The sequence below is a fragment of the Panicum virgatum genome, chromosome 9K, assembly GCF_016808335.1.
Source record: "Panicum virgatum strain AP13 chromosome 9K, P.virgatum_v5, whole genome shotgun sequence".
Lineage (NCBI taxonomy): Eukaryota > Viridiplantae > Streptophyta > Magnoliopsida > Poales > Poaceae > Panicum > Panicum virgatum.
Window position 1 is genome coordinate 5,140,987 of NC_053144.1, and position 121,744 is coordinate 5,262,730.

General features: G+C 49.0%; 7 protein-coding genes and 1 pseudogene across 13 annotated transcripts; 4 read left to right on the forward strand and 4 right to left on the reverse strand.

Annotated features, from left to right (window-relative positions):
- The first annotated feature begins 11,721 nt into the window (after nucleotides 1-11,721).
- LOC120649578 lies at nucleotides 11,722-13,675 on the forward strand. The gene has a single exon (XM_039926412.1). The coding sequence runs from the start codon at nucleotides 12,146-12,148 to the stop codon at nucleotides 13,457-13,459; it is 1,314 nt and encodes a 437-aa protein (XP_039782346.1). The 5' UTR covers nucleotides 11,722-12,145; the 3' UTR covers nucleotides 13,460-13,675.
- A 20,459-nt stretch (nucleotides 13,676-34,134) lies between these two features.
- On the reverse strand, nucleotides 34,135-42,357 carry LOC120649579 (protein ESSENTIAL FOR POTEXVIRUS ACCUMULATION 1-like). Its single transcript, XM_039926413.1, has 8 exons — nucleotides 42,113-42,357; nucleotides 40,926-40,996; nucleotides 39,670-40,578; nucleotides 39,494-39,572; nucleotides 39,305-39,370; nucleotides 38,108-38,689; nucleotides 35,886-37,995; nucleotides 34,135-34,685 (listed from the first exon to the last, which is right to left on the reverse strand). The coding sequence occupies exons 1-8, from the start codon at nucleotides 42,213-42,215 to the stop codon at nucleotides 34,511-34,513; spliced, it is 4,095 nt and encodes a 1,364-aa protein (XP_039782347.1). The 5' UTR covers nucleotides 42,216-42,357; the 3' UTR covers nucleotides 34,135-34,510.
- Nucleotides 42,358-56,247: 13,890 nt separating this feature from the next.
- LOC120649580 (proline-rich receptor-like protein kinase PERK4) lies at nucleotides 56,248-59,300 on the forward strand. 2 transcript variants are annotated; one of them, XM_039926414.1, is made up of 7 exons: nucleotides 56,248-57,092; nucleotides 57,208-57,723; nucleotides 57,827-57,913; nucleotides 58,003-58,073; nucleotides 58,153-58,386; nucleotides 58,496-58,657; nucleotides 58,748-59,293. In XM_039926414.1, exons 1-7 carry the CDS (start codon nucleotides 56,612-56,614, stop codon nucleotides 59,033-59,035), a joined length of 1,839 nt encoding a protein of 612 aa, XP_039782348.1. In that variant the 5' UTR covers nucleotides 56,248-56,611; the 3' UTR covers nucleotides 59,036-59,293. The 2 variants fall into 2 exon arrangements, with proteins under 2 accessions (XP_039782348.1, XP_039782350.1); XM_039926416.1 differs by having other exon boundaries at nucleotides 56,250-57,092; nucleotides 57,226-57,723; nucleotides 58,748-59,300.
- Nucleotides 59,301-59,368: 68 nt separating this feature from the next.
- Nucleotides 59,369-66,138, reverse strand: LOC120649581 (glucose-6-phosphate isomerase, cytosolic-like). Its single transcript, XM_039926417.1, has 24 exons — nucleotides 65,806-66,138; nucleotides 65,539-65,605; nucleotides 65,354-65,430; nucleotides 65,177-65,258; nucleotides 65,037-65,084; nucleotides 64,634-64,789; nucleotides 64,459-64,555; nucleotides 64,327-64,369; nucleotides 63,818-63,885; nucleotides 63,640-63,724; nucleotides 63,510-63,558; nucleotides 63,257-63,329; nucleotides 63,120-63,180; nucleotides 61,897-61,963; nucleotides 61,760-61,816; nucleotides 61,607-61,660; nucleotides 61,383-61,511; nucleotides 60,810-60,873; nucleotides 60,639-60,712; nucleotides 60,507-60,560; nucleotides 60,321-60,389; nucleotides 60,127-60,216; nucleotides 59,849-59,956; nucleotides 59,369-59,739 (listed from the first exon to the last, which is right to left on the reverse strand). The coding sequence occupies exons 2-24, from the start codon at nucleotides 65,587-65,589 to the stop codon at nucleotides 59,692-59,694; spliced, it is 1,704 nt and encodes a 567-aa protein (XP_039782351.1). The 5' UTR covers nucleotides 65,590-65,605; nucleotides 65,806-66,138; the 3' UTR covers nucleotides 59,369-59,691.
- Nucleotides 66,139-69,820: 3,682 nt separating this feature from the next.
- Nucleotides 69,821-72,308, forward strand: LOC120648482 (succinate dehydrogenase [ubiquinone] flavoprotein subunit, mitochondrial-like). The gene is made up of 11 exons (XM_039925253.1): nucleotides 69,821-69,928; nucleotides 70,012-70,104; nucleotides 70,185-70,248; nucleotides 70,377-70,520; nucleotides 70,614-70,801; nucleotides 70,901-71,075; nucleotides 71,165-71,320; nucleotides 71,423-71,492; nucleotides 71,578-71,698; nucleotides 71,788-71,825; nucleotides 71,932-72,308. The coding sequence occupies exons 1-11, from the start codon at nucleotides 69,824-69,826 to the stop codon at nucleotides 72,032-72,034; spliced, it is 1,257 nt and encodes a 418-aa protein (XP_039781187.1). The 5' UTR covers nucleotides 69,821-69,823; the 3' UTR covers nucleotides 72,035-72,308.
- A 3,400-nt stretch (nucleotides 72,309-75,708) lies between these two features.
- Nucleotides 75,709-83,126, forward strand: LOC120649583 (mediator of RNA polymerase II transcription subunit 9-like). 4 transcript variants are annotated; one of them, XM_039926419.1, is made up of 6 exons: nucleotides 75,775-75,996; nucleotides 76,033-76,123; nucleotides 77,272-77,334; nucleotides 78,151-78,231; nucleotides 82,368-82,426; nucleotides 82,818-83,126. In XM_039926419.1, the coding sequence occupies exons 1-6, from the start codon at nucleotides 75,848-75,850 to the stop codon at nucleotides 82,876-82,878; spliced, it is 504 nt and encodes a 167-aa protein (XP_039782353.1). In that variant the 5' UTR covers nucleotides 75,775-75,847; the 3' UTR covers nucleotides 82,879-83,126. The 4 variants fall into 4 exon arrangements, with proteins under 4 accessions (XP_039782352.1, XP_039782353.1, XP_039782354.1 ...); XM_039926418.1 differs by having other exon boundaries at nucleotides 75,709-76,123; XM_039926420.1 differs by lacking the exon at nucleotides 82,368-82,426 and having other exon boundaries at nucleotides 75,775-76,123.
- Nucleotides 80,818-82,266, reverse strand: LOC120649582 (annotated as a pseudogene).
- Nucleotides 83,127-92,735: 9,609 nt separating the features above from the next.
- LOC120649584 (protein DETOXIFICATION 12-like) lies at nucleotides 92,736-121,210 on the reverse strand. Of its 3 annotated transcripts, none has more exons than XM_039926425.1 (7): nucleotides 120,873-121,210; nucleotides 94,735-95,279; nucleotides 94,554-94,640; nucleotides 94,421-94,477; nucleotides 94,089-94,327; nucleotides 93,784-93,878; nucleotides 92,736-92,975 (listed from the first exon to the last, which is right to left on the reverse strand). In XM_039926425.1, the coding sequence occupies exons 1-7, from the start codon at nucleotides 121,191-121,193 to the stop codon at nucleotides 92,919-92,921; spliced, it is 1,401 nt and encodes a 466-aa protein (XP_039782359.1). In that variant the 5' UTR covers nucleotides 121,194-121,210; the 3' UTR covers nucleotides 92,736-92,918. The 3 variants fall into 3 exon arrangements, with proteins under 3 accessions (XP_039782359.1, XP_039782356.1, XP_039782358.1); XM_039926422.1 differs by having other exon boundaries at nucleotides 93,784-93,989; nucleotides 120,873-121,208; XM_039926424.1 differs by lacking the exon at nucleotides 120,873-121,210 and adding an exon at nucleotides 96,014-96,514 and having other exon boundaries at nucleotides 93,784-93,989.
- Between the last annotated feature and the right edge of the window lie 534 nt (nucleotides 121,211-121,744).

Here is a 121,744-nt window from a genome sequence, read left to right on the forward strand (position 1 = left end):
AACAGTTTGCGCCGAGCAATATACAGCCTTTTCTATGTGTGACAATCTGTTGGCGTGTATGGCTTGGCTCGAGTAGCTTACACCCTTTCTCATGTAAAATAAAACAGATACCTCAACGGACGACGCAATAATGACATTTAGCCAGAGGGGTTTTTTTTATGAAAAGGGATCCGAGGTAGGAAAGTGCCTCAAAGACGATGCAATATTTGACATCTAGCCAGAGGGTTTTTTTATGAAATGAGATCCGAGGTAGGAATAGTACTTGGCAACTTTGACCAAGACATGAATTCCAAGGCAATTCACCTTTTAAATATGAAATGATCAAAATACCCTTGTAAAGGTATCTTTTTAAATTTCTAGAATGTTCCTATAATGTTTTGTGAGGGCAAAATAGGAAATCATGTTTCATGGAACGTGAAGTGTCAAATGTTTTGAAACAAACAAAGTGGTCAAAAGTGACATTATGTGCGGTTCCATGTGAAAACAGCTTGCGCCGAGCAATATACAGCCTTTTCTATGTGTGACAATTTGTTGGCGTATATGGCTTGGCTCAAGTAGCTTACACCCTTTTCTCATGCAAAATACAATAGATACCTCAACGGACGACACAATAATGACATTTAGCCAGAGGGGTTTTCTTTTATGAAAAGGAATCCGAGGTAGGAAAGTGCCTCAAGGACCATGCAATATTTGACGTCTAGCCAGAGGGGTTTTCTTTCATAAAATGGGATCCGAGGTAGGAATAGTACTGGGCAACTTTGACCAAGACATGAATTCCAAGACAATTCACCTTTTAAGTATGAAATGACCAAAATACCCTTGTAAAAGCATCTTTTTAAATTTCTAGAACCTTCCTATAATATTCTTGTGAGAGCGAAATAGAAAATCATGTTTCATGGAACTGACGTGTCAAATGTTTTAAAACAAATAAAGTGGTTAAAAAGTGACATGTATTTGGAAACGGATGTTGGTATTTATTATGCTCATTGGCAGTTGTATTGCACTAGCAAAAAAAAGGTTGATGTGTATATTTAAGTTTTTTCACGCATTGATTCTTGTAACACTGGTATTGATGTTATATTGTCGAAATCGAGTCTTGGAATGGCCGAACGAAGCATTACGATTCAAATGGCCATTAAACAAATATTACCCTATTTCGCTTCCTTTGTGCCAAAGCAAGCAAACATTGCATATGCATGCCACACAGCCCACAGCAGCAATTGCATTGCTCCTAGCCTCCTAGAGGGAGTGGTGTATGTCATTTTTTTAAAAAACGAAAGTGGTATATGCCATTAAAACTGAAGCACCAGTAGAGTATGCTATGGCATTGAGTTCCCTTTCTTCCCGGCAAGGCCATCACATCTTGAATTGTACTGTGCTAGTGTGCTACGCACTGTTACCTGATCGGGGGCCTTGATCTCTCGAGGCATCGCTCTCGCAGTCTCGCCGGATCCACCGACAGCTACAGAATACAAATGGGAGCCTTTGCATGCTTAGTTGTAAAAGCACACGGCTTAGACCACGGCGAGATCTTTGTTAAAACTTGGGAACTTCCATTAGTGGCACCAACAAGCACTGGAGCAGGGCCGGGTTAAAATTGAGCCGCAAGCAAAGCAAGCAGTGAGACGGCCGGAGTGGGAGTGTCCTAGGCTAGCTCCCAGCGCCCGGGCTGCCTTGCAAGAAACAAAAAGTTGCCTTGTCCTTATCAGTTTGGACAGTAGCATACCATCCCTCGATCGCCATCACATCTTGATCCGTTTGCTCCAACGTAGATTGTGCGCACACGAAACGGCACTCGTGCGGCCTTCCAACCAAGAACTCCCTCGGATGAACGCAAATCACAGGATGAGCCAGCAGTCAGTAATCGTCTCACAACTAACCCAGACAGGCAACCGCAAGGAATCAGCAGTCGGCGCCGAGGCAGCGTGGATGGCTTTGCTCACCAGCGATGACATTTGGTTTGCGTTGCCAGTGTGCCACGGCTGCACCTGACAAGCGCAACGATAAACGATAGCACGCCGCGCTCTGTCTGTCCGGCGCTCAGGTAATTTTAGCATACACAGACGCATCAGGGGCGGCTTCAAACACAGTGCATACAGATGGTTTTTTTTTTTTTTGGTATTAGAAAGTTCAGTTTCCATCTGTTTTTGTTTCCTCGATGTAATCACTGGATTTTTAATCTTACGTTCAGGCCGAAATTAAATTTGGAAGCGTTTAATTTGACGGCCGGTTTAAACGAGATATGTGGAGTTTCACTTGTGTTGTATAGCCCGGCGCGGATTGTCTGACTTCCTGAAGGAAAGTCACTCGTGACTTTCTCACTCCTCAATACCATCCATCACCTATCCTACGGCTGCTAAAGGAATCAGATTTTTTTATGCACAACCAATTAACTTTGCTATAGTTATTAGCTCAAATAAGATCCAGTTCAAGATTCAGACAAGAAGCGATATGTAATATATAAATTTTACTTTATAACTGAAGAACTGTATATATCTTAAAAATAATTAAAGACTTAAATAATTATTTTTAGTTAAGTATTTTCGAACTGTTGCAAAATCCAAGTAACAAACGTAACTTCCACCAAAAGCCACAAGTACATCAGATAAATTTATACAACAAACAATATATCCACAAAATCTCCACAAGTAGCACACAAGTTTGGAATTTTCAAACCATCGATTAGCTGTGAAATCTTTTTGGCTAGTATAAACCTATCTCATGTAGTAGTGTGCGTAGTGAAGATTATTTTAGTTATTTGGATAACGAATTTGTGCAAAATACTTAAGTCAAATAATTTTTAGGAGAAGAGAAATGTTTGTTTAAATCTACAATAATGAAATCTCTGTTAAATATCACTTCTTATCTCACTCCCAAACCGGATCTTACATGGACTAATTACTACCGACTGTGCATAAAAAAATCCGATTCCTTTAGCAGCCGTAGGATAGGTAATGGATGGGATCAAGGAGTGAGAAAGTCACGGGTGACTTTCCTTCAGGAAGTCAGACAATCCACGCCGTGTATAGCCATGCCCGGTTTTCAAAAGGGCAAAAAGGAACAGATTGAAAAGTTAGTGGAAAAGGCTGACGCGTGCATGGGGATGGGGTCCTCTCTTCTTCTCAGGAGCACATTGAATACTGTATATCATAGTTGGCTTGGAGAGCATGCAAGATTTGTACTTTGGTCTTTCGTAGTTCTGCTTTTCCACCTGTTTAATGTTCTTTAATCTAAAATCTAAGAGCATGCCTCCTAGGTTTTCAAATGAGGGTATTTATCACTCGTGCATGCAGATATATTTGGTTTATGTAGTTTATGTAGTGGTAGACAACTGACATGTACACTCTGAGTTAGTCAAAAATATATATCAACGTAGAAACATATATAGGCACAACTTTTATAATTCAATCTTTTTATGATACAAAATATTGGTGCTGATAACAAACAAGTGTGGTGTGTGTGCAGGTGCAATATTTCAGTAAAAAAATATAAGTATTACTTTATCTACCTTTATGCTAATTGCTAGGTGAACACCGGTACGACCAGTCTCAGTGAGGAATGTCATCGCACAGTTATCAAGACTTATTTAGTTCTCTTACATTCCATGACACTCTTCTTCTTTCTTCATAAGGACTATGTCATATCCAAAAATTTAATAATCATGACACTCCTATAACCATTGAGACTGGCCTAAAGGTGGAGTGGTGTCTGGTTGATTTTTATCTTGGTTGCTTAGGGGCCTGTTTGGATACAAGGGATAATCCTTAGCTCTCATCTTTTAACACAAATTAGACCTCATGCATTAAAAAAGGTGGACTAATTTTGGGCTAAAGTGAATTAGCTCCCCTCAAAATCCTTAGTCCCTTCAAACCTAGGTTTGGAAATGGAAAAGAGGGGGTGGGCATTAAGCCAATCTCAATAGGAGTGTCATGAGCATTAAATTTGTGGCATGACAGAAGAGAGAAGGGGATGTCCCCGGATGTGAGGAGAGTGTTATCATCGTAACATTCTGTCGGCCCGGTTATCTAGTTTAAAGTTTAAAATTTTGGTAATTGTGTGATGATACTCTCGACTGGTCTTATCCCATGGATCCAAATAGCTCATCTTGGACTAATCCTTATAGCATCTCCAAGAGAGTAGTACTAACATTAGCTAAATTTAGAGATTGAGAGGTTAACTAAAAATAAAATACTTCCCAAAACTGAGAGGTAAACCAACAGACTCTTTAAAAGTTGACTCTCCATATGCTACCGTGCTAGTAGGCCCCGCGTGTCATACTCTCTCTTATCTTCTTCCTCTCTCCAACTCCTCTCCTCCTACCCAGCATGGTCGTGCCGCTGCGGTGCCCCCTCCGCCGCCACGCACCATCTCCGCACTCGCGTGCCGCTGCTGCATGGCCGCCCCTGCGCGCGTCAACTCCGCCGTCGGCTCCACGGTCGCCGAGCAGCCGCGCCGGCTCCCGCACGCGCGCTTGGCCCGTCCGCTCCCCCCGCACGCCCCGGTCCGCTCTCCCCGTGTGCAGAGCAGTATCAAGAGTTGGAGCAGCAGGTTCCGAGTACAGAGGAGGAGGAGCAGGTGCCGAGTACAGCGGAGGAGGAAGAGCAGCAGATGCCACAACTGATAGTCCAACAATCTGGCATGGTAGAGCAGCTTTCTGCAGGGGAACTGGAGTTCTGGAGCTCGATAGGGTCGATATGTTCAAAGCACTAACTGTGCTGAGCAGGAGTTCTGGAGCTCCAACGGGGTCGTCCTTGTGGAGCCGCAACGTCCGCCTCCGCCGTGCGAGCTGCGGAAGAGCATAGCAGTATAGAGAGCGCCACAAAGGCGCCCGGGCCTCCGCCGTGCAAGCTACAGCCGCCGCCCCTACGCGCCTCTGGTGCTCCTGCGCGCGCGCCGAGCGACGCGTGCGGAGCAGAGGCACTGCTGGAGGGAGAGGCTGAAGGGGAAGAGGCGGCCGGAATCAGGCGGCGGTCCGCTCCGCCGCGCCGGCGAGCTGCGGAAGCTGCACGGGAGGACCAACGGGAGGCCACGCGAGGACCACGGAGGCCGGAGGGGATGGCGAGCTGCATCTGCTCGGCAAACAAAGCGAGCGGACGGAGCTGAGTAGCGAGTCGGATAGCGAGAAGAGAGTTTTGCAGAGACTGTTGGATCTTTTTTTCCATGATTTTGCTACCTTTAGCTAGTTAAGTCATTTTAGAGAGGCTCTTGGAGATGCTCTTAGTCTACCAATTCAAAGCTAAATATTAGCCCTCAAAATTGGCCCAACGTTCCAAACATGGTCTAGGTACCTTTTGGATGTGATAAAACAAATGATTAAAGTATACTCTATGTGTGCTAACGGTGAAACAAAAGCTAAGCAGAATTAATAGACTCTAATCACTAATTAGTTGAAAGACGACTACATTTTAGTCCTGGGACCAATTCGGGACCTTAGCGCCAACCTAGTTTTACTCGCCTTGTTCATCTAATAAACACCTTGACTTTACCGGCGCACAGATAATTTTTTTTCTAAATTAAACAAAAGTTGATGAACGGAATGGATTCTGGACTCCAATTTGAAAAGGTGATGTCCTCTTGGTTCTTTTTTCTACGTAAATAGAAAATATGATGGCACTATCTTCTGACTTTATTGCTTCTTTCGATAAACTGTTTTACGATTTATGGGTTCTTTTGGGTTGGTTATACGTAATTTGTGGGTTCTTTTGGGTTAGTGAATTAAGATTGCTGCGTGTTGGCCCTTGGTGTACCCGTAAAAGAAAGTCTGGTTTCGACGCTGGAGCCTGTGCTCTGCTCTGTTCAGTTCTTGGGGACGCGGGCGCACGTCATGTCACTCATATCATGGTCGCCAAGCCCACGCAATAATAGCAGCTTGACCTGATGATCTGCACTGACAGGTCCCACGTTCCGCCTGGACCCATCTGTACGTGAGTGTACTAGCGGGCGGTCCGGCCGCGAGCCCGTCCGCTTGTGCTGGGCCCGCGATCACATGGCACTATGGCATGGCAGTGGCAGCGCCCACTGCGTGGGCCCCGGTCTCGGCACGGGTCCCGCCCGTGCAGCAGCAAACGCACACACCTCCAGATTGACTGCAACACTAGTACTGCGCCCCGGCTCTAGCCTCAATTGGCCGACCCGCACCCGGAACTGATTGCAGTAACTGACATATGGGCCCCAGTGGTGGTATGGCCCGCATGTCCGCGACAGTAGAGTGGGCCTCCTGTCTCTCGCGCTCCGGTGTGGGTCTCGGTGTCGCTACGATCCAAAACTGATTGACAAGTGGGCCTCGCGGTCCCGGTCCGAGTTGTCAACTGCTGACGGCCACACCATCATCCACGCCATGCCAGTCGGAGTTTTGCCGGGGCGGACGAGTGGACGACAGGGTTTGTTGGTTCCTCCTGTTGGGGAGCAGGGCGTGCTCTGTCCGCACGACGACTCAAGGCTTGATGCCCCCAATGGGCTGGACTCGAGCCGAGCCGAGACTTTTTTCGAGCTTTTTTCGAAATCAATATATTCGTATTTATTATAGTCTCCTGTGTTATTTGATATGCAACTTCAAATCGAGCGAGCCGAGCCGAGCCGAGCCGAGCCGGCCAAAATTGACTTTTGTTCCAAATCAACTAATCTTTATTTTAAAAAAAGAACGAACGTAATCGGAGCAATTTTGAAAAAAGGCACCGAGCCAGTTAACGAGCTTTTTTTCCAGCCCTCCCCATCTCCCTTTTTACTTCTTGATAAATCATACTCCGTATATATGTATAAATATAATATTATCAAGAAAACAAAGCACATGTTTTTTTTTGAAAAACTCAAAGCACATGTTTTACGGAAAATTTCCCTAAATTACATCAGTGTAGCACTGTAGCTGCTGATCTACACAAGGCAAGCAAAATGAACTTTGAAAAATGGAAGTGTTTGTCGTACGGCCCTGTATATAATATAATATATTATATATATTATCCTTATTCTTCTCGAACAAAAAAACTTATTCGAATTGTACTACCATTATAGCTTTATTATGCTTTTGGGCCCTGTATGCAGCACTGAATGATAACGGGCTTGCTCAACTGCTACACGACCCGCTGTCGTGAACTTTTGAGATGCTTAAAATGGGAGGCCAGCAGTCAAGGGTGCGAGTATTGAAAGTCTCCATGCAAATATCATATCTTTTTTTTTAGAAATGCAAATATCATATCTAATCTCTGTCTGTGTCAGGACATGACGCTGATAATACTAATTATTATTCGGTAGTTGGTGCCCGCTCATTCGTCCAAGCCAGATTAGGCCAGGACATCCGTATCCTAATTTAGGCAATCAAGATGTGAACCCCACAAGGCGCTGTCGTCGCCAAAAGTGAGTGTGAACTGGAGGCTGATTAGATCATGACTCATGAGAATGTATGATTAAGCCGTCCTTGTGTCCTGTATGTTACTACCTGGCTAATGATTGGTATTAGATGCCACTGCCAGGGTGTCTCTGGGCATGCTGTGGCTATCAGGTGCCATCAGGTTTGCTGCTGGCCGGTGTATATTGCTCATCATACACAAGTCCTCTGCTCTTTGTAGCTACTTTTATTTACCATTATAGAAAGTGCAAGCTAGGAAACAATCATAGAAAGAGGATCCAGTGAATTAAATAAAGTCTTGTTTATTGCTCGCCATATTCTGTATGCTTCAGACATGAAGCCGTGCTCCTGGCGTTTATGATTGTTCTGAAAAGTTCTGAACATGATGGCATAGCGTAGCACAACTGTCTCGCCATTTCGTCCAGAGTAGCCGAGTGTGCCATGATAACTGCATTTTGACAGTAAGATTAGGCTGGATGCAATCGGAAAAGAGACGCCGCACGGACAGCTGCTCCGATCTTTTCCCTGATGCAGAAGCATGGGCGCACTGCATTCTCTGCTGATAGAGTATTGACGAGGGAATTTGGGAATTGAGGAATCAGATTATTGGCAGAATGCATTCAGGCCGGCGCCAAATTCTGTGAGCTGCGGTGCGGCGGCTGAACTGAAGCTCTGAAAGAGTGTAGCCGTAGTGCAGTACCGAACTGTACTGCATATCCAAGCAAGCACAAGCAGTGACGGAGCCAGGAATCACGGCAGGAGGGGCTGCTTCCGCTTCTTCCTCCTCTAGCCCCCCCTCCTTCTTCTTCCTTCTCAAATTTGTAGGAGAGGCTTAGGGGGGCTTCATAAAGATTACAGCGGTAGGGGGGCTTGATCCCCTCCCGCCCCACCGCTGCCTCCGCCGCTGAGCACAAGCATGGCACAGCCAAGCATGTGTTGATCTGTTTGTTGATGGGAGCCCGCGGCCTGCAGAGGAGAAGGGAAGATGTCCATCCAATGCTTGCACGTCGATCATGGCCGCCGAGGCGATCGGGCTGCACATTCGGGGCGACATGCATTGGCAGGCCCGGCCCAAGTCAATTGCAGCCCGTACCTATCTAAGCAATAGGCCACGGCCACCACTTCCCCTCGGCACGCGGGATTCGTTTTTCCACTTGTCACCTCTCACCTCCAATAGTAGGAGTCAATAGATTACTAGAGCAACTCAAAGAGACTCTCTATATCCATTTCAATGGTTAGAAATAGAGATTTTAATAAAAAAATACCCTTCAAGAGTTTCTCTAAGTGGTTATCCAAATATAGCCATCAATCATCATCTATTCTGAATTTCTCGCTAGCCAAAGATAAATAGCGAAAATGGCTCTCTAGAGTGTAAACAGGATATAGAAAAACTGTTGGAGAGTAAAAATATATAGAAATCGATTTTTATATAGATGACTCTCCAAATGATGATTTAGAGAGTGAAATTTAGAAAGACTTATGGAGATACTCTCATAACTCACGCGGCATCCTCTGATATTTTACTGTTATAAATGTTTCTTTGACATGTGTCATAGTAAAAAAAAGATATAAATTTGGCACTCTTTCTATCTTTGGGTTTGGCTCCGAGACTCGACAAGAATTTTGACCCTGCCCAGATTTGATCATGGCTAAATTTTAGTTGGCAAATCAGAGACATGAACCAAAACAAAGCTCATATAACGCGCAACTAGAATCTACCACAAGTCCACAATGATATGCAGCCTGCAGAAGAATTCAACCCCAATTAAATAAGTTAGAAAAGTTTCATGCCTCGGAACAAAGAGGCGAGATCCATCTCCTGCAAGCATGTCCAGCACGTGTCACGGTGGCTGCAACTGCAGAGCAGGGTTGCCTTCTTCGTCCCCAGGTCGAGGCGGACGAGACCCACCCCCGCCACCCACAGGAGCACGGTGCCGCTCCTCCCCCCGAAGCTCTCGAACCGGATCGCGCCGCACGCTTCGAGTTCGAGACCGGCCGTGGTGGCCAGCTGCTCGTCGATCGCCGCCCTGCTGATCGAAACCTGCTGGCTCCACTCTCGTTGCTGCGACAGCGTCCACATCGATATCCGCCCGTCTTCCGCGAGGACCACGCTGAGCTTCGTCCCTTCAGCGGTGGCGCCCAGGATGTGCTCCTCAACCGGTCCTCAACTCAGCCGCAGCTCGATCGAGTCAGCCGTCGCCGCGTCGGCATCCACGGCGAGGATGGCGACCTCGTCGCGGTCGAACTCGGACGTCCGTTTCAAGCGGCGGCAGAGCCGGTAGATTGTTCTCCCAACGACGACGGGAGCGGTGGCGCTTTCCATGCTACTCTGCCAGCCGTGGCCGTGGCACAGGTACCCGGAGACATGGCGGACGGCGCCCCACGTGCCGTCCTGCGCCGAGAAAGTCTGGGTCCGCAGGTCCCGGCTCAGGACGAGCAGCTCGAAGGAGCGGCCACCGGCGGCGGCGGTAAGCAAGGCCGGCCGGTAGAGGCCGCGGATGCCGTCGTCCCGACCGAGCTTGAGCCCCGTGCGAGGGAGTGGGGTTGGGGTGACATGGCCAGTGAAGGTGTTGCAGACGCATAGCTCCACCTCGACCCTGCGCCGGCTGTTCCGGAAGCAGGACGCGGCATCCTCGAGAGCGTGACAGGACGAGGAGGCCGTCGCGCGAGGACGCGGGCTTGAACGACCTCAGCAGGCCGCCGTCGAACCGGAGGTGCGGCGATGCCCGCGCGACGGTGCGATCCTTGCCGCCGCCGGCGTGCTTGCAGATCCGGTACGAGACAGCCACGAGGAGGTCGGGGTCGGAGCTGCCGCCGCCGCCGCTGCCGGCCTCGTCGGCGAGGCGGGCGAGGAGGCCCCGGAAGGCCGGCTCGAGAATGGCGCGGCGGAGGGGCTTGGATGTGGCGGCGCACCGGACGACGGTCGTGACGTCGTCCGAGCGCGCGACGATCTCGAGCTGGAGATCTACCGGAAGTGGCTGCGGCGGCGGCTGCACCGTCGGCCCGTAGCGGCGTGGGCTAGACGCGCGCAGTCGCGCGCGCTTGATTGAAGCGGCAGGGTTGCTCGGGCCCGTGAGATCGAGTTCTTCGCGTCTCGTCGACATGGCCGCCGGATCGTTTTCTTTTCTCGGAGGCAAGTGCATCGATTAGATATATGGCCGGTTTGCTGCGTATCTTGCAGTTTTTTTTTTTGTATAACCAGATTTCATATCTACGCAGGGAACGAACTGGAGCAGTCGTGACCGATGGTGACAGTCAGTAGTAACATATTCGAGGTGAATGCGAGCGTGGGGTGGAGGGAGCGCAGATGGCGGCGCTGTATATAAGAACAGTATATACTTAGAAAGAAGATGAAATAATACAACCGTTCAATCATTGATCTAGGATTCACATCCACGTCCATGCATTAAATATTTATAGTTGACTTTATAAAACTTTCCTTTTGTGTTCATTCTGGGCCTTCTTTGTTCCCTTCAAAATTCCAAAACTTTACAAGATTTCCTATCACATCGAATCTTTTAATACATGCATAAAATATTAAATATAACTAAATAAAATAACTAATTACATAATTTGTCTATAATTTGCGAGATGAATCTTTTAAGCCTAGTTAACCTATGGCGGAACAATAATTACCCAATACAAACAAAATGCTACAGTGTTTTACACTCAAAACTTTATGCATCTAAATAAGGCATTTCACCATCCTTTTGGTAAAATCACAAAAACTGTGTTCGACTGGCTGGTGCTGGTGGCTGGTGCTGATTTTTTATGGAGTTAATTCCCTGAATGCCATTGAAATTTTCGTCAATCCCTTGAATGCCACTAAATGGCATTGAAGGGTTTTTTTTGTGTGTCTATGACATGTGGGGTCAATGGCAATCAAGGGATTGACTAAAATTTTAATGGCATTGAGGGAATTGGCTATTTTTTGTGAGAGAAAAGTACTGCTAGCTGGCTGGTGCTGGTGATTGGTGCTGATTTTGTGTGAGAGAGAAATACTATTGACTGGATGTAGCGAAGATGAAGCGAACAGAGTCAAAATAAAAACAAAATAAATCACAATTACACTTAAATTCAGAGTACGAACTACGAAGACAAATGCCCCTTTTTTAAAACCTTTCCTCTAGTGTTTTTTAGAAATTAAAAAACTTTCATGTAATGAAATGTGAAGCTTCCACAAAAACCTTCAAATGGGCCATGAGCAGCTCAAAACCTGTGCATGTACAGACAGAGAGGAGAAGGCCGGGAAGATGTAGCGCAACACGCCATCCCATCCCATCCAAATCCAATTATGGATGGAACGAACGCGCGCCGCGCGGCCGGCAGGGAGATCCTCCCCTTGCGCGGTTGCGCCGCGATACTTTCCAAGTCGATGAGAGAGATCCGATGGATTCTCCCCCCTCGGCACCATGGCAGCCGTCGCTCCCCCCCGCCCGGCCGGCCGCCGGCGCATGCCGCGGCACCACCACCGTCAAGACCGAGACGGAGACGACCGCCGCCAGTCCCCGACAAAGGCAAGGAACCTACTGAACCCCTCTCTCTCCAGACTGCTGCATTGACCGGACCCCTCGGCGCGCGTCAACGAGGGCCCCCGCGCGCCCGCCTGCCCGCGCCGCGCAATACCTTGGCCGCAAAGAAACCGAAACGCCCGTGTAACTTCCGGGATCCCCACGCCCACGTCCGCGTCCACTACCCGTGGACTGACCAACCGACCGATACACGGGCCACTTCCAAGCCGGCCGACGGTTGCGGCGTCCTCGCCCCGCGGGCTTCCGGCAGGATCCTCCAGGCAGCCAGGCCATGTCCGGCCCCGGCGCGGACGCGGCGGCGCCGAGCGACGGCGCCGAGCAGCTGCGGGCGTACCGGGAGGCGGCGCGGCGGCGGCTGCGGGAGCGCGTGGGTGCGATCGCGCGCGGCCCCGTCCGGGCGCCGCTGGCCGACGTGCTCCGGGACCACGCGCTCGTGCACCTCCCGCCGGCCGCCGCCGCGCGCCTCCGCCTCGTGCACCCGTCCTGGGCGCGGGTGCTCGCGTCCCCGCTCTTCGCCGTCGCGCACGCCGCCGCGCCGCGCCGGGGCTCGGGGCTCTTCGTCGCTGCGGCGCCCGACGACCCAGGGCTCCTGTTCCTCCCCCTGGACGCCGCCGACACGGTGCCGTCCCCGCCCCTCGCGTTCCTCCCGGCCTCGTCGCCCCCCGCCGTGCTCTCCTCGTCGCACGGGGTCGCGTGCTGCTTCTCCCCCGCCGACGACGCCTACTTCGTGTGCAACCCGGCGACGGGGTCCTGGGAGGGCGTCCCGTGCCCGCCGTGCCGGATCACCTGGCCCCGCCCCGCCATCGTCGTCGTCTTCGACGCCAGCGTCTACAACTTCGGCGGCGACTTCACGCTCGTCTGCGCCTTCGAGTCCGCGCCGGGCTCCGGCATCTACTGCTTCGCGGTGTTCACATCCGTGACCGGCGCGTGGTGGGTCGCCGACGCCGTCGCGCCCGCTGAGGGGCTCATCCCCGCGTCGGGGGTGGCGGCCGGCGGGGTGGCGTGGTGGCGGACGACCATCGGCACCGCGGTCGGGTACAGCCCCGCCACCGGGCGCGTCGAGCTGGCCGTGTGCCCCGGAGACAGCGCCCACTGGGAGATCGGCTCCGCCGCGGGCAGGCTCCACTGCGCCGTGCTCGCCGCCGACGACGTCGTGGTGTTCCGGCTGGACGGGCACGGTGGCTGCTGGGAGGTGGCCGCGACGGTCTCCGTCGCGGAGATATTGCAGCAGCGGCGACCCTGGCAACCGGATAGCTCCTCCGACGAGGAGGCGGGGAATCGGGCAGAGCAGGATCGCACGGGGGCGATCACTGCCGCGGCGGGCAGGTTTCGGATGCCGCGCGACGACGTGCGGCTGCTGCCGTTCCAGGGCACGGAGGTGGAGGTGGTGCTGCTGGCCGGCAGGCGCGTGGTGGCGTTCGACACGGCGAGGCGGCGGCGGCGCGAGGCCCTCCTGCCGGAACAGCCGGCCGGCGCTGACTGGGGCGCGGCGGCGTACGCCGTGCACACCAACACGCTCGCGCAGGTCGCGCGCGTGGTGCTCATGGAGCCTCCGGACGATCAGGAGGTCGCATCGCCATCGTAGCTTGTTGAGCGGAATCTTCAGTGCCCGGCGTGCGTTTGCTTTACTGATGGTGCTAAGGTCTAGAGAATAATCAAGCTCGTTCTTGCGCATGATTTCGTTGGAGAAATCAACTGTCATCTGAGCTGCTAGTTGTACATCATCAACCCGAACCTGCTTCTTGTGCTATATTTGTGTGGCAATTTTTGCGCAAATTATTCACACCAAAGTTCAATTTGAGCCACCGGATCAACATTCAAAGGGAGGGCGCAGGGAGGGGGGATTTGTAAAAGTATGATTACATAATCCAAGAGCGAGCGGTTAATTGTAAAATTACCTCCCCCCTATGCCCCCCTTGAATGTTGATCCGGTGATCTAAATTGAATCTTGTATAATTTTCACGGAGAGGTTGGTTTGCATCTGATATATTTTCTTAAATTATAGAGTTGATTTTGTGAGTTTAGTTTCATTGTCTCTGTACTAGGATGTGGAGTTCGTCGTTTCTCCCATGTTCGACTAAGAGAGAAGATTGATGTGTTTTGTTCTAACAACGATACGACTGATGAGAGTGCATTCATAAAAAAGTCCATCGTGCCGTGAAAGACTGATTCCAGTTTCCGAGTCACGCTGCCGTGTACTTGCACCGATCTGTAACGCACTCTGCTGTGAAATTAAAGTGGGAGTGGAATAAAGCGAACTGTGATGGCAACCATGCTGCTAAAAATAAAGTAAAATCAGTAGTAGTTGTTTCTAACACGAAACAACGACTCATTGGCAGCACTCGAATCAGTGTTAGCAATATAGTCGTCAGCTAGTAGATCTTATTGCTGCTGGCCAATACGGTCCGTTGTCGAAAATATACTAGCCGCACTATCAGAAAAAGTCTCATTTGTTTCTGGTTATTTGTACCGGTCATACTTAGAGCCGGTACTAAACTTGTTCTGATGCCATTTTAATACCGGGTCCGAATTTGAAAGCCCTCAGAGCCAATTTAGTACCGGGCCAAGCCACTGTCCGGTACTAAATGTCGCATTTTAGTACTGATTGGTGTTACCGTCCGGTACTAAAATGGCGCGTCCATTTAGTACCGGCCGGTAAAATGCGATATTTAGTACTGATCGGTGGATTGAACCGGTACTAAATGGTCTTCTAGGGGTTACTTCAAAAGGAATGCATTTCCCATGCAATCACAAGTGATGTATAGGTGGGATGGCAAGAAAGCCTCGCGCGAGGCTGGAGATCGTGAGTTCGACTCCCATGGACCGCGCACGCGCATATTACGTGTGAAATTCGCGTGACTTGTGACTTGGGAGGATGCGCGTGTGCGGGGCCTCCTAGTTGGTCATCCCTTTTTTCCTTTAATTTTTGGGTGCAAAACCATTTAGTATCGGTCGGTAACACGGACCGGTACTAAACGGTCACTTTAGTACCGGGCGTTTTGACCGATACTAAATGGCACGGCGTGTGCCATTTAGTACCGACCAAGCGGTACCGGTCAGCCGCCCGGTACTAAACGGGAGTTGCTGACCGGTACAAATGTTAGATTTTCTAGCAGTGCCGATAAACTTGATTTTTGTATGAAGTTACGTCAGTTCAAAAAAAATCTTCAAAGTATTTTGACAACTTGTTAAAAAAACACTACAGCTTTCTTAAAAACCTACTTCCTCAGTTCTAAATTATAATTTGTTTGACTTTTTTGGTTTATATAATGGAGGTGGCTAAAATACGGCCGGCCGTAAAAACAACTATCCGTACGGCCTGTCTATTTTTAGTAAAAAAACTCGAACCATCAGCTTTCCCACCCCACATCTAGGGCCCACCTTCAATGACCTCCCCCATCGATCGCCCAGCACACTGCCTACAAAAAATTACCCAGACGTTGACGTTGGCCTCCATCCCGCCACTGCCATAGACTCAAAGAAAAACATAAAAAAAAGTAGAACTGCTCCTCTGAAGAGGAGATGACGGCCACATCAACAGGATATTGTGTGAGGCAAAAAAGTGTGCAGAAAAAAGACTCTGGAGATGGGATGATAGCCGAAGAACAAACAAAAGAGATGTGTGCGCATCTATACATGCTAGATTTTTTTTACAAAACCTGCTACAAGTTTAGGGTTCCCTGGCTAGTAGAAAAAGATCTAGAACACATTATTGCTGTATCTACGAGAGATAAACTGCAGTTGCCATCTTGTGAGCTATACATATTGAAGAATGATCTGGTTGATCCTGTACAAAAAATCTTTGCCTTCCATGTTGCTTGTCTCCCCATCCCCCCTCCCCTTTTATCAGGAACTGGAAAAAAAAAGTGTAGATCAGATGCAGCAAGTCAGTTTTTATTCAGGCAGTAATGTTGAGAAAATTGCTTAGACAAAATGCTCAGTTATGCTTTACTGTGAACACATTATTGCCATTGCCCCAAGTTAGTGGTATTCTAGTACACATGTTTAGAAATTGCGTAGACAAAGAACTCTACCGTGCCTTTTATGTGAACATATTATTGCCCAATAAAAAAATGCCAAAGTTAATTTTTATTCGGGCAGTAATGTTGAGAAATTGCTTAGACAAGGTGCTCAGTTATGCTTTCCTGTGAACACAAGTATTGCCCAAGTTAAATTGTATTCTGGTAGTAATGTTTAAAATTGCTTAGACAAAGTACTCTAATATGACTTTATGTGCACACATTATTGTCCAATAAAAAATGCCAAGTTGGTTTTATTCTAGAAGTCATGTTTACAAAATACTCAGGCAAAAATTGTTTGTTATGCTTTTATGTAAACACATCATAGGCTCACCACACAAAAATCTGCTTAAAAAACAATGTTCCTTAAACTGAAAACATCATCACTCTGATTCACCTGATTTTGTTTATGAAGGAAGCACACATTACTACCTGTCATATTTTGATTATGAAAAGATTGTGTGGCTTGCAGGAACAATGGATTTGAATGAGCTACCCCCTGAATTTGATTATGATTTCCCAGATGAAGTTGGTACAAATCCTTCCTATTGCACTCAGCCAGCCTTTGGTGTTGCATGGTCACAATGCGATGAGCGGGGCCAGAGCCACCAAAGCCATAATGATGTTGGTGCCACACTGGATGCTTGTAGTAGCACCCAAAATGCAAATGCTTATTCTGTTAATAATCAAGAACCTAGTGTTGTGGCTGGTGATGTTGTGCAAGATTTTGTAGAAGAGGGGCTAGCAGATATTGTAGAAGATGCAGTGCAAGATAAGGTTTGGTTAACATCTCCAGTACTGTACATGGGGCAGACCTTTGGCACCATATAGGAGGCTCGAGAGTTCTACATTCCTATGCAAAAAGGGTTGGGTTTTATATCTGTACAAGCACTACATGCTATTGTTCCTATTACTAGACCTAAATAAAATGACTTCAATATCCTATTGCATATACATATTAAACGAAATGTTGTTGTTCCTGTTACTAGCGGTATCCGCATGTAACCTTCTGCAGAAAAAATACTTATTGTAACATTTATTATTGTCTATCTAAAACAATATTATTGTCTATTTCCTATATATTATTGCCTAATAAAGAACCAGTGATATCATAAAAAATGTAGGATCTAGCACAAATATTGCCACAATAAGAGGAAAAGAAAGCCTATAATTGAGGATGGAAACATAATGTATCATTCTGGTTAAATATATGTGTTTCTAGATCAAAATCATATAACGAGTGCAGATCTCAACTTAGTATATCCAGTTCAGATTAAGATTAGCACAAAACATTAGAAACACATTGGGCAAATCAGTGACCCATTCGAGTAACATATGCTTTTGCTTCACCTAACTAAAAAAGAATTTTCTAAAAAAAGCAATTATGTAACTAAAATGGAACGGTAGCTTTGCTTAGCAGAAATTGTACTTTACCTCAACATGCTTGACTTAGTGTACTTGCAGAAATTAAAATTGATTCAATAAGCAAAATGGAGAACCCTGAAAAACATAGAAAATGCATATCAAATTGAATTAATTGCTTGTTGATTTAGCACAGGTTGCCTACGAAAAAATTCATAGGGTCACCACTATGACCTTGAGTGTACGAGGACAATGCTTTTCCCAATTCAGAATAGAGCCTTTGATCCTAATTTAGATAGTACTTTGCTTAAGTAGTAGCTAATGTCTTTTACTTGATAGTGGTTTTACCAATTTGAGATAGTACTTTGCCTAATTAATAGTAGATTATTGCCTATGTAGGATAAGATTATTGCCTATATACAACAAAAAGTATTGCTTAGTATAATGGTGTGGTTAGAAATTGTGCAACCAATCCCCAGCCCTTTGAATGCTTGTTTATATCATAAAAAACAGTCATAATCATTTCAATTAATGTTCAGTAGGCATTTTTACCATATCAGTTAAGTATTTAAGAAGTATAATATCCTCTGTTTCCATGCGTTAGTCAATCTGAACACAGAAGTATGAAGCCAACACCATGTGAAAATTCTATTATAGTGGACCTAAACAAGCGGCATAATAACAATAGACACACATTACGATAAGACCTTCTGAATGCACGAAATGAGCTAATCGCAATAAAGGGGAGCATAACCTCACCGTGAAGCTTCATGTTGAGGACGCGCTGCCACGGCGGTGCCACTAGCATATGGAGTTTCACGCCGAGATGGGTCCCCACCTGAGCTCCTCGACCTCGAACCCCAACGCAGTGTGTGGTGGCGGCTCCTGGGCCTCACCGCGGCAGGGGACGGCTCCTGCTCCTTCGTGGGCACGGGGGTGGACTCGAAGGTGTGGATCGGTACACGGAGCGGTGGTGGTAGGATCGATGCGGCGTGCGGCGGAGGGGGAAGAATAGTGGAAGAAGGCAAAGCGGCGTTGCTGGGAGGGGAGAGCACGAGGAGGGTGGCGGCGCAGAGGTTGGAGGAGTGGCACTACGACGCCGCCCCGGAGCACGAGAAGCCTCGCATTGCTAGGCACGAGAGGCCTCCTCCATGGCCCCTTCACCTTCCCCCTCCCCTAGCCCCGCCCCCATCCCCTGACCCCCACCCCGGACCAATTCGGCCGCGTGGAGCGCGACGGCGGCGGATGCGAGGAGGACCCGTATGGGTGGCAGAATCATCCCACGCCAGCGACGAACAGCCCGCCTCCGGCTGGTTTTGGGCGCGCTGGAGGTCACGGTGAGGGTGGAGGGAGGCCGATGCCAGGATGCGCTAACGAGATGCGAGATGGGGAACATAGTGAGAGAAGGAGGGGGAAAGGAGGACGGGCGGCAGAGCAGTGGGTTTGTAGATGGAGGCGGCCGTGCATATAGACTAACGTACGGCCGGCTAGATTAATGTCAATACCTAGCCCTGTGTGTGTTATAATTTAGGCATGTGGACTCGGCTAACGTACGGCCGACCGTAATTTAGGCCGGCCGTACGGCCTGTCCTTTTTTGGCAGCTGGGATAATCAAATTTTATCCTCTTTCCTTATTTAGATAAAACTGCCACTGCAACTTGAAAGCATTGTCACAGATAATTAAAAAATTAGAAAACTGCATGAACGAAGCATGCATTTTTTTCAAAATGTACATATGATTATAAGACAAGATTTTGAACTACAAAGATCATAAACCTAGTAATTTGTCTTTATAATATACTATTTATTACACAAACAGATTTGCCTCCCATCCTCCCCTAAAATAAAAAACATTACAGGGGAAACTAGCTATTCATGACTCATATACAATCAGAAATGCACGTTTTTGTGCTTCATACTTGCGTAACTGGTAAGCACCTTTCATGACCTGCCATGCAACAACAAAATAAAGAAATTAGCTTCATAACTGTTAGGATAACTGGCTTAGGATAACTGGCAAGCACCTTTCATAACATGCATAACTATTAGCATGCAACACATATGATGAAGGACAAACAAACAAAAATAAGTTAGACGAGATAAACAGCTAGCTTGTTTATCCTAATTTTCGATAGAGACACCAGAAATAAAAAGCTAATTAGAAATTTCCTATAGGCAAAATGCACTGTTTTGCTTATTCTATAGCAAAAAGTTGCCTAACCAAAAATATTATTTTACCTAAACAACGATTTGCTTAGACTGAATTGCCTCGGAGTTTAAATTATTCTACCTTACTAATAATATATTGTTGCCTAATGGTAAAAATAAACAAGGAAAACTCATACAACATGTCCTGATTTTAGCCACAAGCCACTCATTAATCAAGAAGACATATCAATGGCTTGAAGCTAAAACAAATATTCAATCATCTTTGGACTGAAACTTTATCTTCACTGGGACAGATAATTTATCAAAATTACAACTAAGAAATGGCATGAGTTCAAGCAAAAAAGAAGCAACCCTTACACTGGGACGCTCATCACTCATGAGAAGCATGAATGATTAATTCCAGCAAAACTACTAAGTCAAGCATTGAGTTTTCATATACCATAATAGAAAAAAATGCCATATGAATTAAAGATGTGCGAACCTGGGGAAAGAGATTACTTCAACTTGTTCTTCTTCCCAGCATAGAAGACGCAGAGGGTGTACAAGTACTTGGAGCAGCACACCTTGAGCTTGACAACATCCTTGCTCCTCTTGATCTTCACAGAACGGGCATCCTTCCTCCTCGCGGTGAGAAGTCCTTGATCTCATGGATCTGCTTCAGTTGCAGTCAGATTTGTTTCACAAAACATTAGACAAAACATAGTCATAAAGATAGCAATGCGCTACTAACTGGATAGCAAAAGACTTATTGCAACTAGAAACCACAAACACCCGCATACATGTTGTTATTTCAATGGTGGCTTACTTATAATTTGAACTTGTCAACCTATCAATCATTTCCAATTCTGATAGATACAATCGCTGCATACTATCAGAAGCACAACTTTCATTCAAGCAGCCACACACCATCCAATTCACATCAAAAGCAGCTGATACAGCACACAGAAATGATGAACTTGCATGGCAACCACGGTGGCATAAAAATAAAAAAGATGAATTATGAGGTTCTCAAACAAAATTGCTTGATAAAGTGTACTGTTATGCCTAGATAGAATAATATTGTTGCTTATTGGATACCATTATTATTGCCTCTATAGAATAATTTTATTGGGAACCAATAGTACCGCCTATATAGGACAGCATGATTGCCTATTTCCTCCTATATTATTGCCTAATTTGTTGTTGTTTGAAGAAAAATGGAATAAAAAAATATTCATTGTTGTTCAACTGCTCTAAACAAAGTCAAACTATAGATCCCTACATCTGAAGAAAATACCAGAAAAAGCTAATTCACTGAAGTGTCCCCTCATAAGAGAGAACTTAAATGTGATACAAAGCACCAGTCCCAGGAGGCTGATGCCACATTTATTACATCAGATGGTTCAAAACCGTACAAACCTTGGAGGACACTCGATACAGATAATGATAATAATTAACTAAGCTACAACATAACACCAGACCGCAAACCACATGGGGTCTACAACGGGCTCAGAGTACTACGACAGCGGAGGCATCTCGACAAGGCTGGTTCCACAGGCAAGGTTGGGTGTAGAACGATAACCCTACTCGGCATCGTCTGGTACGAAGTCTGGGTCTTCTTCTGTAAAAAGTAAGAGTGGGGTGAGTACAAACGTACTCAGCAAGTCCAACCACACCCACGGAGGGGTTATAACAGAATAATATGCATAGGTAAATCAAGGATAAGGTTATGGTTTAACTTGAGAAAAACGATATTTTATGCAGGGGTTAATTTAATAGAAAACCTATTAGAAAACAGTTTTTGTAGTAACCTCAAGTTCAAGTTTTAAACTGCTACCGGACTCCTCGTCCGTCGTGGCACACGGCACAACTGCCGGACACAATTCCAAAGCAACTCACACTAGCCCATCCCAATGAAACCCTAGTTATGTGACCACACCGTAACTCGCCCAATACCGTGGGCACGGCTATTCGAATAGATTCTTAACTCTGCAGAGGTGTGCAACTTTACCCACAAGTAGGATGCCACAACTCGAACACCGTCGTGTCGGTGTAGATCCCAACATAGCCATTACCCACCATAGCTAAGCCTGACTAGCTATCACGGGATGCACCAAGGGGTCATCGACCGTTCACATAGGTATAACCGGGCATAAATCACTCGAGACTTATCCCTTTTCCTTAGTCACCCGTTGCTCTCAGCTCTCCTGATGGCTATCACACCAACTAGTGGGATTTATGCTACGCCGTTGCCCATTCAACGGTCGAGTGGTTTGCACGATAGTGGAGTTAGGTGAGATGACACACCAACTCGGTCCTTAGACACGACAAGATGGATATCTCCCTCCTTTGCCCTGCCACATTGGCACGAGCACACCAAATGGCAAATCCGTAGAAATGCCATCCATCCCGTCTACACTTTCTTTACAAAAACACCACATTTATCCCATCCCACACGCACGCTTTTTCCTTATAAAACAACAAGTTTTTATGAATAAAGTCCTAAGCGTTCTAATAACGATTAACGTCCAAGCAAAATCAGACATTAATCTAGGTGGTCAAGGAATGGTTATCACAAATCAAGGGGTGGCTATCCAACCGTGTTTTCATGCAAGTAAAACATATGCAATCTTATAAAGCAGGCCATTGGGTTGCGTTTATAAAAACTAGGGCAGAAACATGCATCAAAGGATGGGATTGAACTTGCCGTCTTCGTAGCCTTCGGGGAAGTCTTGTCCTTCGGGCTCGGGGTCGTGGAACTGATCCTCGTTCCCTTGCTCGCAGTACTGCTCGTCGACGGGCTCTCCTTCGTTCACTCCGTGGTCTACAGCACACACAACCAAGCACCCAATCAATACAAAGATCTATCGTTGAGCTCGAATCGGAATCACATAAAATATAGGGCATAGAGTGATATTCTTGGGTATGCTTCTAATGGCATGGTCAAAACTATATTAAGAGAGACGTGGTAACGTTTTGGGTAGATCCGAGGTTGTTAAGCGCATAAAATGATAGGTCAAGGGAGTGTTTAGGGCCTAAACAGGGGTCCAGGGACCTAATTATAATTAAGTTTAAGAAGGCAGGGGCTTGATTTGTGTTTTAGAAATTTCTAGGGTTAATCTAAAAAGAGTCAGGGTTTTATTTGTAATTAAGTTTATATGGTGGGGGGTTTGTTTTGGGAATATAACAAAAAAGGGGGTTTAAATGTAAAAGGGCTTAAAAGAATGGGGTTTCTTTACTGATTAGAGGAAAGGGGAGGGGGCTAATGGCAAAACTGCCATCTCCTTCCTCCCCCTCGCACTGGGAAACAGGGGAGGCGGCAGGGGGGCGCCGGCGGCCCTGGGATCCGACGTCCCAGGCCACGGCGGCGGCCGGGGAGAGGGTAAACGGAGGAGGGGAGTCAGGGGGTTCGATTCCTCCCTTGATTTGAGTTGGGGCACGGTGAGGTGGCGGCGCCATGGAGGCCAACGGGTGGCGGGCGGCGGCGCCATGGTTGTGGCCCTGTGGAGCGTGGCGGCGGTCGGGAAGTGAGGGGAAAAGGAGAGAGGGATGAGGGGGTTCGGGTGCTCTACCTAGCTCGGGCTGAGTTGGAGCGGGACGGTTTGGCCACACGGACCGGCGGCGACGGGCGAAGAGGGGTGTGGCGGCGGCGCTGTGTGGCTTGGGAGAGAGCTGGAGGCGGCGGTGTTGCTTGTGGGGGCGGGGAGCTTCGCGGGGACCCCTTTTTTAGAGCAAGCGAGGCGGTGGAGGGTGGCGTGCGCCGGTGGCAGCTCGGCAGGCGGCGCGGGGCGCCTTAATGGCGTCTGCGTCGCGACGCGGCGACGCGGACGGCGAGGCCGGGGTGAAGCGACGGCTCGGCAGCGGCACGGGCAGGCGAGCACGTGGAGGGCCCGGTGCTTTGCTCGATGTTGCGCAGCGTGGCCCGAGCGGCGAGGCGGCGGCGCTCGCGCAAGCGGTGCACGCGTGCGCGTGGGCGGCCGGCGGCGAGGGCGGCCACAGGAAGGCGGTGGTGGCACTGGACGACGGGCGGCGCGGCGGGTCTCGGGGGTGCGTGGAACGCGTGGTGCGCGTGGCGGACGGGCGTGCACGCAGGGCAGGCGGCGTTGTGCGTGGCGCGGTGCCGCGGCTCGGAGCACTGGGCGCGGCGAGCGCGTACGCGCGTGCGCACGGCCCAGGGGTGGCTCGGCGCGGCGTGGCGCGCGGGCTGGGCAGGGTGCGTGGCGTGGTGGAGGTGGCCGGGGTGCAGGGGCGCGCGCGCGTGCGCGGCGGCGAGCGTGCGCCGCTCGGTGTGCCGCGGTGCAGCGAGCGCGTGCGGGTGCGCGCGGGTGCGCACGCGTGGGCGTGCGTGGGGAGCGGCGTGTGCGCGCGGGGAGTGGGTGGAGCGCGAGCGGGCGGGCGGCGTCGCGGCCAGGGAGGGCCGGGGCAGGCCAGAGAGGGAGCAGGGATTGAGGGGAGGGAGCCGGCCTGGCGGGGCTCGGGGCGAGCGGGAGCGAGGCAGAGGAGGGAGAAAGGAAGGAGGGAGGGAGAGAAAAGAAAAAGGAAAAAGAGAAAAGGGGAAAAAGAAATGAAAAAAAGGAAAAGAAAATAGAGGAAAAGAAAATGGGAGTGAGGGAAAGGAAAAAGGAGGGGAGGGGGGGCGGTGCGCGCCAGCGGCGACTGCGGCCGTGGTCGGCCATGCGGATGCGGGCCACGGGGGATGGGGCACGCGGTCAGGAGCAGGAGGGGAAAAAAGAGAGAGGGAAAAAGAGGGGGCGGGATTCGCGGCGGCCGGTCGCGACGCGTCGTGTTGGATGGGGGAAGATGGGACGCGGATTGAAATCGGGTGTCGGGTTGTTCGGGAGGAATTCTAGGGCTAGGGTTCAGGGTTTAAGGGGGAGTCGAGCTCAACGACGAAAAAAACAATTTTGGCGCACGATTTAGTTTAGTGAATTTTCGGGATGTTACATTCACAGGTCAAATAAAATAAATACATTGAGTTTGCCATGTTCTTAACACATTCTTGCCTAGATAAATTCACTCAGTAGCCTACTTTGAAGCATCCTCATACTGTCTGATCATATTTTAATGCTAAAGTTAAAACACAAAAAATGCTAAACTCAACTGAATATAACAAGTCACAAAAAAGAACTGCACGTTTATCCAGGGTGTAGCGGATCTTAGTACTGAGAGAGGCCAATAGGGCTAAAAACACACACACACACAGTGCATTGCTACTTAAACCCTTATTCTATGGGATTAGCAACACCAACTGCGATTCAAGAGAGATTCATATGACAATATAGAGTCAGGCAATCAGAAAGGCAAGACTGAGAAAATGACTCATTGTAACAATGTATTACCTTCAACATTGTAACACCCCTGTGTTAATCGTACTCGCTAACCACGTGTTTAATCGCTAATCCGGTCTTAAGCGCGTCATTAGCGATAACCGAGTCCGCGTTTTAATCTTTGTCTTAGCCGTTTTCGATCTCGTTTTTGTCATCGATTCGAGCTCCAAATCAATTTTCGCCCAAAACGAAAGTTGTAGATCTTTCCTTCCTCTACAACTTTTATTTTGGCCAAATTTCTTGTTCCTATATCAAATTTTGAGTTTTGGCCGGTCAAAAACAGGTCAAAATCATTCAAAATTTGTCATTGGGTTTTACTGTGCCTCTCCTGTTCCTGTACTGTGCTCGACACGGTGTGTTCGCCGGCCATACCGGCGACTGTGCTCGTCGGCGCCGCTTCCACGCATCGGCCATCGCGTCTGAGCGCCGCTCTTCACCTCGCGGATGACCTCGAAGCTTCCCGGGCCGTCCCAATCCTCCTTTCTCCTCCTCAGTGCACGACGAGCCGAGCTCGAGCGAGCAGCACCGAGCGAAACCGCCGCCGCTCGTCGCACCGGCAAAACCTCGCCGCCGTAGCTCGATTAGTCGCGCTCCAACCCACTGCACCTCGCCCCGAAGCTCGTCCAGCCCTCCACGAACGCGACCGTGCCCTACCCCGGCCGAAATCGAGCTCAGACCGCCGCTCGCCATCGCCGACCTCCGTCAAGCTCCGCCCCGAGCTTCGCCCTCACGTCGACGACCCCCTTCCGGCCTTCCTCCGCGCAAAATCGATCCACGGTGAGCTCGGCCGCAACCCTATCTCACTCCCCGACCCTCTCCCCACCCTAATCCGCGGCCGCCGCCGTCGAAGCGCCGCCGCGCCGCCATGAACGCGCCGCCCGCCGCGCGCGCACGCCGCCAGCCCCCTCTGCTCCTCCCTGGGCGCCACCTCCTCGCGCCCTAGGGCCGCCCGGACTCCCTGGTGCTCGCGCCGCCCGCTCCCGCCGCCGCCTTGCGCCGCAGTGGCCGGAACGCCGCCGCCGACGCCGCGCCGCCGCTCCAAATCGCGTGCGCCGCCGCGAGCCACCGCGCCAGCCCCTCCCTGTGCCTCCCCGCGGCCGCCCCCCTGCTCCGCCCTGCGCTAGCCCCACCGGCGTGCCCTGGCTGCGGCTGGGCCAGCCCCACCGCCGGCGAGCCGTGGGCGGGCGGCAGCGCCGCCACCCCCGCGCCAGGTCATGCGCGGCCGAAGCAGAGGAGGGGGGCGGGCTGGGCTCCGTGACGTGTGGGGCCCAGTTGTCAGCCCCCCTTTTATTGTTTTTCATTTATTTAAATGGCTGAAACCTTCCAAAAATTGTAGAAATTCGCAGGAAATTCCTAAAAATACAAACCCAATTTTGTTAGGTTTCTAAAATCATGATCTTTAGAGGAAAAATGCTTAAGCATGCATTTTGTCACTGTTACCCTTGTTAATATTTTGTTTTGTGCTTGAGCTAGTTTAATTATTACCACTTTTTCTGTTGCTCTAAAAATTATGAAAAATTTGCAGTGGCTTAGTTCTTGTATGTGTAGTTCACTGAAAAAGTTTTAGGTGCATGTTCTATGTGCAAGTGCATGGATCTATTGTGGTTTAATTGCTTTTCTAGGTTTAAAATGAATACTCTCGATCATCGTTAAACGTTGGAAAATTTCTGAGGCATGCTTTATCGTTATCAAGTTGAGCTGGTTATTTTTGTACTAGATCATGTTTGCAAGTTAGGGTTTTGCTTATAGTTTGCCCTAGCTATGCTCTTTTCCTTATTTATTGTGGTAGTTAATTTGTTTCATGCCTGTGTGCTTTAGCAAAGCTAGTTCTGTCTCACTCCATACCACTCTAAGCCAGTTAGTAGTTGTTTTTGGAAGGAAACACTTCAGGCTAAAACGAGTTGAACTTCCGAAATGCATTGCTTTGTATCGTTTTGAAATGCATCTTTTTATAAGCACTCATGCTTTGCACTGAGTTCTAAATTGTTGCATGGCATATTTTTATTCATGTAGACGCCATGAACGAAGCTGTCCACGAGCTAGTTGCTGAGCCGGTCCAGGAGTTACGAGCAGAAGAGCCGCAGAAGGACGCCGTTGAGCCCACTCCAGAGGCTTTCGTTAACCCCGCTGACCTGCAAGGCAAGCCCCGGAGCATAACCATAATTTAAATTATTCAATGTTTATATAATTATTGTGCATTTACGTTCTAGGAGTTGATTGGAACCGTAGATGCATGATCCCTAGGTTTCCTCAGTTACTCTACTAGTGTGCAGGTCGTTAGTATTGCAATGCTTAATTAGGGCTCGGTAGAAGTCGAGTTATTCCTGTCACTCGCGAGCTGTAGGTCCTGGTTGCTTATGGCAAAGTGGTTTGAGAATGTATCTGTGAGAAAGAAAAATGGAGACCGGGCGGAGAGAAATTTGGATTATGGGTATGGAATGTATGGAAAGTAGCTTCCGCCTGTGTCGATTGAGGACCGTACCGTTGTTGGCCCTGATGACCGAGTTTGAACAGTACTAACCATATGCCGGAAGTAGGAGGTAGTCGAAACCGGTAAGCTAATTACCTGATTTGCAATGATACTTTGAATCGCGACCTGCTATTCTAGGAGTGGGATGATGGCGGGTGTTGGATTGTATGTCGCCTCCAGGTTCTCTGGGAGTTCGCCGTGAGGGACCCTTCACCCGGGTTTTGGCAGGCGTGATTCAGACGTCGGGGTGATGATGGGAACGGTTGACGTGTGTGGCCCGACGGGGTTTACACGTGTTGTGTGAGTTAGGTCCACCTTGCAAGGTTAAATCGGATCGATTCGCCGTCTCTCTCGGTTAAGAGAACCTTGGTCACTGCGTCACATCGTAGTAAGAAGTGGAATAAGTATTGAAAGGTAGCGATGGAATGCTTTACCTGTTGTTCTGAAGATTAATCTAATCTACCATGTGTGCTCTAGATGATTAGGCGAACTTAGTTAATACTTGATATACTAAACGGAGCTATAATATTGAAAGTAAGGATTCAATCCTAGCAGCAATTCAGCAAAAGAACTTCAGAGCCAAAAAGCCTTGCATGTCTAGGTAATGGGCTAAGTATACCCAAGGTCGGGTAAGCCTTGCTGAGTATTAGTATACTCAGGGTTGTTGTTGTACCCTTTTAAGCAGGTTGTATCCCCGCGGACTTCGAGGAGATCTGTGCGTCCTGGATTGGACAGCCGCTTCCTCCGGGTTGGACCGTCGAGTGGGCCCCATCTTCCCCGTGAAGTTTGGGCAGGTTGGCATCACATCGGTGGGCAGGATGTGGAGCTCACCTTGTATCGTCGTCGTAGCTATCGTATTGTATTTCGAATGCATTTTTAATCTTCCGCTGTGCTTTTGAACTCTGTTGTTTGTATTTAAACCCTTTTATGTAAAACTGGTGTTGTAAATTAATTTGAAGACTTCTGTGTGCTGGTATCACCTGTGCTCGTCTTCGTACGGGTCTAAGTGCAATTGTGATCCTGGAGTACAGTAGTTTAATCGGGATTTTACCCGACAGCCTGTCAGGTTACACCGTTTTAAGTGCACAGTAACTTGATTAAGTATTAACATGATGGTTAGTGCATTTAAGCCGGTTTAATTTGGACGGTGCGGCTACAAACATACGCATGAGGGAGCTGTACACCCCCATCCTGACCACAGGTTGAGTATCCATTGAGCCGCAGATTCCACTTGACAGGTTCATCAGTTAGAGCTTTTTTAAAACCACACTATTGTTCATCCCAGTGCCTGTCAAATGGCTTAAATAACATACAAAATAGAAAGTCAACCACACATGGGGATAGGAAAGCTCCATCTTCTATAACAGTCGTCAAGTCAGTTTGGATTGTTTTAACTGAAACTACACAGAGGGACAAGAAAAAAAGGCACAAGAATTGCACCTTCCGGAGCCGTTGCTTCTTGTCCTCCCCAGCTATGTTCTTAAGGGTGCAATTGTACCAGCAGTCTCCCACCAGTGGTGGATCGCCATGAGGATCACATATAGGTGTTCCTGGTGCTGACGGTACAGGAGGCTCGCCAAGCTACCAAACAGAAACATCAAAATTAAAGCTATGGTTCACAAACAGCTGCGGACCCAATTCTTCTAAAACTTGTATTGTTATGCCTAGGTCGAGTAATATTTGCTTGCTGGTACTAATATTATTGCCTCTGTAGAATATTAAAATGCTTAAAATATTCTTGAGAACCAACATTAAAATGCCTATATGAGATTCTAAAAGAACATTACTAACCCAATTACAATGCTTATGAGTTTTACCAAAATGCTAGTTGATTTAGCATAAATTGCCTAAAAAATGCTATCACAAAGCAGTACAACTGTGAGTAGAAACAAACATCAGTTAGTGAAGAACCTTAATGCTGCGTCTGTGTACAACGCCAGTGCAAATAGCTCTGCTTATGCTTGCAGCTTGCTGGTGGACAGCTGCTTGTGCTTGCTGTCGGGTGATGGTTCAGAGACGCTGCTATGGCTCCCCAGTGCAGCCTTGATGACTGCCCCCGGATCCATAGCCTTGATGGGCTCGGACTTAGCGAGGCCATGGAGGTGCTTGATGGAGAGCTCCTCGAGATGGAGGCAGGAGCGGAGGACAGCCTCGATTCCTTTGGCCCCGAAGTAGCAGGAGCAGACGGCGAGCTAAATCAGAAAGAAAGAAGATGGCAGATCATTAGAAAAAATGATAACTCAAACCTAAAGTGCATAATTTCATGAATGGAAAATTCATATGTTACACACAAGAAGATGGCAGATCATCAGAAAGTACTCCTATCTAAGCCTCTTACATAGGATCAATTTTTTATGGACAAATCCATGGATTCTAGTGCTAAAGAAACTCTGATTCCAGTCCAAGTAGTCGATAATCATAATAAGATCCCAAAGAAAGTGGCCAACAATATCACTAAAACATACTGGAGAAATGAAGTGCCCCTAGTGGCACGCGTAATGGCACTAAATTGCTTGCAATTCAATATAAATTTCCTTGTGAAATTCAATATAAAATGCTTAGCATGATACACTAAATTACTCAAAAAAGACCAAAAATGCATGTTGGTATGGGGGCGTCAGATCCAGCGAGGATGGTGTGACTTCAGGGACGTGGAAGGAGGAACCCGTCCATGCCTAACCCCCACTCTATCCCCAGCTCCAAATCTCCGAATTCTAAACCCATCCATGCCTCAATCAGGGAGAGGGGAGGGGGAGGGGGAGGGGGAGGGGAAGGAGGAACATTACTTAGCAGTGATAACCATGAGGCGAAAAACTGCCCCTGCGCGCCGCCGCATCGCCGTCCACACACTGCAGCCCCACGGATCCGTGTGCCGCTCCTCGCCCCACCCGCAGTCGCATCGGAGCCGCCGCTCCTCGTCCCAGTCGCCACCTCATCCTCGACGCCCTGCACCGCTGTGTCGCCACTCGCGGGCCCGCGCGCCGCTGCGGAGGGAGATCCTCGCCGTGACGCCATGTCCTCGTGCGTGTGCCCGCGCGCCACCTCGGAGGGCGAAGATCCTCGCCATGCCGCGCCGCCGTGTCCTCCCACGCGTGCCTGCATGTCGCCGCGGAGGGACGAAGCTGGTGGACGAGGGGAGGAGGAGGTTGCGGTGGGGTGGGGAGAGAAGGGGAGGTTGCGGTGGGGTGGGGAGAGAAGGGGAGGGCGCAGTGGCGGGGAGGAGCGGAGGGGAACGGGCAGCGGCAGTGGATCTGCCAAGGAAGGGGTAGGGGAATGGGGAGAGGAGTGGGTGGGTGGGTGGGGCGGAGAAGAATGGAAACCGTTCTAATTAAATATTTTGTTGGATGCTGAACCGACTCGGGCAGCCGTTCCAATGAACTAGAATACGGCCGGTTGGAGAGAAGTCATTACCTTACCAAAATGCTAGTTGATTTAGCATAAATTATCTAAAAAAATGCTATCACAAAGCAGTACAACTGTAAGTAGAAACAAACATCAGTTAGTGAAGAACCTTAATGCTGCGTATGTGTACAACGCAGTGCAAATAGCTCTGCTTATGCTTGCAGCTTGCTGGTGGACAGCTGCTTGTGATTGTTGTCGTGTGATGGTTCAGAGATGCTGCTGCGGCTCCCCAGCGCAGCCTTGATGACTGCCCCCAGATCCATAGCCTTTCTTAAGAACCTACTTCCTCGGTTCTAAATTATAATTTGTTTGACTTTTTTAGTTTATATAATTGATGAAAAGAAGTCCTGTGTGTTATTTCGAATTTTTCGGATTACAAAATAGAAAAAAAATCCGAACGCAAGTAGAAATTTTCCGATTTGCATGCGGCCTCACCCACACGTCTCGTGGGCACCTTCCCGATCACTGCTCGGACGTGTCAGCCGGCCGCGACAGGAACTCCTGGCTTGGTCCGACTCAAATCCATGGCGCCCGATTAGATATATGCACGGCGACGCGCACCCTATGAATCAAACAAGCTCTAGGCAAATTCACGCAACTATTTGCTTCGTCGACGATCAAGCTGGTGTTTCGCGAGTTGACGACGGCCGGCCATGGATTGGGTTCTTCTGGGCGACGGCTACGGGAGCGGAAGCGACAGCAACGATGGCGGCTGCCGTGAGCGGGTCCCCGGTGGCAGCGACAGCGCCTCTGAGGACGGCAGCGACAGCGGGTTCGCGATCGTGCGCGTCCGCAGAGACCGGCCCGCTGGCGCCGGCGACGGCGTCAGCGCCGCGCCGCCGCCGGCGATGGTGGTCGTGCCACAACCGGCGCCGCCAGGGTTCTTCAGGGTGGTATCCTACGGCGAGGCGTTCTCGGCTTCTTCTTCTTCTGAAGCCCTCTTCGGCGGCGCCGCCTGCAGCCGAGGCGCCGGGGAGATGGACGGCGGAGACACGGTGACGCACGAAGAGGATTGCGAGCCCGAGGTTGGGGAGCCCCATGGCACGGGGAGCTCCGTCGAAGCGCCTCGTACGTCTTCGCCATCGGGGACCACTGTCTCGCCGTGCAACAAGGCGCTGCCGGAGGTGGCCGGTGGAGTGGAGGAGGAAGACGCCGAGAGCTCCGGCGAGGAGGAGGACATGGAGAACTCTGGTGCGGAGGAGGAGAACGACGACGAGAGCTCTGGCGAGGAGGACACTGAAATCTCAGAGGAGGAGGAAGACGTCGATGGCGAGAGCTCCAGCGATGACTGCTTCGAGATCCCGGCGACCAGACACACAGCAATCGACGCCGACGCCGACATTGACGACTCTGATGATGACACTGTACCCTTTTCCAGGACGGGCACCACCCGCAATGCTGAGCAAGCCACAGGCATTGAAGTTCCTGCTCCACTGTTTTTCTGGATCGATGAGGATCATCAGCTTGACGACACCGATACTGACACTGACATGGAAGAAGAGGGGAGCTCGGAGCCCGTTCGTCGCGAGTACGGCGGCATTGATGACAGTTGCGGAATGGAAGAAAGCGACTGCGGCGAGGAATGTGACGAAGAGGACGGCATTGAAGGTTCGGAGGTGGAAGAGAGTGGCACCGACACCGAGGAAGAAGATTGTGTGGGAGAGAGCGACGTTGAGGTTGCTCCTGATGCTGATGTGGAGTATGGCCATGATGCTGAAAACCAGCGGCCGGAGTTTGTTGGTCGCAGCTACGATGACATTGATAGTGGCTCCGACATGGAAGAGGAGGTTGCTGCTGATGTCAATGTAGCTTTGCCCCAAGTTCGTTTGCCGCAGCTCCCAGGGTTCGTTCGTCGCAGCTACGATGACATTGATAGTGGTTCTGAGTCTGACACGGAAGAGAGAGACAATGAAGTCGATGCTGGTCGCAGCTACGGTGACATTGATAGTAGTTCTGACATGGAAGAAAGAGGCAGCAGGGTTCAGAGTCCGCTTTCGGAGTTCTTTTTTGAAAGGGCGGCAAGAGCTTTGCCGCAAGTTTGCTTGACACGGCTACCAGAGTTTGTTTGTCGCAGCTACGATGACATTGATAGCGACTGTGGCGTGGAAGATGGCGCAGCTAGTTCTGAAGCAAAAGGGAGCTGGTGTGATGAAGAAGAAGAGGAAGAGGAAGAAGAAGACGAGGAAGAAGAGGAGGAAGAAGAGGAGGAGGAGGAGGAGGAAGAAGAAGAAGGCATCGATGGTGGCGATGGAGGCGAGAGCGATGTCAATGGTAGTGCTGTCGCAACCAGTGTCGTCGGAGAGGATCAGCCGACCGCCGAGTCCCGTGGTGGCCGCAAGTACGACGGCATTGCTACTTCCGACTCCGAAACGGAGGAGAGCGACGACGACGACGCCATCCCTGGTGTTTGTGGGCTGTGCGGATACGTTGTTGAATTCGGCACGCTCCCCGTCGAGCTCGGCACCAGCATTACCGACTTCTACAGCGGCTTTGACCCCGAAGCAGTCGTCAGGCCTGCAAGGGTCGTCTGCAAGAACGGCAAAGCGATCTGCATCGTGTACGACGACGCCGAGCAGAGCGCCGACAACCCCAGGCCGGAACCGGGAGAAGCCACGGCCCGCGGCGGCGGACCAGAGGAGCACGACCCGTCAGGGAGCGACGACGGCATCGTCGACATGGAGGAGGAGGCGGCGCCCGGCGTGCCCGGGGCAGCGAGCCCGAGGGGGCCGGCGGGGAGCTGCGCGTGGACGCAGCAGGTCGCGCGGCGCGTCGAGGCCGAGTCTGACGCTCCGGCGGCGGCGGCGCACGTCCAGGAGGAGCGTGCCGGCCAACGCAGCGCGGGCTCGCCGACGGCCGACCTCACCATGTGCGCCATGGTATACCTGCTGGTCTATCTTGCGACTGGCGGTTTCTTCTTTTTCTGAGACTGCGACGATCTGTTTCAGTAGTCGCCCATATATGTGTTGCCTCATCGATAAAAATTGTAACTCGTTTGATTCAATTATGGGCTATGTGATTATAATTGATTTACTCGTATATTTCTGATTTATTACTATCATGTATCTAAACTTCCTCAAAGTCCAATATACATTAACCAGCCAACCGTCAACAACTTTCTTTCCTTAAAAAAAACGACAGCCTGCCGTCGGTAGGTAAAATGCCGCCTGAAAACAGAAACAGACTTACCAGGACTGGACGAATGCATTAACGCTCGCTTGTGTCCACATGCTCTTATTGCGGATGAGTCTCCTCTGCAGTAACTGCAGAGAGACTCGACCACTGCCGTGTGGCCCTAGTGATCACCTGGCCCGCGTGACAACGGCTCAGTCCTCCTACTGCAGAGGATTTGTTTCCCTTATTGCTTGGTGGCAACTAAAAAGAATTGGAGTCCGAACTAATATTTGGTCAAGTCAGTGCTGTAATATGGTTTGCTACTTGCTCGCGCTATCTCGTTACTGCATAATTGAATGGTGAAAACAGTCCCATAAAAAAACATCAAATTTCAGGGATAGTTATGCATTGGAGCTTGGAGTACCAGAAACCTGCTTTCAGAATGGTCAAAACTCGGCATTGCAGTATTCCATCCTGCAAGGGAAACCTGATGATGGTGTCCCGTGACTCTGGAAGCTCCACCCTCCAGTTTTGCAGTATATATGTTAGGCGAAATCCGCCTCGCATCATATGTTACACGAATTTTAAGTTACAACCATTACCAAATCTGTTGCCAGATGCTCAATTTCAAATCTCATCGCTTCTGCCGTGAACCATGACAGTGAATGATCTGCTTTACTAATAACCACCTGTAGAAAACTGTCTGCTATGCAAAAAGATCGTACTAAAACGGTGATGCAAAGTGTAAGCTATGTGCATCGGTAAACGAACTGGTGGCCGTCGTTACTCGTGACTCTCTAATCTTCTGCACGCATTATCTCGCCCATCATGATCCGATTGCTGTGAACCTCGAACCCCAAAACTGATGAGCTCAGCCTTTTACCTTTCTTCCCTTTCTTCTGAATACCCAATGCAGCAGATGTCGCATTGAACATGGAAGCTCCTCCACTACTTGCAGATTGGAATTCCAACCTGGTTATGTATTTCGGAGAACATAAATTTTCATTGTGTCAAACAATGCATGAGAATCGTCTACAAAACAAGGCTCAACGGAAGAAACTGAAGATGGCTTTATGCTATTTGATTATAAGCAAAGGTAAGGCGGTAAACACCCAACTTGTTCTTATGAATAATGAAAACATGTATAAGATTAAGAATACACAACCATGTAAACTTATGCAGCAAGATAACCTGAGAGTTCATATCCTCCATGAAGGCATTGGAGGGAACACAGTGACAGAATATTGTAATCTCATCGACTCATCTTGAGGTGCTGGAAACCAAATTAACGTGTTTCTACTTGTAGATAAAAAGTGTAGCACAGGAGTATCAAAATACACACGGTAACGTTACAGATACTAATGGACTAATCGCAGCAACAGTTGTGTACTGAAGAAGCTAATCAACCTAAGCACCGCACGAGCTATGCGTAACAAGGACCTGAGTAGTTTGCTATTTTGAAGTCAAAACACGTTACATCAATGTGCCCCTATTTTGTATATCCTGCTAGAAACAATTGAAAGCTACCCCTTTCACCTTTTATACAGTCCACAAGATTGCAATTTACCGTTAACAACTAATTTCATTACCATATATTTGGGAAACAATTAAATTGCAGTGTTGTGGAAGAAAATAATAATATCATTTTTGGACATCTGAGTGACATTTTATTTGTGAGCACAAAATAGCCAACAGATTGCACAAGGCCAAAGAAAGTTGTGTTTTTGAAAGATCAAAGATCAAAGATCAAAATCATATCACAGATACATCAATCTTGAAATCTAGTATTTTTTTAAGTCAACACAGGTGCAAGGACACACATAATGCATGCTACTACTACATATTACAACAAGTTTAACAGATAAAACAGACTCAAAATCAGAGAGTGATGGATGTGCATAATAAGTTGTAGTACTGAGATGTCCATGCACATATATTAAGTCAAGTAAACAAACATTTTTCACATCAAGCAAACAAAAAACCAGAAAACTCTCACGGGTTTAGTTGCAGTCTTGCAGACCAATTTTAACAGAAACCCCTCAAATGCTATTTAATGTATATTAGTCATAAGTTTGCTAGCAGAGGGTATAAGTTTGGCAAGGTCAAGGTCCAAAATTTCATCAATAAGAATTAAGAAAAGCTGACAAAGTTATCCCATAGCTAAGAACATACTTATCTTGCTTTGCATGCTCATGAGACCCCCAAAATAGATCCTCATCAGAATGCATATTGGAGTGACTGGAAACTCGGGAAGTCATTTGGAGGGTTGCATTAAACCCCAATGGAGGTGATCCAGAACCTTGACAGGATGAATCATTCCCATGACTCTGCTGGTTCATAGGCTCTTCTGCATGGGATGATGCTGGTACTAGTTGCTGCAGACTACCTGATTCCTGTTCTTCTTCCATCTGAATATCTCTGAGAGACAATGGTTTGTGCACCTGCAAAGGGTCAGTAGACCATGCTGGGCCAGGTACAACATTTGCTTCATCGCTCTTCCAAGGAACAAAATCTCCCAGAGATGGAGCATTTGGTAGAGGAAGAAGTTCATCCTTTTCTTGCTGGGCCTGCTTGCCAGGTTTTTCCTTTTCAATAGGCACAGGCATCACTGACGGATTAAATGAAATAAGTGGTGCTGAGGCTTTAACTGCAGAACCTTTGAATTTCTCTGCCTTGTTCCTTTTCTTTCTTGTATCCTTGACCTCAATGAAATCACTATCATCGAGATAATGAGCATCACACTGAGCAGCATAAGATGCCAAGGGAGGAAAAGATGTATAATCAGCACTATCTATGATGACAGCATCTTTGTCATTCGACTTTTCTGCCAATAAATCATGCAACTGGCTTCTCTTAGTCTGTGATACATTGACATTTTCTCGACCACCCATAGATTTGGTCTCATCTCCAAAATGTTGCTCAGAAGTTTGCGCCAAGCTAGCCCAAGGAACAGATGACACCGAAGGGGCTGTTGTAGTTACTTTAGCACTCTCCATGGCTGTTTGCTTCTGTGCTTTCAATTGTTCCTCTGCTTGAATTTCTGACAATGATTTAGTCCTAACATCTGGAGTAGGTTTCCATGGATAAGGATGGACAGAGGAAATTTCCGCATCATGAACTTGATTGGAGACATGAGATGATACGTTTTCCAAAGTTGCAACATCTTGATATGATTGAGGAAAACCTTTAGCTTCCAAAACAGCCACCTTGCTGTCCTCATTAGATTCTGAACTCACAGTTTTCTTAGATGGCGAGTCAATAACTGTATTTTCTTTTCCTGAAGGATCAATAACTGCAAAACCCTGCATGAGACCAGCAGAACATTCTTTCCGAGGTGCATAGATCATCATCTCATGGGGCAACGGTAGAGCAGGAGCCCAACTTTCCGAGAAACCACTAACCTCTGTACCTCTAGGCTGTTGCATCTCATGCGTACCATGACAAGGTAACTTCTGAGCAAGTTCAAGAATCTCTTGTGTTCTTTGAAGACAAAGCTTCAAACAATCACCAGACGACAACGCAATGTGCTTTGTCCCATAAGAAGGATCATAAAGCTGCTGCGTAGAACAATCATGAGGTAGGACCTGAGAAATGTATTGATGCTGTTGTTGCAGTTCTTGGTGCTCCTGCTGCCTGAGCTGTAGCATGTTGTTCGATAGAGAGGGCTGAGGTTGAGAAATTCCAGGCATCAGTAACTGCAACTGTAGCTCTGATGGCAGATACTGTTGTTGCAATATGTGTAATAACTGAGGCTCCTGAGATATTTCACTGAGAAACTTTTCTGGCTGCAAGGTTTGTGAATTCAAACAAGCCACAGTTGGTTGATTCTGTGTCACACAGTAATGCTGTTGACCATCAATATGTATTTTCTGAGAATTGTGCACATTTTGGCGCCCATGTACCTCTTGAGCAAGATCTATACCACTCATACCAGGATGCAGATTTCCAGACTCAGGAATAGACCGAAGTGGCAATCCGGAATTAGCAGTCGGTGCTTGATGTTTTCCTGCAGGAAGCAGTATTGACAGCAGGTTGACATCCTGAGATTGGGGAGCTTCTCTTGATGGGTCAACCATTTGAGGGAATGACGTTGAGCGTGATGTTGACTGGACTGAATCTTTGTTCTGTGCCTGTTCAACTGATACAATATCACTTTCTATTTGAAAGGGATTTCCTCTCTCTAACAGCCCCTTCTGTGCTGCAAGATAGTTTATGCTATTGGAATTCTCGCCGCCAGGAACAGAAAGATTGCCAAACGCACTGCAGGTCCATTCATTCATACCTGACATCAAAAGAAAATGGCATCACGTCATGATTGGCACAACATATACAGACAGAGATAAAAACAACTATCATGAAATGGGCATAAAGAATGACATTGATGAGAAACAAACCTCCAGTAACAGGGCCAGTTTCTGCTCTGGGGTTCAGGGTGTTACTAGACATCGGAGACTCCAGAAAGTGATTTCCAGCTTCAGTTACACTACCCTTCTTGTTTATGGACCCATTTTCGGATATATCAAGATACACTGGTCCTAGATGTGAGGTCCCTGGCATACTTCTTGGTTTGGTGTTGCTGAAGCCTGGAGGCACCCTTACTTTTGCTCGTAAGTGTGGCATTACATCCCCCAGTAATAAGAAAGGAGAATCATAGGGAGAACTTGCAACGCGGACTAGCAAATCAATACCATAAAAACCAGCCTCGAACCAACCGATGATGTCAGATCCAGAAAAAGGACCCTGGGTTCGCCCTTTTGGATCTTTGTAGTATAAAGAAAGGTTTTCTGGGCTGATAATGTTACCTACACCATCCATTTCACCAACTTTAGGTCCTGGGTCCAAGACATTGTACTGATGTCCAGATTCAGCAGATGGCCCAGGGATACGACCACAAATAGACTCAGATTCTTGTGGAGCAGTATAAGGAGATTTATCAGATTTCAAGCGGTCGCTCAAATCGGCATCCACAGGAATTCCTAGCAAAGACGAACATCACAGATACTAAAATTTAGTAAATAAGCTATAGAAAAATTATCTGGCAAGATAAAGCAGTAATGCATAATATCATGATTACAACTTCAAAGGCTAAGGATCCCAGATGCGGACAAAATGCAACAAAATGGATATCTATAATATTGCTATACACAGGATTTTATTGTGAAGCTGTAACTTCAGATGAAATAAATTGAAGGAAACGGATTGAATAATTTCACCAATTTGGGTACTATCCACAGAACATTTCCTAGTGTGCAATAATCTTAAATATACTGAGCCTGCAAACACATTATCCTTTTCTTTATTTCTACAAGGAAACATGTGGTTATAAGCTATCTAGTTTAAACAGTTGTAACAGAAAGGAACATCATAAAATATTCTGCTGGCTATAATCAGAAATGCATTTTTGCTAGTAAATTTGTCACTCTCAAGCATGAACTTATGTCTGTTGATATCAATCCATCTCATTTCAAACTGTATTTAGAGCACATTAAGTAATATTGTCGCGCAATCCTGGGAAAAGCATCACATGGGACGCTGATACTAAACCAAATATATTGAATTCACAATATATGCATAGGAGCTCTACCACATACCTCCGCTGCTGATGGTTGTTTCACCCTTGAAATCTTCACTGCTTCCTACCTGATCTTCTCTTCCAGCTGCATAAAGAAAGTGAAAAACAATCAACATGTGATTCAAGAGCTTCTGCAGATTGATAACAAAAGTCAGGAGCTGCTTCAAACTTAAGTTTAACTGTTCTAGTGGCATGGCATCTGGATTACCTTTTTCAACAGAACCATCTTTGCAAGCTTGTGCCCCACTGTTTGTGACATCCCCTCTTTCAATTCCTTTCAAAATAAACTATTGACACAATGAAAGTTAAAAGACAAGAATCTTATTATCATAAGATCTTCCTATGCCAGTAAAGACAAAATAATAGTAAAAATTACAGGCTTACCGCTTCTTCAGAATTAGGTGCAATGAGAGCAAAAGGCTCCATAGGATCTTCTTGCCACAGTGAGATCTCCTCAGTACCATCTAACGGCATTGCAAAGTTTGTAACATCAGTTGATCTGTAAATTTCAAGCAATTTCATCCTGCTATAACGCACAGAGTCTCTAGATGCACCACCAGGCCTATCTGAAAGTACGCCAAGGTGGAATGGGCGTGTAGTTCGAGTATTGACTTTGCTTGTAACAGATGTAAGCCTTCTGTGAGAACTTGTAGAGTTTGGGTTATCACTTTCCTGTCTCTCTCTACTGTATACAAGTGAAGCAGATGACTTCTGTGGTGCCAGGGAATGATGATGAGAAGTACCTCCTGTGCCACGGCTCGCAAAATAGCTGGAGTTCCAAGATTGAGAAATATTGCTGTTCCTTTCATTCCCCTTCTCAGGATTGCTAACATCTTTCCCAGTACCTGTATTGTGAGAAAAAACTTTTTCACGGGGAGTATCATCTTTTCTATCTGAATCTGATGACCTGTCACGCCAATTTTCAGAATCTTTACTACTGACACCCCAGCGAGCATTCCACTTATTATCACGGCGTTGGTCAAAGTTTCCCTCCTTACTAGATGAGCTTCCCCAACGCTCTCGTGGACGGCTATCAAGATACTGCTTGGAATCATCACAGTGTCGTTCCATCTTGTTCATATCACAATGTTCCTTTTCCATTTCCCTCCAACGATTACGATGGGAATCTGAATTTGGTTTGGTGGCATCATCACACCGTCGGTCATGGTGGCTAGCTATTCTATCAAACACAGAAGGCCTGAAAACATCTCTTTTCTTTAGAGTATTGTTCCTTTCATCACTGTTTCCTGATGTGTTTGCAGAATTAGAGTGGATATCATGTGACCCGGGCTCCTGCAACAAACAGATGAACATCAAATATATAACACATAATTAAATCAGAAACGACAACGTGAGGTAGCTATCTAAAAGAAATTCTGTTACTCAACAGTCAACTTGCTATTGTTACACATAACATGGCCAGACTAGCAAAAAGAACTGTTCTGGTATAGAAATTTACAATGCTTGAGCCCATAAGATCTTTGTGAGAAAAGAAGAGTGCAAAAAACTGGCTTGAACTATTGATAAAAGAAAATGTGATGTATACAGATCTTCTACCCAAGAGCACAGGTGTCTAAGGGATCATGCTATTTCTACAGACTACAGTAGCTATCCTTTACTTGTCTAGTGACTGTCATTACCTTATTTTCCCTGGGTTTTGGCTCAAGCAACTGAGTAGAGAGTGTGCTGTTGATATCCAGGTCCGATTTGTCTGCAGAGACAAAACGGTATTGTAAGCAAGCACAAAAACCATGGTGTTCCGAAACAACAAGTCTCAATATTTAACCAGAAAATAATTTTCTTATGTACAAGACATGGACAGTCCATAGTGAAACATAAATGTCAAAGGAGAGGGGCGAAACCACAACTGTAACAGGGGGTATTGGTTATGCTATATGTTTAATGCAATAGTGTGAATTTGCTTACACAGAAAATACCAATCTCAAAGCTAGCATGTAAAACAAGCGGTTGTCAACTTTTTCATTTAAAAAAAAAGAGGTTAAGTTCTTAGTTGTCACAGTAGTGGTAAGATCTTGCACTTCAAATCAGTAACTCCAACATAAGATACCATCAATAGCAGTGTTTTGTTACAGTGGATCTACAGAAAATGTTACTTTCAAGAGACCGCTGGAACTAGTATCACTGCAGGATTTCATAACAGTAAATGACCGACCAAAAGGGAACCTGATAGTGATCACCATCAAAACGTAATACCTATATGATACATCTCGAAAATATCAAGCATTCTAGGGTATATAGTAATGCCACTGAACACCAATGCACACAGTATATAACCATCAACAGCGTGTCGGGGATCAACTTACTGCCAAAAAATGTGTCAAAAATGAGAAAATTAGCACGGAACAAGCAGTAAGTGCTGCAATATTCTAACCTATCCAAAGTCCAAGCAGTAGTCTCACATGCTGGGCACACTAAAACACAACACCCACGCACATACAAAATCGCTCTACCAAAGAAACTTTTTTCAGTGTGACAGAAACTGTAAGATCGATCGTCCACGAAACAACCGAAGAAAACCCCAACGGGCGTCGCAAGCTCGCCAATTTGATTCACGCCTACGCCACCCAAACCCCGCAAAAACTACAAGCCGCACAAACGGCGCGCGAACCCGGGCACAGCACGTACGGAGCCGTGCGCGCGCGCGCGCACCCGAGAGATGGATCAACCACGCCACCAGCGGGAAATCAAGCCACCCCACCAAGCTAGGGTCCGCGCCAGCGGCCCAGCGCTCCAGTTCAAGCGCCCGATCGAGGGGACGCGGCGAGTTGGGGAAGGCGCAGGGTGGGGAGGGGAACCAGCCACACACCTGCGGTGTCCTCGGGAGGTGGAGGCGCGCCGGCGGTGGAGCAGCGGTTGGGGTCTGCATTCTCGCGGTCGCCCGCGTCGGCGTCGGCGCCGTCGTCGGCCATGGGCGCGGCGGGCGGCGGAAGCCCTAGCGATGGCTGGGGTTCGCGAGAGGGGAGGAGGAAATGGGGTTTTCGTCCGGGAGGGGAAGCGAGAGCGAGCGAGCGGGGAAGAGGAAGCGAGTGGGATGGGGGTTTACGAGCTTAACGAGGCGGATGCCAGAACGGAGACGTGGGATCGCGTACAAACCCAGCTAGCTGCTTTTCACGTGACAGTTTTTTACTCACGGGCCCTCGGCTTAGTCTGTAATTACGGATGGTCTCTGAGAAAACTTTGCAGTTTACAGCCTGCCCTTTTTTTTTTTTGCCAAACCTTCTTTTTTATGGAGCGGGGTCATTAGCGCTGCAAGTAGAAAACAGCGCACATGCACCAGTAGTTTGTACTAGCGAATATACATTTGACTTCTACTCTGCCTTATACTCTATTCTTTTTTCTTTTTCGAGACAACGGGTGGGTGGGTGTGTGAGTGAATGGGCGGAAAATTTCGCATATATATGCATATAGAACTAGTAAGACTAAGATTTGGTACAGGTTTCACATACATATGCAGGTAAAACTAGTAAGACTAAGATTTGATTAAAAAAAAGATACGGAACAATTCTTTAGTGTCTCAAGTTTAGTCACACAGTAGGATAAAATAAAGAATTGATTGGTTGTCGCTCTATAAAATAGAATAAACAAAAACTGATGGTCCGTCCATGTTCTTCATCCAACATCGTTATTTTTTTTAACCATAATTCTATCTTCACTGGTAGAACTCAGTGGTAATACTCTAAAAAATTCAAAAAAATGAGAAAAATTATAACTCTTGTGCTCAACTTATATAATTGGTTTTAAATGAAAAATTGAAAAAAAGAGAAAAATTATAACTAAAATATTGCTCTACATAAAAAATAAAAAAAAAGAATACAACTGCACCGTGAATATTGGAGGCTTTGTATTTCAAGATATAAAACCTTGTTATTGTACACAATATATTTAGATACATAAAAAATTATAGTCGCAAAACTTTTAAATCTAGATCGAAAACTACAAACTTTGTGCTAGCACATTAATAACTTTGTAATTCTAAAAAAAAAATCAAATATGAAAAACTATAAAACTTTATAGTAGTGTATTAATAACTTTGTAGGTCCAAAAAAAATTTAAATTTAAAACTACAAATTTTGTACCGTAATAATAATTTGTTAGATCGAAAACTTCCCAACATGAAGCTTGAACTTTTTACTATCACATTAATAAATTTTATTAGCTCTAAAAATCTTTAAATTATGAAGGTATGATCTTTGTACCTGCGTACTAAAAAAGATTGTAGTTCCAAAACTTCGAAAATATGAAAGTATTCACTTTGTACACGCACACAAATAAACTTGTAGTTCTAAAACTTTGAAATTTGAAACCATGTTCTTTGTATTACCACAATAATAAAATTTGCAGCTACAAAAAACTTTTGTAATCTGAAAATATAAAATTTATACTACCATAGTAATAAACTTTGCAGCTCCAAAAACTTTGAAATCTGAAACCATGAACTTTGTACTAACACACTAATAAACTTTGTAGTCCCAAAATTTTTGAAAACTAAATATGTAATCTTAGAAGTAGTATAGTAATTAAACTTATGTAGTTCTCCAAAAACCTTTAAAATATGAAACTACAAACTTTGAACTAGCACACAAAGAAACTTTGAACTAGCACACAAAGAAACCTTTGCGAAGAATGAAACTGTGTTCTTTAAATATGGGGTTGTTAATGGGTGCGCGACTTACGCGCATACAGATTAGCTTGTGGCGAATACATTTTATATTTATTTTACTTCGCAAATACACAACTAGCTGGGTGGTTAGGTGCATATCTGCAACACATTCCCACTTGCCAATAGCGGGTATGTACAACAAGCTGCTAGCTTAGATAATTACTACTTTTTCATAGTTTTCAATTTTTCAAGATTTTTGTGGTATTAGTTACAAGCTAACATCTATGACATTTTTTCATGCTTACTTCTGCCGAAAAATCGCCCAAAAGGCACTGTTTAATATGAATTTTATAAACTTTTGAATCACATATACAAAACTTTGCACTCGATTTCATAAAATCATGTATTAAATGTTTTATGTCCTCTACTTTCATATTCCGTATTTCGAACATCAAAATATGCTAATTAAAAATAAAGTATTTTCAACTTTTGAGGTATATATTCGAGGTTTTATAGTTGAATTTGAAAAACTATTGACTCATACATCGAAAAAATTTACATTCTTAACTCTAAGTTTACATATTTCAAACTTTATGTTTGAATATTGTTAGCAAAGTATAAAAAAGTTTTCTATACTTCTAACTTTCAATTAGCATATTTCAAAAATCAAATACGCTAATTTGAAGTACTTATGAACTACATGCACAAAAAAGATCTGCATTCCTAACTTCTATTTATAGCTAATATTCTCCATGTGCTAATGTGGACACATCATGATCACAAGTCACAAAATAAATTCACCATGGTTTAGTCAAAACAAAAGGCCCTACTATGCAAATGCCTTGGCTAGTTGCCAATATACCAGCAACTCAACAAATATGTCCCTACTATTGTAAAAAAAATTAGTACAATAAACTCTGAACTTTGCATCCCAAAATTAGAAAACTTTCTACTAACATGTTATAAACTTTATATTCTCGTGAATCCAACTTTACTCTTCAAAAAAATGGAACTTTGCGAGACAACATTCAAAACTTTATCCTTTTACATCTAATACATCGTAATTAAAAATCTTTGCATTCCCATAATGGGAACTTTGTTCTAGCCTATCAGAAACATTGTATTTCTCTGTTCTAAAACTTTATATGAAAAAATGTTACAGCCCTAAACATTAGAACACATGAACTTTAGAAATATAACATTACTGACTTTGTACTCCGAACTCTAAAACTTTGTAATTACAACAAATTTAGCATCCAAATTTAGAGATTTCATACCGGTGTATTTTCAAACACATATGTATAGAATTTTTTCATAGCAACCAATGTGCCTTGATCTCACATGAATGCTTAAGTGTTGTGGTCCAAATCTTGTTTAAGAGATATCAATGAGCCTTTAGTCTGATCTATACAAAATGGGAGTTTAGTAAGCTCTTGTTAATGTGGACACATCATAGTCACAGAACTGACAAAAATTTGAGGTTCAACTAATGGGGAGAAAAATAATATACATGCATGATTGGGGACGAAAAAGGACACTGTGTTTAGTAAAAACAAAAATAACTAAGTCTATGTTTAGTATAAAACTTTTATTCTAATCTTTACATTCTATATTCAGGGGATTGCTGCTTGCACATTTCAAAAATATAGTATTTATGGAAAAAAACTTTGTAATTCCAAACTTTGCACTATGAATATATGGAACTATGTACTGACGAAATGTAAACTATGCACTCCATGCTACAAAAAATTACATATATTTGAAGTTCTATCGATGGCGCTTTATAGTAGAATCTTGAAAGCTTTTTCCTCTTATATGGAAAACTTTTATAGAATACCTAGCTTCGAATGCAGATATTTGAAAATTTAATACTCGTATTTGTGAAAAAAACTATGAAGCATATAAAACATCACATGTCCAAACTTATATGGTTCCATACTAAAACTCTACACTGACTACTTGAAAACTTTGAATGTAAATATTGGGAACTTTCGGATCATATATATATAAACTTTGGATAAATGGTTACAAAAGTAATAAATATATCAAGCTATGAAATAAAAACTTTGAACCCCTCAATTCAAAGCACTAACTAAACCTGTATGCCTAACAAAAAAAGAATTCCATGTCATAATGTGGAGTTTTTTCGGAGGGGGCACAACTTTGGGCAGATATATTGAAAACTTTGTACCTAGAGATGTAAAACTTTGAAATTAGTGTACAATAGCTTCCAGTATGTATATATTTTGACATAAACTAATTTATTTTAGGACCCTCATCACAAATTGACTAATAATACACACATCTCAAACTGGAACAAAAAATAAAACACACACACACAGAGATATATATATATATCTGCAAAAAGAGATTAGGCGCCTGGGCCAAGTCTCTCCCTGGAAGCAGCGCTGACATCTAAACTTGGATGCCCAAAGCTACTCCAGGAGAAAGGGGCCCAAATAGACGCCCATCCCACGGCACAACACCACGGTACGGCCCCTCTGAGGCCTCACCAGCCGTAGAGCCGACTCCGCCTCGCTCGAGGGTTCCCCGCCAAGGCCCCTCGAGGCGCAGGCAATCTCCGCCTCGCTCGAGGCCCCCTCAGCCGAGCCCTCCGTGGGGTCTCGGCGCGGGAGAAACTCCGCCTCGCTCGAGACTACCCTCCGCAGGCTGGAGCCGCGGCCCAACTACCCGACGGGACGGGCACATTTATTGCCAACCACTCCGCGGCATGGGTAGGGAGTTGTAACAGCCCGAAAATTCATATTCAAAAATCATTTGAATTCAAGACTTTTTTTAAAATCTAATTGCATAAACTCTTTCTTGAGCTCAACTCCTTGTGCGCCTAATCTTCCTCAAACTTAATCATCATTGTCTCTCACACACACTTGAACCAATCAGCATCCCTTTATCTCATAATCTCTATTTCTCTCTTCATCAAGTGAGCTCACACGTACCCCATCCACACATGCAGTAGCACACTTAAGCATGCGCATGCAGCCACTTGCATGGATGCGAGCTTCACGGACCAAACTTTACACCACTTGCTCTCGAGGACACTGAGACACCGCGGCAGCATGCACGCGCACACTCGGAACAACGTCGCCGGCGTCTTTTACTTCTTGGCCTCACATGCCCGTCACTCGCGACCACGTGCACCACAGTTCGCTCTGCCGCACCCGTCACCTCACCACAGTTCACTCTACCACACCCGTCACCTCGCCACAGTTCGCCCTGCCGCACCCGTCACCTCGCCGCAGACCGCAGCGCATCCCGCTGCCGGCCACCAGCGCGCCGCTCCACGCCAACCAGCCCCGCGCACGCATAGCTGCAGCGCCGTCAAGCACAGCGCCGCGCGAGGCCGCACATGCCTGGCTGCATCCCCATCCCCGACCTATAAAAGGCGATGCCGAGTTCTCTTCCCCGCCGCGCCATCCAGTGCTCGCTAAGCCTTCCCGCTCCACTAGCTAATCCACCGCTCACAAGAACCGAGAGTCGTCCCCTCGTTCGAGCTGTTCCCGGTGAAGGTGAGACCCATGGCAGCTTCTCTCATCAACTCCACACATCCCCATCGTAGCTTCCTCTCCTGAGCCGAGCTCAATGAAGCTCAGGAAGCCACGACCAAGGCTGCCACGCGGCCGGAGCCGACTTGCGCCTCCCATGCTCGAAACTGCCAAACCGGAACCCCCTCGGCCTCCTCTTTCTCCCCATGATCTCAGTTTTTTTTACGATGGCCGTGCTGCCGTTTGGCAAGCTGCAGAAGCTTCACGTGCCTCCCATGGTGGCCAACGCAGGGAGCACAAAGCCCCTGTATGTCGTGCCCTTTCTGTTCCTTTCTTCTTGGGCCAAGGTGTTAATCGCATCTAAAAGCCCAAGTATAGATAACACATGCTCAGCCCATCACGTACAAGCCATGCCCATGATTGGAGATGATCCATTTTATTTAATCACCACACCCTATATTACACTTCTCGTATTTCACCCACCCAAGCTCCAATTCAATTAATTCTTTTTCATAAATTTTTCTTCTAAAATCACATACTATCTATTACTCCTATTTTATTTCCTTTCCTTCCCAGCTCATTTTATTTTTATATGTTGTGCTTGTTTGTGTGCTGTTGTGCCGTTCTCGCTCGTAGCCGACGGAGTGACCGAGGAGGAGAACGCCCAGGAGTTTGGTGGACAGTACCACGAGCCGGAGTACGCAGAGCAGTATTGCGAGCCAGAGCCCGAGAACGAGTACCGCGAGCAGGAGCTCGACTTTGTGAACTGCAAGTTCAATCCCGTCCTTTGATGCATATTTTGTCCTAGTTTTTATAAACACAACCTATTGGCCTGTTTTATAAAATTGCATATGTTTTGCCTGCTGAAAACATGGTTGGATAGCCACCCCTTGATTTGTTATAACTATTCCTTGATCACCTAGATTAATGTCTGAATGTGATCTGTTTGGACGTTAATCGCTGCTAGAACGCTTAGGACTTTAAACACGATACAACTCATTTTATAAAGGGAAAATGTGTGAGTGTGTGGGAAGAAAAAAATGTGGAATTTCGAAAGATGAGTTTAGACGAGATGGATGGCACTTCTGTGTGATTTGCCGAACGGTGTGCTCGAACCTGTGTGGTTGAGCAAGGAAGGGAGATATCCATCTTGTCATAGTTAAGGACCGAGTTGGTGTGTCATCTTGCCTAACTCCACTATTGTGCAAACCACTCGACCGTTGTATGAGCAACGGCTTAGCATAAACCCCACTAGTTAGTCTGATAGCCATCAGGAGAGCTGAGAGCAACGGGTGACCAAGGAGAAGGGATAAGCTCTGTGTGACTGATGCCCCGGTTAAACCTCGCTGATAGGTCGATGACCCCTTAATGGATCCCGTGGTGGCTAGTCAGGTCTAGCTAACGTGGGTAATGACTTTGTTGGGATCTGCACCGACACTAAGGTGATCGTGCTGTGGTACCCCGCTTGTGGGTAAAGTTGCACACCTCTGCAGAGTTACAAATCTATTCGAATAGCCGTGCCCACGGTACTGGGCGAGTTATGGTTTGGTCACACAACTAGTGTTTCTGCTGGGAACGAATGGGTTGGCGTGAGTGGTTTTGGGAAAAGTGTCCGGTAGCTGTGCCGTGTGCTACGGCGGACGAGGAGTCCGGTAGCAATTTAAAACTGGGATCCTGTGTGGATCAACCCCATACGGTGACAAAAGAATTGCTCTAAGAAAATTTTTTTCAAATAAACCCATGCATAAAATTAGCTTTCCACAAAATAGACCCAAGCTTTATCCTTGGTTTATCATGTGCATTATATTCTATTTATACCCCCTCCGTGGGTGTGGTTGGACTTGCTGAGTACGTTTGTACTCACCCCATTCTTAATTTTTACAGAGGAAGATCCAGACTTCGTTCCCGAAGACGTTGAGTAGAGGTTCCGTCCTGCACCCAACCTTGCCTGTGGATAGGGTCACCCGCAGGAAGTTCTGTATGGCGCAAGACTCTAATGACCCCTCTTCGTAGTTAATATTGTTGTGTGGGTGTTAGTTGTTATCCTCGCGATAGTGGCACTTCACTGCCCACCTCCGCGTAGAGTTGTACAGTGATGTACTGTTGACGCTCCTTAGAGCGCCAATTTACGTACCGCAAGCGCACGGATCGTGGTAGCTTTTCCCTTAGAGTATTCCCCCAAGGTTTATCAATCCGTGGATCGACAATGAACTTACTAGGGATTTCCATCTAATCTAACGGATCTATCCTAATATGAAGCATTGATTGCATATAAAGGGTAAACCTTTGATAAATATGAGTGGTGTACAAAGGTTGATCTTATCTATGAAAATCGGTAAGGATAAAGCATGACCGAAGGCATGACTAAACCGATCGCTCGCATTCTAGTTGTAGTTCTAGCTAAACGAGTAAGCACAACATGCATCTCATCCATAGCCTCTTTAAACCAAAACCTCCAATCCAACCCCTCGGGAACCCCCCCTACTCAGGCCACGCCATGTCACGACACTCCCTTTGGACAAGGGCTCCCAGAAGCACGCTAGTGTCGAACCCCCATGGGTAGATCCGGTATGAACTCCTAGCCACCATAACTATAAGAACACCCCATGCAATCTATCTCGAGAATAGATCTAGGAATAAGCACACCCAAGGCAAGAACGAAATCAAAGAGGAGAGATATGATCGCTAAATAGATTGGATGACATGAAGACATTACTCACATAATAGATTCATTTGGATCATCACCACCGCGTATACACCATTGACGACTCCAACTAGCTCATGAACTCCACCATGACACAACCATGCAGGGAGGTCATGGCGGCTAGGGGTGGCCTAAGCCATCTCCTAGACAACTTCGAAGACTTACGGCGGCCGTCGTCTCCCTCCGGTCTTAGCCCTAGGTTTTCGTCGAGTTCTGGGTGGATGGATGCTGCGAATTGAATAAGGTGCGAGCTATTTATAAGCCGAGGAAGCCACCGGTCGAAGGGGAGGCCGAACCGCCTCGGAAACGGGCTAGGCCGGCCGGCCCCATGGGCCTAGGCCGTCCGGCCTACCCTCTTTCGGGCTCGCCTCGGTCTCATCTTTCGCGTGTAGACTCTTCGCATCTTCTAGAGTTTATGTCCTTCACGATTGCACCCCTTTGGACGTCGTTATTTTGGAGATATCTTCGAGGAAAGGATAGGATAGGGAATCCTTCCTTAAATCTTCATTTGCTTTGCTTAATCCCGAAGTATCTTGATCTCATCTTCGTGGGCTTGGTCCTTTGGGCTCTCTTGGAGGATGGATGTGCATGAATGGACTTTGAATCAACATGGGCTTTGGTCCTTCTTTGGGCTTTGGCCTTCGTCTTTCTCCGTGTTAGCGCTCGATTACGGGCCTCGTCATTTCATGCTCTAAAATAGGCCAAAAACTTGCAAAAACGAAGTTCCTCCAAAATATATGTGCAAGTGTGAAAATGACCAATAATTAGGCCGGGGTTAGGATGGTTAGTGATTTTGATATTAAATTCATGCCATTATCAAGAATAAATAAGGGATAAAAGGGGTACTTAAAGAGCGCCAACATGTACCATCTGATGTAATAAAAGTGTTATCAGACTCCAAGGACTGATATTGTATCACTTTTAAGTCTTCTCTTATGAGGGGACGCTTCAGGTGGTATCAGAGCCGAAGGTTGGCCGTAGGACATGACCCTAGGGTCGAGACCCCTTTTTCGAGCCTTTCCACATTAGGACTTTCTTTGCTTAATTCTTTTTCCACTCATACACTCACCATTGACTCTTGCTCTGTTCCAGATGGCTGATAATAGATGGAGTGGCGGAATGTGCCACGCAGAGCCCGACCTTCCTAAGTTATTGATACTCAGCCTGGAACGCATCGGAGTGGTGGACCCACCAGAATACGTCAACCGGGAGTACGACTCCAGGGGCACTCTTCGGTGCGACATGATGATTTTTGTGGGAAAGAGCACCCGCTACCCTGACGTGGACCCCTAGTTCATCTCCACCACTGGCTTCCGCTAACCAGACACCTACCGAAAAGTCTCCCGAAAAGCTCTGCGATGTCTGCGTGTGATCTACAAGCATCATCTTCAGCAGACTCCTATGGGATTTTTTACGCTTACTGGAGAAAGAGGACGCTCATGGATTGCCCGAATGAGAGGACTTGGAAGAGAATAAGAAGACCTAGAAGATACGGTCTCCCACCTATCCATCTACCTCACCGGCCTGGATGAACTCTACCGCAAACAGGCGGCACAACTGAAGCACCAAATCCACAGGGCAGAAAAGGCAACCCAAGAAATGGAGGAACAACGGATCAGAGCCGTGCGAGCCGAGTATTCCCTAACCACTCTCCAAGCCCAATGTCAAGAACACGAGGCTCACAGAGGAGTAGGAGGGTGGATAGAAGAAGAACCCGAAGAAACCCATTGGGATAGAGGTACCATCTGCCCACCTCCGCGTAGAGTTATACGGTGATGTACCATCTGATGTAATAAAAGTGTTATCAGCCTCCTGGGACCGACATTGTATCACTTTTAAGTCTTCTCCTATGAGGGGACGCTTCAGGAGTCAGACGGCGTCAGCTGGCGTCGGCCACCACGCCGCACAGCGGACGTCACCGGCGTCCCGTCTCCCTGCTCCAAGCACTGTGCCGCTATCCCCGGCGCGGGTGGATCTGCGGAATGCTGTGTGGACAGGCCTGACACCGCCCCGCTGCTGTGCCGCCTACCCTTTGTACTTTCTCCTCTGCAGGACCCTCGGCAGGCATAGGCGACGACCCTCGGATGCGGTACGGCCCTTGACCAAGCACGACCGCCATCATCAGCACCCTCGGCATCCCGCCTCATCAGCACGGCGCACTGCGCACCTCTACAGCGACCGCCACACCACCGACTGGAGCCACACAGCAAGGACACACCTTGGGAATGGTCAAAAGGATTCGCAAGGACGGCGCCCACGCCCGGCGCCATGCTCCACGGTACTCGGCGACAGGAACCGCCAACTGTTCTGCCCCGGCCCGGAGGAGACGACGTCACTACCCACGCGTGCATGTAACCCTTCCCTCCTTAAGTCTATAAAAGGAGGGAGGAGCACATATTCAGACACGGACGGAAAACACACGCGAACCCACACTCGCTCTCACAACTCCTGATATTGGCACTCGCCTCAATCACCCTTAGCACATCCGGGGACTTGGGAGATTCCCTCCCTCTCTCGCTCAAGCTTGTACTCTCTACTACAAGCACCTCGGTGCAGGATAATACAGTGCTCCCCTCTCTGCTGGACGTACGGCCTCATCGGCCGGAACCAGGATAATCCCGGTGTCATTGTGTAATCCCTTGCATCAACCATCTAGGGACAAGAACACGTAGCATTATTACTAGTTGGTGCTAGACCGCGAGGTCCGGACACCGATATATATGTATGTATACATATATATATATATATGTATATATACATATATAGGTATATATATGTATGTATATATATGTATATATATATATGTACATATATATATATATGTACATATATATGTACATATATATATATATGTACATATATATATATGTGCACACAAAAGACAAAAAATACAAAAAAAATTGACCCTTACACACATCGCCGACGAAGCAGGCGAGACGGAGTGGGCGGCGAGCTCGGCGCGGCTGCCTCCTCGTCTCCGGCTTACTCCCTGACGAAGCAGGTAAGACCGATTGCGCGGCGAGCTTGGCGCGGCTGCCTCCTCGACTCCGGCGTCGACCATAATGCAGTGGAGCTCGGCGCGGCGGCTGCCTCCTCGTCTCCGGCTTACTCCCCGATGAAGCAAGCGAGACGGAGTGGGCGGCGAGCTCGGCACGGCTTCCACTCGCTTCTCGTGTGTACTCCACCTCAGCACTGATGAATTGCACGGCAAGCGCGGCTCATGACGTGGATATCAACGCGGGTCTTCGGTGATTCGCCACCCTGTCTCCGGTGATTCGCCTGCAGCTCGAGGCTAGGCTAAAGGAAGGGGAAAGGGGGTAAAGGTAGGGAAAAGGTGCGTATACAAAGCGGTAGCTAGGATTCGGTCGATACGGGCTGAATCCGAAGCGGGAATTGGAAAGTAAGTAGTATCTCTAATAAGCACGGGGCCACTGTTCACTGCAATCAGTAGCGACGCACGAGCGCTCTATAAGGAATTCGAGCGGGGGGATCTCCTACTCGATTTATATTAGAACTAAAGTTTTGTAGCTATGTTATCATGGTAGGTACGACCTTTGCACCATGGATAAGCATTACTACCTACGTTACAAATTGTAGTTCGTTTGATTTTTTTGACTTTAAGTTTGACCACTCGTTTTATTCAAAAAAATTGTGCAAACATTGTCAAATTTAAGTCATTCTTGAAGATCATATATTGATAAAGCAATCCACAACAAAAAAAGTGATATTTTGCACACATTTTTGAATAAGACGAGTGGTCAAACTTGAGATCAGAAAAGTCAAACGACCTACAATTTGGAACTGAGGGAGAGCCTTTGCACAATGGATAACCATTACGAAGTTATGTTTAAATATCTCCATAGCAATCTGAACAATAAGCACTCTTGAATAAAAAAACGAGCATTCTAGAGATCTTGGTACTCTAGCATATTAGGATGATTATCCCCTCTGATCGTTACCGTGGTTGCGCTCGACATCTTTCAAAGCACGCGAAAAAAAAACTGGGTAGAAATGGCAATTAAAATAATTTAGTCTATATAATTTTGATCTAAAAATATATAAAGTCATGTTGGTATATGAAGATATCTCACCACCTTCATTGTGGGGCGCCCACAAAAGGAGCACAAAAGGAATTTTAGCGAAGAATACAACAAAAGTAGGAGAAAGAGGAGCACAACGAGCAATCGATAGCAACTTTTGTAGCTTTGTTTTAGAAATACTAGACGCGATGGAAGATTCGTGAGTGTAACCGGAGGGATCAAATCAACCATGCGAATGGTTGTCGATGATGATGAGTCGCTGTAAGTGGAGAAAGGATCATGGTAGCCTTGATCGTTACATGCACGAAAACGTGTGCAGCACTAGGCACACTGCTCAATCATGGTTCTGTCGATAGACAATGCTCTTCCGTGAAAATTTGCTGGAGATCATCAACTTCCTTGTTTGGATGCTTCCAAGTTCCATATAACAAACATGCACTATTTATGTCATTTCGAGTGATTTTGGTGATCGAATGACAACGCAATCAATGTGACTAATGGTATTATTAAGTGAACATTTCTAAATTCTCGGGATGAAGTAAAAAAACCATGCAAAACAAAACACGAAGAAAGAACTCAAAGAAACGCTGAATTGGACGAGTTCTACTGAAATTAGTAGCACCGGAAGAACCGATGCTATAGGCATCGGTGCATCCGATGGTTGTCGGATGATCCGACGGCCTGACTATTGGCACAAGTTTGTGCGCCTCTGGAGATCATGTGAAAATCAAGTGAAGCACCGGTTGAACCGACGGCTTCAAGATAGGCATCGGTGCATTCAACGTACCATGTTCCAGAGACGATGTCAAGCGCGCAGGAGCCAAGTCTTCAGCACCGATTGAACCGGCGAGGCATCGGAGCATAGCATCGGTGCATTGACGTCAGCAGAAGAGGGAGGCCCAACGGCTAGTCCAGTTGCTGTGTGTGACCGGTTGAACCGACGATCTAAGCATCGGTCTAACCGATGGTCTCTGGAGTCGCTGCAACTGTGTCAGTGAAGCCAACGGCTACTTCAGTTGCTTAGAGTGACTGGATGAACCGACGCCATCCCTGTCAGAAGCATCGGTTCATCCGATGGTACGCAGATTTCTGCTGACCGTTGGAGCAACGGCTCCACGACTTGGAGGCCTATATATATGGCATCCCCCGGCCATTTGAAGTTTGCTGGAGTTCAAGAAAGTCACATACACACCCAAGAACCACTCCAAGCCATCCAAGAGCTTAGTGTTCATATTCTTAGTCCTTAGCACATTTTGAGAGTGTTGTGTAAAGGATTAGCTCTTAGTGAGTGAGATTGCAAGGCCTTGAGCCCTTGTGCTTTGGTTCTCTAGTGAACCAAAAGAAGATCTTGGTGCGCCGGCCCCTTGGAGCTGTGAAGCTCGCCGGCAACGTCATCGACTCTCGGACTTGGTGTGGAGCGGCGACGCCAACTTTGTACGGGGGACGTGCAGACCACCATCCTTTGTGGAGAAGCTCCTTAGTGGAACCCGGGGCCAAGGTGACAGTGATTGTGTTCACGGAAGAGACTTGGTGGCCGAGTAGCAATACTCTTAGTGAGTGCTACAACAACATGGATGTAGGTGTGCCTTTGTGGCTAACCGAACCACGGGATAAACACCCGCGTCGAGAGTTTGCTTTCTCCTACCCCGCTCTTTAAGATTCCGCATTTCATACTAGCAATTTATGTGCCTTTAATTTTATAGAGTAGTTTTTTGATAGGAAAGGCTATAGGTTGCTAAACTCTTTTGGGATAAGAGTTTCACACTAGAACAACCATAGTTGTACGTCTAGATAGCATGTTTTAGTTTAATATTGTGCAAATAGTTGGAGCCATATGTCTAAATTTTTAGTTTGTCTAATTCACACATTCTCCCTCTTAGGCTAGAACGCGCCACCGATCCTTTCATTCCAACTGTTACATGTGGCAACCCATGGTTCTCTATTATACCTCCGGTGACACATGGGTCCATTAACCGGTTGACGAAGGAGGACCCAGGTCCAGGACTCCAGGTAGATTCCAAAGCACTCGCCTACGTGGCACGCTGGGATTCCAGGCTGGCCGGGCGGCCACCCCGCAGCCTCACAACTGACGACCCGCAGATGAGGCAAACACCAACCACCCGCCCGCCAAGAACAGCAGAACGCAACAGAACACAGTAACGAACAGGGCAGCAAGCAGAGCAAGGGGAATGGGGATCCTCCTCTCCCCCTGCTATTTTTCGCCCCTCGTGAGATGGCGCCGCCCGGGGGGTGAAATGACCTGATCGGGCGCGCCGGGCCTGACCCCGCTGCTGCTGCTCGGCGTCGTGCGTGACGGGAGCGGGAGGGGGGCGGAGCCGCGACGCCGTTGCGGCTGCGGTTGCGGCTTCCTCCTTCTCTCATCCCCCCGCCCGGAGCCGCGGCAGCGGAGGACCCGCACCCGCACGGCCTCGAGAGTTTGATCGTCTCGTGGCGCGCCATGTCGTCTAATTCTTCGACCAGCCCGCCGGCGGCTCCGTCGCCGACGAAGAGCAGACTTGCTCCTTCGGCCGCCCCGCCGCCGTCAGCGGACTCGCCGTCCCCACCGTCGCCGCCGGTGGCTTCGTCCTCGCCGGCTCCACCAGAGCGAAGCGGCTCCTTGCCGCCGCCGCCGCCGCCGAGGTCCCGGGGCTCTGCGATCTCGCCGGCCAAGACCCACTCTCCATCTCCACCACCACCACCACCAGAGCAATCGTCTAGAGGCTCACATGGCGGTGGCAGTCCGCCGCCGCCACCGGTTTCTACGCACCGTGGCGGTCCCACCATGGTGGAAGTCGTTTTCGCCGCTGCCGGCGCCGCGGCGCTCCTCGTCATCCTCATCGCCGCCTGCGTCTGCTGCTCGAGGAGGACGGCGCCGAGGAGGAGGAAGAGACCCCACAATCCCATGCATTACTACGCCGACACGTCATCAGCGTATAAAGGTAGAGCACAGACAGAAGACACTGCTCACAGCACGGCCTCTCGCTGCCGTCTACTCGTGGTTCTTGCTCGCTGTTGATTCTTGACGCGTTCCGCTAATTAAGCTAAGGAGATTAGACTTGCTTGCAACCACAGGGAGCAGCACGTACTACACAACGAGTGGGCCGCAGCAGCAATGGCAGAGCGACGCTGGCCAGGCGACGCCGATGAGCAGCTTCGGCCCGCCGGGGGGTGGCTGGCACGCGCCGCCGCCCGACATGACCTCCGGTGTGTACTCCAGCTCGCCGCGGCCGCCGCCTTCACCACACGAGGCGCTGGGGCTCGGCAAGGGCACCTTCACCTACGAGCAGCTGGCGGCGGCCACAGCCAACTTCTCGCCGGCGAACCTGCTCGGGCAGGGCGGGTTCGGGTACGTGCACAAGGGCGTGCTCCCCGGCGGCAGGGTGGTGGCCGTGAAGCAGCTCAAGTCCGGGAGCGGGCAAGGGGAGCGCGAGTTCCAGGCCGAGGTGGACATCATCAGCCGGGTGCACCACCGGCACCTCGTGTCCCTCGTCGGCTACTGCATCGCCGGCGCGCGGCGCATGCTCGTCTACGAGTTCGTGCCCAACAGGACCCTCGAGTTCCACCTCCACGGTCAGTGAGCGAGGGTTCCCAGTTAAGCGCGCGCACGAAGTTTTGGCCCCTCGATGCAGCAACCCCAGGGCCGTGGCCTGACGACGTTTCTTTGGGGTTGCAGGGAAAGGGCAGCCGGTGATGGAGTGTCCGACGAGACTCCGCATCGCGCTGGGGGCGGCGAAAGGACTCGCCTACCTGCACGAAGACTGTGAGCATCCATACCCAGTTTTCTGAATTCACCAAGCTTGGTCAGTGACGTGATCATTTCTGAACTTCATCTCTGATGTGACCATGAAGGCCATCCTCGGATCATTCACCGCGACATCAAGTCCGCCAACATTCTTCTCGACAACAACTTCGAAGCAATGGTCGGTGGATCAAATTAAATAAACATTCCTGAATGTTTCTGCGGCATCTGATCGCAGCCGCTCCTGCTCTGTCTTCCAGGTCGCGGACTTCGGGCTGGCCAAGCTGACCTCCGACAGCAGCACGCACGTCTCGACCCGCGTCATGGGCACGTTCGGGTACCTGGCGCCGGAGTACGCGTCGAGCGGGAAGCTGACGGAGAAGTCGGACGTCTTCTCCTACGGCGTGATGCTGCTGGAGCTCCTCACGGGGCGGCGGCCCGTCGACGGCGGCACCGCCGTCAGCTCGTTCCTCGAGGACAGCCTCGTCGACTGGGCAAGTCCTTGTTATTGTTCACCATGGCGCATCGTTTACTAGCGCGGCGGCGGCGGCGCTCGCGTTTGCACGATCACCATCTGACCGGGGCTACCTACCACTGTCGCAGGCGAGGCCGGCCCTGTCGCGCGCGCTGGCCGACGGCGACTACGACGGCGTCGCGGACCCGAGGCTGCACGGCAGCTACGACCCCGTGGAGATGGCGCGGCTGGTCGCCAGCGCCGCGGCCGCCGTGCGCCACTCGGCCAAGAAGCGCCCCAAGATGAGCCAGGTACGCGCCCGTCATCGATTCATTTCTTTGACCAGAACGCTCTGCGGATAGCTCAGGCGGTGGCGATGGCAATGTTGTACCTGGCTGCAGATCGTGAGGGCGCTGGAGGGGGACATGTCGCTGGAGGACCTGAACGAGGGGGTGCGGCCCGGGCAGAGCATGGCGTTCGGCACGGCGGCGTCAGCGCCCTCGTACAAGGCCAACAGGGCTCCCGGGCAGTACACGTCGGACATGGAGCGGATCAGGCAGGCGCCGATGGCGATCGGAGAGTCCAGTGGCGGCGCGGTCACCGGGTTCGGCCGTCCCTCGCCGATCGGGATCGAGGGGCCCTTCGACGACGACGAATTGAGTCCGGTGAAGGGTCCGCCGCGCCGGTAGCAGGCTAGCAGCCGTGTACGCCAGTGCTGTCGGACCGTTGCGATTCATGCTCGCCGCGCCTGTTGTTGATTGCGCGATCGTCCTGCTCTGGCGTCTGTGAATAGCTTGCCTCTTCTTTGCCACCAGTCGCTTCTGACGCAGCCTGCAAGCTGATGTACTTATCAAAATCACACGGCGAAAGTGCAGATGAACAGGGATACCCATACGCTTGTGTTTTGACAAGCAGAGCTGAGCACGCAACAATGGTTGGCATGCGTACTCCTCAGAGTTCTGAAGTTTAATCGGTAGCTGTACTGCATTTATAAAAGCACATAAGCCACGGCACTAGAATCATAATACTGTCCAAGTGGAAACAGAAGACACATGTATGGTATTGTAACTGCAACTGAGTTTACACCCGTTAATTCCACGGCTTTATGGTACAGCGCCCCAAAACTCGAAAAAACGCATTCTTCGGTTTCCTCATGCTGCACCAGGTAAATTTATTTACCCCATAATATCTGCCAGTTCTCTTCTTCTCCACGTAGGAGTACACAAAACCACAAAATTACAGCACTGCCAAACCGGCTGAGACTGACAACCCCCAAAAGGAACAAAGACTTGCACTGAACCTTGCCAAGTAAGAACTTAGCAATTAGAATGTGGAACATCTCAAGCTACACCTTCGGCAGCACGGTACTGTCATAAGGGGTGGGTGGCTGGACCTACAAAAAGAATAAACCAAGTGTAAGTGCTTTCAATTTTTTTTTCTTTCGATATGAATTTTGTTGTTATGGTCAGAATGGGAAATGATGACATGGAAAATGGGCGTACGGCGAGATATCTAGCTAGCAAACTTGAAGTACTGTGGTTAAAGCCCTCCACAGGCTTCCCTTCCATCCGGGATCCATGCAGCTGTTTCCTCACTTGAGAAGCTAGTGACTGAAAAATCAAATTCCAGGAATAATGTAGTAAAAATCAAATGCGAAGAATATGACATACGAGCAGGGAAATAAAGTCATGTGGCGCCTGCCAGATGGTGGTCCAACACAACTGGAACTTTGAATGAAAAAGAGAAAGTGGGAACACGACACAGAAGATCATGCACGTACCTTCCCTAGCTCCACTCCCCATTGATCAAACGAGTTGATTCCCCATACGAAACCCTGGACTGCAATCCGGTGCTCATAAATGGATAAAAGCTGAAGAATATATACATCGTTAATTCCCATATCAGCCCAGAATCCTAACGAGGATTGAATGGTTGCAATTTTAAATCATGTATGCTAATGTACTTGTGACAAACCTGTCCAATCTCATATGCGGATAGTGTAGGCAGCAGCAAACTTAGCGATGGCCGATTGCCCTTAAAAGTCTGTTAAACAAAAAGGTGGCAAGATGGCTCAATCAGAAAAGTTAAATATAGGTGGCAAGATGGCTTAAGCATAATGCTAATGCATCAACTTTAGTAATATAGGTGAACTGTCATCACCTTATGAGGGATAAGATGTTCTGGAACTTTCTCACTGTGCAATTGTTCAGGAGTCTGAAAAGAAGCAGTCACATTCAGTAAGCAAATCAAGAAACTTAATCAAACAAATATATCTAGCCACTCAGTATGTACCTTTCCATAAGCAAGTGCATCAGGCTGGGCAAAGAAATTGGACATCAGTTCATCATGATTACTCACAGTTTCCCCTGTAAGAGATTTATCGTTGTAAGCAATTTAAAATAAAAGGCAGAAGAATTACAATGTCAACAAGAGCATCAGAAGTCAGGTGTACCAGAGAAATACCTTTCAAGTAAACAGGCTGCTGACTTTTTACAACGCCAATAAAATCACAAGGGATGACCCTTCCCTGCATGTTTCAATACAATCATAATCAATAAAGATACAGATTCGAAATAGGTTGAAGGATTTATCCTCCAAGTTTCTTTCACAAGTTTTATAAGCCTGAACAAAATCGGCCATCTTCAAAATCACTGAGAAATTATCACTTATGACTTATCAACCAGAACAGTATATGGATCGGGAAAAAATAAGCTGACTACGTAACTTAGAAGTAATTGGAATCTTAGTGTGGTCACATGTAAAATGCAAGCATGCAAAAGTTAAGAAAATATCAATACAAACAGGATAAGAACGTATGAGAAATCATGAAGAAAACGGTAAAGTTGAATGTCATCAAGATCTATCTGCCAGTCGATTTCAACAATTTTGAAATCATGAAATTCCCTATGTTATACTCTCATACTACATGATATACGTACCTGTGTCAGGCACATAATAATGTAGATCAAGCGGTACAACTTTACAAACTGCTACAAGTTGGTAACGTTGCCACATGTATGGAAGTGATATTATTACCTGATGGATTAATTGATAGAAACTGTGTTGGCCATTGGTTCCAGGTTCACCAAAATCAATTTCACCAGTCTCCAAGGGAAGTGGAACACCATCAATGGAGACACCTTTTCCATTACTCTCCATACTAAGCTTTATAACATAATAATCATATGTCAGCATGTCACAACTAAAAACAACCAAAAGATAATGTCCAGATGGTAGTAAAACAAAACATAGAAAAGTACCTGCTGTATATGTGGTGCCAGTTTCTCAAGCGCCTGGGAATATGGTAATATTGCCTAGAACACACATTCAATATTCAGAAAGGTCTACTCAGAGCACGTAGTAATAACTAATTTGTAACTGGAAGTAATACTGCCATGGAGAATTTTGCTTACTCTAGCTGGGTAACCAAGAAATGAAACATTCCACACGCTCAGCAAACCAAGGAGTACCTATCCAGAAATGATAGAAGCTGTGACATTGATTTCGCTGATTATCTGAAACCATTAACCACCATATGAAAGCAACTTACAGGTATATTTTTCTCAAATGAAGATGAGTGGAAATGGTTGTCAATGCTCGAAGCGCCCTCCAAAAATCTTCAGAAGGTAAAAAAAAATGTCAAGAGAGTACTTGTGATCTTCTATCTTACTATGAAAATGATCTTTTCTGTTTTCCAATATTAAATACAAGGCATGGTTATTAGCCTTATGAGGTATTTGATGAATTAATTCAGGTCATGTTTGGAGGTTCTTAACTTATCCTGAAAAACACCACTGCCAATCTAAAAAAGATGTGGTCTGCTTGAGATTCAAATAGAATCATTTGTTCAAACTTTCACACGTTTCAGATTGTTTGACTCAAAAGTTTACTTCCTGTCATAAACACAATAAGAAACTCGGCACTATATATTGATTTCAGATCGTGCATTAAATCATTAATTCCAACATCATGAGACACTACTACATTAAGTCAAGACATGTTGGCACCATATATTGATTTCAGATCGTGCATTAATTCCAACGAGGTTGGCTCTTCATTTACCATCATGAATGGCAGTATGGCACAGGAACAGCAGGTTCCTTTTGAAAGCATATTTCTCAACTAATCTCATATTTCCTGTCACTCTACCCAAGTAACTATCCCATTTAACTTGCAAAGTTCAGTTAATTGTGATAGACATCAACCCCAGATGTTGTAACCTTTACTTCAGTGTTTCTTCTAGATTGTTTTGGTGATGGCATTAATATTTAATAACAATATCACTCTTCTTTACACTTATGACTAGTGTTATTATCTCAAAAGCATAAACAGAATACCAATTTAAACTTGCTGGCATCATGCTAGCATTTAACAAAGTAATCAAGGTTGTGAGCTTGTTATCCAAGATGTAGCACTGACACTGGCATTTCCTAGCATATTTTCCTTTAAAGCCAATAAATTCTTACCAGCAGGTGTTATATTTGTTTATGCCACTGTTCAGTGCCATGATCTCTCATGTACTTTGGCATACATAGGCTGTATGTCTTAATAAACACATAAGGACAAAAGGAACAAAAACTCATTTGGCAGGCCAAATAAACAGCCCTGTATCCACGTGTCATTGAACTTGAGCAGAAGCATAAGAGTAAATTATCCAAGAAATAAAAGCTCATTCTCAGTCATGAACTTGAACCTATGGTGTTGAAACTCATACTATTTTATACCGCCTATTGGGAAAGGGGGGGGGGATATAAATAAGTTCAGAAAGCATACTTCTGGACAATTGGAAAGCCATACTGAAGAGATAACGGCAGAACACCAACAGCACTGCAAACTGCATAATTGAACTATAGTTATGACAAAGAACACTAGCTATGCCGGAAATTTTCATATGCAAAACAATATCTCACCACTATAGCGTCCGCCAACCCAGTCCCAGAAGGCAAAAGCATTGTTTGGGTCAATTCCAAACTCCTTCACAAGCTTTATAAACAGAAATGGTACAGTTGGAAATTGATAATATCAGAATCTTCTTTTGAAATATTCTAATAGATTAGAAGATATGGTACACATGACATATTCCATACATCTAAACTCAAACCTAAACATGATGGACTTCAAGATTCAGTAAAATCAGGGTGGAAAAAAAGGGTCCAGAAGTACCTTAAGATTAGTACTGACAGCAATCATATGTTTTGAAACAGCCTGTGGCCTGAATCATCAAATTTTATAACTCAATCATACTAAGTTAAGATAATGGATGAAAAAAAATCTTTCAGGTACTAAAACTAACCCAAGGGAAGAGATGATCCACTCCTTTAGTGTTCGAGCATTTAACATTGTTTCAGCAGTTGTGAAGGTCTTCGATACAACCACAACTGCACAGTTATTAGATGAGAAATATGGAAATCTTCAGCAGATATTCATCAGTCACATACAAATAATGAATATTGAAGTGAGATGATAATTACCAAGAGTAGTTTCAGGATCTAAATCTTTAATGCTTCGTGCAACGTCAACTGGATCAACATTTGCAAGGCTGATACAGAATGGGACATAAATTACTAAATGAATAGGATAAAATTGCACACATGTTAGTGTGATAAGAACATACACACTAAATCATAATCATAAACACAGTAAAAACAGCATTTTGTTTAGAGGCTGGGATAATTTGTTTTATTCCATTATCTAACAAAGTTCCATTTACATAAAACTACAGAATGAGTGGAAAGAGCTCATGTAGGAGATGTTAATGACATCTGAAAGTAAAACTCAGTTATCAGTTTATTAACATAAACACAAATCCTTATGTGGAGACTATTAAATCTTTACAAGCATAGGTGCCATACTGCCAACACATCAGGTACAAGTGTACAATAGGCACGGACAAGATAACCACTCAAGTTTCATCAGACTTATGTTCAACGCTAGCGATGTTAAAAACACAATAATGAGTATGCTTCAAATATGCACTTACAATCTCAGCTGCCGGCCTTTTGCACATTCTGCTGCTTCTGGATCTGAAAATCAGCATTTTTTTCTGGGCATGTCAATTCAAAATGCATGGAAGTTTCTAGGGAACCTAGGACTAAGGAGCCCAATAGTTTACCAGTTTGGAGTGCAGTATGCACAAATAGAGGCCCAAGAAAGCTACCACCTATTCCAACTGACACAACATTTGTCAATGCTTTTCCAGTTGCCCCAACCTGCAGTACACGCAGTTCCAACAATCAATATTGAAGCTTCTGCCACATTAATTAGTCCAAGAAATGTCTGAAAGTTACCCATGATCCACTTCTAAAAGTCTCTGAAAACTGCTTGATTTTATCTTTAACACTCCAAACCTCAGGGACCACATTTACCCCATCACTGTTTATGACTGCATCTCTTGGAGCCCTTAGAGCTACATGAAGCACTGACCTGTTCTCTGTGGTATTTATCTGACAGAGCCAATTAACTTATGTTAGATATTTATTTGAGTAATTTAACTGACAACTAAAACATGTTAAGAGCATTAGTCCAATATTAGGCATCAGAGGAAATGGCAAGATATATAAAGCAGTTACATTAATCCAAGCTAAAGAAATGAAAGGTACCTAATATTCCATGGCTGGCACACTGTACTGTATACTGAATAAACATTTGTAATGGAACAACTGAATAACAGTTTCAGATCATCACACAAACCTTTTCACCTTTAAACATCTTCTCAATCTTCTCCTTGAGCTTCGCAGCCTAGAACAAACCAAAGAGATCCCAAATTACCATACAAAAGTGCTATCCATGCCTCTTTAATGTTATATAAAAAAATATGAGACAGGTGTCACCTCTGCCAATTTGAGCAGCTTCTCAATGGTTTCACCTGTCGCCTGCTGCCTCGAGTAATCCAGAAAAATCCCTTCAAACTCACTGCAACCAAACACCATTCAGGTCAGTTAAGCAGATGGAATCCACACACGCACGCTGGAGAAAAAATATCACGAGCACAGGCGGTGAGGCCATACGCCGTCATGGCCTTGCAGCGGTCGGCGTCGGCCATCAGGTCCCGCAGGTGCGTCTTCTGAATTGCGCCGACATGCGCCTGCTCCCCCCAACAAAAGTGAAAGCAGAAACCGACAGTGAGCCCACTAGCCAAATCGGAGCATAGATAGAGGCCGCGCAATGCGAGCGAGACCGCGCGTTCACGAACCTGAAGGGCCTTCCACTGCTCCGTGTCGCAGATTAGCGCCGACGACGCCATGGCTTCCGCTACAAGTCTACAGCAACGAATCAAATTGACAACCACGGAACCAACGAGACGATCAACGGAATCGCTAATCGCGAAAAATCCCTTCCGAAACCCGAGCGAAGGGAACCACCGGATCGAGCTTGGGCACCGACGGATACCACCAGAACGAGAAGAAAACTGAGGGGGTCGAGGCCCGAGGGGGGATTTTGGGGGCGGATTGACACCTACCGGGAAAGGAAGGAAGGGGCGATCGCGATGAGGAAGCGGATCTGCTCTTGGCCTCCTGCGAGTTCCTCCGGATTTTGTATTGCGCCTAGCCGCCTGGCTGCTCGCTCGGCTTTACCCGTGGGCGGCCGACGGGAACGACGGTGGTGGTGGTGCTACACGTACGAACGCTCCCCGCCCTTTGAATTGGATATTCGGTGGACGTGGACGCCCACGGCCTGCCAAACTGCGGACCGCGGCGCGGCAAGGGCAGCCGAGATAGCCGCCGAGGTCGGGCCACCCTCGACGCGAGCTTATTTTTGGCAGCTGGGCTTGGTCCTGCAAAATTGCATGACGTACATGCTTTCTCCTTGTGTAGAGAAGATCAAGTCTATGTAGCTCATGGAATTGATTAATAAGAGCTAAAATGGACGGGAGTATGTTAAACAATAATTTAATAACAATGATGTTGGTATAGTATCTAAAAGAATACCTCGCAAAAAAAAAATTGTATCCAAAAGAATAAAGAATGTAGGTGCTAGTTGTCAAATAGACGAACAGCACTATGTGTTATTTGTCAATCGAATGATGAAATCACAATGTCATCAGTATGACTAGAGTTTGTACAATAATGTTTTCTTTTTAGCAAAATACAAAAACGAAAGGAACTCTAGAAATACGATAGTAAAATGACATGTGACGTGTGAAATGAGATTTATTATAGTCTGAAAATAGGGGGACGAATAAGATTACAGGACTTCCTTTTAGATGGGTTTGGACGTGTAAATCAAATGGAATGATCAAACATACCAAACTCAAGTTGGAAAAAATAAATCACGAAGCTTAGGGAAAAAGAAAACGTAAAACTGGGGGCAACAGAAAAATAAATCATTCGTTCGGTTGTCACGAGCCCCACACAAAAGGCCCACACAAAGACGGGCCAGGCCAAGTGGCCCACCGCACTGCCGCCCCACCGACCACCGTACTGGAGCTGCCTCCCTTCTCCAGTTCTCCATTCCATCCTCCTCGGCCCCCGCCACTCTCTCCTCCCCTACCGGCACCCAGGGGCGGAGACAGGGGGCGGGTAGGGGCCTGGCCCCCCCTATGGTTCCCAAATTTACATTGAACATTTAAATTTTGATTAAAATTTTATATAAATTAGCATGGTTGGCCCCCCTAATAATGAAAAAAAACAAATTCTTGGCTCCACCTCTGCCGGCACCAGGCTAGCATCCCCATACGCCCGAACAAAACCTCCACGCGTGCGCGAGGGCCGAGGGGTGGTCCACCCCGATCTACAAGATGTGGCGCAGCTGCGTGTCGCGAGGCCTCCGCAAGGCCAAGGCCACCACCTCGGCCTCCAGACTCTTCTCCGCGAGCTCGGTATCTCCTCGTCTCCACCGCACTACCACCCCGCGTCGATTCGTCACGTCCAGTGGGCCCACCCCTTTTATCCCGGATATTTCCGAGTACTTTTTTTTTTCTTTTGATCGGTGATCATGACAGCAATGGTTTTGTTGTGGTTTTAGTGCGATTTTTTCTCTCAAAAAAATAGATACAGATTGTGGAAATAAATCTGGTGATTCTGCTAATGCCGGGTTTGTGGATGGAATCTATAGTCGCATATTGGATTGCGTGTAGTTCCATATTAGCTTTTGCCATGAGTTCGCGATGATTCTTATAAGATGGTTCACTCGTTAGCAATGTGCCTTTGTTTTGGAGTGTGCAGTGCTTGATTTGATTTACTGGGGTTCACGCCTGTTATTACAGTCCTACACTGTGGTGGATCACACCTACGACGCGATTGTGGTGGGAGCTGGAGGTGCAGGGCTCAGGGCAGCGATCGGCCTCTCGGAGCACGGGTTCAATACTGCCTGCATCACCAAGCTCTTCCCCCACACGGTCACATACTGTGGCGGCTCAGGTATGGGAAATTTGGAATGCCTTCTTTTCATTGCCACTTTTTCATTCAGATATGCCTATCGCACTTAATATGTCACATTAGCTGGAAATTTGAAGGAATTTAGTCAGAAGGGTTTGCTTGGAGTTTGTAGAGTCCAAATAGATCTAGTAACGTGACCTGCATGGGCTTATTGATATGATAATTTTTATGTAGGACTGTCTAAGTTACCGTGTTAGGAGGGAATTTTATGACGCTGTAACAGACGACCGCTAATAAGTTAAATATCAAACATCAGTGGAGAAATAATTGAGTTGAATGTTTTTCTTTTCTGTTAAAAGTTAATTGTATGTGCAAAGTGCCAGAGGTCACTTAATTGAGTGCAATGCAATACATTGTACAAGAATGAATGGGCAACATAAGATTTCTACATAGTGCTATGACTATATAATTTCACTGCGCATCTAGATGTCAAATGGCATGTCTGCTTCTCATTGAATTCTAAAATTGAAAGTGCATAAGTTCGATCATTGCCTCTTAGTTTGAAAACATGTTCAAATTGGGAAGGCCAGGATTTTGTTCGCTCAGTATTGTACAAGACATCTGAGTCACAATTTGCAGCATTATGCCAGGATTCATGGCCAAGATGTTTTTCTAATGATTTTATTTGTAAAATCGTGCTGTTTTCATTGCCTTCATGTTCTATACCTACTTTGCCTCCATGGTTTAATTTCCAAACAATCAAAATGCAAAACTCACTATGCATGAATTAGTAGCCCTGGAAATGCATATATCTAACAGCATGTCCAAAATCTAGGCCTTCGATTTACACAAATGGCAATACGTGTTTTTTGGGGTTGTGTATTGTTGGATAATGCTTTATGAGTTTTAGTTGTGTTCCATTAACACGAATGGTTTTGCTTGTGTGCCATACGATGGCAGGGAGGTATTAATGCTGCTCTTGGCAACATGACTGAAGATGACTGGAGATGGCATATGTATGACACAGTCAAAGGAAGTGATTGGTTGGGTAAGTTACTATAGAAAGACATTTTTCAAGGCATCCATGTTTCTCGTTAGACTACTTTTATAAGATTTTGCACCATCATTTTCTCATGTTGCATCTAAAAATATTCTTTGGTATTTTCTATTCTTTGACCCCTTTGTTATATTTCATATTCATCTAGGTGATCAAGATTCTATTCAGTATATGTGCAGAGAGGCACCAAAAGCTGTTATAGAACTTGAGAACTACGGCTTACCATTTTCCAGAACTAAAGATGGAAAAAATTATCAACGTGCTTTTGGTGGCCAAAGCTTAGATTTTGGAAAAGGTTACTGTGTTCCATTTTTATATTGGAACTTAAGTATGCATTTGTTGCATCTTTGATCTTTCTTACTCTTCTCCCATTTTTTTTATGTGCCTATATGTAATCTTCAGGTGGGCAGGCCTATGGTGTGCATGTGCAGCTGATAGAACAGGGCATGCTATGCTACACACACTTTATGGTCAAGCAATGAAGCACAATACTCAGTTTTTTGTTGAATATTTTGCATTGGACCTTCTCATGGATAATGAAGGTATATAATTTTTTTTTCTCTCTTTTAATTGCTGTGGCCTTTTGGTTTGTTGTGTTCTGGCACCATGGAAGACCAAAGATGTGTGGCTAAACAGAAAGAAGGGTTGCACTGTTCATTTTTCTTACTACTGTATTTGCATTTTGTTCTTGTGGTTGCATCCTGATGTTGGCCTTACCCAGGAGACCTGGTATTTATGTTTCCTGTCAAGTACTTCCATTGGTGCCAAGTAGTTTTGCTTTCTGTTAAACTTGCTGCTGGATTCATGATTAACTATTCATTCCTTTTGTTTAATTATTTTGGTGGTTATTCAATTGTTCTACAGCTTGCTGTGTTAGTTCATTCTTCATTGTTTTTCCAGTTGTGTTAACTGATAATATGGTTTCTTTAGTTGCTTGCGCTTATCACAACACATTTGGAATGTTGGAAACAATTGGTTAAGGATCCCCCTTTAATAGTTGCAGTTAGGATTGACATCTCATTGATTTTCTTTTTGGTGTTTCCAGCTGCTTGTATCGGTAGTCATAATATCGCTCCTTCACTGCACGTTTATGACTTTGATTAATGCAGGCTCATTTTTCAGGCACCTGCCAGGGGGTAATTGCACTTAACATGGAGGATGGTACCCTGCATCGTTTCCGTGCTTCAAATACAATTCTAGCCACTGGAGTAAGAACCTCTCTGCGTATCAAGTACTGATTGTTTATTTTTATTTACTGAATATTTATAGCCATGTCTTTGTTTTTCAACAGGGTTATGGTAGAGCCTACTTCTCAGCAACTTCAGCCCACACATGTACTGGTGATGGCAACGCTATGGTTGCGCGTGCCGGATTACCCCTTCAGGTTAGTCTTCTGGACTAAACCTGATTATTTTGATTACTTTACTGTATGTTTTGACTATACTGCTCCAATTTGTACTGCAGGATCTTGAGTTTGTGCAGTTCCATCCTACAGGCATTTATGGCGCTGGATGCCTGATAACAGAAGGTTTTGTTATTGTGCACATTAGTTTTTTGTTTGGACACATAAGTCATGCTTACAGATTTTGTTTGTGTGTGACTTGTATCCTCAATCCGATTCTGAAATTCCTGTGGAATCAATCTTTTTTTGTTCAGGTTCACGGGGTGAAGGTGGCATTCTAAGGAACAGTGAAGGTGAGTGGTTTATGGAACGATATGCTCCAACTGCTAAAGATCTTGCATCTCGTGATGTTGTTTCGAGATCGATGACGATGGAAATTAGGGAGGGACGTGGCGTGGGTATGTCTGTATTATTATCATTTTATTCTTGAGGCAGCAACCTGATTTTTTTGGTTCTCATAGTTACCTGATATTCTGACCATTTTGTCTCAGGACCACTGAAGGACCATATCTACCTACACCTCAACCATCTTCCTCCAGAAGTTCTCAAGGAAAGGCTTCCTGGTATATCTGAAACTGCTGCGATTTTCGCTGGCGTTGATGTCACCAAAGAACCCATTCCTGTTTTGCCTACTGTGCACTATAACATGGGTGGTATTCCGACAAATTATCATGGGGAGGTATGCTTTGTATAGACAGTACTAGCATTATTATGGTTATATGACTTGATCGAACACTTGTTTACGTTCTGATGGTTGACTCGCTGTTTTGCATGTTAGGTGCTGCATATCAAGGGTGGTGACCCAGATGCAGTTGTTCCTGGTCTGATGGCTGATGGGGAAGCTGCTTGTGCATCCGTCCATGGTGCTAACCGGCTTGGTGCAAATTCACTTCTTGATATAGTTGTGTTTGGGAGAGCTTGTGCAAACAGGGTTTCTGAGATATCAAAACCAGGCAAGTTCATGCAAATTACCGAATATTGTTTTTGTTATTTGCTTTACTCTTTGTACCTTAATGAATTTCCTTGTTGCACCACATTCTAGGAGGGAAGCAGAAGCCTCTTGGAAAAGATGTCGGAGAGAAGACTACTGCTTGGTTGGATAAGCTGAGGAATGCAAATGGATCATTGCCTACTTCAAAGATTCGTCTCAACATGCAACGTGTTATGCAAAACAATGCTGCAAAACAATGCCCTCCTAGTTTTATCTATGCTAACCATCTGAATAGCTAGCAAGCACGTCAGATGTCATGCAAGAAATGTGAATCTGTATGCATAACTTATGACTAATTCACATTATTAGGCTGTGAATTGATTATCAAAGCATGGGAGAGTTTCCATGATGTCAAGATCAGTGACAGAAGTCTAATATGGTAAGCTCTTCACCAGATTAAACAGTTGTCATCTTCAGCCTATAAGTTCTTCACTTACTGGCCATTTTGTCTTTGATTTCCACAGGAATTCAGACTTGATAGAGACCATAGAATTAGAAAACCTGCTTATAAATGCATGCATAACCATGCATTCAGCGGAGGCTCGCAAAGAGAGCAGAGGAGCTCATGCCCGTGAAGATTTTTCGGTTCGTTGCCTTTTTATTTCTTTGTGCTATCATCCTTGCACATCATATGATCATTTCTGGTGACGTCTCCTTTTCGCTTGTTGGTGCAGACAAGAGATGATGAGAACTGGATGAAGCACACGCTAGGGTTAGTGTCTTCTCTTTGTTGCCCCTTCCTTTCTTTTTTTGAGATATCATTGGGTGGGTGATTTATTTGGTAAATGTGAAATTTTACAAAAATTGTACTCTTTCAGGTATTGGGAGAACGAGAAGGTTCGACTAGCATACAGGCCAGTTCACATGAATACCTTGGATGATGAAGTTCAATCTTTCCCACCGAAAGCACGCGTTTACTAATCTATTCTGGGCATGGCTGGAAATGATATCGCTCGTCTCAGAAAGATATGCCTCACAACTGATTGGTTTTTTCTCCTTCGAGTTCTGGATCTCAAATAAATCAGGGTCAGGGACCCTCCGATCGTAAGAAATGTATTTAATTACCAACTCTGGAAAGATTCTCCCTACCTCCCTGATGCCCTCGTTACATTACGACGGGAGAAATAAGGGAAACAATGTTGCAATGTAGGTTCGCTTTTACCTTTTTTTATCTCCTTTTTTATGATGGCGTACAAATGTACAATAAACAGTTACAATTTTTTTTTAGGGCAATGAACAGTTAGAATTGACTAGAGTTGCACAAACAACTATGGAATCTATTTTTCTTTTAGATGCTGATGAATCAGCTCAGTAGCTATAGAAGAGGTCCTGATCAGAAACGTTTCATGTTCTTGGTAATGCTTCCGATCAAAGTGAGAGAGTCTGTCTCGTGCAAGCACAGCTCCAACCTCGAATAACCGGGCGAGCCAATATTCTTGAACTTGTCGCTGAGGACGTGTGCCTCTCTTGATCCCAGGTCGATCTCGACAAGCCCCACCCCCTCTATCTGCAGCCTCACGGTGCCGCTCCGCTCGCCAAACGCCAAGAACCGGACCACGCATCGGGGGCCTGCTTCCCTGCCGACCACCACCTGCCGGCTCCAGCTCGCCGCCGACAGCGTCCACATGGATACCACTTGAGGCTCGGCGACGAGCAGGCTCAGCCTTCCGTCCGCCGAGGAAGCCAGGAGCCCCTTGTCCATGCCTTTAGGGCAGCCCACCCGGCTGAAGGATTTGGGTGCCAGCGCGATCACCGTGGCTCGCGCCGCGTTGGTGTCCAGGGCGACGATCCCCTTCTCCTTGCACAGCCAGTGGACGGTGGCGCCGAGGACAAGCGGCGGGGAGAGACGGTTGGGGATGGTGCGGATGAAATTGGGCGGGAGTTTGGTCTGGACGGTGGCCCCCCACTTGCCGCGCTCCGACGAGAAGATGCTCATCACCAGGTTCGTGCCGGCGACGAGCAGCTGGAAGGAGCGGCCGGCTTCGCCGACGGCGAGCAAGGTTCGAGGGTAAACAGCGATGGCACCTGTCCCCGTGGGCTTGACGCGGGTCTCATGGCCGGTAAGGCTGTTGATGACGCGCACCTCGGCGTGGATCTGGCCGCGCCGGTGGACGACGACGAGACAGCCGCGCGAGACCATGGGCTCGTATGAGCTCAAGCGCCGCGTGTCCAAGCTCAAGGGGCGGCGCTGCTCCTGGAAGAAGATGTCGCGAGGCCCTCCTTCGAACACGCAGGAAGCGCCGAGGAGGAGGGCGCGGTCGAAGCCGCCGGCGCGGGGCGCGAGGAGGCGGTGGAAGGCCGGGCCGAGGATGGCGCGGCGGATGGGCTTGCACGTGGCGGCGCCGCGGACGATGGTCCTGGTGTCCGAGCGCGCCAAGATCTCGATGAGGAGATCGGCGGGGATGAACGGCAGCTGTGAGTCGTCGGTCGTCGTCGCCGTGCCGTGGCAGGGGCCAACACGTCGGCGCTTTGCCGAGGACATGGCTGATCCCCTGGTCGGTTCGGCTTCGCAATCTCCGCGCTTGTGCGAGCTCTCATGGGTTTGCTGGTCGACGTCATATATGCACGCGCGTGGTCCCGTTTCCGCGCGCGTGTCGAACTCGAGATGTACACTTCCGTATCCGTTTGGGATTCGGGCATGGACCAAGGCTACCATTTCCTAATGCTCCCTCCGTTCGAAATGTTTCTTGTTCTATTTTTTGTCGTAATTAAATTACTTTAGCTTTGTCTAAATTTATATAGAAACATACGTATCTATAATACTAAATAAATTCCTCGCAAAAAATAATACTAGATAATAAATTGATAATAAGAGTACATGAAGTAGAATTAATATAGAACTAGTTATATGTTTGGTACTCTTTCCGTTCCAAATTATAGGCCGTTTTGGCTTTATTAAATTCATAGATGATGTTACGCACACTGGCGGAGCTACGTTGGGGCCATAGTGGGCTCCACCCCCCTTGCATCAGGAAAGTTTCCGAAGATCCGAGCACACAACCCGCTGATGACCTCAGACTCTCGCTCTCGCATCTCGCTTAGGAGTTCCTGTTCGGCATCCCAGTGGGTCGCCTGTTGTCCTCGCTGATGCAACTAGGCAAGATAGATGAGGAAGAAGATAATATAGCGAATATGTTTCCTTACTGCTAGCCAATAGCCAGCTAGTACGCACGTATCTGCTGCTTTGGTGCTTCGCCCGCCGGCGAGATGGCTTTACTGTAGCAAATGGCCCCTTCTTAGATTATTGCACGCTCCGTCACTGGATACGCATTTAGATATACATTATGTCTAGATACATAATAATATCTATGAATAAGAAAATCCAAAATGATTTATAATTTGGAACAGATGGAGTACATGGCCAGACGCTAGTACATTTTCGCCTGCGTCGAACCGCAGGAGCAGGCACACGAACGGGGTGGTCAACGCAACACTCGCAATGCACCTATAGATGTCCGAACGGCCCACGGCACACTATCGGGCACAACACGATTAGACACCGAGCTAATCGTGTCATACCGTGTCGCCACAGCGTGCTGGTGCGCTTTTCTTTTTTGCAATTTTTTTGCATTACGGTGTGCTATGTCATTGCAATTTTCCTGCATTACGGTGTACTATGTTAGTATGCGTGTCGCGTGAGCACATCATATATAATCCATTAATCCTATATATAATCGTATATGCGTGTCAATTGCTAATCAAAGATGACGCTTAAAAAGTTCATGCCAAAACATGAAAAGAAAATTATATACTTCCTCCATCCTGAAATGTAGATATTCTAGAGTTCAAATTTCGTACTAAAATGTAAGACATTCTGAGTTGAAAGTAGACCCAACCATTTTAATTGTGTATTATTTTCGATTTTTTTCAATATAAAGACCGCTTATAGCGATGGAGGGGGAGATGCGTGTGGAGGAGGTGCATGAGAAATGACATGCTACTTTAATTAACATATATTTAGTTACTCAAATAAAATTCCAATGCTTAATAATTAGAGCTAGGAAAGTTTTTTCTGCACAACCATAATCTGACTTAAAAACTTCAAAACACCTTATATTTGGGACGGAGGGGTAGATTACAGAAATCAGAGATTCAGAGGTCGAGCAGTCGCCCAGATCTGTCTCACGTGCTCAGGTCAAAAAAAAATCCATTCACTCTGCTTGGCTGCTTCCAGCCAATAGTATTTTTGTATTACACCAAACCAGCACCAACCAGCTAGCAGTACTTTTCTCTCACAACAAATTAGCACTAGCCACCAACCACAGCCAGCCGAACACAACAGATCCCGTCTCACAGGCTCTTGTCAAAAAAAAATCCATGATCACAAACATTTCATGAGGACAACGATCAGAAAGACAGATTTTTCACCGAGTGAATTGAAAGTTTAGATAAATTAGAGATGCATCTAGTGCCAAAAACAAAGATGTTCACCAAGTGAATTGGAAGTTAATTCATACTCTTCATTGGAAATCCTGAATTTGGACTAGTGCCTTTCTTGGTTTATTCAATTTTATAAGCGTAGTCATGGACAATGGTGAGAAATCTTGTATCTTTTTTTGAATAAAAGAGAAATCTTGTATCGGATTGTAGGACTTGTGTCTTCACATCTGAAATTCTGAACCCAAAATCCTGCAAACACCCCCCCCCCCCCCCCGGTTTTTTTTTGAGACCTTCCTACAATCCTACTCGGGGCCGCCGTGCCGCCGCCGCCGCCGCAGGAGGGGCGAGAGGGGGATGGATCACCACCACCCGCAGCAGCCGCAGCAGTACGGCGACCCTTACCGCGGGCTAGTGCCGTCCCCGCAGCCCGACCACCACCTCCACGCTCTTCAGTACCACCACCAGCCGCAGCCGGCGCTGATGTCTCCACCGCAGCCGCAGCCGCAGCCAGGGCTGATGTCTCCACCGCAGCCGCAGCTGCAGCTGCAGCTGCAGCCGGGGCTGATGTCTCCGCCACAGCCGCAGCAGCATCACCATGCATCGCTCGCCTCCCACTTCCACCTCCTTCATGTAAGGAACAGCATTGATAGGGAGGTTCCGGGATTGTGTGAGGAATTTTGGTGTTTTCGGCGGTTTTGCTCTTCGTTTAAGATAGGATAGATGATAGATACCCAATCGCTCGGGCGGCGAGGGAGGGGACGACCTCCACCCACACCACACCCGCCGAAGTCTACCTGCGCGGCGGCCGTCGCCGGTGTGCGGCGGCGCCGGCGTCAAACGACGCTGCAGGGTCAGCGCAGCGGTCGAGTCGCGCGGCCATGGGTGGATCTGGTTGGGAAGGGCTCGATCCGTGGGCCGCGCCGCTGGATTTGATCGACTACTTCCGCTCTGCTAGTACAGTTGTTTCCAAAGATTTGGAACCTGGGATTCTGCTACTGGTTACAACCATGAAACGTGGGCACTAATTTGTTATGTTTATTCTTGCGCAACTTCAATTTCTTCACACCATGATTTTTACTTTGGCCTGTGGTAGTGACTGGCACATTGTGAATTTATGAACGATGTAGAAGGGTGTAACAATGGCTAGGGCTGGACGAGTGTTGCTGTTGAGGTTAATCAGAGAACTTGTTTAGAGAGAAAAAAAACTCGACCGGCGGGGGAAAGACCGCCCCCACGGCTTTCAATTAAGAAGAGGCCAGTTGACCCCGGCCGAGAAAACCCCCGAAAGCCGGCTTCCGGGCTTGGACTGGCGGCACCTTGGCCCTGGGCCAGTCCGTAACCTTCATGGGCCGGGTTCCGTCGCCCACTGGGCCGGGCCGTAGCCACATGGGCCGGGTTCCGTCGCCCAAGAGCCGTGTCGCACAGCCCAGCTCAACGGAAGCACAGCGAGGGTTTTTTTTCCCACAGGCGGGGTAAATCCGCCCCGGTGGGGGTTCGAACTTGTTTAGAGAAGGTAAATCAATATGAGAAATATGTGCGGGTGCTTGAGGCATTGTCGATTTTCTTAAGCTGGTACTGTCATTTTGCAGTATATCACATTCTTGTATTGGCATCTAGCATTTAGGATTTTTTTTGTTTTGTTTTTGCAAGTAGCAAATCTTTGTATTCTCACATAAGATAGCTAATTTCCTTTTTTTCCTTTTATTCTTTGAGAAAGTACTAGAATGTATCTTGAAATACTGTTAGCTTTTTCATTACATATTTTTGTGCTATGACAGTTGGTCACAAGATTAGCTGATGCGATTGGTACTGGAACAAGGGATCAAAATTTTGATGCACTGGTAAGATTTTCATCTTCTAATTTTCAATTGCTTTATAGATTGATTGATGCGCATAGTCAGTCTATAATCTTGTCAGAAGCAATACTTGTAGCTTCACTGTAGAAAGGAATAAGTCTACATAGGCCCCTCAAGTATTGAAGTTCATTTACTTAGCCCTCGGACTTATGAAACCAGGTACTGAGCACTTTGAACTATTCAAAACTGTCTAAATAACCCCCCTAGGTGGTTTTGGAGAGTGGTTTTGCTGACGTGGATAAACTTGCCCGTATGGCATTGCCATGGTTTTTAAGGTGTCGCCTAGGCATCAGGGGGTGCTCAAAAGTCCTACTTGTCTCCATAGCCTAGCCAGAAACACAACAAAAGAGAGGGATAAGGGAGAAGAGGGAGGAAACGGGAAGGGATCTGGCTGGCAAGGCCAATGCTCGAGCTGCTCTAAGTTTCCACAGCCACATGCATGCATGTCTACACTTTCCTAATTAGCTCTGTTCTTTAGCTGCATGTATAGCCCATATCCAACAAGCACTTGACACACATGCAAACAAAACAGAAATATCATCTGATGTTTATCTGTTCTGTCTCAGATTTTTATGTGCTAGACAGAAAAACAAACTAACCTAAACTACTTCCTTTTTTTTCGTTTTCTTTTGTTTTGACATATCCTACTGCTGTTGTTTATGGTTAATAGTACATTATGGTTACTGCTATCATGCTATGTGCCATCTACTTCCATGCTATTTCTTGTAGAAAGATTTTTATATAAGGCCCATCCTAATTCCATTATGTTATTATAACGAGAAGCTTGTTTTTAATATATAGGTGGAAGAGTTAACCAGTCAATTTGCCAGGTGCCAACAATTGTTGAACTCCATATCAGGAACAATAAGTTCAAAGTCTACTGTAAGTTCTGTACTTCTTTTCCTGACTGTTACTTTCTTTTCAGTGGTCTCTTCAGTAGTAAGTATTGGGTGTAAAGTGCACTGTTCTAGCTAGCGAATCATAATTTGTTTGCTTTGGTTTATTTTATTATGTAATAAGAATTTTGCATTTACTTATTTTTGAAACATATCACATAGCTTACTATGAAATTATTGTGTAGAATAATAATATCTGTTTGTTGTACTGAATTTTGTCTAGGTGGTCTTTTATCCTTGGATCACATTAGAGTGAGAAGTGATATATTATCTGCCTTTGCATCATCACAGCCAAGCTGACTTTGCTTCATACTAAGGATCGGTAGTGTCAGAGACTGCAGCAACTTTTATTGTATGCAAACCTGGTTGCGGAATGGACATGTGCTGTCTCTCAATCGCACAAGAATTAAGATAAATTTTTTTTGTCCTCGATATCTGACAAAGAATAATAAACTAGAGTGTTATATCTGTAAGAAGTTTTTGTAGTTCATAGCCAAATCCACCTAAAAGTTAGTTCTTGATTTTTATTTAGGAAAAAGTCCACTTTTGGCCCCTCAACTCTTTGCGAAGTCTAATTTTAACCCTCAACTACAAAACCGTCTGGTACCAGTACCTCAACTGTTAAACCCGTTCACTTTTAGCACCTGGGTGGGGGAAAGGCTGTTTTGACCGACGTTTAGTGGTTTTGACCACGCCACGCTGGCGTTGACCGCCACGTAGGCATGTGGGGCCCGCGCGTCAACCCCTCATTCCCTCCCTCCCCATCCAGGTGCGCACAGCGCCTCCCCTCCCTCTCTCGAGCTCGTGCGGCGGCCCCTCTCTCCCTCCCTCTCCCGTGCCTCCCTCTCCCCGGCGAGCCCCGGTGCATCTCCGGTGCCCCGGCGCGCGTACGGCATGGTCTGGGACGGGGCAAAGCTCACCAGGGGGTCGGGCGGAGGGAAGCTGCAGTGGAGGAGCGGCGCGGAGAGCAATGGCGGTGACGGGCGGAAACCGACGGCGGGGAGGTGCTGCAGGAGGGGAATCGGTCGGGTGAGCACTAAAATCGACGGAGAGGAGGAAGGAGAAGGTGTGGGCGCGAGGAATCGAGATGGGGCTCACCGGAGGAGGCAAATCGTGGATGGCCGGATTTGGGGAAGAAGGTTGCGCGGTGGCGGAGGTACTCGACGCGCTCCGACCGGGGCTCCCAGCCGTACCGCGCGTGCGCCGCGCCGCGGATCCGGTGGCGCGGGAGAGGCGGCGGGGCCCGAGGACACCAAGATGATGCCGTCGCCCGTATCCACCCACGCCGGCCACCTCAGCTTGGGCCCCCAGCCCGCCTGTGCCGGTCGCCTCCTCGTGCGCCCCCTGGCTGTCCGCCCCGTTTGCATCGTCGCGCAAGTCGAGCGCCGCCAGGACCAGGGCGGCAGCGCCGGCCACCTCGTGAGGAGCAAAAAATAGGGGATGGGCGCGTGTCGGGTCCTATGCTCACGCCGCCACCGTCCGTCGAGCATCCTCGTGCTCGCCGCGCTGCTCCTGCATGGCGGCGGCGGGAGCCACCACCTCGCGCTCCTGGCGGCCATGGTGGCCGGCGCGCAGGCGCCACCTGGGTACGGGCGAGGAGCAGCAGCGGGGGCCGAGGAAGGGGAGGCGCGCCAGAGTGGAGCGAAGCAAGTGGGCCACCACATCGCCGGAGCAGGCAGGCAGCCACGACCATGACGGCGGCAATGGCGTCGGCGCACGAGGTGGCTCAGCCACGCCGACCTCAACGGGCACATTGGCCACGATGGGCGGCGGCAGCACGAGGAGGCAGGAAATGGCGACTGGCAAAGGTAGCGCTGCCGCTGCGAGGAGGTGCGGCGGGCACAGCGCCGCCGCCGAGGCCGGCGGCGTCGACGCGTGCAGGCCGACGCCGAGCTCTGCTCTGCTCTGCTCCCTCTCCCCCTCCCTCTCTCTCTGGGCTGCCACATCAGCGCCACATGGTGTTTGACCGCCGAAAACCGCCGCCACGTCAGCGTGAAATCCCCAAAACCGGCCTCAGGGTATAAATTGACCGGTTTGTAAAGTTGAGGTACCTAAATTAGACGGTTTGCAGTTGGGGGTTAAAATTAAACTTCGCAAAGAGTTGAGGGGCTGAAAACGGACTTTTTCCTTTTATTTATGGAAAAAGTCTATTTTTGACCATCCAACTCTTGCCTCGGTTTGGTTTTGGCCATCAAACTTCAAAACCGGATATCTTTGATCATCCAACTCTTAAAACCGTTCATTTTCGACCATCGGGCAGTTTTGTTACCCGGTTTCGCTGACGTGGACGCCGCATGGCGGTGGGGTCCACTTGTCAGCCACATCTCTCCTCTCCTCTCTCTTTTCTCCTCTCCCTCTCCTCTCTCTTTCTTCTGTCTCCACCACCGGCAGCCGCCAGCCTCTGAGCCGCCCTCGGTGGTGCAGCCTCCCTGTGCGGCCTCTCCTCCGGTGGGGACGCGACGGACGCCGCAGCGCGCCCCCTCCCCTTCGTTGGGGACGCGAAGGACATGCATCGGCGACGGCGGAAATGGCCGCGGGTTGGCCGGCGTGGGTGAATTACGACAACGACACTCCGGCCAACGACTTGCTCACGAGCTTCCGAAGCAACTACTTAGACGTCTAGGACCAAGAACTCGAGCGAAAAAAGGCAGCGCATAGGTGCTCACCGTGGAGATGGCGTACTGTGGCTGGCGGACGACAATAACGGCGACACAACCTTGCCGGTGATGAGCGGTGCTATTGAGGGGGTGTGGTGAAGCTTTAGGTGCTAGCGGAGCTGTATACGGAAGGAATCGACCGACGGTGGAGTTTATCTTGCTAATTTCACCAGCGGCTCAAGCTCTGCTCTGTTTTTGCGCTGCGGTGTCTTGGCTGGCGCCGGCAGCATGAAGCCGGCGCCCCACTCGGGCGTCTTGGTGAACTGCGGGCTCCGCAGTATCCCGGGCGACCGCTCCGAGGTGACCCTGGCGCTGGCGTGCGCCGAGGCGGAGGCGTGGGCCGGGAGCGAGGAGAGGTCGGAGGTGGAGCGTCGCGCGAGCATGAGCGACTTGAGCCGCTCGCGGGCCCCGACGCAGAGGTTGCCCGACCAGGCGCGGCGCATGGCCCCTGCGGCGGCGGGGGCGCGGAGCGAGAGTGCGACGAGGAAGTAGAGGCGGCCCCGGCGGAGCGGCGCGTCGGGCGGCAGCAGGCGCGCGCGGGCGCCCTGGAGCTTGACCTCCTCCGATTTGAGCAGCTGGAAGCCCGGGTGGTCCCGCAGCACGTCGGCCGCGGCGGCGGGGGGGCTTGACGCGGAAGGAGGTGCCGTCCAGCTGCATCACCTTGGCGCCCTTGCGCTTGCCCCCGAGGCTGTTCCCCATCTCCGGCACGGGGTGCGGTGGCGCCGCTGCATTGCTGCCTGGGACTCGCGAGGAGGATGAGCAACTGAAAAGAGAGAGGAGAGGAGAGATGTGGCTGACAAGTGGACCCCACCGCCACGTGGCGTCCACGTCAGCGAAACCGGGTAACAAAACCCCGATGGTCGAAAATGAACGGTTTTAAGGGTTGGATGATCAAAGATACCCGGTTTTGGAGTTCGATGGCCAAAATCAAATCGAGACAAGAGTTGGATGGCCAAAAATAAACTTTTTCCTTTATTTATTGATATGACTGTCTCTATAGTTTAGCTGGTTTTGCCTATTTTTATTGCAATGTTACTAAAAACTGTTCGTTATCAGTCAGTGACTGGCAGTTAGCACAGCAGCTACCAGCAGATACAATATTTTGAGCTATTTTAATTTATCTGGAAAATGCAAGTTTTATATGTTGGATGGTGCAGTATTTTCTGAAATTTCAAAGGAATTGGTAGAATATTGAGTTCCAATTGGTGACTGCCTGGTAACTCACTTAATATGAGAACCATGTGAAACTAGTCAGTTAGCAACATCTTAACCCTTTGTTTTTGTAATTATTTTTGGTAAATGCACTTTTGTTTAATACATGTACATATACTTTATGAATATCACGGATAACTAGGTGATTGAGTTGCCACATAATTCTAGGTTTCTCTTGGAAAGCTAAGAACTAATTATTCCCTACCTTAAGCTTCAGTACTCATGGCAACTGTTTCATTTCTGTTACCAATAGACGGTCGAGGGACAAAGGCAGAGTTTGGATGAAACACGGCAGCTGCTTGACCAAAGAAAGTAAGAACTCGATTGTTTATTCAAAAGAAAAGTAACAAGTAAATTTCTGGGTTTGATAGCTTGCAGCACCTGTAACCCAGGATGCATCATCATGGCTTTAGAAAACCTACCTTTACAAATTCCAATCTGATCTGACACACTGGTCCTACCTAAGTCACATTTCGTGCTGCCGGGCTCATTGCCTTGGCACACTCAGCAGTAAAGGGGCACTTCCTGCTTCATTTTGGAAATTCATTAGGGTGGGGTTTCTGAAACCATGACTCACAAAACCTGGGGATCTGTACTGCAAGCAATATAACATGGGTTTCCGCAAGCAAAGCATGAGGTTTCTGAAATTTACTCTTCATCTGAAGTTTGAAACTCATTGTGTTAACTGTATCTTGTCTGTCAGGGAGTTGATTACAAAGTACAGAAGCTCAGTCGAAGACCTCCTCAAGGGTGATACAAGATGAAATGAAAACCATCATAATGCTTTGATATTTGTCAGTTACTGTCACCAATAATTGAAATCCCTTTGTATTTGAATTTTCTGGTATGGGCTAACCGAACTGGAAGATGGTCCGGAATAGGGGCCTCGCGTGCTGATGTGGGAATTGAAGTGCTGCACTCAGAATGTCGAAATGCAATGTATCCTGGAATACCTTAGGCCAGTCGCAGTGGAGATTTCATGGCATTAAATAGATGAACACCTTAGCAAAAATGTTGACATGACAAGCAAATTAATAGGAGAGAAGGAAAGCGTTTCTTCCCCGTGAAACGACTCCGGCGCCGTTTCCAAGTCAAAGAAATGCCCCTGAAACACGCACTGAGAGTAGGCGGCGTTTCATGGCGGATCCTGTGCGCTGGGGAGGCAGCACTCCCTCTTCTCGTGCTCCCAGCTCGCGCGCTAAATCGGACCCATCTCGTGCCAAATCCGCCGCCGCCCTTGCCCTTCTTCTCCCAGAGCTGCCGCCGCCCCTGTCCTTCCTCTCCTCCCAAAATCGCCGCAGCTCCTGTCTTTGTCTTCGTACCCTCCCAGATCCGGCGCAGTCGCTGGCCTTCCTCTCTGGGCGGGCGAGATGTCCCACCGGGGGGACCAGGCCGGCGGCGCCCCGGCAGCATGCGGCGGCGGCACCGTGAAAGTCCGTGGCGGCGGCATCGAGAAGGGCCCCAGTGGTGGCTTGGTGAAGGCTCACGGCGCCGGCGACAGCGACACTTGTCCTCCGGCGGCCTCAGGTACTCGGCCGGCTGCAGCTTCTCCGGCGGTACCTCCCCCATGTTGGCCGGATATGTAGCTTCATCGACGCCGCCCCCAAATTGGTCTGGGTATGCAGCTTCTCCGGCGCCGCCCCCAAATTCTGCCCCACATGGAAACCAGTGCACAAATTCATGGTAAATATGCTCTTTTTTTCTTGTGAGATGTAGTTTTGATTCAATTCTTTGAGACTGTGACCATGTAGTTTTAAGAAACAAAGACTGAATATTGTGTGCCCCCTTTATACTGATGTGTGCTTCTAATCGATGCATATTGTGCTTTGCAGATACCTATGTAGTTACTGAATGCTTTTGCATATATGAGCCTAACATGCAGTTATTATGGCCTTGCCTTTTGTCGGTGCCCTGACCCGGGGGTCCGGATCCCAACTAGTAAATGCTGCGTGTTTCCTCGTCCCAGATGTTGATGCAAGAGGCAACACAGTAACGCACGAGTTTATCCTAGTTCCGGCCACGGGGCCGTACGTCCAGCAAAGGGGTGTGCGAGGGCACTGTATTATCTTGCACCCGGAGTGCTTGTAGTAGGGGGTACAAGCGAGGCGAGAGAGGGAGGGAGGCTCCCAAGTCTCTGCTAGAAGAGGAGTTGAGCGTGGCGAATAGCGATGTTAGGGCTAGAAGCGAGTGCGTGTGCTCTGAGCGGTGTAATGCCTAGAGAGCCCACCGACCCCCCCCAGGGGAGCCCGCCTCCTACTTTTATAGACACAACGAGGGACAGGTACATGTACAGGGGATCGCGGAGGTTGTCGTTTCTCCCCGAGTTGCGGGGATACAATAGTCGAGTACTGTGGGAAGTACACTGTGGGGTATGGCGTCGGGCGTGGTGGTCGTTCTGGCCATCGTCCTTGACCTCGCGGAGATCGCGCCGGCATCCTGCCAACCCCAGCAGGCGGCGTGGTCGTCGCTGTAGGATGTTCAGTCCTCCAGATGTGGCGTTCCGTGGGCCCTGCAGGTCAGGGCCCTGCGTGCTCCAGCGGTGGCGGGGCACGCGGCGGTCCCGAACCCCCCTGGATAAAGTGCCGGTGTGCGCACTAAGGAGGTCCGAGGGTTGCGTGGAGGTCCCGGACCCCTCGAGGGGGGAGGTCCGGGACCCCGGTTGCGTGTGCTGAGCGTCCCTCCTGGAGGGGCACGTGGCGTCGTCGGACCCCCTTCCCAAGCAGGAGGCGGGCCCGGGGCCATATGTGTGATGAGGTGGAGTCCGGACGCCCGGAGTTGGCAGAATAGTAACGGGAGCAGTGCCGAGCGCGTCTCGTCCCGTGTTGTAGGTCTCATAGTGTTGCCACAGCACCCGGGATGGCGGAGCAGTGACTGGAGTTGGCGGACGGGACTCCGGTCACAGCCACTGTGGGGAATGGCGGCCTGACGCCATCTGTCCTGGGCGCTGTGGAGGAGTGGTTGGCTTTTAATGCCTCCGTACAACGGGCGGGTGAGCGGCAGGGCCGTTTGTCCCTTACGCCGAGGGGTGGCCTCGAGCGAGGCGGAGATGATTTGCCCGCTCGAGAGTAGGTTCGCTACCCTCGAGCGAGGCGGAGATGCGGGGCGCAGTCGAGGGTCTCGTTGGGAGCCCTCGAGCGAGGCGGAGATTGCCCCGCGGGTTCGAGGGGGATGCGAATGGGCCGCATGCTGGGCTTCTTTGAGTCCTTTACTTTCTTCCGGATTGGAAGGAGGCCGTGGGCCTTGGCGGGCCCAACTGCCTAATGTGTGATCGCGTTTTTCAAGGTGATCTTAGTACCCCGTTTAGGGTGTCCCTAATCGTGGTACCCGACAGTAGCCCCGAGGCTTTGGTCGAGTCAGGGGATTCGGCCAAAGGGTATTTCGGCGATTTTCCTCCTTGACGTGATCGGTCGGTGCAGCGCACCCGCTAGGCACACCTGGGTGCCAGCCCAGCGGATGTGACAACTCGTCGGTCGGGGTAGTGCGCCTGCGAGGAGAGTTCTTCGAGGCGCGCCCTTTTGTTTTATTCTGGGGACGAGATGTATCCGCGTGCTGAGTGGGCCAGGGCAATGATGGCGCCTACTGCTCGGCAGCTGGCGCTTTCGTCGCGCTGTCCCGCGCTTAGGGCCTTGGCCCCGCTTTCCCTGGTTGCCTTGCGGCGCGCCGTTCGAGGGCGGTCGGCCTGGGCCGATGCTGCGCCGCTTAGCGTCCAGGGGCTCAGCTTCGCTTTATTCGGTCGCGCCTCGGCGTGACGACCGAGGGCATCTTTTCGCTCGTGGAGTGCCACACCATCACGGGCTGCCCAAACCTTTGCCCTTCGACAGGCTTGAAGCTTGGCGCCCGACGCAGCTATAAATAGGGGTCGTGGGGTTCCCTTTCCTTTCCAACTTCCCTGCTCTTTCTTCCAGCATCGTCTAAGTCTTGTATTGTTTTCCTTTGCCTTTCGTGACCGGCCCCCCAGATGGGGTGGCCTGGCTTTTTTAGGCTTTGGTGCTAGAAGAATGCTTGCGAGCGGCGGGGGAAAGCCGGAGAGGGCGTGCGCACCATCCCTCAGTTTCAGTGAGATTAGCAGAAGAGCATTGGGCCCGTGGGGTCCTGCTCCTGCGATGTCCCCTAGCCTGAAGGGGGATGGAGACGCCTGACCATGGCGTTAGTGCCAGGTTCGGTGGCTATTCTTCGCATCTCCCCCCCGGCAACAAGGTTGCTCTCGGGGAGACGGTGTGGAGGGTGCTGTCCGCCAGCTCGACCCCCCGCATAGTCTTTGGTAGAGGAGATGCTAGAAGAAAGCTTGCGAGGAGAGCATCCCGCTGGACCCGTGTGGCCTGGGGGCTGTTCCTCGCATCCCTAGCAGCCTGGCCGTCGCGTCAGCCAGGGGCTCGGTGCTTTTCTTCGTCACTCGCTCCTCCCCAAGACAGGGAAAATTGACACGCAGGTGACAACATGTTTGTACCTTTCGACGGCTTCGCGCCGGTAACCCTTTGTAATCTTTATTTGCATCGAGCAATAAAGTCCCTTTCTCCTTTACGGGGAGGATGACCGAGGGTATAGGGATGTACAGAGGGTTACAGCCCTCGAATATGTGTGAAGTTTCCTTCATGGGGGCGTGTCAGCGCACACGCGGGTGTAGCCCCTGAGGCCTTGGAGGAGTGTTTGTACTCGTCCAAGGGCTATAAACGTCGCCCCGCTGGGTTGCTTCACTGGGGTGGCCGTCCAGCTTCTTTTTCAGCCAGCATCGGCACTCTTTCAGCCGCCCTCGGCATTCTCGGTGCTGGTACTGCGACCTGGCATTCAGCTTAACCATTAGGCGGGCGCGCGTTAATAGTGGGGGATTTGGTTAGACACGTGGAGCTTCACAATCGACGGTCGTCGACTTATTCGAGGCGAGGCCTGAGCCTCAGTGTGCGAGGAGCCCCCGAGCCTAGGCCCATGTGAAGGCGTTCAAGGGAACCCTCGTCTTTGATTACGACCCTCGTCGCCCTTTCGCAGGGAGGAGGGGTGAAGCGCACCATGCTACCCATGCCCGGGCCGCGAGCTATGGCTGCTTCACTGAGCTGTTAGCGGGTAGTTCAAGCGGACGTCCATGCCCCGTTCGATAAGGGTCGGCTCGTGGTCCATGGACACGTCACATAAAGCGCTTGCGAAGGTTCGCTAGGCGGGGCTCGGACCCGTTCGATAGGGTCCGAGGGCTCGATGCTCTCCCTCGATGGGATCCCCCTACTAGGCACCCTCGACTGGCCTTGAACACTGCGTAGGATGTCTCGAACTCCGTGTTCGAGGGTAGCTTGTACGGTACATCCATGCAGTCCCTGACTCTGGCGATCTGGGGCGCCTGTCGAACCCTCGACGGGCCAAGCTTCGAACCCCTGATCAGTAAGGCCTCGGAATGCGATTCCTTCGAGGGTAAGGAGCCCCCGGGAGGAATATTCCATCATGAATCGAGAACGGCGCGGAGTCGCGGGTCACGCGCGCGGGTCTTCCGCTGGTTGTGGGCGACGTGGCCCGATTCGTGCGGTGTGGTGCGGGCGCGCCTTTTCAGGCGGCAGCCTCGGGCAGACGAAGCGGCGTGGGCGGCGGCTGACGGATGGGACAGTGCAACAGTCGCGCCGCGCCCGCCGGTTACCGTGCCACAGTTATTACTGCGTGCGCGCGTGGGAGACTTCTGCGGCCGCGGGGCCGAGCCGTCAGCGATAGCGAAATCTACCGCATTCAATGCGGTAGATTCGGGCTGTGGCGGCGGACCCGCCCGTCGCGGTGAATAAAAACGAAGAGAAAGGGGTTGTTTTGGGCTCACCTGGCTATTTGCCTTCGTCTCACTTTGCCTTCTCCGTCTCCCCTGCATCCTGAGCCCGCAGCCAAGAGCGAAAGGAGGAAGAGGAAGGAGAGTGAGAGCGCACCTTAATCGTCCCGGAGCTTACATTCCCACACACCCCCGCGACTCGAAGAGATGTCGGATGTCCAGGAGCCATTGCCGTGGGGGAAGTCCTCCGCCACCGTGGCGGTTCTGGAGCAGTTGGTCGCCGACCGGCTGTTGCCGCTGAACCCCGACTCGGGGGCGCCGGCGTGGATCTCCCCGCGGCCAGAGGAGACCGAGCCGAAGCCCCCCCAGGGCTACGTTGTGAGTTTCATGCGTCTTCATGAGCGGGGCTTCGGCGTCCCCGTCTGCAGGTTCATGCGGGCGTTGTGCGAGTACTATGGAGCGGAGCTGCATAACTTCAGCCCCAACTCCATCTCGCAGGCGGCGGTCTTCGTCGCCGTCTGCGAGGGGACCTCGGGATCGAAGCTCATTGGGATCTATGGATCCACCTGTTCCGCGGTGAGCTCTTCGTCGAGAACGCGCGGGGCCAACCGAAGCGGTTCGCGCGCGCCGGTGGCCTAACGCTCCACGTGCGCCCGTACCGGAAGAACTTGTACATCCCCAGTAAGATGACGAATAACAATGCCGGGTGGAGTCGAGGGTGGTTCTACCTACGGAACTACAGCGGCATGCTCCCAGCGTTTACCAACAGGGTACTCCGGAGCGACCACCGAAGTGGGACTGGGGGGTATTGCCCCCAGCACACCAAGCCAGGCTCGGAGTCCTGACCGACGCGCTGGCGCACCTGGCGAAGGTGTACTACCCGCCAGTCATCCATCGGGATCCTCGGCATATACATCCCATGGTGACTCGGCGGATGGCGTCTCAGGCCGCGACTCTCTCCGCCACCGAGGGAGAGCCGCGGGTCTCTCCGGTACCCTCCTCTGTCCGTGACGCCTTGGCGGATCCTCACTTGCGTCGCGCTATGGAAGAGGAGTACGCGGCTCTTCTTGCCAACCAGACGTGAGACCTCGTGCCGCGTTCGTCTGGTTGCAATGTGGTGACTGGCAAGTGGATCTGGACGCATAAGCGTCGGGCTGATGGCACACTGGAGCGCTACAAGGCCCGCTGGGTTCTCCGGGGGTTCACTCAGCGGCCTGGTGTGGACTATGATGAGACCTTCAGCCCAGTCGTGAAGCCTGCTACGGTGCGCACGGTCCTCTCGCTTGCGCTCTCGCGCTCTTGGTCTGTGCACTAACTGGACGTGAAGAATGCGTTTCTTCACGGCACTCTGTCAAAGACTGTCTACTGCTCTCAGCCAGCGGGATTTGTGGATTCGAGTCGTCCGGATATGGTCTGCCGGCTCAACAAGTCTCTCTATGGACTGAAGCAGGCTCCTCGGGTTTGGTACTCTCGGTTCGCCACGTTCTTGCTGACATTGGGGTTCACCGAGGCCAAGTCTGACACATCTCTCTTCGTCTACCGCTGTGGGGATGAGACTTCCTATCTGCTGCTCTACGTTGATGACATTGTGCTCATAGCCTCTAGTCAGCGGTTGCTTCAGAGTGTCATCTCCTCTCTGCAGCAGTAGTTTGCTATGAAGGATCTCGGTCAGCTCCACCACTTCTTGGGCGTCATTGTTGAGCCTCGCCCGTCTGGTCTTCTCCTGCACTAGCGGCAGTACGCACTCGATATCCTGGAGCGGGCTGGGATGACTGATTGCAAGCCCTGCTCCACTGCTGTCGACACTCAGGCAAAGCTGTCTGCTGATCTGGGTGATCTGGTGGCTGATCCTACCGCCTACCGGAGTCTGGCTGGTGCTTTGCAGTACCTTACCTTCACCAGGCCGGACCTCACCTACGCTGTCCAGCAGGTCTGTCTCCATATGCATGATCCCCGGGAGTCACACCTTGTTGCGCTGAAGCGTCTCCTCCGCTACGTCCGTGGCACTGTGGACCTCGGCTTGGTGCTTCACCGCTCGTCCTCTGCAGAGCTTGTGGTCTACACCGACGCTGGCTGGGCTGGCTGCCCGGACACTCGTCGCTCCACTTCCGGCTACGCCGTATTCCTGGGCGGCAACCTGGTCTCCTGGTCGTCCAAGCGGCAGCCGGTTGTCTCCCGCTCCAGTGCCGAGGCGGAGTATCGGGCTGTCGCTAACGGCGTAGCGGAGGCGTCCTGGCTACGACAGCTCTTGGCGGAGCTCCATAGCCCGCTCGCCAAGAGCACGCTTGTCTACTGCGACAACGTCAGCGCCGTGTATCTCTCCACCAACCCCGTCCAACATCAGCGGACGAAGCACGTGGAGATCGACCTACACTTCGTGCGCGACAGAGTCGCAATCGGCGACGTTCGGGTACTCCATGTCCCGACTACCTCCTAGTTTGCTGATATCTTCACCAAGGGGTTGCCCTCCTCGACCTTCTCGGAGTTTCGATCCAGCCTCAACGTAGCCGGTGGCTAGTTGTGGCTGGGGGTATTTGCCCTCTGTACTCTCTTTTTGTCCAGTCTTGAACACCGCTGCGTCGGTAGTTCAGACTGCGGGGGGTGTTAGCTTTCTTGTTGTCCAGTCTTGAACACCGCTGCGCCGGTAGTTCAGACTGCGGGGGGGGGGGGGGGGGGGGTTGGAGTATATTGAGTCCATGTGTATAGAGGCCCATCTAGAGGCCAATGTATAGGTATTATATATACCCACCCTTCTAGGGTTGGAGGAATACAAGTCATCATTTCCTCCTACATTGACGAATTGGGCAAGTGGTCGGACTACTTCACTACAAGGGTGGATGCACTCGGTCGGCAAGGACTGACACCACTATAGAAGTGTACGGCGGCTATTCGCCAATTAGCTAATGGTAGTACAGCGGATCATCTAGATGACTCTCTAAAGATTGGCGAGACTACTTCAATGGAGGCGACAAAGTATTTTGTTGAGGGTGTTATAGCTGTATTTGGTGAACGATATTTGAGACGCCCCACTATGGAAGATGCTGAGCGTCTACTCAAGATTGGAGAGAGACGAGATTTTTCTGGTATGTTTGGCAGTATTGATTGTATGCATTGACAATGGGAGAGATGTCCAACTGCATGGGTGATCAGAAAGTCCCAACGATAATTCTTGAGGCCGTGGCATCACATCACATGATCTTTGGATTTGACATCACAGGATCCGATTGAGTAATTAATTATCATGGGATGAGCTGACGGACCACCTCATCCTACACTGCTTTTTCTACACCGGAGTGAGCTGCTTGGGCGTGCCTGACTTATGTGGTTGCTGTTGCTTGCTGCTCTGGCTACTCAGCGTCTTCCCCTGGTGTCGTGGGCCGCACAGGTACCTGCGCCTTTCCCTCCTAAGTGCTAACTAGGCACCACGGCCCTAGACTGTCGAGCCTGAATGCCAGAGTCTGAATGTTAGGGTTGATGAACTGAAGCACTGAAGAGGAAGGAACGGCCAAGATCACTCACGCGGTCTTGCTTAAAATTGTGCGGTTACAATGCGCAAGTGTAAGTGCGTAACATCTCATCTACAACTTCAAGCCTTGTTGAGCGTCTCCAAAACGAGGCAACTTCTCAGTGAGAGATACAAATTAAACTTGCGTCGATATTAAAGCCACAACAATTAAGATAGATGGTTGTTTTCCTGCAAAAAAATCCAACTAGTACGCCCACCAAGGGCTCCTTGTTTGGGATTTGGGAACTAGTAGATTGGAGTGGAAGGGAAGGGATTGAAGGGAGGCACGTATTGGGTGCAAACCAAGCTCTTATGCAAACTATGCAAACCAACGATTAGAATCCCAGGATTCCAATCTAATGGCTAGAGATGAAGGTTTAGCACTTAAACCCCCACCAATCCTCTTCTAATCTTTTGTTTGTGCAAAAAAAAAACCCCTAGGTCCAGCGCACCGTGTCGTTTCCTCTCTGCGATCGGTTCGTTCCGATCGTTCCTGCCGCTGCCGTCGCCGCCCCTCCACTTGACGAACCTGACGATCGCTGCAGCGCTAGCGAGACCGCCACCGCCCCTGCGCCTGAGGAGACCGCGCCCTGCGCCCTGCGCCCTGCAGAAAGTGGACACCGCTCAGACCACCGCGCCCTGCGCCTGACACCGCCCAGACCACCGCCCCTAATATTGTTCCCTGTGTTATCTAGAGAAATTGCTACAACTACACACACTGCGTGCCCCTTGAACTACTCAATTCATTAGGATTTCAGAAATCAAACAAACAGCAGCTGCTTTCAAGAGCTAAATCCACAAACCAAGATCACAACCTGCGGAAAAAGGTGACAAACAGCTGCTGCTTTCAACCAAGATCACTACGTGCTTGATGGATAATCTTTTGATCAGAAGCCTGCAGCGCTCGTCAGGGGCAGGATCTCCTGCAGCTGCAGGGGCGCCGTCAGATGGGGGGGGGGGGGGGGCGGGGGCGGGGGCGGTCTCCTTCTGCCGTAGCGCTTGCGGGGGCGGTCAGGTGGCGGGGGATTGGTGGGGGGATTTAAGTGCTAAAAGAGCCCACCTTCATCTCTAGCCCTTGGATTGGAATTCTAGGGTTCTGATCGCTGGTTTGGTTTGCATAGAAACCGGGTTTGCACCCCATACGTTGCCTTGAAGGGAAAATTAGTTATATTTATGCTCAATCCCCTCCATTCCACTTCAATCCACTCCTTTTCCAAACGAGGCCCAAATCTTTTCAAACAACATCTTTGGGCTTTCTAAAATGGCGAAAAAAGAGGTGTTTCCTACAAACACGGATGTAATGCTGTTAAGAGTCATAACATCACGCTTTCACCGCCACACTATGAGCTGTTTCCTCACGAATTGCATTGGGTTGGCTAGTGTAGAGTAAATAGCAAAATAGCCTAGTATTTTATTAATTTCATTGGACAACTCTTTTCAGTGAAAGAATACCATACTCATAACGCTATTTTTACATATCCGTGGTGGAACATGACACCTCTTCCCAACAAAAAAGATCACTTAGGGTGCTGAAATTTTTTGGATGTGATTCTAACTCCATGTGATCAATCCGCCTGTGTAGGAAGACTTTCCTCAAACACTCTATCCCTAGCCTTTTCAGCCTGCAAATAACATAGCAAAACAAGTAATAAGAACATATATTTATATTATGGAAATATGAACAATGTTTTTTTTTTGAAAAGATGAACAATGTCATTTATGTATTGGAAGTTTAATTTTCAATCGGAGTTTGATTTTGCCACATAAAAGGATTAAAAAAAATCATGAATAACTGCTTGTTCAAAAGTTTTAATCCCTTTCTATTGGATATTAGATGGCGATTAATACATGGGAAATATGTTATGTTAGACTCTGTTACCTCAAATACCAATCGGACCTTAGTAACATTTTATTTTAGTTTACAATATATTGGAATATTTTAGTAGCCCAAATCAAAGAGGCTGAGCTTTTAGGACAGTTTTTTTTTTGAGATTCCTAACTGGTTGATGTTCGCTAAATGCTTAGATTATTGGAATGATTTTCAAAAATATTCAACTAGGTTTCTCATACTGTTGACAAGATTAGCAAAATTACTGAACTAGATCTCATTAATTGTTGACATGTTCCAAAATTTGTCAAACTATGTTCAAAATTTCATGCCATTTTTTAGCAATTGTGCAGATAGATTTAAAAAACTGTTGCCTAGTTTTCAAAAATATTGAGGTATCTAGCAAATTTTCTTTTCAGAACCAGGGTCTATATCCCTAGCAATACTGAGTATTCCTTTTCATCACTCAAGGCTAAGTGATTAGAGAGAAGCAATTATTACTAAAATGAAACATTAGAGAAGGAAAGCAATTGTCTGTATCAGTAAAATACTAAAATGGTATGGAGAAGAAGCAAGATCTGCAAAAAGGATAGAGAACCTACCATCTTCCCCCAATTTGTCATTGCAGTGATGACTGATAGGAGAGTGACCTGTGTAGCTCCACCAGCTATCATGCCAATCCAGAACCCAGCTCCTCCTAGATGGAATGCAAAACCGAGAACAAGCGCCACAGGAATGCCAATAAGATAGAACGCGCCCAGGTTAACATAGGCACCTAAATGCTGCCATCCACAGCCTCTAGAAATACCTGATGGGAAAAATGGTTTTTTAACCAGACCCTTAATTCTATTGTTTACATGATGCAACTGACAGTATATTATTATTTGTGAAGGGCAAAAATTGGTACCTGAAAGGACTCCTTGGAGGTTGTCAATAAGAACTGAAATTGAAAGCAACGGTACCATTCTGGTGACATAATTTACAACCTCTTCCTCATTGCTGAAAGCAATTCCGATGAAATGGCGCAACGATAGAAGAGTTACGCTCACCAGAACCGCAGTGCAAATTATAATGGATAAGGAGACAACTACTACTAAGCGGGCGCCATCTGGGTTCCCTGCACCTAGCTCATTTGACACACGCACGCTGAAACATGGACACAACAGATATTACATTAGGTAGGCTATAGAAAGCGATATAATTTAACGAATGATGATAACAACATATGCTTAGTCCTACCTCGCAGCATTTCCAATGCCATATGGGAGATTGTACACCAACACTACTGTAGATATGCTGTTCAAATAGGACATTGATTAGGTAGACATTGCAGCACATGATTAAATAGCTTCATAGTTAAAGTTATGCCTACCATATTGAGAGCACAGAAGTTTCAAGTGCTGGATTTGGCAAGTTCCCAGAAACCAGAACAAGCAGCTCATACGACCACCATTCAAGACTGTTGTCAAGAAAATTGAATAATTATCACCAAAAGAAGAAAGTACCAACCTATGGTTCATCTATGTGGAAATAGGAGAGTGCCATTTACTTACCAAATCATAAGAGTCGAAGGTACAGCCAACCGCATGAAACTGCCAATTCCTCGAAAAGTTTCCCACGTGGGTGCAGCACGGGTTTTGTCACAAGAAGGTGAGAACTTAATATAGAGACCAAGAACCGTGACTTCAACCCAATCACAGATGCTTACTGCAAAAGCAGCTCCAGCATTACCCATCCCAACTTTGTAAACCATGAACCAGCACAAAGGAATAAAGAGAGTGAGCGTTGTCAAGGAGCTCAAAACCATGGGGAAAATCAGGCTCTGAGACTGGAGGAACTTTGAAAGGCATTGAGCCACACTGTAGGCGAATAAACCAGGGATAAGCCACAAGGCATACCTCCCGGCCTCACTTGCTATCTGCGCATCCTGGCCTATGAGAGGAAGTACATCCGGGATGAAAAGCCATATAATGGCGATGGGCACACTCGCAACAAGGAGCACAACTATGGACCTGTAGGTAAATAAAGCTAGCTTGTGATACTGCTCCGCTCCGTAGGCCTGTCCACAAATAGTTTCCAATCCGCATGCGAGTCCCATCTAATGAAAAGAACAAATGTGTCAGAATGAATCAACGAAAATAAAAATATTAATTGCATGGCATTAAATAGAAATAGAGCCACCAACAATCATCATTTGATTAAACTTTTTTTGTCAGCCAGGTCTCAAATTGGTCACTCTATCCGAAGGTGCAGTTTCTAGTTGGACGATATAGGTGAAGAGTATCGCTACAGCTTGAGGGCTAAAAGGAACTCGAAAGCAAAACCGTCTGATCAAACTCTGAACTCAGATCAAGTTTGTAAAAGACTTGAGCTACTAGTATTACTTCTGTAAAAGGCACTTGAAAGGCTGACTTGCCTTTTTCCAAAGGCCCCGTGTTCCAACTCCCAATTTGGGGTGAGCTCTTTTGGGCTGTGTCATCAAATCTACGTGCGCCTCTCTTTCTTTTGTGGGTGCTCTCTGATGTTGTTGATCTAGCAGGCTTCTTTTCTTTTATGACACGGTCGCAGAGTGGGTTTGAAGTACAAGTCCACCTAAAGGAGACAAGGAGTGGAAGGAACCCGTGCAATTGATGCACCACACCCCTACTTCAGCTTGCATAGCAAGTGACGCAACGAGATTGAGCAAGTTTGGTCCACACCCCAATGATCCAATCCAGTGCCGGGTGGCCGAGCCGAGCTCGCGGCTCTTCTTAACTTTTTTTTTTAAAAAAAAAAGAAAAGAAAAGCAAAAGAAAAAAAGAGAGCGGGGGACCCTTGATCGATTAGGCTTACGAGGACGCTGAATCCTGAGACGTTGGTGAGCGAGTTGGCGATGGCGGCGCCGGCGAGCGGCACCTCCCCGAGGTGGCCCACCATGACGGTGGAGATGAGCTGCATCATGAGCTGCAGCAGCGCGACCGCGATCATGGGCGCGCCCAGCGCCGCCAGCCGGCCGGCCTCCGCCGTCGCCGCGGCCCAAGAGGCGCCGCCGCGCCACCAGCGGCAGCGCCCCGCCTCCTCCCCGCCCCGCTGCGGGGGCAGCAGCGGCGCCTCCGGAGACGACCCCATCGATCGGCTGCCGCGACCGGCGTTGTCTCTTGTGTCTGGCTGCTGGCGTGGTGATGGAATCGTGCCGGGAGTCTTGGACCCCGAGTCCGTAGACGACCAGAGTAGAGCGGCGGGGTTTATATAGAATATAAAAAGGGGGAGGCGAGGGGCGGCCGTGGGAGGGAAGGAAGGAAATGGAAGACGGGAAGCCGCCGCGCCGACCGCGGAAGGGAAGCGCTACCAGCTAGCTGCTGCGGTGCTGCTGCTGCTAGCGGAGCGGAGCCCTGGAGCCTGGGACTCTGAGAGGGAGGGAGGGAGGGGACAGTTTGCAATTTGCATGCATGGTGATGCCGATGATTTGATCCACACCACATTAACATAGAGTAGGTACGTTTATTTTTCCTTATTCGAGAGCGTGCATCTCGATCTTGGTACAATATTCGTGGCAGGCATGTGGTCGCCGCTGCAGCTGCCCTGCACCCTCCTCTGTCAGCTTGCTTGCTGGTCTTTCCACACCAGACCAGACCGGAAGGGCCAAATGCTTGTCCCGACGTCCGGAACTAAGATACCCTCAACAAGCGCAAAGTAAGATTAGACACCTGGGCCAAATCCTTCTCTAAAGCGGCGCCGACGTCCCGACTCGGATGCCTAGTGCCTCTTCAGAGGCGGGAAGCCCAAGTACATATTCGGTCCACGGCCCAGCACCACAGTACGGCCCCACCGAGACCTCGCCAGCCGTGGCGTGATCTCCGCCTCGCTCGAGGGCTCCCTGCCGAGACCCCTCGGCACGCAAGCAATCTTCGCCTCGCTCGAGGCTCCCCCAGCCGAGCCCTCCGCGGACCCTCGGCACGGGTGCAATCTCCGCCTCGTTCGAGACCACCCTCGATGGGCAGGAGCGGCGGCCCAACCACTTGACGGGACGGAACGCATTTACTCACCAACCACTCCATAGCATGGGGTGAGAGTCAGATGGTGTCAGGCGACGTCAGCTGGCGTCGGCCTCCATGCCACACAGCAGACGTGACCGGCATCTCCTCAACCTGCGCCTGCCACTGTGCCGCTATTCCCGGCGCGAGGTAGGTCTGTGGCGTTCTGTGCTGACTTGCCTGACACCTTCGACCACTGTGCCGCCTACCCTTGTACTTTTCTCTTCTCTGCAGGACCCTCGGCCGGCATGGGCAACAACCCTCGGACACCGTACGATCCTTGACCAGGGCAAGACCGCGGACATCAACACCCTCGGTGCCCTACCTCATCCGACGTAAGGCTCCGTGCACCTCTACAGCCATCACCACGCCACCGACTGGCGCTACAGGACGCAGGCACGCTCTGAGCACAGTCAAAGGGCTCGCAAGGACGACGACCATGCCCGACGCCCTGCTCCACGACGCCCAATAACAGGGAAGACCAACTGTTCTTCCCCTGACCGGGGTGAGAAGAGTAACCTTGTAGATATCCGAAACATGTAATCTTCCCCTCCTTGGACTATAAAAGGAGGAGGAAGGCGCCCGTACATGGGGACGGACGAATAACAATGACAAGAACGCACGTACTCATTCCACCGATATTGGCACTTGCCTCAATCACGCCTAGCACATCCAGAGACTTTGGGAGCTCCTCTCCCTCTCTCGCTCAAGCTTGTATCCCCTACTACAAGCACCCGGTGCAAGTAATAAAGTACCTCCCTTTCTGCTGGACGTACAACCTCCTTGGCCGGAACCAGGATAAACCCGGTGTCATTGTATTCCTCTTGCATCAACCATCTGGAGACAGGGACGCGCATCACATTTACTAGTTGGTGCTAGACCGCGAGGTCCGGACACCGACAGTTGGCGCTCCAGGTAGGGGAGCTGCGTGACAACTCTTTTATGTTTCCATTTGATCTCCAGATGGCGGGCAGATCAAATCTGTTTCCAGCTGGATTTGTGATCTGGTTCGGGAGTCTCGAGTTCCGGGCAACTGGCAACTGTTACCACATGGAGCGCCTCCCGCCCAGGGTCAACCCCGATGCCCCAGCACCGCAGCCACGGCGCCGGAGGCATTCGGGACGACGTGAGCGGCAAGCACGCATGGAGCAGCGTAGAGTGGCATGCCCTAGCTCCCCCGCGTGGGTCGGCTAGCATACCACGAATCAACGTCACAGAGGGGGGCGCCGCCCCTTTGCCATCAATGCCGACTACAACGCTGACAGGGGAAGGCGCGTCTAGGCCACCGCTCTACCCTAATGGGATGCGGCCCTCTGCCATGACCTACGTGTCATCTGTCAGCACCAACATGAGCGCGTACGAGGATTTGCCTGGGCATCACCTGCTCTCGATCCGCAACCTCATCGTGTCAACACTTGACAGCTCGTACCTCGACTCCGCCGACGAAGGGTCTATCTCTGAGCAGGGTCACGTGAACCCGGAGTGGGATTACTCTGGGATCCGTGATCTTAAAGCTTTTTTGTCATTTCAGGCTGCGACAGACTATTGCCTCACCTGTTCCGACGACTCCAGCGAGGGGGACTATGATCCGACTCGGGAATGCTTCATCGCCGTGATAGGAGAGCCCAACGACGACGACATCGCGGCAGACGCGGCTCGCGCCGCGACGGCCGCGGCAGGACCGACTGCGGCTCCTGGGCCATCCACCCCGGCGAACGTGGCGGAACAGAAGGCACAGCTGGCGCAACTCCGAGAGCTTGAAGCCAAGCTCGACGAGGAGCACCGGCAAAAGCAGAAGCTGCGCCTCGCGCTCGAGCAAGGACGTGCCGGCCATGGTACGAGAGCTCGGGAGTCGGGACGTGTCGCCCGGGAGCGGATCCTGGTGGAAGGCCGCGAAGGAAGCCCCCTGGCGTTACCCAGGGCCAGTCAGAAGATCACCGCTGCAGCACTCCTGATTTGTGCAATGTCTGAGCCATCTACGCCCGAGGGTCGCAACCTGCGCAAAGAGGCACAGGCGCTCCTCGAGGATGCTGCAAAGGCGAAAAGAGCAGGCGAGAGTTCTGCGTCTCGAATGCGCTCAGTGACCTCGGCGAAAGCTGATGGGGTGGCACAGCAGGACAGTGAGGCCTCAATGCGTACCCCACCGGCGAATAGGGCAAAGGCACCCTCAGTGCACGACCGTGTCAAGCTGACACCTGTGAAGGACCGACTTCGGGACACACGCGGCGACGCCCACGACAATGACGCCCACAACGTCCTAAACCAGAAGAAGGAAGATGGTGCTGCTCACGGCTACCACCCTCGACGTGGTGGACGCTACGATCGCAAGGAGGATAGGAGCCCATCACCGGAGCCTCCGAGCACCCGTGTGTTCAGCCGAAAAATCTGGTCTACACGTAGCTGAAGAAGCCCTCGAGGCTCAAGAAGCCCTCGACAGGCTGAAGGCATCTCTCACTCATGTTCCCATTCTCACACCACCGATAGACGGCGAGCCCTTCTACCTATACGTAGCTGCGACGGCCAAGTGGTCAGCGCGGTAATCATTGTGGAAAGGCAGGAGGAGGGTCATGCCCTACCCGTCCAGCGGCCGGTGTACTACATCAGTGAAGTGTTATCTGAAACCAAGACGCGCTACCCGCAGATCCAGAAGCTGCTGTACGTAGTGGTCTTGGCTCGGCGCAAGCTGCGCCACTACCTCGAGGCTCATCCCGTCATTGTGGTCTCATCTCGTCACTGTGGTCTCATCTCGTCACTGTGGTCTCATCTTTCCCCTTGGGAGAGATAGTACGCAATAGGGAAGCCGAGGGTAGGATTGCCAAGTGGTTAGTGGAACTCATGGGAGAAACTCTCACTTACGCGCCTCGCAAGGCGATCAAATCCCAAATCCTAGCTGACTTCGTCGCTGAGTGGACCGACACCCAGCTGCCCCACCGCAGATTCAAGCAGAATGTTCGACCATGTACTTTGATGGGTCGGTGATGAAAACCGGCGCCGGCGCCAGCCTCCATTTCATCTCACCCCTCGAAGAGCACATGCGCTACGTAATTCGCCTTCACTTCCCAGCATCCAACAACATGGCGGAGTACGAGGCCCTCCTTAGTGGCATCCGCATCGCCATCGAACTCGACATCAAGCGCCTCGACATGCGTGGTGACTCTCAACTCATCATCGACCAAGTAATGAAGGAATCTAGCTGTCACGACTCTAAGATGGAGGCATACTGCAATGCGGTGCGCTGCCTCGAAGACAAGTTCTATGGCCTAGAACTCAACCACGTCCTGCGCAAGTACAACGAGGATGCGGACGAGCTAGCTAAGATCGCGTCGGGGAGGACAACCGTTACCCCGAACATCTTTGTTCGTGACATCGCCAAACCCTTCGTCGATTTCAAGGACCCAGGGGAGTCGGGCCCCTCGACTGCCGAGCCCTCCAACGGGACCCCCTCGGCGGACGAGGCCAAGCCCATGGAAACAGAAATCGAGCCCCCCTCGGCGGATGAGGGTGAGGCAATGCAGATTGATGAGGCTCCACTTTCAATCCTCGGATCGCGCTCAAGCAGGACGTGTCGCCAGGCGAGCTAAGTCTTTCGTTGTGATCGACAGAGAGCTGTACAAGCGCAGCCCCTCGAGTGTCCTGCAACGATGCATTCCTATTTCCAAGGGTAGGGAGTTGCTTCGGGATATCCACACCGGGGTATGTGGCCACCATGCGGCGCCACGCACCCTCGTGGGTAACACATTTAGACAAGGTTTCTACTGGCCCACGGTTGTCGCTGACGCCACAGAGATCGTGCGTACCTGCGAGGGTTGCCAATTCTACGCCCGTCAAACACACCTCCCGGCTCATGCTTTGCAGACCATCCCCATCACATGGCCTTTCGCTGTGTGGGGATTGGACCTCGTCGAACCGCTGCAGAGAGCGCCCGGAGGCTACACCCACTTGCTGGTGGCGATCGATAAGTTCTCCAAATGAATCGAGGCTCGACCCATCGCCAAGATCAAATCCGAGCAATCCATGCAATTCTTCACTAACATAATTTACAGATTCGGGGTTCTGAATTCGATCATCATGGACAATGGCACCCAGTTCACAGGCAAGAAGTTCTTGAGGTTCTGCGACGACTTCCACATACGTGTGGATTGGTCGGCTGTGGCGCGCCTACAAACGAATGGCCAAGTAGAGCGTGCCAACGGCATGATTCTGCAAGGCCTCAAACCAAGAATCTTCAACAAGCTGAACAGGTTTGGCCGAAGACGGCTCACGGAGCTACCCTCGGTCATCTGGAGCCTGAGAACAACCCCGAGTCGAGCCACGGGGTTCAGCACGTTCTTCCTGGTCTATGGAGCCGAGGCCATCCTCCCCACTGACTTGGAGTACGGGTCCCCAAGGCTCAAAGCATACCAGGAGCGCCAGAACCAGCAGGCCCGCGAGGACTCGCTGGATCAGGTGGACGAGGCTTGAGACGTGGTGCTTCTACACTCAGCACGCTACCAGCAATCTTTGTGACGATACCAAGCGCATAGAGTTCGACGTCGAGACCTCAACAAGGGACACCTCGTGTTGAGGCTTGGACAGGACAGCCGAGGGCGCCACAAGCTTACCCCGCCATGGGAAGGCCCGTACATCGTCGCGCAAGTTCTAAAGCCCGGCACCTACAAGCTAGCTAACGAAAAAGGCGAAATCTTCACCAACACTTGGAACATCTAGCAGCTACGTCGCTTCTACCCTTAAAATTCCAAGTTGTTTGTACAAATTTTGTACTCGTATCTTAAATTTCCCAAGATAATAAAGAAGTACACTCTACTTACAAATTTCTTGGGAGTCTTTCGAACCCTCGGGGGCTCGGATGCGCGCACACACAACTTTGAGTGAGCCTCGGCTTTGCCCTTGGCAAAGCCAAACCTCCCTCGGGGGGCTACAAGGGGGGGACCCTAAATGTCCCCAAAAGTGTCACATTTTTTCCGAAAATTTTCTCGCTCCCAAGTCTCTCGAACACTTAGAAAAAATAGACACAGGGCGTAAACAACTCGGGCGCGGGATCGGCCGAGCCATGGGACCGACTACGCCTCCGGGATACGACATTCCTACTCACCTCCCTGCGCCTAAGTAGTTTATGAACGTGAATATCCTTGCAGAAGTTTATCTAAGTCACGCGCGAGCACGCGAGAGCGCAAGAAAATAAGTAAGAAAAAATAACACGCGAATATTCACGAAGGCCTCGAACGGCCATATTGTTAAGATTGTGTCATTACATAAGGGGGCAAAATCTAGACAAAATTCTAACCAAACTGCTTTGGCCGATCGCCCAGGAAATCTACGAGCTACCTCCTCCCTCGCCCTCGCCCTCGTCCTCGGCGTCGGCAGCGTCAGGGAAGAGGTCGCCCTTGAAGAGCAAAACCAAGGTGGTGGCGGCGCCTTCGGCACCTGCGTCAGCCTGCTCCATGGCCTCGACCTTGGCATCGTCGTCGCCGTCGGGGATGATGTAGCCCGTGGCCAAGTGCTCGAAGTTGATGACATAGTGCATCGAGACAACGCCAAGGGCCTTCTGGACGCCGAGGCGGAGGGCGCCTTTGAGCCGCTCGATCACCCGGCCACCCAAAGATCTCAGGCGATTGACTAATGAGCTGCCCGATTGGCCACCCTCGTCCTCGGCACCCTGGCACGCGGCTAGGGCGGCTTCCTCCAAGTCGTCATAGTCCCTCTGCACTGACGTGTACGCCGCCTGGAGGGCCTCCTTTGCTAAGGCCTCGTGCGACACCTCCTTCCGCAACTCTGAGTAGAAACAAAGATAAGTCTTGGTAAAATCCAGAAAACCTAGCTTAATCTTGGTACTTACTCGCGATGCGTCTCCTTCCCTCTTCTATCTCCGCGCGTGCAGCTGTGAGGGCAGCCTCGGTGGTGAGGAGGGCGTTCCCCTGCCCCTCGATGATTGTCTCCTTCTCTGTGAGGGAGACGGCCTGCGCTTCGAGGGTCTCCTCCAGTTGCTCGCACCAGGCCGCCCTTGCCTCGAGAGCCTCATCCTTCTGCCGCAGCGCGACGGTTTGCAGCTCGACCTCAGGGGCCTTCTGCTCCGCCGCGGCCCTCTGGGCGTCGCGCTCCTCGACGGCTCGGGCCAGCTCCTCCTTCCACGCATGATCTTGCGCCCCCAGGTCAGACACCAAGGTGTTGGCCTCGCCCAGCCGCGCGATCAGATTGGTGTTCCACTGCTCGAGTCATTGCACCTTGGAGTACTGCTGGGCCAGCTCGACGCTCTTGTCACGCGAGATTTCCTTCAGCCGCTGCGAGCGGAGGGTGGGAGCGGAAGATATATAAATGTGAGCGGAAACAGACAAGTTCTGGGGAAGGGCACTTACATTGCTGATTTGGAAATCCATCGTCTTATGGAGCTGTAAGGCGCGGTCGAGGGCGGCCTGGATCTGGGAACCAACCTCGTACTGCGCCTTCCAGACCTCCTCCTCATCCCACTCATTGCGACTAAAATTCGAGGGGGCCACGTGCTGGACCATCGCCCACTCGGCTCCCGTGGGGGGCCCTTGTCCGGCATCAAGGCCACCCTCAGAAGAAGGGGCAACACCGGCAGCGCCGGGGGCGGTGTTCAAGGCGACCCGCTCCGGGTCCTCGGATTGCCCCAACACCATCACCTCCGGCTCGTCTTCCGGCGGCATCTCCACCACCGGCCGCGCCGGCATCGCCACCGGTCCCGTCATAGCACCCTCGTCCCTGGCCACCTCAGGCTCCGGGACGGGGTCCACCCTCTCCACCTGGCCGGCGGACCGCTCTGTCACGGACACGTCGGTTCTTCCACCTTCGCTACCATTCGGCTGGGCGGCATTCTCCGCGCCTCTCTTGCTGGTCTCCCCCTCGGTTTCTGGCCGGGCGGCGTCCTGCGCGCCACCCCGGCCGGTTTCTCCCTCAGTGCCTGGCAAAATGGCGTCCTCCACGCCATGCCGACTGGCGTCACCCTTGCCCAGTTGCGCGCGGGCCGACGCAACCCCCGGGCCATCACCGCACGGTACTCCTCGGCGATCTCCTCCGCTATCCGAGGCCCCCCGCTCGGGGGCTGCGGCTCCGCTCCCGGCGTCGCGGACCTCCCCGTCTTAAGGGCTTTGGTGGGCGCCAGCGAAGGAACCCGAGCAGTGGGAACTTTCATGCTGAGTCGAGCGAGGGTGGAATCAAGCCAACGAAAGCAAAGGTGGTAAGTTGGATAAAAAACGAGTGGAAGAAAACTTACCCCGAGGTGGCCTCCAACTTGAGTTTCTTCGAGCCGCTCTTCGGGGCCCGTGCCGACCCACCGGCTCCCGATGAGCGATCACCGAGCGCTGCGCCAGGGCCGGTCTGGTACCTCGGCGGTGGCACCCATTCGAGGGTCCCAACGTTCAGCCGCGCGGGCGACCCCTCCTCCGGCGATGGCGCACGCGTATCCTCGCCCTCGGCCTACGCTGGGGGCTCGGTGCCAACTTCCCGCTGGTCCTACGACTGGCCCTCGACCCCTTCCGCGTTGGGGTCGGGAAGCGCCGAGTAGTCAACCTCGACCTCCGCCGAGGCCGAGGACTCCTTCTCGGGCGTGGAGTTGGGCGTTGGGATAGGCGACTTGCCTTGCTTCTCCCGCGCCCGGTTCTCTTTCTCTCTCGCATCCTTGTCCTTCCTTTTCCTCTCTTGGCGCCACTTCTCCGCGTCCTTCCGCTCCTTCTTCCTCTCCGCGAATTTGCGGTTCGCGGCTCGGACTTCTGGGAGCGGAGGGTCCGAGGTGTACCCCTGGCCACGCACCCCCTGCAAACAGGGCTCGGATTAGGAAAGGAAAAACAATGTCTTTGCCGAGGGCTGGGAACGAGACTTACCACGTTGATGTACCCCGCGTCGGGGCGCATCGTGACCCTCCAATAGTCCGCGAGGTTGTTCGGGGGCTGGGATACCGCCCGCGCCGCTCGCTGGGCAGCCACCTCGTTGGACAGCAGCTCCTCCATCATCCGGGTACCCTCGAACGGGGCGTTCTCCGTCATTTGGAAAAGAAGAAGCTTCCTCTCCATGAGGGGAAGCACCCTCCGCCGGTGGAAGTTGGCAATGATGATGGCCACGGTCAGCCTCTTGCCTGCCAGACGCTGGAACGTGTTGGTGTACACCTTGAGCCTCGCCTGGTGCTCGAGGGGCGACACCCCGTACCCCCAAGCGTCCAGCTTCTCTGTCAGGACCTTGCCGGTGTATGCCGCGAGCCGACCGTCGTTGTTGAGCAAGTAGAACCACCTTTGGTCCCACTCGCGGTTGTTCGAAGTCATCGTGCAGGGGATGTAGAGGTCCTTCCTCGACCCCCGCAGATGGAGTGTAAGGCCTCCGGTGCGAACGGGCTTCCGCACCCCCTGCGAGATGGACTCGGTGTAGAGTTCACCCTGGAACAGATGCCTCCACAAGTCCCAGTGCTCCTGGACCCCCAGGTAGCCCTCGCAGACGGCGACGAAGACCGCCACCTGCGAAATGGCATTGGGGGCGAAGTGATGCAACTCCACCCCATAGGGATGGCAGAGCGCCCGGATGAAGTGGCTTGGGGGCCTCGGCTCCGCATCTGATCCTGGCGCAATTCACTCCGGGCGCGCGGGATCGGTGATCACCGGCAGGAGTCCAGCGGCGACCAGGGTCTCCAAGTTTGGCGCATCGGCGGTGGACCGGCCCCAGGGCACTGGGTCTTCCATCCTCACAGGCTTCACCATGGCGACAGTGGAGAGGAACGGGGAAGGAGGGGCTCGAACGGGAAGAAGGTGTGCTTGCTATCTCTCTCTCTCTCTCATCTGTTTGCTTGAGAGAAGGCAACGACGAAAGAAGGAAGAAGGCAACGACAAAGGTAAGCCGAACTGCCCCGCCCGTACCTCCCTATTCAACCGCGGCAGGGGGGCGGATTCGCCGCGGTGGTTTCGAATCCACCGCATTCAATGCGGTAGATACCGCTGACGCTGCCAGCTGGGCCCCATGATCGCGAGAACGCACGCGCGTGTGCAGTAATTGCTGCGGGACGGCTCCCGAAGCGGCGCAGGCGCACTATTGATGGCGTCCTATCACCCTGCAGCCGCCCGCGCCGTTCTGTCTGCCAGAGGGCAACGCCTCAAAAGGCGCATCTACCCTACACGGATCAGGCCACGACGCGCATTACTCCATGGCACCGCATGCCGCGCCGAAAATTGTGACGGAATATTCCCCTCCAAGGGATTCGTTACTACCAAAGGAATGGCTATTCCGAGCCCTACGGATCAGGGGTTCGAAGGCTGACCCGCCGAGGGATCGAAATAGCCACCCTAGATCAACAGAGTCAGGGGCAACCCGGGCATGCTCATACAAAGCCTAAGCCTCGAACACGGAGTTCGAGATGCCCAATGTTGTGTTCGAGGCCGGACAGAGGCGGCTAGTATGAGTGATCCCATCGAGGGAGAGCATTGAGCCCTCGGACCCAATCGAACGGGTCCGAGACCTGCCTAGCGAACCTCTGCGAGCGCTTTATGGAACGTGTCTCCGGACCACGAGCCGACCCTCATCAAACTGGGCACGGACGTTTACTCGAACTACCCGCTAACAGCTCACCAAAACATCCATGACTCGCGGCCCGGGCATGGGTAGCATGGATCCCTTCACCCCTCCTCCTTGCGGAAAGGCAGACCGAGGGTCGTAACAGTAAGACGAGGGTTCCCCAGATCGCCCTCACACGGGCTAGGGCTCGGGGGCTTCTCGCACGCCTCGGCAAAAGCCGAACCCTCGAATATGCCGGCCACCTGTTGGCGCTCCTTAAGTATCCATTTTATCCCCTGTTTAACTTTGATAATGGCATGCATTTAATATCAAAATCACTAACCATCCTAACCTCGGCCCAATTATTGGTCGTTTTCGCGTTTGCACATATATTTTGGAGGTACTTTATTTTTGCAGGGTTTTGACCAATTTTGGAGCATGAAATGACGAGGCCCACGATCACGCGATGACACGAAGAAAGACAAAGGCCAAAGCCCGAATAAGGGACCGAAGGCCATGATGATTAGAGGCCCGTTCGTGCACATCCACCCTCCAATGAAGCCCAAAGGACAAAGCCCACAAGATAAGATCAAGATACTTTGGGGCTAAGCAAAGCAAAGAGAGATTTAAGGAAGGATTTTCCATCCTATCCTTTTGCTTGAAGAAATCTCGAAGATAACGACATCTAATGGGGTGCAATCGTGAAAGGCATAAACTCTAGAAGACTCCAGGAGACTTGGGGAGAAAGGAGGACATGAGGCGGCAAAGAAATGGGCCAGGCCGGCCGGCTTGGGTCCATTGGGCCGGCTGGCCTCGCCCCTTTTTGAGGCAGTTCGGCCTCCATTTTGACCTAGGGTTTCCTGAGCCTATTTAAAGACCCCTCCCCAAGGTTCACGCAGAGATCAATTGGGGAGACGACACCAAGGAGCAGAGAAGATAGAGGGACACCTCTCGGAGAGCCGAGGGTCGTGCTAGTTGTCTAGGGTTTGCCCTAGCCGATGTGGGAACCTTGCAAGGAAGACCACATCGGAGTTCTGGAGCTAGGATCATCAAGATCAAGGTAGGGCCCTGGTTGTGATCTTGTGATGTACAATCATTCATGGTGAAGTTATTTGTGATTCCGAATGTTTAGCGACCATGTTCTCTCTTTTGATTTCGTTCTTTTCTTTGGGTTTGCTTCATCCTAGATCTATTATTGAGATAGATCGCTTAGCGTCATCTTGTAGTCATGGTGGCTAGAGGTTCATGGCGGAACTACCAAAGGGGGTTCGACTTGCTTCAGGGTACTTTTGTCGAAAGGGGTGGCATCGTGACAGGGTGTTGCCACTGAGTAGGTGGGGTATCGAGGGATCGGATTGGAGATTTTGAGTTTAAAGATGCTTTTCATTGAGATTCACATCTATCTTACTTCACTACATCTAGTTGGGACTACAACATATGCATGATCTAGGTGATCTAGATTGGTTATCTCTAACTTTCTTTTGCTACCTTCGGTGTTTGTCGTTTTTAATAGATTAGATTCGTCTTTCACCATCTCAACACAAATGAATCTCTATGCTAGTAGATTGTTTCTTGTATCTTTGGTTCCGTGGATTGATAAATCTTGGGGGAATACTCTAAGGGAAAATCTACACGAACCGTGCGCTTGCGGTATACAAATCGGGGGCGCTAAGGAGCGTCAACAAGCTTTTCTAGCGCCGTTGCCGGGGAACCATCGATTTAAGATCTAATCTTACTTGCATTTGTAAATATTTCTTTTTCTTGATTTTTCTTTTCGACATTTTTAGATCTCTAATTTTTCTGAGCTAACTAAAAAAACGGATCTATTCCACGAAAATCAATCTAATCTAGAGTTTGCTTTATTTTTCTTTTATGTTTTAGATCTTGTATATTCATCTTTTAGATCTCGTATATATTTTTCTTTTCACTAACCCCTAACAGGAGATGGACGGGAGCCTCTCCAACAAACCCGAAAATTTTGTGGATGATCCAGAAAAAATTTACAGGCAAAGGAGACGAGAAGCACGATCAAGAAAGCCGGAACTAGTAGATCCAAAAGTTGAAGCCGACGGTTCATCGTCTTCACCTCAAGCAACTCCACCAACAAGTCCAAAGGAGGCGCCACTTCACCAAGGGATGGCACTACCGGAGCAGGAGCGTACGATCGGAGAGCTATGCACTCCGGACATTCGGGACTTGCCGATCCAAAATCTCGACAACATCGGAGTTCCGTTCGAGATCAAGACTTCAATGATAAGGATGGTGCAAAGCTCGCCCTTCACTGGAAAAGAAGACGCTAATCTACATCTTCAAGCGTTCCTCCAACTATGCCGCACCTTCGACATGCAAGGGATGACTCAAGATCAAATAAGAGCGAGGCTCTTTCCGTTCTCTCTACTTGGGAGAGCGTTGCAATGGTTTCATTCTCTACCACCGCGCACGGTGCAAAATTGGGAGTCCTTGATAAAAGAGTTCAAGATGGAGTTCTACTCGACGGGCAAGACCCAGATTCTGCGCAACAAGATTGCAACATTCGCGCAAGCCCCGACGGAGACTATTGCGGAAGCCTATGAGCGCTTCAACGACTACATCCGCGCCGTACCTCATCACAAGTTCTCAAGGGAGGATGTGTTCCAGAAGTTCTATCAAGGCCTCACTACTGCATCAAGGGGGATCATTGATGCATCGGCCGGAGGTTCTATCATTGAGTTCACGCCTACTCAAGTTTTCAAGCTATTCAAGAAGGTGGCAGACAATGATGCATGGGCATCATCGGGGCGCCTACAACCAATCCAAGCCGTGGGCGCCGCGAAGAGTGTATTGCAAGTGGAACGTGAAGAAGTGCTAGAAGGGAAGATAGACTCGCTCATGAGAAGGTTGGAGAAGATGGAAGTGGAAAAGAGAGAAGCCCAATCTATCAATTTGAAGGCGGCCGAAGCAAGGTCTACATGTGAAGAATGTGGAGAGTACGGCCATGTCCAAAAGAATTGCCCGGAGGAAGCCAAGATGCTCGACTACATGAAGAAGGGAGAATGGATTCCGCCAACCAATTTTCGCTACGGGCAAGATAGACCCCAATTTAATGCAAGCTCTTCCATTCAAAACTCGGTGCCTCTTCGTATACAATTGAAGGAGTTCATGGAGGAGAAATGCAAGATCAACAAGGACACTGTCACCAAGTTCAAGGCTATGGACAAGATCTTGGAGAACATTGATGGCAAGGTGACGGAGGTCGGGAGCGCTAACCTTCAAGTACTCAACATGATGAAGATGCTAGAAATGCAAGTAGCCCAGCTCACCGGACGCCTATCTAGCAACGAAGGAAAATTGCCCAGGCAACCTCAAAGTCCGGAGACGGCAAAGACAATTCAATCTCGCTCGGGAAAGGAGACTGAAGAACCCGAACATGTGGTGGGAGCAAGGAAGCCTAAGCCAAGAGTTGAAGTGGAGACCATCATCAAGGAGAAGGCACCTACTCCTATGCCAGAGATAGTCACCGAAGAGCCGGAGTTTGAGCTAGATGATATAGACACCAAGATTCTACCGCCAAGGCCACGATACCGCAAAGGTAAACATGAAGATGAGCAATTCAACAAATTTGTTGACATGGTACGCAGGTTGAGCATCAATATGCCGCTCTTGGACGCTCTACAAGTTCCGATGTATTCTCGCTACTTCAAAGACATCATGGGAAACAAGCGCGAGATACCGCCAAGCACTGTCAAGCTAACCGAGAAATGTAGCGCGGCAATCGCTAATGAAGCTCCTGAAAAGAAGAGGGACCCCGGATGTCCTACCATCCCGTGTTCCATTGGATCTCTTATGTTCGAAAGAGCACTTTGTGATCTCGGTGCAAGTGTGAGCGTCATGCCAAAGAATGTGTTCGAGAAGCTACGCTTACCGGAGCCGGAGCCCACCGCCATGTGCCTAGAGTTAGCAGACAATTCCGTTCGCTATCCTTTGGGAATCGCCGAAGACGTGCCCGTGAAGATTGGAGAACACTTAGTCCCCGTTGACTTTGTGATTCTCGATATGGGAGAAGGGAGCAAGGCGCCTCCCATACTTGGGAGGCCTTTCCTCAAGACAGCAAGGGCAAACATCGACGTTGGCAAGGGGGAGATAAAGTTCGACATCAATGGCACCACAAGCGAATTCAAGTTTCGTCCACGCCTCGAGGTATGCAACATGATCAATGTCAAATATGTTCCGCCTCACCGCCGTGTCACAGAGGAGAAGTCAAAGAAAGAAGAGGAGCCGAACAAGAAGGAAGCGAAGAAGGAGATAGAAGTCGTCGCGTCCATCGCGACAACGAAGATCGCTGCGCCCGTCAAGAAGAAAGCTAAAAGCCCGTCTGTGAAAACCAAAAAGACGACTAACCTAGAAGACAAACCCGCACCATGGATTGTGCGGAAGTGGGTACCCAAGACTGCAGCGCCATCACCGAGCGTTGGTCCGAAGTGAAGAAGAAGAAAGTCTAGCTATAGACTATAAACGAAGCGCTTTGCGGGAGGCAACCCGTTCGTCGAGTCAAGAATAAAGCTGCCGGGAGTTCAACCCGTTCGTCGAGTCAAGAATAAGCTGCCGGGAGGACAACCTGCGAAAGGTTTAGGTAAGTGAGTCAAGAATTTTACTACGCAAGGACATGACATACTTTTGAACAATTGGTCATTCGGTCGAACAATTTGATTTGGATTTTATTCGCTTGGTCATTTCAATGTTGTTTCTTATTTTAAACCAATGACATGACCATCCTATGATTTATTTGCCTCTTCTTGAGAAAGCCACATCCAAAATTCCATACCCATTTTTGGCGACCGTCCTGTCCATGACGGTCGGACCAAGTTGAGATAAAACACACGAGTAGAGCCGCGCTATGTTTATATTATTTAAATTCTTGATGCGTATGTTCGCACAAACATAGAGAGAATTTTCAGTTTCATTACCATAGGACTAGAATTTTCCTAACCTTAATTATTCTCTTTTTCAACATCTCTCTCTCATTTCGGCAAAAATTAGAACCTAAACCCAAGACCCACGGTTGAATTCGAGATTGTTTGCTATCAATTCATGAAAGTGAACGGTTCCGGTGCAACCAAAATTAATGTAGTCTGGAAATATTTTTCGACTTACAAATGTAAAGATGTTTCAATTCCCCTCTGATTAATCATTTAAACTCATTGCATGCTTTGAGTCAATTCTGAAATTTCGAAGTTAGAGGAGGATTAAACATCTAAGCATGATTTGGAAAGGGTTTATGTGCTTGATTAACATCTATTGATCAAAATGAGTTCATGGGAAGAAATTGTGCTCTCTACCTACCACCACATACAAATAATCCAAAGGAGGGAGCAGCCATGCATGGGAAGGACATGTGATTTTCAGCAAAGATGGCACCATGTGATGAATGATTAAGCATGGGACAAGGTGAATGACACAAAGTGAAGAAATAATGTTGCAAGTGGACATCAAAGGAAAAGAAGGAGTGGTTCACAGGATTTGGACGGTGCAAAGCATGAAAGATGTACTGGACAGAAGCAAATAATTGCACCAGGAAGCCACCAGAGAAAGATGAAGTGAAGGAGGGCCAGGAATGCCCTAGGCAGGCCGGCCTGGCCCCTTTTTAAGAGCTCTAGTGCTCCCCTTTGACAGGTACGCTCCTCATTCAATTTATTGCTTATGTTCTTCAAGTTCTTCACCCAGAAACATCAGTTAGAGCCCTGAAAAATTCGTCCACCAAAATCTACTCCAAAAATCTCCGAAAATTCGCCACAAATCCTAGTTTGCTCCACTCTTCGATATATTATTCTCCCGCCGGCAAGAAACCCCCGGTGTGTTTGTTTTTGTGTGTGTGCAGCAAGCAGTCACCATGAGTGGCATCATGAGGTTCATCACCAGGAGGAGAAGGACGCGTTCATCAACATCCGACGCATCGACAAGTTCTTCGCGGAGGCACTCGATCTCCGAGTCTCCGTGGAGCATGGAGGAAGACAACCACGCACCGAGGAGCGACATGTTGCTCCTTGGTGGGATGAGAGACCCGAGAAGCTCCTCCATGAGATTCACCGAAAGGATGCCACCTCCTCCATGGCGTTCGACAAGGTCATCCGCACAACCACCATACAAGCCCAAGAATTCAGAATATGGGTTTATTATCTTGTCGAAGGAAGAAGAAGAAATGCTCAAGTTCATGAAGAGAAGGCTGCGAGCAAATTATGATTTTGATGATGAAGCATTAGAGAAGTTGGAATTTAATCATGACATCTATCAACTCTTGGAGAACATCGGTTGGAAGTTATTTTCCGACGGTGTCACGGTAGACATGCAAGAAGACGTGGCTTTGGAGATGTTCATGACATTGGAGAAAACAACGGAAGTGGTGGATGATGAAGAAGTTCCATGTCTGAAATTTCGGCTTAAGAATGAAGAAAAAGTCATCACCTATGGAGAAATAGGGAGTTTGCTCGGATTCAAAAGTAATGCATATGAAATGGTGCAAGTTAAAGATGGAGAGCTTGATGAATTTTGGACAAATATAGCAAAAGATGTCAACCGCCAAAAGAAGAATATCAGTAATGTGACCCTCCAAATATGCCACTCTTGGTTGAGCAAAAGAATTCTCGGAAGGATGAGAGAATCGATGGTCACCGACCAAGAATTAAATTAGATGTATGCTGCATTGGTGAAGAAGCAAGTGATTGATCCCGCCTACATCATGGTTGAAAGGTGGATTTGTGAAGCATCATCCGGTACGGAGAGAAGTTGGTTCGGGGTGTTATTTCACAATGATAGCCCGAGCCATGAATCCGGGGTTATGAGTGATTCAAAAATATTATGTCCCGGGAAGAGATATTGGGATTGAACATTTGAGGCAAGGCCATTATATTGGAGGGGATGAAAAGAAGGGATTCACTATTTCTGAGATGGATATTTTCCACCCCGATCAAATGCTGAAATTATGCGCAAGAGGGAGGACTGATTGGCGAGTTGAAATTATTGGAAAAAAAGTGAAGAAATCAAAAAGAGGAAGGTTAATTGAAGGAACATCGGCATCGGCACAACAAGAAAACTTGGAAGTAGACCTTCCACCGCTAAGTTCCGCTTATTGGAGGAATGAATTTCAAGATGCATCAAGTGAACAAGGATACCCGCAAGGATGGACGAGTCAATGGGAAGGGAACCAAGATCAAGCATGGGGGCATGCTGTGGCGGCGCCCCCACCATTTAGCAACTACGGCTACCCACCCCCATCATACCAAGGAGAGATGCCCGACCCGTCATTTGGAGCACAATTTTTTGACCTCCCTCAACCGGAACAAGGAATGAGAATCATGGGTGCCTATACAAGAAGAAACATGGAAGACATAGACGCCATCCGGAGGCACACAAGCCAACTAGAAGATGGAACCGCGGGAATTGTATATCAAATGGGACTTGTAGGCCTGGCGCCACCGGAACAATTTAATGGAGGAGCATTTCAGCAGTATTATTACCAAGGATACAACGCAAGAGCCAATCAAGGAGAGTGATCGACGACAAGACCATGAATAAAGTGCTCGCACGTGTGGTTTAGATTTTTCTATTTCTTTTCATTTATTTTTAGCATGTGTGCAAGCTTGTGTGTGCGTAGCAATTTTCTATTTTATTTATTTTTCAGCATGTGTGCAATTTGCTTTCTTTTGTTTTCATCACCATGATAAATAAATGCATCACCCATGCTTTAAAGTTATGGTTAGTAATGATGATAGAAAGTTTATGCCATGATAAAATATGATGATCGTTGCCGCCTTGTCTACTTTCTTGTGCTTAGTTTATGCATGATTAAACTAATGCTCTCTAACATGATCTGAAAATTAATTAAATACCGGCTAATTCAATTGTGGAGGTTATGATAAATTAAGACCATATCTTTTATTCTTGCTCTCTTACTTAAGCTTGTCAAGGAAAATTTAATTTGGATTTAATTTTGAGCTAACCTTGTCAATGATACCTTTTGCAATTGTTCTACCCTTCTACAAGCCTAAATGATATATCATAACAACCATAGAGCAAGAATTATTTTCAGGTGAATTAATTCAGGATTTATCTTCTTTGGTACGAGACTAAGAAGCTGACCATTCCGTATTTTTGCGTACCTCTCTTTTGCTAGCCATTCTATCCATGCATTGTGAGTTTCTATACCGGGAACATCGCAAACCTCGCTGGATATCCACCCTTAACCAAAAATATCTTTTTTGTGAAACACCTCCTTGACCACAACCTATATATTGAGTATATATTTTTATTTCGACGGCAAAACAGTGGAATCAAGAGCAAAATTCAGTAAAACATAAGCTTGGGAAGCATCAAAGAGTTCGCAGAAGAAAAATCCGAAGAAGTGGAGGCCTACAGGCAGTAGGCCTGCCGGCCTGCCCCTTTTCCTCCTCTGTTGGCTTCAATCTTTCACGAGGAGATGCTCCCTTGAATTCCAAAGTTAAGTCCAGAGAATTGATAAAGGTTTTGAGCACTCACTCCATCAAGTTATCATCACTTCATTGCTTGAGGACAAGCAAATGTTCAAGCATGGGGAGGGGTGGTGGAGTAAGTGCATTGTGTTGCCAACGGTTCTGAGGAGCAAAAAGAAAAAAAGAAAGAAAAAACAAAAAAAGGAGAGAAAAAAAGAAAAAAATGAATGATGATGAAAAGCTCCTCGGTTCCTTTAGCTTCATTAAACTCCAGGTACTTTGAAGATTATTCTATACTCAATTATTCCAACCATGTGCAATCCGATAACAAGGACTTTAGTTGTGCCTTGGGATCAACCGTTGCCATTTGCACATGTCCACCATCTAAAGTGTGTGTTCCATTCTCTCCCTCTCCATAAAGAAATTATTTTCCAATGGTCTTTTTGATGAGTCTCGGTAAATCCATAAGAAGTATTTCTTGTTTTGATAATATCTTAATTATAATATCTTTTGTTAGGACTAACCTTTCTAGAGCTCCAGATAAAGCCTCACACATACATATGAGAGAAAGAAAGGAGAAAGTTCTAGCAAGTTTGAGAGACAAGATGAGATGAGAGTTTCCATGAACAAATTGCAATGAGGTTTAAATTATTGATCTTGGTTTAGCATTACTTATGGAACTTACTTTCTTCTGAGACTTGTTTAATTTTGAGAGCATGTGCTTAATAATTGTGGGGAAGCATTTAACTTGTATCTACCTTCCACATTGAAAAATCTGGTTACAACTTGAACTATTAACTGCAAAATATTTTGGGAGCATTGTGTTTTCTCGTGTATGATCAAGTGCAGGGATTGGACACTGAAAGGCAACGCTGATTTTTATCAAAGACTTACTCGAGGATGAGCAAGGTTTAAGCATGGAGGGAATGTTGGCGCTCCTTAAGTATCTATTTTATCCCCTGTTTAACTTTGATAATGGCATGAATTTAATATCAAAATCACTAACCATCCTAACCTCGGCCCAATTATTGGTCGTTTTCGCGTTTGCACATATATTTTGGAGGTACTTCGGTTTTGCAGGTTTTTGACCAATTTTGGAACATGAAATGACAAGGCCCACGATCACGCGATGACACGAAGAAAGACAAAGGCCAAAGCCTGAATAAAGGACCGAAGGCCATGATGATTAGAGGCCCGTTCGTGCACATCCACCCTCCAATGAAGCCCAAAGGACAAAGTCCACAAGATAAGGTCAAGATACTTCGGGGCTAAGCAAAGCAAAGAGAGATACTTCGGGTTCGACTTGCTTCAGGGTACTTTTGTCGAAAGGGGTGGCGTCGTGACAGGGCGTTGCCACTGAGTAGGTGGGGTATCGAGGGATTGGATTGGAGATTTTGAGTTTAAAGATGTTTTTCATTGAGATTCACATCTATCTTAATTCACTACATCTAGTTGGGACTACAACATATGCATGATCTAGGTGATCTAGATTGGTTATCTCTAACTTTCTCTTGCTACCTTCGGTGTTTGTCGTTTTTAATAGATTAGATTCGTTTTTCACCATCTCAACACAAATGAATCTCTGTGCTAGTAGATTGTTTCTTGTATCTTTGGTTTCGTGGATTGATAAACCTTGGGGGAATACTCTAAGGGAAAAGCTACACGAACTGTGCGCTTGCGGTATACAAATCCGGGGTGCTAAGGAGCGTCAACACCACCGCCCGCGCGGTGAAGTCCTGCGTGTCGGATATGCCCCCTTGCGCGCTCAGTGAGTTGTTTGAATTGGTTCGCAAGGGACAAAGGTCGCCCTACCAGCTGAAAGGAATGCCGATGCCGGCTAACATAATGCCGAGGCCGGCTGAAATGAATGCTGTGTGGCCCTGATACCCCACCAACCATACAAACATTATGTTCACAGCCCTTGGACGAGTGTCTCCACTCCTCCAAGGCCTCGGGGGCCACACCCGCGGGTGCGCTGACGCGCCCCCTCGGAAAAAAACTTCACAAATTCGAGGGACAAAACCCCAAGTAATCAATCAAAAAAGCAAGCCACGCCAAAGGAGTAAAGACTTCATTGCTTTTTGTGAACAGAGGTTACAAAGGATTACCGGCTCGAAGCCGTCAAAAGGTACAAACGCATTGCCACCTATGTGGCAATCTTTTGTCTTGGGGAGGAGCGGCCTCCTATAAAGGAAACCAAGTCCTTGGCCGACATTTTGGCCGGGCTACGAGGAAAGCACGAGAAGCAATCTCCGGACCGCGCAGGTTCGAAGGGATGCCCTTCTCGCAAGCTTTCTTCTGGCTTCTCCTCCACCAAAGACCGTGCGGGGGATCAAGCTGGCAGACAGCACCCTCAACACCATCTCTCCGAGAACAACCTTGTCGCCGACGGGGACGGTTCGAAGAACGGCGATCGAACCTGACGACATCACCACGCCCGAGACGCCTTGCCATCCCTACAGGCTGGGGGACATCACAGAAGCAGACCCACCACGGGCTCGATGTTCTTCTGCTAATCCCACTGAAGCTGAGGGATGGTAAGCACGCCCTCTCTAGCTATCGCCTACCACTCGCAACATTCTTCTAGCCTCAAGACCTAAGAAAACCAAACCTCCCAGTCCGGGGGTCGGCCACGGAAGAGGGGAGGAAACATTACAAAACTTAGGCAAGGCTAGAAGCAAGAGCAGGGAAAGTTGGAGAGGGAAGAGAGTCCCAGGACCCCTATTTATAGCCACATCGGGCGCTAAGCCTTAGCCTATCGCAAGGGCAAGGTTTGGGTCACCCGTGACAGTGCGACACCCCACGAACGAAAGATGCCCTCGGTTACCGTGCCGAGACATGACTGGGCAGGACAAAGCCGAGCCCCCGGACGCTAGGCAGCGCAGCATCGACGCTGGCCGACTACCCTCGAACGACGCGCCGCGATGCGACTAGACGAGGGAGAGCTGAGACCCTACGCGCCAGATAGCACAATGCCAGCGCTGGTCGGAAAACCAGCGAGCGCCATCATGGCGCTGGCCCCCGGAATGTTTTTTCTGCAAGCGCACTACCCCAACGCGCGAGTCGTCACATCACGCAGGCAGGCGCTCAGACGCGCCCAGCGGAAGCGCCGTGCCAATCGATCACATCAAGGAGTAAAATCGCCAAAATCACCCTCTGGCAGAGTCTCTGATTCGACCAAAGGCTCGGGGGGCTACTGTCGGGTACCATGATTATGGGGCACCCAAACCCGGGACTAAGATACCCTCAACAAGCGCAAAGCAAGATTAGACACCTGGCCCGAATCCTTCTCTAAAGCGGCGCCGACGTCTAGACTCGGATGCCCAGTGCCTCTTCGGAGGCGGGAAGCCCAAGTACACACTCGGCTCATGACCCAGCACCACGGTACGGCCCCACTGAGGCCTCGCTAGCCGTGGCGCAATCTCCGCCTCGCTCGAGGGCTCCCTGCCAAGACCCCTCGGCACGCAGGCAATCTCCGTCTCGCTCGAGGCTCCCCCAGCCGAGCCCTCCGTGGACCCTCGACACGGGCGCAATCTCCGCGGCTGCGGCCCAACCACCTGACGGGTCGGAACACATTTACTCGCCAACCACTGCACAGCATGGGGTGGGAGTCATATGGTGTCAGTCGGCGTCAGCTGGCGTCGGCCTCCATGCCACACAACAGACGTGACCGGCGTCTCCTCAACTTGCGCCCGCCACTGTGCTGTTATTCCCTGCGCGGGGTAGGTCTGCGGCGTTCTGTGCGGACTTGCCTGACACCTCCCACCACTGTGCCGTCTACTCTTGTACTTTTCTCCTCTCTGCAGGACCCTCGGCCAGCATGGGCAACAACCCTCAGACACCGTACGATCCTTGACCAGGGCAAGACTGTGGACAGCAACACCCTCGGTGCCCTACCTCATCCGACGTAAGGCTCCGTGCACCGCTACAGCCATCACCACGCCGCCGACTGGTGCTACAGGATGTAGGCACGCTCTGAGCACAGTCAAAGGGCTCGCAAGGACGACGACCATGCCCGACGCCCTGCTCCACGACGCCCAGTAACAGGGAAGACCAACTGTTCTCCCCATCACTGGGGGGAGAAGAGTAATCTCGTAGATATCCGACATATGTAATCTTCCCCTCCTTGGACTATAAAAGGAGGAGGAAGGTGTCCGCACATGGGGACGGACGAATAACAACGACAAGAACGCACGTACTCATTCCACTGATATTGGCACTTGCCTTAATCACCCCTAGCACATCCAGGGAATTGGGAGCTCCTCTCCCTCTCTCGCTCAAGCTTGTATCCCCTACAAGCACATGGTGCAAGTAATACAGTGGCTCCCTTTCTGCTGGACGTACGGCCTCTTTGGCCGGAACTAGAATAAACCCGGTGTCATTGTATTTCTCTTGCATCAACCATCTGGAGACAGAAACGCGCAGCACATTTACTAGTTGGTGCTAGACCGCGAGGTCGGACACCGACAATATATGAGTACATTACTCATCAGTTAGCTGAGCTCCAACAACTTTTGACGAAACTATGGGCTCCAACCTCGATATGGGTGCGTGGTTGTATTTTCTAAATTTATTTAAAGAAATGGCGTGCTTGTTGATATGGAGGTGTCCGTAGTGACTTCTTAAGATATATGAGTTCAGTTCTTAATAGTGTTTATACAAGTAGAGTGTGCGTGTATGTATTCTTCAAAGTGAGTGTATGCATTGGTTAAAAAAATAACCAAGACGTTGACGTGGTCACTTGGCATCAATGGGACTAATTTTACTACCTTCTGGCAAATGGGTAGAGCATGCCAAACATTATGTTACGAAAATGCTGGTTACATCAAAATGAAATCCCTCCTGGCAAGTAGTTTCTTTGCACGCATTGGATGAAGAAACGAGCAAACTACAAACATTGTAGCCAGTACTCCATCCTCTGGCTGTGAGACCAGCTAATCACTTTTATAAGATTGTAGGGTTACGTTCTTGGTCCAAATCAGTAGGAATGGTACCTATGAATGGCAGTGGAATGTTCCTGAGATAGTCAGCCAATATATATTTTTTAAAAAATATCCTCTATGATTGGTCTCCATCTATCGAATTACTTATTCTTTCTGAACGTCTACACGCAGCCCTGCCTGACTAGGATAAATGTGCCGGTCAAAATGCTGCGTGGATTAAAAGACACCAACAAGCCAACAACCGGAAGGGACTTTTTCTGGACTTGTCTTTAGAACCCTAATCTTCCTCCATCCGTCCACGAATGCGAGGAATTCTAGAATTTTTAGGACAGTTTGGCAAAAAGAGTAAATTCGTATGCACCCATTAATCAAGTAAGGTCATATTTGGCATAGCTTCAGCTTTTTTTGAAACAGCTGGTGAAGCAGTTTTTTCAGTGAAGCAGTTTCTCTGATGAAGTTGAAGCTATTTTGAAAAACATTTGGCAAAATTGCTTCTTCTTGGTGAAGCCGGGTGAAGCCGCGTTTTTTGATTTCACCGTGCCAGTGGAAACACATGGGGTTGCTTTATGGATGACTTCAAGCTTGAAACTAGTTCGAAAAAGACTATTTGGCATAGCTTCATGTGAAGCCACTTCTGAAGCTGTCCCAAAAACTAGCGAAATAGGGCCAAAGTCCTTACGTTGATGTCTACTTTTAGATCCGGCACCTGTACCTGCTGGCAGAATCGAGCTCGCGCGCGGCTCTCTTTTTAAATAAAGAAATTGCAAAACAAAAAAAGGAGAGTAAGGCTCATAATTAGGCTTACGAGGACGCTGAATCCCGAGACGTTGGTGAGCGAGTTGGCGATGGCGGCGCCGGCGAGCGGCACCTCCCCGAGGTGGCCCACCATGACGGTGGAGATGAGCTGCATCATGAGCTGCAGCAGCGCCACCGCGATCATGGGCGCCGCCAGCGCCGCCAGCCGGCCGGCCTCCGCCGTCGCCTCGGCCCACCGTCCTTCCGAGGCGGCGCTGCTACGACGCCACCACCAGAGCTTCCCTCCATGGTCATGAGCCCTCGCCGCCTCCTCCTCCTCCTCCGACTTGCCCCGCGTGTGTGGGAGCAGCGGCGCCTCGGAGGATCCCATCAGTTATTGCGATGGTGTTGTTTGGGGGTGGATGGAATCGTGGAGGCGATCAATGGGCTCATAAGGGTTTATATACAGAGGCCCTGTTTTTGTTTTACATGTAAACGCAATTTTTTTTGAGAATCTTGCTAATTTAAAGTACTAAATGAAGTCTATTTATAAAACTTTTTGCACAGATGGGTTGTAAATCGCGAGACGAATCTAATGATGCTAATTAATCCATGAGTAATCAATAATTAGCGGATGGTTACTGTAGCATCACTATTGCAAATCATGGATTAAGTAGACTCATTAGATTCGTCTCGCGATTTACAGCCCAACTATGCAAAAAGTTTTGTAAATAGACTTCATTTAGTACTTCAAAGTAAGATTCCTTCGCAAAATTTTACGTTTACGGTTTTTTTGTGTTTACGGGGTGGGAACTAAACAGGGCCAGATTAAAGAAATAGGGGAGGGGTTTAGCTGGGGGACGCCGTGCAAAATGGAACACGGAAGCTGCTGAGCTGCTTACCAATTTACACCTCTGCACCGATCGAATAAAGAGAATTTAC

Bases quoted from the DNA above. Each gene is read 5' to 3' on its own strand.
- LOC120649578 (XM_039926412.1), top strand. From the start codon at position 12,146: ATGTCCGGCCCCGGCGCGGACGCGGCGGCGCCGAGCGACGGCGCCGAG.
- LOC120649579 (XM_039926413.1), bottom strand. From the start codon at position 42,215: ATGGCCGACGACGGCGCCGACGCCGACGCGGGCGACCGCGAGAATGCA. The intron at 40,579-40,925 runs GTAATGACAGTC...TGTTTGTTGCAG, and splicing joins CAAAACCCAGGGAAAATAAG to GAGCCCGGGTCACATGATAT. The intron at 39,371-39,493 runs GTAATCCAGATG...TTCTTTATGCAG, and splicing joins AGATGGTTCTGTTGAAAAAG to CTGGAAGAGAAGATCAGGTA.
- LOC120649580 (XM_039926414.1), top strand. From the start codon at position 56,612: ATGTCGTCTAATTCTTCGACCAGCCCGCCGGCGGCTCCGTCGCCGACG. The intron at 57,914-58,002 runs GTGAGCATCCAT...GTGACCATGAAG, and splicing joins CGCCTACCTGCACGAAGACT to GCCATCCTCGGATCATTCAC. The intron at 58,074-58,152 runs GTCGGTGGATCA...TCTGTCTTCCAG, and splicing joins ACAACAACTTCGAAGCAATG to GTCGCGGACTTCGGGCTGGC.
- LOC120649581 (XM_039926417.1), bottom strand. From the start codon at position 65,589: ATGGCGTCGTCGGCGCTAATCTGCGACACGGAGCAGTGGAAGGCCCTT. The intron at 65,259-65,353 runs GTATGGCCTCAC...GTTTGGTTGCAG, and splicing joins CGCTGCAAGGCCATGACGGC to TGAGTTTGAAGGGATTTTTC. The intron at 64,370-64,458 runs GTAAACTATTGG...GCTGATTTTCAG, and splicing joins GCATACTGCACTCCAAACTG to ATCCAGAAGCAGCAGAATGT.
- LOC120648482 (XM_039925253.1), top strand. From the start codon at position 69,824: ATGCAGGCTCATTTTTCAGGCACCTGCCAGGGGGTAATTGCACTTAAC. The intron at 70,802-70,900 runs GTATGCTTTGTA...TTTGCATGTTAG, and splicing joins CGACAAATTATCATGGGGAG to GTGCTGCATATCAAGGGTGG. The intron at 71,699-71,787 runs GTTCGTTGCCTT...TTGTTGGTGCAG, and splicing joins ATGCCCGTGAAGATTTTTCG to ACAAGAGATGATGAGAACTG.
- LOC120649583 (XM_039926418.1), top strand. From the start codon at position 75,848: ATGGATCACCACCACCCGCAGCAGCCGCAGCAGTACGGCGACCCTTAC. The intron at 76,124-77,271 runs GTAAGGAACAGC...GTGCTATGACAG, and splicing joins CCCACTTCCACCTCCTTCAT to TTGGTCACAAGATTAGCTGA. The intron at 78,232-82,367 runs GTAAGTTCTGTA...TGTTACCAATAG, and splicing joins CAATAAGTTCAAAGTCTACT to ACGGTCGAGGGACAAAGGCA.
- LOC120649584 (XM_039926422.1), bottom strand. From the start codon at position 121,193: ATGGGATCCTCCGAGGCGCCGCTGCTCCCACACACGCGGGGCAAGTCG. The intron at 95,280-120,872 runs GTAAGCCTAATT...TCTTTTCATTAG, and splicing joins TCTCGGGATTCAGCGTCCTC to ATGGGACTCGCATGCGGATT. The intron at 94,478-94,553 runs GTAGGCATAACT...CTATTTGAACAG, and splicing joins ACTTCTGTGCTCTCAATATG to CATATCTACAGTAGTGTTGG.